Below are 137,144 nucleotides of genomic sequence, written 5' to 3'. Positions count from 1 at the left end.
TCGCCCCCCCCTCCACCTCCCCCGCCCCCCCTCCACCTCCCCCGCCCCCCCTCCACCTCCCTCGCCCCCCCCCTCGCTCTCCCCCCTCGCCCCCCCCGACCCCTCGCTGTCCCCCTCGCTCCACCCCCTCGCCTGCTCGCCCCCCCTCGACCATCCCTCGACCCCCCCCCACGCCCCCCCCCTCGACCTCCCCCCTCGACCCCCCACCCTCGACCCCCCCCACCTCGACCCCTCCCCGACCCCCCCCGAGAACTCCCCCAACCCCCCCCTTCGACCCCCCCCTCGACCCCCCACCCTCGACCCCCCACCCTCGACCCCCCACCCTCGACCCCCCCCTTCGACCCCCCCCCTTCGACCCCCCCCCTTCGACCCCCCCCCCTCGACACCTCCCCCTCGCCCCCCCCCTCACCCCCCCCTCGCCCCCCCCTCGCCCACCCCCCCCCTCACCCCCCCTCGCTGTCCCCCTCGCCCCCCCTCGCTTCCCCCCACCCACTTACACCCCACCCACATCCACCGCACCCCATCCCCGTCGCTTTAGAAACCCTACAACGCATCGAGCGCATCGCAATTGGTGGAAGCGCGCGCGCCGGGCCGCCGCCTTCTCGACGCCCGTTGGTCGCAGCTGCAGCCCGCGGGCCAATCGCGTCGCTCGGGCGCGCGCGCGTGCAGGCTACGCAATGTAATAGCGCGGCTCCGGAAAGCTCGTGGCGATGTTGTGTGGTGGGGGGGTGTAGCGGCTTGGTGGTCGGTGCCAGGTCAGAGGGTTTTTTAAACTACAATTTGGAGGGAAAGTATCAGCGTTCCAAAATGTGTGGAAAAATTGGTTTTTAGAGGCAGCCTTTAGTGTTTCTAGAGGGAGTTTCTCTCAGGGTTTTCTCGCCGGCTCGAAAAAAAAGGCCTAACAGTGTACACACTTTTGGACACACTTTTTCGCTCTGTGGCAATAGAGGGGAAAAAAACGATTTTCGTTTTAAAAATGTCACGGTTTTAAGTCCCCGGGTTAAGTTGCAGAAATAGTTTCAGTTGGGTTTTCCCTCAACTTGCGTGACAAACGAAGTTAATCTCACGCTGAGGGTGTCTTACGAAACGTCTTATAGTTTTACTTCAGCCAAAGACTCTCACGCCGCTATACTAAGACTTGTAAGACCCCCAGGGCGATGTGGAACGCGTTCCTGAGGGACGTCGTCGGTCGCGGAGATGGAGCGATGAAACAAGTTAGTGCGTAGAAAGTAAAGTTTCTAGGTGGATTGTGTTGCAGGGGAGGACTTCATTCAGCGTCGGATTAATCGTGCCCGAATATTACGACGGATTTTTTTTTGTTTTATCCGTCGCCTAATAAATACATCGCAACAATATTTAACACTGATTGCGTGCCACTTGTAGTTGGTCAAATACGTGACGACGTCGTGTTTAGTAGTTACGGTTGCAATTTTTTTTATTAGAAGTTAGGTGGTTCGTGGCCGTATAAATTATAGCGCCTGCTGATACTACTATTGTGTGTAGGGTAGTGTAGTCAGTAGATAATACTATTGTGTGTAGTCAGTAGAAAATACTATTGTGTGTAGGGTATAGTCAGTAGATACTATTGTGTGTGGGTGTGTAGTCAGTATATACTACTATTATGTGTAGGGTGTGTAGTAATTATATAATCGATTGGTAATCAGTGAATGATTATGATTAGTAATGAGTTGTAGATTAGTAATTAGTTGTAATGTGTGTTATTGTGATTATAATAATCTACAATACCCCTCCGCCTCAAATCACTGCACCTGAATGAGTTAAATGATGACGTCACCCTGCTGCTGCTCTATTTAAGACCGGGAGCAAGTGGAGAGGGCTTTACCATTCTGGCGAATTGCCCGATGTTGCTGGATGTAATTACCAGCGAAACGTCGTACTCAAACTGTAAATGTTGTGGATTCACTCTTTAACACACCGGTGGACTAAAGTAGTGAACTATTTGTCTTTTGTCAACGTGACACTTTTTTTGCTGATTGGCCGTGTCGGGTGGTGGAGGGTTACGACACATTTATACATAATGCGATCTAACCCAAAAACATTTACAGTGAGGGAAAAAAGTATTTGATCCCCTGCTGATTTTGTACGTTTGACCACTGACAAAGAAATGAGCAGTCTATAATTTTAATGGTATGTTTATTTGAACAGTGAGAGACAGAATAACAACAAAAATCCAGAAAAACGCATGTCAAAAATGTTATCAATTGATTTGCATTTTAATGAGGGAAATAAGTATTTGACCCCTCTGCAAAACATGGCTTAGTACTTGGTGGCAAAACCCTTGTTGGCAATCACAGAGGTCAGACGTTTCTTGTAGTTGGCCACCAGGTTTGCACACATCTCAGGAGGGATTTTGTCCCACTCCTCTTTGCAGATCTTCTCCAAGTCATTAAGGTTTCGAGGCTGACGTTTGCCAAGTCGAACCTTCTACTCCCTCCACAGATTTTCTATGGGATTAAGGTCTGGAGACTGGCTAGGCTACTCCAGGACCTTAATGTGCTTCTTCTTGAGCCACTCCTTTGTTGCCTTGGCCGTGTGTTTTGGGTCATTATGCTGGAATACCCATCCACGACCCATTTTCAATACCCTGGTTGAGGGAAGGAGGTTCTCACCCAAGATTTAACGGTACATGGCCCCGTCCATCGTCCCTTTGATGCGGTGAAGTTGTCCTGTCCCCTTAGCAGAAAAACACCCACAAAGCATGTTTCCACCTTCATGTTTGACGGTGGGGATGGTGTTCTTGGGGTCATAGGCAGCATTCCTCCTCCAAACACGGCGAGTTGAGTTGTTGCCAAAGAGCTCCATTTTGGTCTCATCTGACCACAACACTTTCACCCAGTTGTCCTCTAAATCATTCAGATGTTCATTGGCAAACTTCAGATGGGCATGTATATGTGCTTTCTTGAGCAGGGGGACCTTGCGGGTGCTGCAGGATTTCAGTCCTTCACGCCGTAGTGTGTTACCAATTGTTTTCTTGATGACTATGGTCCCAGCTGCCTTGAGATCATTGACAAGATCCTCCCGTGTAGTTCTGGGCTGATTCCTCACCGTTCTCATGATCATTGCAACTCCACGAGGTGAGATCTTGCATGGAGCCCCAGGCCGAGGGAGATTGACAGTTATTTTGTGTTTCTTACATTTGCGAATAATCGCACCAACTGTTGTCACCTTCTCACCAAGCTGCTTGGCAATGGTCTTGTAGCCCATTCCAGCCTTGTGTAGGTCTACAATCTTGTCCCTGACATCCTTGGAGAGCTCTTTGGTCTTGGCCATGGTAGAGAGTTTGGAATCTGATTGATTGCTTCTGTTGACAGGTGTCTTTTATTCAGGTAACAAGCTGAGATTAGGAGCACTCCCTTTAATAGTGTCCTCCTAATCTCAGCTCATTACCTGTTTAAAAGACACCTGGGAGCCAGAAATCTTTCTGATTGAGAGGGGGTCAAATACTTATTTCCCTTATTAAAATGCAAATCAATTGATAACATTTTTGACATGTGTTTTTCTGAATTTTTTGGTTGTTATTTTGTCTCTCACTGTTCAAATAAACATACCATTAAAATTATAGACTGATTATTTCTTTGTCAGTGGGCAAACGTACAAAATCAGCAGGGGATCAAATACTTTTTTCCCTCACTGTATTATGAATATTGGTCGCGAAAGCCTACATGTTAAACAGATACTACTATTGTGTGTAATCAGTAGATACTACTATTGTGTAGGGTGTGTAGTCAGTAGATAATACTATTGTGTGTAGGGTAGTGTAGTCAGTAGATAATACTATTGTGTGTAGGGTATAGTCAGTAGATACTATTGTGTGTAGGGTGTGTGGTCAGTAGATACTACTATTGTGTGTAGGGTGTGTAGTAATTATATAATCGATTGGTAATCAGTCAATGATTATGATTAGTAATGAGTTGTAGATTAGTAATTAGTTGTAATGTGTGTTATTGTGATTATAATACTCTAGAATACCCCCCCCCCTCCGCCTCAAATCACTGCACCTGAATGAGTTAAATGATGACGTCACCCTGCTGCTCTATTTAAGACCGGGAGCAAGTGGAGAGGGCTTTACCATTCTGGCGAATTGCCCGATGATGCTGGATGGAATTACCAGCGAAACGTCGTACTCAAACTGTAAATGTTGTGGATTCACTCTTCAACACACCGGTGGGCTAAAGTAGTGAACTATTTGTCTTTTGTCAACGTGACACTTTTTTGCTGATTGGCCATGTTGGGTGGTGGAGGGTTACGACACCCACTTACACCCCACCCACATCCACCACACCCCATCCCCGTCGCTTTAGAAACCCTACAACGCATCGAGCGCATCGCAATTGGTGGAAGCGCGCGCGCCGGGCCGCCGCCTTCTCGACGCCCGTTGGTCGCAGCTGCAGCCCGCGAGCCAATCGCGTCGCTCGGGCGCGCGCGTGCGCGCGCGCGTGCGGGCTACGCAATGTAATAGCGCGGCTCCGGAAAGCTCGTGGCGATGTTGTGTGGTGGGGGGGGTGTAGCGGCTTGGTGGTCGGTGCCAGGTCAGAGGGTTTTTTAAAACTACAATTTGGAGGGAAAGTATCAGCGTTCCAAAATGTGTGAAAAAATGGGTTTTTAGAGGCAGCCTTTAGTGTTTCTGGAGGGAGTTTCTCTCAGGGTTTTCTCACCGGCTCGAAAGAAAAAAGGCCTAACAGTGTACACACTTTTGGACACACTTTTTCGCTCTGTGGCAATAGAGGAAAAAAAACGATTTTCGTTTAAAAAATGTCACGGTTTTAAGTCCCCGGGTTAAGTTGCAGAAATAGTTTCAGTTGGGTTTTCCCTCAACTTGCGTGACAAACGAAGTTAATCTCACGCTGAGGGTGTCTTACGAAACGTCTTATAGTTTTACTTCAGCCAAAGACTCTCACGCCGCTATACTAAGACTTGTAAGACCCCCAGGGCGATGTGGAACGCGTTCTTGAGGGACGTCGTCGGTCGCGGAGATGGAGCGATGAAACAAGTTAGTGCGTAGAAAGTAAAGTTTCTAGGTGGATTGTGTTGCAGGGGAGGACTTCATTCAGCGTCGGATTAATCGTGCCCGAATATTACGACGGATTTTTTTTTGTTTTATCCGTCGCCTAATAAATACATCGCAACAATATTTAACACTGATTGCGTGTCACTTGTAGTTGGTCAAATACGTGACGACGTCGTGTTTAGTAGTTACGGTTGCAATTTTTTTTATTAGAAGTTAGGTGGTTCGTGGCCGTATAAATTATAGCGCCTGCTGATGCTATTGTGTGTAGGGTAGTGTAGTCAGTAGATACTACTATTGTGTATAGTCAGTAGATACTACTATCGTGTGTAGTCAGTAGATACTACTATTGTGTATAGTCAGTAGATACTACTATCGTGTGTAGTCAGTAGATAATACTATTGTGTGTAGTCAGTAGATACTATTATTGTGTGTGGGTGTGTAGTCAGTAGATACTCCTATTGTGTGTAGGGTGTGTAGTCAGTATATAATACTATTGTGTGTAGTCAGTAGATATTATTATTGTGTGTGGGTGTGTAGTCAGTATATACTACTATTATGTGTAGGGTGTGTAGTAATTATATAATCGATTGGTAATCAGTCAATGATTATGATTAGTAATGAGTTGTAGATTAGTAATTAGTTGTAATGTGTGTTATTGTGATTATAATAATCTACAATGCCCCTCCGCCTCAAATCACTGCACCTGAATGAGTTAAATGATGACGTCACCCTGCTGCTGCTCTATTTAAGACCGGGAGCAAGTGGAGAGGGCTTTACCATTCTGGCGAATTGCCCGATGTTGCTGGATGTAATTACCAGCGAAACGTCGTACTCAAACTGTAAATGTTGTGGATTCACTCTTTAACACACCGGTGGACTAAAGTAGTGAACTATTTGTCTTTTGTCAACGTGACACTTTTTTTGCTGATTGGCCGTGTCGAGTGGTGGAGGGTTACGACACATTTATACATAATGCGATCTAACCCAAAAACATTTACAGTGAGGGAAAAAAGTATTTGATCCCCTGCTGATTTTGTACGTTTGCCCACTGACAAAGAAATGATCAGTCTATAATTTTAATGGTAGGTTTATTTGAACAGTGAGAGACAGAATAACAACAAAAATCCAGAAAAACGCATGTCAAAAATGTTATCAATTGATTTGCATTTTAATGAGGGAAATAAGTATTTGACCCCTCTGCAAAACATGGCTTAGTACTTGGTGGCAAAACCCTTGTTGGCAATCACAGAGGTCAGACGTTTCTTGTAGTTGGCCACCAGGTTTGCACACATCTCAGGAGGGATTTTGTCCCACTCCTCTTTGCAGATCTTCTCCAAGTCATTAAGGTTTCGAGGCTGACGTTTGCCAAGTCGAACCTTCTGCTCCCTCCACAGATTTTCTATGGGATTAAGGTCTGGAGACTGGCTAGGCCACTCCAGGACCTTAATATACTTCTTCTTGAGCCACTCCTTTGTTGCCTTGGCCTTGTGTTTTGGGTCATTATGCTGGAATACCCATCCACGACCGATTTTCAATGCCCTGGCTGAGGGAAGGAGGTTCTCACCCAAGATTTAACGGTACATGGCCCCGTCCATCGTCCCTTTGATGCGGTGAAGTTGTCCTGTCCCCTTAGCAGAAAAACACCCCCAAAGCATAATGTTTCCACCTCCATGTTTGACGGTGGGGATGGTGTTCTTGGGGTCATAGGCAGCATTCCTCCTCCTCCAAACACGGCGAGTTGAGTTGTTGCCAAAGAGCTCCATTTTGGTCTCATCTGACCACAACACTTTCACCCAGTTGTCCTCTAAATCATTCAGATGTTCATTGGCAAACTTCAGATGGGCATGTATATGTGCTTTCTTGAGCAGGGGGACCTTGCGGGCGCTGCAGGATTTCAGTCCTTCACGCCGTAGTGTGTTACCAATTGTTTTCTTGACGACTATGGTCCCAGCTGCCTTGAGATCATTGACAAGATCCTCCCGTGTAGTTCTGGGCTGATTCCTCACCGTTCTCATGATCATTGCAACTCCACGAGGTGAGATCTTGCATGGAGCCCCAGGCCGAGGGAGATTGACAGTTGTTTTGTGTTTCTTACATTTGCGAATAATCGCACCAACTGTTGTCACCTTCTCACCAAGCTGCTTGGCAATGGTCTTGTAGCCCATTCCAGCCTTGTGTAGGTCTACAATCTTGTCCCTGACATCCTTGGAGAGCTCTTTGGTCTTGGCCATGGTAGAGAGTTTGGAATCTGATTGATTGCTTCTGTTGACAGGTGTCTTTTATTCAGGTAACAAGCTGAGATTAGGAGCACTCCCTTTAATAGTGTCCTCCTAATCTCAGCTCATTACCTGTTTAAAAGACACCTGGGAGCCAGAAATCTTTCTGATTGAGAGGGGGTCAAATACTTATTTCCCTTATTAAAATGCAAATCAATTGATAACATTTTTGACATGTGTTTTTCTGGATTTTTTGGTTGTTATTTTGTCTCTCACTGTTCAAATAAACATACCATTAAAATTATAGACTGATTATTTCTTTGTCAGTGGGCAAACGTACAAAATCAGCAGGGGATCAAATACTTTTTTCCCTCACTGTATTATGAATATTGGTCGCGAAAGCCTACATGTTAAACAGATACTACTATTGTGTGTAATCAGTAGATACTACTATTGTGTAGGGTGTGTAGTCAGTAGATAATACTATTGTGTGTAGGGTAGTGTAGTCAGTAGATAATACTATTGTGTGTAGGGTATAGTCAGTAGATACTATTGTGTGTAGGGTGTGTGGTCAGTAGATACTACTATTGTGTGTAGGGTGTGTAGTAATTATATAATCGATTGGTAATCAGTCAATGATTATGATTAGTAATGAGTTGTAGATTAGTAATTAGTTGTAATGTGTGTTATTGTGATTATAATACTCTAGAATACCCCCCCCCCCTCCGCCTCAAATCACTGCACCTGAATGAGTTAAATGATGACGTCACCCTGCTGCTCTATTTAAGACCGGGAGCAAGTGGAGAGGGCTTTACCATTCTGGCGAATTGCCCGATGATGCTGGATGGAATTACCAGCGAAACGTCGTACTCAAACTGTAAATGTTGTGGATTCACTCTTCAACACACCGGTGGGCTAAAGTAGTGAACTATTTGTCTTTTGTCAACGTGACACTTTTTTGCTGATTGGCCATGTTGGGTGGTGGAGGGTTACGACACCCACTTACACCCCACCCACATCCACCACACCCCATCCCCGTCGCTTTAGAAACCCTACAACGCATCGAGCGCATCGCAATTGGTGGAAGCGCGCGCGCCGGGCCGCCGCCTTCTCGACGCCCGTTGGTCGCAGCTGCAGCCCGCGGGCCAATCGCGTCGCTCGGGCGCGCGCGCGCGCGCGCGCGTGCGGGCTACGCAATGTAATAGCGCGGCTCCGGAAAGCTCGTGGCGATGTTGTGTGGTGGGGGGGGTGTAGCGGCTTGGTGGTCGGTGCCAGGTCAGAGGGTTTTTTAAAACTACAATTTGGAGGGAAAGTATCAGCGTTCCAAAATGTGTGAAAAAATGGGTTTTTAGAGGCAGCCTTTAGTGTTTCTGGAGGGAGTTTCTCTCAGGGTTTTCTCGCCGGCTCGAAAGAAAAAAGGCCTAACAGTGTACACACTTTTGGACACACTTTTTCGCTCTGTGGCAATAGAGGAAAAAAAACGATTTTCGTTTAAAAAATGTCACGGTTTTAAGTCCCCGGGTTAAGTTGCAGAAATAGTTTCAGTTGGGTTTTCCCTCAACTTGCGTGACAAACGAAGTTAATCTCACGCTGAGGGTGTCTTACGAAACGTCTTATAGTTTTACTTCAGCCAAAGACTCTCACGCCGCTATACTAAGACTTGTAAGACCCCCAGGGCGATGTGGAACGCGTTCTTGAGGGACGTCGTCGGTCGCGGAGATGGAGCGATGAAACAAGTTAGTGCGTAGAAAGTAAAGTTTCTAGGTGGATTGTGTTGCAGGGGAGGACTTCATTCAGCGTCGGATTAATCGTGCCCGAATATTACGACGGATTTTTTTTTGTTTTATCCGTCGCCTAATAAATACATCGCAACAATATTTAACACTGATTGCGTGTCACTTGTAGTTGGTCAAATACGTGACGACGTCGTGTTTAGTAGTTACGGTTGCAATTTTTTTTATTAGAAGTTAGGTGGTTCGTGGCCGTATAAATTATAGCGCCTGCTGATACTATTGTGTGTAGGGTAGTGTAGTCAGTAGATAATACTATTGTGTGTAGGGTGTGTAGTAATTATATAATCGATTGGTAATCAGTCAATGATTATGATTAGTAATGAGTTGTAGATTAGTAATTAGTTGTAACGTGTGTTATTGTGATTATCATAATCTACAATACCCCCCCTCCGCCTCAAATCACTGCACCTGAATGAGTTAAATGATGACGTCACCCTGCTGCTGCTCTATTTAAGACCGGGAGCAAGTGGAGAGGGCTTTACCATTCTGGCGAATTGCCCGATGATGCTGGATGTAATTACCAGCGAAACGTCGTACTCAAACTGTAAATGTTGTGGATTCACTCTTCAACACACCGGTGGGCTAAAGTAGTGAACTATTTGTCTTTTGTCAACGTGACACTTTTTTTGCTGATTGGCCGTGTCGAGTGGTGGAGGGTTACGACACATTTATACATAATGCGATCTAACCCAAAAACATTTACAGTGAGGGAAAAAAGTATTTGATCCCCTGCTGATTTTGTACGTTTGACCACTGACAAAGAAATGAGCAGTCTATAATTTTAATGGTATGTTTATTTGAACAGTGAGAGACAGAATAACAACAAAAATCCAGAAAAACGCATGTCAAAAATGTTATCAATTGATTTGCATTTTAATGAGGGAAATAAGTATTTGACCCCTCTGCAAAACATGGCTTAGTACTTGGTGGCAAAACCCTTGTTGGCAATCACAGAGGTCAGACGTTTCTTGTAGTTGGCCACCAGGTTTGCACACATCTCAGGAGGGATTTTGTCCCACTCCTCTTTGCAGATCTTCTCCAAGTCATTAAGGTTTCGAGGCTGACGTTTGCCAAGTCGAACCTTCTGCTCCCTCCACAGATTTTCTATGGGATTAAGGTCTGGAGACTGGCTAGGCCACTCCAGGACCTTAATATACTTCTTCTTCTTGAGCCACTCCTTTGTTGCCTTGGCCTTGTGTTTTGGGTCATTATGCTGGAATACCCATCCACGACCGATTTTCAATGCCCTGGCTGAGGGAAGGAGGTTCTCACCCAAGATTTAACGGTACATGGCCCCGTCCATCGTCCCTTTGATGCGGTGAAGTTGTCCTGTCCCCTTAGCAGAAAAACACCCACAAAGCATGTTTCCACCTTCATGTTTGACGGTGGGGATGGTGTTCTTGGGGTCATAGGCAGCATTCCTCCTCCAAACACGGCAAGTTGAGTTGTTGCCAAAGAGCTCCATTTTGGTCTCATCTGACCACAACACTTTCACCCAGTTGTCCTCTAAATCATTCAGATGTTCATTGGCAAACTTCAGATGGGCATGTATATGTGCTTTCTTGAGCAGGGGGACCTTGCGGGCGCTGCAGGATTTCAGTCCTTCACGCCGTAGTGTGTTACCAATTGTTTTCTTGATGACTATGGTCCCAGCTGCCTTGAGATCATTGACAAGATCCTCCCGTGTAGTTCTGGGCTGATTCCTCACCGTTCTCATGATCATTGCAACTCCACGAGGTGAGATCTTGCATGGAGCCCCAGGCCGAGGGAGATTGACAGTTATTTTGTGTTTCTTACATTTGCGAATAATCGCACCAACTGTTGTCACCTTCTCACCAAGCTGCTTGGCAATGGTCTTGTAGCCCATTCCAGCCTTGTGTAGGTCTACAATCTTGTCCCTGACATCCTTGGAGAGCTCTTTGGTCTTGGCCATGGTAGAGAGTTTGGAATCTGATTGATTGCTTCTGTTGACAGGTGTCTTTTATTCAGGTAACAAGCTGAGATTAGGAGCACTCCCTTTAATAGTGTCCTCCTAATCTCAGCTCATTACCTGTTTAAAAGACACCTGGGAGCCAGAAATCTTTCTGATTGAGAGGGGGTCAAATACTTATTTCCCTTATTAAAATGCAAATCAATTGATAACATTTTTGACATGTGTTTTTCTGGATTTTTTGGTTGTTATTTTGTCTCTCACTGTTCAAATAAACATACCATTAAAATTATAGACTGATTATTTCTTTGTCAGTGGGCAAACGTACAAAATCAGCAGGGGATCAAATACTTTTTTCCCTCACTGTATTATGAATATTGGTCGCGAAAGCCTACATGTTAAACAGATACTACTATTGTGTGTAATCAGTAGATACTACTATTGTGTAGGGTGTGTAGTCAGTAGATAATACTATTGTGTGTAGGGTAGTGTAGTCAGTAGATAATACTATTGTGTGTAGGGTATAGTCAGTAGATACTATTGTGTGTAGGGTGTGTGGTCAGTAGATACTACTATTGTGTGTAGGGTGTGTAGTAATTATATAATCGATTGGTAATCAGTCAATGATTATGATTAGTAATGAGTTGTAGATTAGTAATTAGTTGTAATGTGTGTTATTGTGATTATAATACTCTACAATACCCCCCCCCCCTCCGCCTCAAATCACTGCACCTGAATGAGTTAAATGATGACGTCACCCTGCTGCTCTATTTAAGACCGGGAGCAAGTGGAGAGGGCTTTACCATTCTGGCGAATTGCCCGATGATGCTGGATGGAATTACCAGCGAAACGTCGTACTCAAACTGTAAATGTTGTGGATTCACTCTTCAACACACCGGTGGGCTAAAGTAGTGAACTATTTGTCTTTTGTCAACGTGACACTTTTTTGCTGATTGGCCATGTTGGGTGGTGGAGGGTTACGACACATTTATACATAATGCGATCTAACCCAAAAACATTTACAGTGAGGGAAAAAAAGTATTTGATCCCCTGCTGATTTTGTACGTTTGCCCACTGACAAAGAAATGATCAGTCTATAATTTTAATGGTAGGTTTATTTGAACAGTGAGAGACAGAATAACAACAAAAATCCAGAAAAACGCATGTCAAAAATGTTATCAATTGATTTGCATTTTAATGAGGGAAATAAGTATTTGACCCCTCTGCAAAACATGGCTTAGTACTTGGTGGCAAAACCCTTGTTGGCAATCACAGAGGTCAGACGTTTCTTGTAGTTGGCCACCAGGTTTGCACACATCTCAGGAGGGATTTTGTCCCACTCCTCTTTGCAGATCTTCTCCAAGTCATTAAGGTTTCGAGGCTGACGTTTGCCAAGTCGAACCTTCTAGTCCCTCCACAGATTTTCTATGGGATTAAGGTCTGGAGACTGGCTAGGCTACTCCAGGACCTTAATGTGCTTCTTCTTGAGCCACTCCTTTGTTGCCTTGGCCGTGTGTTTTGGGTCATTATGCTGGAATACCCATCCACGACCCATTTTCAATACCCTGGTTGAGGGAAGGAGGTTCTCACCCAAGATTTAACGGTACATGGCCCCGTCTATCGTCCCTTTGATGCGGTGAAGTTGTCCTGTCCCCTTAGCAGAAAAACACCCGCAAAGCATGTTTCCACCTTCATGTTTGACGGTGGGGATGGTGTTCTTGGGGTCATAGGCAGCATTCCTCCTCCAAACATGGCGAGTTGAATTGATGCCAAAGAGCTCCATTTTGGTCTCATCTGACCACAACACTTTCACCCAGTTGTCCTCTAAATCATTCAGATGTTCATTGGCAAACTTCAGATGGGCATGTATATGTGCTTTCTTGAGCAGGGGGACCTTGCGGGCACTGCAGGATTTCAGTCCTTCACGCCGTAGTGTGTTACCAATTGTTTTCTTGGTGACTATGGTCCCAGCTGCCTTGAGATCATTGACAAGATCCTCCCGTGTAGTTCTGGGCTGATTCCTCACCGTTCTCATGATCATTGCAACTCCACGAGGTGAGATCGTGCATGGAGCCCCAGGCCGAGGGAGATTGACAGTTATTTTGTGTTTCTTACATTTGCGAATAATCGCACCAACTGTTGTCACCTTCTCACCAAGCTGCTTGGCAATGGTCTTGTAGCCCATTCCAGCCTTGTGTAGGTCTACAATCTTGTCCCTGACATCCTTGGAGAGCTCTTTGGTCTTGGCCATGGTGGAGAGTTTGGAATCTGATTGATTGCTTTTGTTGACAGGTGTCTTTTATTCAGGTAACAAGCTGAGATTAGGAGCACTCCCTTTAAGAGTGTGCTCCTAATCTCAGCTCATTACCTGTATAAAATACACCTGGGAGCCAGAAATCTTTCTGATGGAGAGGGGGTCAAATACTTATTTTCCTTATTAAAATGCAAATCAATTTATAACATTTTTGACATGCGTTTTTCTGGATTTTTTTGTTATTCTGTCTCTCACTGTTCAAATACACCTACCATTAAAATTATAGACTGATTATTTCTTTGTCAGTGGGCAAACGTACAAAATCAGCAGGGGATCAAATACTTTTTTCCCTCACTGTATTATGAATATTGGTCGCGAAAGCCTACATGTTAAACAGATACTACTATTGTGTGTAGTCAGTAGATACTACTATTTTGTGTAGGGTGTGTAGTCAGTAGATACACTATTGCGTGTAGTCAGTAGATACTATTGTGTGTAGGGTGTGTAGTCAGTAGATACTACTCTTGTGTGTAGGGTGTGAAGTCAGTAGATAATACTATTGTGTGTAGTCAGTAGATACACTATTGCGTGTAGTCAGTAGATACTACTATTGCGTGTAAGGTATGTAGTCAGTAGATAATACTATTGTGTGTAGTCAGTAGATACACTATTGCGTGTAGTCAGTAGATACTACTATTGCGTGTAAGGTATGTAGTCAGTAGATAATACTATTGTGTGGACTCAGTAGATAATACTATTGTGTGTAGGGTGTGTGCTGAGTAGATAATACTATTGTGTGTAGGGTAGTGTAGTCAGTAGGTAATACTATTGTGTGTAGGGTGTGTGGTCAGTAGGTACTACTATTGCGTGTAGTCAGTAGATACTACTATTGTGTGTAAGGTATGTAGTCAGTAGATACTACTATTGTGTGTAGGGTATAGTCAGTAGATAATACTATTATGTGTAGGGTGTGTAGTCAGTAGATACTACTATTGTGTATAGGGTGTGTAGTCAGTAGATAATACTATTATGTGTAGGGTGTGTAGTCAGTAGATACTACTATTGTGTGGAGTCAGTAGATACTACTATTGTGTGTAGGGTGTGTAGTCAGTAGATACTACTATTGTGTGTAGGGTAGTGTAGTCAGTAGATACTACTAGTGTGTAGGGTATGTAGTCAGTAGTTAATACTGTTGTGTGTAGGGTGTGTAGTCAGTAGATACTACTATTGTGTGGAGTCAGTAGATACTACTATTGTGTGTCGGGTGTGTAGTCAGTAGATAATACTATTGTGTGTAGGGTAGTGTAGTCAGTAGATACTACTAGTGTGTAGGGTATGTAGTCAGTGTAGTCAGTAGATACTACTATGGTGTGTAGTCAGTAGATATTACTATTGTGTGGAGTCAGTAGATACTATTGTGTGTCGGGTGTGTAGTCAGTAGATACTACTATCGTGTGGAGTCAGTAGATATTACTATTGTGTGTAGGGTGTGTAGTCAGTAGATACTACTCTTGTGTGTAGTCAGTAGATACTACTATTGTGTGTAGGGTGTGTAGTCAGTATATAATACTATTGTGTGTAGTCAGTATAAACTATTGTGTGTAGGGTAGTCTAGTCAGTAGATACTACTATTGTGTGTAGTCAGTAGATACTACTATTGTGTGTAGGATATGTAGTCAGTAGATACTATTATTGTGTGTAGGGTGTGTAGTCAGTAGATACTACTATTGTATGTAGGGTGTGTAGTCAGTAGATACTATGGTGTGTAGTCAGTAGATACTACTATGGTGTGTACTCAGTAGATACTATTTTGTGTAGTGTAGTCAGTAGATGCTACTATTGTGTGGTGTAGTCAGTAGATACTACTATTGTGTGTAGTGTAGTCAGTAGGTACTACTATTGTGTGTAGTGTGGGTAGGCATATATGCCTTCAAAATACTTCTTTTGTTGGGGGAGTGAAACCATTTTGGGGGGGGGTCAACTTTTTACCCTCACATGGGGGGGGGGGGGGTCCACTTTCTATACCTTGATGAATCGGGCCTTCTGGAAAGGCTCTTGTAATTAGTTGACGGACAAGCGGAACGCCGGCCTTTCATAACAGAAAGAAGGCTGGAGTTGTCTTGGTTTATTCGGTGTTTCGGTTTACGTGGGCACCGTGGCATCTCGGAACCTTCGGCTGGTTTTAAGCCTGTTCTTGTAACTTGGGTGGGTTGACCACCATGCACAAAACTGGTTGGCACGGGCAGCTGCCCAGTGAACATGGCAACGTTGTCGCCAATCTTGGCGTGTGGTTTGAACCGTTGGACAAACGTTTGCGCGACAGCATATTTACCGGGCAGCAAAATCCACGTTTTCTCGGAAGTGGGCGATGTTGCCTCGTGTGTAATCTCAATTGAGTAACTTGCAGGTACTGCGCAGCATTATTGCAGCATTGCAATATGTTCGGACAATACTGGTTACCGGTTACAATGTTTGAGCTCTGGAAGGAAGCTGGAGAAAGCCAATGCAGAACAGGGGAAGAACGTACAAACTGCACGCAGAAAGGCGCCCCAGTCGAGCATCGAACCCAGGTACTTCAATGCCGTGATGTCAATCTCCTCGCACATACTGCACACAACTAACACAAATCCACCACGCGTTGTCATGGAACATCAGGGGGAAAAGGATATATATTTAAAAATGTCGCCACATCCATCGGCCTCCGTTTAAGCACGCAATCTCTGGAATGGGTTTGACCTTCTGGGTCTCATCAGCATCTCGCCACGGTGGCGAGATGTTAACCACCTCGCAAAGTATACAGGAGCGTGTGGGTTCGAACCCGAATGCCTGTATATTTGGAGTTCGCATGTCTCTCTCTCTGTAGTCGTGTGGATTTTTCTCCGGGTCCTCCGGTTTTTCCTTCCATATTTAGAAATAATGCGTTTAGACTTTTAGAGTATTTTGGCTGCTATAAATGTCCACGTGATAAGCCACTTAGTTGAGCTATCATTTGTGGCCAGGTCACTTATGGAAAAGATCCATATAGCTCAAGTGGGCCTTGCCTGGTTAAATAAAACCAAATAATTTTAGCGGATGAATTACCATATGCTATTGGCAAGAGCACTCCATGTAAACTCTATCAGATGGGATCAGTGAGGGAGGAGGGGAACCCGAATCGAATCGCGACTATTTAACTTCAAAGAGTGGTAAACCTGATGTGTGTGGGTTTTTTTTTTCTCTACAGATTATTTGGGTGACGCTGCTTCTACAAACGCTGGCAGTGGTGCACGAGGAACATTTACAACAAAACGCAAAACATTCGTCACTGACACCACCTTATTTTTTTTTTAAATAAAGTGGGGATAGTTTCGGGAAATGTGCTACAAAGAAAGGGTCATTGCTCGAAACGTTGCCTATTACTTGTGCGGCGTATATATCATTCGTTTTAAGGTGACGGTGCGTGCTGAGTTTTACGTTTGTAAGAGTAATTGTTGCCGCCTAGTGGCGATTGTGCGGTGGTACAGCGAGCGGTTGCAGTGGCGACGTCGTTGCAGCAATGCATCGGAATCATCGACTAAAATTGATTTGACGCACTCTACAAGTGTCGAACAATAAATACTGTAGATCCATCCTCGGTTCGTGTTATTTACCGATTGCACCACATTATGGAGGGGAGGAGGAAGGGGGGGGCGGTTTCCCCCCTGCTGAGACTCAATTCTTACATTGAATCGTGACAACTCGAATTGTACCAATTCATTTCTTGCAATTCATCACTGGACTAAAGTTCCGCACCGTCACTTTAGCCGTGATGCACAATGTCCATGTTGTTGAACCATGTGTCATAGCAGGTAGCGTGCAACGATTGAAAACGTTATTCTTCAGGCATATCCGTACGTTGCGTTTCATTACGTGCATTGTTACATTTCACAACAAAAACACTCCCAACCTGCTCTAATCCGCCGCCTTTTAGTTTAAAATCGTTTAGTTTAACTCGTCATTTTGGTCATGGAGAGGAACATGTTAGGAATTACTCTGAGAGACAGGAAGAGGAACGCTTGGGATTAGGCAATATGCGCAAAGTTAAGAAACATCGCGTTGACTGAGTGGGCATAACATTCGTGGGAATGGGCAGGACACGCCGAGGGAAGGGATGATGGCTGATGGATAAGACTGGCAGCTGAATGGTAGCCAAATGGGAAACAACAACCCGAGGAGATGCCCACCATGGAGATGGAGTGATGCAATAATCCCCTGTGCAGGAGCTATGAGGATTGTTGCATTACCATGAAAGATGGTGATGGCATGGGGAGGCCTTCATCCACCAGTGGATAGACCATGGCTGTTACTGCTTAATTAAGGCCATTGGTTTTTTTCCAAAATTATCAACCGATGATTTCATTAAAGCTACGGATACAAGGGCAAACAAAGGGCACGGTGGCTAAGTGGACTGATATTAGGTCAGAGCATTGACTTGGCATCACCGAGTCCCTGGCTTCAAAGCGAGGATTCAGCTGCCCATGTATAAATTTGGTGTCTCACGTGTAGTGCGCCGATCGTTTCAGCCCGGTCACCAACGACTGTTGGATTTTCGCTTAATTTGGCTAAATTTCAAATCGGATACATTTTAAAAAGCACGTGTTGAATGACATGCGAGAAACATTCTTTGCATGTGTATGCAAAGCGGGCCCAATGAAGCGAAATCAGACTTTCCACAACAGCGTCTTCCACGGTGGTACTCTCACGCAAGATGGTGCACTGCATGCTGCGAGAGTTCTGAATGGAAATGTCTTCATCTCATGCCGTGCATTATGCCAATCGCGCAACCGGAAAATAATTGGGAGAGACAAGAGGAAACCAAATAATGGGCGAGCAAACACTTGGTGTCATTTTGCATTTTAATACATTTGGAGAGGACACTTCGTCTGTGTGCAGGTTTTGGTAACAAGGAAACAACACCATGACCGACACCCGCATCAAACACAAAAGTCATTACTAAAGCTGTGCTTTCCGTATCTAACACTCGCACGTTGTCAAATGCTATAGGTCACCGACAACTTTAAAAAAATACTTTTTTTCTACGAGTACGGTTTCACTTAACTCGGCCGTGTCAAATTCGGGGACAGATGCAGCGAGTGAACCAAACAATCTGGATATGCACACCCGGGCTACTGACAGGAAATCATTGTTAGCCCTCTGCTACTCATCAAGGTTATGTTTAAAACACCCTTAAGGCCATGATGCACTCAGGAAATGTTTAAACAATTGCGACCGGCAACGCACTTACTCTGACCAACAACGGCAAACTTGGTGTAGCAATGGTGGTGAGCTACATGTATAGTTTGCGGTTGGGAGGTGACCACGCTCGTCCGGACGTTTTGTCGCTGTAGTGTGCTCGCGGAGGCCACTCGGCCTCCTTGCAAGCACGCCAACCTGCCTTGGATTTGCAGGACATTTCAATGGACAGGCTTTCGACGAGCAGATACTTGGTGTCGAGCCCGTCCGTCCAAGTGTCCTGCGAGTGCTACCAAGGTTGGAGGGCTCTGGCGGTGAGCGGCCTCCGCTAGCACAGCGCACCGACACGATGATGGTGCAGATTGGCGGAGTCCTTCCCGGCCAGCGAAAACCGTTCACGACCGCGTAGGTTTTGGGTTTTTTTTTACGGTTGTGCCGTAGCGGCTCACTCCGGATCGCGCTGTGCGTTTGGCGCGATGTCCGAAGGACGTTTCGCTCCACGTGCTGGGAGCTTCTTCAGGAATTTCAGTTCCGAAAATCGCCTCTGAGAACTAAACCACAGCTTGTTTAAATTACGTTTTTGGTGAACAATGATTTGGGTCTACAGAGCACAACAACCTCGGGTGGCCATATGACCTCCGCCAGTTATTCGATTTGAAGATGCCATCCCAGTTGCCCGCGAGGCGAAGAAACGGCGATCGCATTTCGTCCATATTTTTTGCGACTTCAATTGTTTTTATAATAGTGGTGCGACAATTATTCCTGGTGACAGTTGCCAGCAACGATTACCCCAGTGTATCATGGCGTTGGGAATATCACTCCGATGGCTATAACCACAGTGCACGAAGCAACGTCAACTACAATTTGTAATAACGGTAAACAGAATGACAGACTTCTATTGTGTACGACTATCACAACTTCATCTCTACTTCCCAAAACATTGACGGCCAATTCTAGAAGAAGAAAAAATCTATTATATAAAATTACATTGCAATTAAACGTACCAATTAAATTCATATACATGGTCACACAGACAATTATGTGAAAGGTATTAAGTAAAACGAGAGTGATATGCATGTATTCATCACACGTTTGTAAAATGTAATCATTCGGAAAATAAATCACTGTAGCACACCGTTTAAAAAAGTTTGTACTTTGCAATGTTTCGTGGAACGGCTGCGCTCGTCACTGCTTACCGCAAGCTTAAGCAATTGCACGCTCTTAGCGAAGCATACGTCAGGTCAAACGCAGATCTCCAAACTGTACGAGGCTGGAAGGAGAACGGCAACTGTGACCAACGTCGCACGACCTCTCCCACCGAGTCTCACGCCAACCCTCAATAAAGTTTTCCGCTGGGGTAAACGCGAAATCTCACTCGTCGTTCGTAAATGCCAATTGCTTGAACGCAACCGTGCCTACTGCTTCCGAAGAGCAGCTAAACTTATCAGTGCCTCCCGCTGTTATCAATGCCTCCAGGAGCGGTGCTCGAATTTTGACACTGTGCATTGTCCGTCCCGTCACCGAATGTGCGCGTGAACGTAAGGGGAGCGGACACTGTGGCTCGCAGGCTGTGAAAGATAAACTTTACTTGCCTGACCGTCACAGAGATGCGACGAAGTGTCATAATTCGGGTTCTGTGACAATGTTTAATTTCTCTTCGCCGATCGCATTGAGATGCGGTCGCATTTACACGCTTTCGTCATCAGCAGCAGCCTTGGTCAATTCACTGCTGGTTGAAGGAGTCTCCCAAGACACTGCCATCTTTCACGATCCTGCGATGCAGCAATCCACTAGCACCGGCTCAGCAGCTGATTTCATCGTTCCATGTCCATGTCGGACATCCTCTGGGACACGTTCCGTCCCTCAGTTGCCACTGCCATCATTATTCTTGACCATCGGTCACCATCCCTTCTAGCAACGTTTGCTGCCTGAGCCCACTTACTTTTCTAAGCAGCTTTAGGTGATGTAATTATCCTGCGTCCGTTCTCCAATCCACGTATTCCTCTCTCCGTCTCTAAACATAATTCGAAACATGCATCGCTCCATGCTTCTCTTGCTCCATTTCGGTTTTTTTTTTTCGGAGATGGAGTGATGAGTTCATCTCGCGTGCAGGACTGAGAAGGATCGTGGGTCCCGCAGGACTGAGTGATGGCGATAGCAAAGGGATGCCTTCGATCCAGCAGTGGCTAGCAATTTGCTGATGATGACAGTCCTGTATGTTGGATGCAATGCGTCCAGGTGACCTCCTGCAGCCACTTGAGATCTTCAATCGTGACGATTCATCGTCGCATCTGGTAAACGTGCACTATGGGTAAACCGAGGATTGGTCTTTGAGAGGTCAGGCTCACAGTAAACAATTGCATGAACTAAATAGCTTATTGATAAAAAAAAAGAAAAATAATTCAGGAGTGCTGTACACACATTTAAACAAGGTTTTGAAAATTATCACTTTATGACCAGGAGAGCTAATTTAAAAGTGGTTGCAACATTATTTGGCCACACCTTGTGTGGGAGATTGTTTTAAAACCTTTGGCCAGATTAGAGCTCACACAATTGAGATCCTGCTGTCAGATTGAGGCAGCCGCATCCGGTTAAACCGGGTTCTCAAGTGTATTGAGTTGCCTCAACCTGGTCACTATGAACTGCAATAATAATACAAAAAAGCATCAATACATTTAGGGATGCAATTAATTTGGCTTAATTCCCACTAAGAATTCAATATACCATTGTGACTGTCTTGTGTCAAACATTACTGAAGTAGGGTGGGTGGGAAAGTGCTGCCCCCCACCCCCACCACCCACACGACTGTGTGCACCATCAGTCATTGGAAGGGATCTCAGAAGTATTTCTGTGATATCCATTTCCGCAGGCCATTCTCTAACACGCAGACCCAACACATTTTGTCAATGACAATGGCTTAAAAAGAAAAATAATAATATATACGATAGGTAACATTTCAGACAATGGCCCTTTTCTCACGAATGTGTTTTCGTTGTTAATTGTGCGCCACTGGTAACGCAGCAGCAAAAAGCGTCACCAAATAATTTGTCTGACATGGAGGGTCGCACTCCCGTGCGACAGATCCGAGTGGATTCTTCATCACGTGACAGTGTGAGCACGAGCAGGGTAAAACTGAGGAAACGTTTTTTTTTTTTAACACAAATCGGGATAAATAAGGAAAAATATTTTCAAAAGAATCGTTTTTGGGCCCTTTTTGCGAAGGCCCTTCAATAATCCTGAGCTCACATCACCCAACCTTGGAAGTAGGACACGAGGTTCAAATTTGTGTTGTTGTTTGTAAACGATGGACCTCTGGTTGTGTGTGTGTGGCACATTTTCGTGAAAAACACAATCAGCTCCCACTTAAAATAAAAACGCCAGCGACTGTCACCGTGCGAACACTCCAATTGGTCAAAATCAGCTGCCAGGACGGCTGCAAGTCAAGCCGTGAAAACCTCACGCCAATGCCACGACCGATGACGTGATGCTTTGCCCAAAAGCCTCAGCGAATGATTTTAATGGTCTTATTTTTGTAACTTTTTTTTGTGCATGCATTGGACTAAGATTGTTTCGGGATAAAGAGTTTTTGTTTTTCCTACTGGAACAAAACACAATCTACAGAAGACAAAGTTCTTTCCCAAGGACTAATCCCATAAACTACTTGTACTTTTGATTAAATGTGCCCAATGTTTATGACAATTATATTTTGTGTTTTTAACGTGATTAGTTACGAATAGCGAAAATGGCACCTTCCCGTATTGATTTTTTATTTGAATTATTTCTACGAATATTTTTTGTTGGTTATCCAACCCAATCATCTCTCACGAAAAAAACAAAATCGAATTCACAAGACCAAAAATGATGGTTACCTATCAATTTTAAATTTGGAGATGCAGGAAAATGATGTGGGTCAGAAGGTGCAAGTGATGCAAGTGGACAGAAAGAGACCGAGAGGAAGGCAGAAGAAGAGGTGGGGGGGGGCGATGTGGTGCCATCGGACACGGTGGCCCGAGGAGCGGAAAGAGAGATAGGGCAAGACAGGACAGCATGGAGAAGGTCAGCAAGGACAGCGGACCCCACAAGAGTGGGACTAACGCGTGGAAGAAGAAGATTTATTTAGTCTCTGCACATTGACCAGTTTAGCTACATAAATCTTATTCTTGGTTCTTTTGGTAAAGTCACGTTCAAGGGAAACAATAAAATAATAAAATATATATAAAACAATACAATTCTCACGACGTTTCGACTGCAACACAAGCAGTCATCATCAGGTTTGATCATCAGGTGTGATGATGACTGCTTGTGTTGCAGTCGAAACTTCGTGAGAATTTTATTATTTTATTGTTTCCCTTCAACGTGACTTTACCGAAAGAACCAAGAATATGAATCACTGCAGTCACGAAAGCTTGAAATCAATACATAAATCTTCTTTTTAAAAAGAGGGACCGTTTTTGTTTTCGACGGTTGCTTAAATAAACTTCGAATTATACTGCAGCTTAGGTTTCCACGGCTGTGCCATGTGGCGCTCCGTTTACTTTTTTCGTTGTGTCATACCGCGTGCTGTTTGGCACAACGTCCGACGTTTCGCTCCACGTTGCCGGGAGCTTTAATCCCATTCCTGACACAGCTCCCGGCACGTGGAGTAAAACGTCAAGACATCGTGTCGCACAGCACACGGCATCGACCCGAAAACACATCAGGGAGCTATGCAATATTACTCACTCGCAAGGCAGCCCTTCGTTTTGTTTTGTTTTTCACTTCGTGGAAACTCTCGCGAAAGCAAGCAGAACGGTCGGATCAACCTAACCTACCTCGTAAAACGGTCAGATGACGGCCGACGGAGTTTCCCAGCTCGCCAAGCGGCGACGTTCCCAACGTGCCGTGCCCCGCCCCGCGTAAAAGCGATCACGCCCCTGGAGCGCCCCACACGTGAAGCAAGATCACCAACAACGCAGCACCAAGGGGTTATGTGGGGAAGGGCAAATTTAAAAGGTAAAGGAGTGGCCCTGCAACTACCGTTTGCGGATAGGGCCCAAGAGAGCTCGAATCAACAATTGCCCAAGCTCTCTGGTTCCTATATTGGGGCCACACAGCTCTCTCGACGGTGGGGGATGGAGGGTGGACGAAACCGACTTGTAAAACAAACACAAATGAGTTTCCAACAAAACCACCGTTGGACGTTTGGATCGCCGAACGCTCGTGACCGCATGAAGTGGCCGGGCTGGTGCAGGCCGCCGCCGCCGCCGCCGCCGCCCCTGGCGTCACCACGGCTACCGGAAGACCTCCTTGTTGACCCAGAGGAGGGTGCGCGTGTCGTTGGGCTTGCAGTCATAATCGATGGCCGCGAAGCTGTTCCCCCACTGGCAGTGGTCGCGCTTGGGGTAGTTGTAGAACTTGCACTGCCACACGGCCTCGAACGTTCCGATGTCCTCCAGCTGCGCAGAGGTTCGGAGCGAAGCGCGACACATTAGTCGTCATCGTCGTGTCATCGCCGTCGGCTACGATCTAACTGCGTCGAAAGATTAATCGTCCACTGCGTCGTTCACGCAAATTGCACCTCACAGTAATCGCTGAGGAACCACAGACGGGCTGGGAGGCGGCCAGGAAATGAATTGCGCAGCTGACTTTCTGCCTCCGTGGAGGAGGCGAGCATGCGCGGGACAATTCCTGAAGAATCTTCCAGCTCGTGGAGCGAAATGTCGGACACAGCGCCGAACAACGCGCAGTAACAACCCGGAAGCACGTCGGAGGGAGCCGTGCAGGACGACCGCGAACACCTGCGTAGCAGGAATTATACTTGTCTTTTATGGTTCATTGTCAACCCACTGCTGGATAAAGGTCTCCGCACGGCCCAGGATCGATCCAGATATCACTCACCACGGTGTTGGCCGTAGCCCGGAATCAAACTCAGGTCACTGGGTTCATAGCGCAGCGCGCTAGCCACTGCGCCATTGGTCCACCACCTGGGGATTTGTGATATTTTAATCCGGGATCTATCGCAGCAGACGGTGGCACCAATCGGTGTTAAGTAACTTGGGTTTTCACTGGATGCTCCACTGTCCTGCCGCGTGTGCAAACGCTCGTTAAAATGGAGTTGGCCAAGCATCCCAATGTAGGACCGCAGAGCTTGGGAAATTGTTGCCGCTGGTTCTGACTGCCTTCCGACTCGTCTTGGGGTTTGCCGTGCCTCGTAATCTCTCTCTCTTTCCGAGAGTGGATGAAAACTTGTGCTCGTCACAAATTCATAATTATTTATTACAACTAATTATTATATATTTAAGGGTTTTTTTCTACCTACGTGAACATTCACATAGTCGCACGTTTTTTGCGCGCAAATTATTTTTAAAATGGCCTGAAACAACGGATTACAGCGAAGTTGGAATGCACAATGTGGGTTTTATAGAAGTGAATAGAACGTGAAAAAAAGGAAAATTATTACGATTCAAAACCTCAGAACATCTGAAAGAAATAATGTGCCACGATGCCAGTTGTATTTTTTGTGAAGTATGTGGCAAGGGGAGGAGGGGGAAAGAGGTCTCGGCCTAAAACAATCATTGGCACAATTCTGCAGATTTCTGACTTGCCAAAAAAACGCTGCAGTCACGAGTGTACGTTAAAAAAAACATTTTTACCACTTCCCTTACTCTGCGAACTTATGATGTTTTTCAAGGAACCCCTCCAAGGACAAAAGGCACTACACACGCCCCATCCCTCCTCAAATCACGTGACTGCTTCCCAGCGTAGTTTTATTTTATTTTGAAGACGGCGAGATTGGAGGCCCTGACTTTTCATGGTAAATGACAGAGAAATAAATATATATGAACACAATAAATAAGACTCGACACAGTGCATTGGCGCAATGCGCCATGAACCCAGTGACCAAAGGCCGATTCCCGGACACTGATAAAATCAGTAGCGAGTGATATCTGAACCGGTTCAGGGCCTCCTCCTAGGTCGATTCGGCCATAAACGAGGTGCAAAAAATCTGAACTAGGGAGGCAAAGGTGGCCACCGTGTTCGTCCTGGCCACACCACCCCTTCGTGTGCCGTGCCAGCCTTGATAGGCGCTCACTAACACGACAAGCCCCACCAGTGTGTACGGCCACAAGCGAGGCCTTTTTTGGCTTTGTGTCACCAGGTGGTACAGTGTATGACACTCGGTCATGGCTAACATCACTGGCCCAGTGATCTGTGAACTGATCCTCACCCTTTATAATGACCTGCACCGACTAGCATTGTGTAGTGTGGGTCAAATAATGCCTGCAGCCAGGTCGGCGTGGAGGAGGCCTTCATCCAACAGCGGACGGACGCAGGGGCTGCGCACTATTACAGTCTTGATATTAAATGAGATTCACGTTTGTTTGTTGACCAGTGACGGCGTACGTTCGGCGCCCGGCGAATGCCCGGCGTTAAAACCATCGCAGAGCGGGGGGGACCATTTGCAGTGCACACTAAAAACCGTTTTCTATTCATAGATCAGTCGGAGGGCTCCCGGTTCATCCCCCTCGCTTCTCAACGCAAGCGCGACCTCCGCTCCCCACGGCTGGACACCACGTCCGCAATCGGTCCCCCCTCTCAAAATATGCTTTGACATCGCAGTGCAGTTGAAAGCTGGTCATAATCTCGCCCCTTGCTCGCAGGTGCGGGTGCGCTTACATCAGAAGCCACGCTTGCATCGAAACTAGCCACTGCCTTCGCCTTCCTCCTTCGCCAGCGAGTGCAACGTAAGGATGCGTTGCTTATATCAGAACTGTGCTTATGTACGAAAAGAAAGTTAAGGTGCAGCTCTGAAATTTCCTTACTCACGCCAATGCCGGCGAAAGGGCCTTCACAATGGGGGGGGGAGCCTTGAGTGCAGCGTCCTTCACTCGTTTTCAGAAGGGGGGAGGGGGGGCAGCACTTTCACCGATAAGACATCGCCAGTGTGAGGCCCGCCACACCATTTTAAACCATCGGGGTTTGACAGCAGGACGGTAATGACGGGTGAGTGTTCTCACAATTTGTGTATTGTCAGGGAGGGGTGGGGGGGGGCACACGTGAGGGGGCCGCCAGTGGCCCGCGGGCATTGCAATGAAGAGCGCCGCTCCAGTGAGGCCAAGATATTGTTGGCCTCCTCTTCCACGCTCGATAGACATGTTGGGAGTACCCACGCTTTACCCCACCACACGCGACCTCCATGCCGCATATGGTTGCCACCTGCTTAATTTCTTGTAAATGTATTCTTATATTTTAAAACATACTTCATGCTGCATATGGTTGCCACCTTTGAATTGAACACAATTACAGGAAAAACACCACACGCTGAGTGTTTATTTTCAACGTCGTATATCCTAAAAAATATATATTTTTTTTGAGAGAATCGTTATCAAATCAAAAAAAGAATCAATTCATCAAGAAGGCTGTCTCTGGTGTAGGCCAATCAGTTTCAAAGAGACGATGCATATCTTATCAGAACATGTTTATTTGCATGTTCACCTCAAGTACGTGTGGTTAATGCAGACTTGATTCCTTACAAAAGGTTTCTATTTGGTGTCTGAACATTTTAACACCACCTGTTTCATTACCAGAAAGGGTAACACCTATTCTTAATTTCTCATACTTTGATACTGGAAAAAAAGGTCCCATTTTGGTAATCAAATCACTTCACTGTCTTTTAAAGAGGCAAAATCAGTCCAAATTGCGCCCAGGACCCAGTAAACATGTAACGTTGAACAAAAACGTTGGCATGAGGTTGGAACCAACCTTGCCCCAACATTGGGCCAACCTTGCCCCAACGTTGCACGAACGTTGGTGCAACCTTGGCCCAACGTTTCATGTTTACTCGGGAGCAGATGTGGGGGTACAGACTCATTCAGGGCCCTAAGCAGAATTAATTTACGGGCGCTTCCATTGACTCCAAACATATACTGTATATGCCGGTCAAACTACGAGCACATAGCTTTTAATTACATCACAGTTGTTAACAAATTATTTATTACATTCCAGTACTTGACAATATTTTTTTTTATCAGGGTTATTTGAATGATCGCTTGTTGGTTCTTAGTTTGAGATGATAACTTGCTGCACCCATATGTCTTTTAACGGTGGCTCTTATGAGCCGCTCAAGGCCCTAAACGTTTGCGTACAATGATCGTGCACAGCTCCATCACCGCCGACGAGGACCCATCTGGAATACAAGTGTGGACTCCCCAAACTAACTTGGCACGGGTGGTGACCACAGTGCTGCACATGAAACAAACTGTCTGTACTAAACGTGCCTTTTGTTTTTCCTGCTGCTGCTGTATGTACGTGTGTTGATGAAAAATAATAAGTAATATTTACAAATACTTTTTTTTTTTAAACACGCTTTAAGGAAATGTACCGTACTAGTAATAGCAGAACTCCACGACTCCAGGAAGTGGCCCCGAAGCTTGCCATAACGTAAGGGGACCGTGGTGATTTACAGCCAACGTCAGTTGAGCGTGGACAATTAGACCCGTAAAAAAGATTGTTTAAAAATATATATTTTTTTTAATGCTAGAATATAGTATCGTTATCGGTATGACATACCTATACCAAGTTTGCAGTCGATACCACATTGGGAAGACGGTTGAAATTGAGTTACAAGAATTGAGGATACGACAACAGTGAGTTAAATAAAAGCGTGTAAAATGTGTTTTTTTTATTTGGATTTTTTATGATAGAATATTGTATCGTCATCAGTATGACATACGTATACCAAGTTTGCAGTCGATAGCACATTGAGAAGTGGGTAAAAATTGAGTTACAAGATTTTTTGAGGATACGACCACAGACGGAGCGACTTAAATAAAAGCGTGTAAAAATAAAAATTGGTTTTACCCTTTCTGGCAATAAAACCGGTGTAAAGATGTTCAAACATGAAACAGATACCTTTTGCAAGGCATCAAGTCTGCGTTAACCGACACATACATGCGGCAAAACATGCAAACAAACACGCTCTGATAATGCAATATGAAGTCTTTGAAACCGATTAGCCTTCTTTCGCACCGTACGTAGCCAACCGTGCTAACTGGGGGTGCGGGTGGAAGGACAACAAACTAAACACAAAAAAGCAGCCCTAAACAAATAAGTCTTCTGGACGATTTAAAAGTGCACAGCCCCGGTGGCTCCCTTAACATCCCAAGGAAGAGCGTTCCAGACGGTCGCAGAAGCGCGTTCTGAAAGCGCCACGCGATGCGGTGACCGTCTTTGTCCGATGGCGAGCAGTCAAAAGCTGCCGCTGCTGCTGCTGCTGGGAGGGGTGACCGGAGTTGTTGTGATGATTGTTGATGCTCCATTCTCGATGCTCAAGCACCACGGATCCCTCGTGTGAAATAGAAACTGGCAATGCGGGACCATCCGTGTAACAAATTAGATGCAACTGGACATCTGTGAAAATGAGCTTTATCGATCACTGGATTACTGCAGCGTAAGTACATACGCTATTCTGATTCTGATGAACTCAAACTGGAATACGTATTCTTTGGTGCATCACTAAGTGGATAATGCTGCGTTGGTTGACCTCACTGCAACAGGCCTACCCATAATGCAATGTTCCAGCAACAAGTATTACTTTGAATACAAATGAGCTGACGTCGTTGTACATGTTTGGCTATTTAAGGGTTTGCCTGTTACTCAATAGCAAACTCATTAGTATTCATAATCCAATTATAAATAATAATAAAAACTGTTTATATCAGCCTCCATTCTGTCAAGTACATCCTGCACCAACTAATATCAATTCTCCGTGACCTGCCAAGAAAACATGCACAATGTCGTGCCATTGTTGGTTTGACGTTAGGGGGCGTCCATAAATGACGTCACGAGATTTTTGGACGATTTTTGACCCCCCCCACCCTCGTCACACGGCGTCACAAAAAGTCAGACCCCCCTCAAATATGACGTCACAAAGCTCTGCCCCCCCCCCCAAAAAAATAAAACATGCTTCAAATCGCTTTAAACTATTGTCATTGAATGCGTATTTAATGTGGCGCTGCACTCTGATGTTGTAGGAGAAAACATTTATTAAAAAGTCTATTTCATTTAAATAGTCTATTTCATTAAGTAGAACGTGTTGTCTATATTTATTTAAAGTTGCGCATTTTGATGTGACGTCACATTTCTCAAACAACCCCCTCGTCACGCATCGTCACAAATGTCTGACCACCCCCCTCCCCTCCCCCCCCACTAGGTGCGTGACGTCATTTATGGACGGCCCCTTAAGACGAAACGTCAGCCGACGTTTGTTTACCGCGTCCGCCCGAAATTGTCGCCTTTTACTTAAATAATTTGTGCGAATCCCGACCTGGGACTCGGTGCTCTAACACTGAACGCGTTGCCCTGCGCGCTACCACCGGCAGCTCGAGAATTGTCGAGAGACCGACCCCGCCTGATGGTATCCGGTTCATTTTCAAGCTGGAAAAACACGGCTTAGGAGGGCCCCCCCCCGGCCCCCCCCGGCCCCCCCCGGCCCCCCCCCCAGAGGTTACCATGGCGATGCGAGCGTGACCCACATTCGAGCATTAAGGCAGATAAACCCCAGGAGAATACCGCCAGCGTTTCCACAGCGCCAGCTACTGCATCACTGTTGCCTACGGTGCGTCGAATGCGTTGAAAGAATTCATTGGAAATGCAATGGTCGCGGAAATCATTCGGACTCTTAACGAAAGGATTTGAAATTATTTTAAGAAAGGGATATTGTTTCGAATTTACATTTTACCATTTTGTGTACACTCAACTATTAAACGTCTTCCCAGAGTCGGGTTTAGATGGAACATTTAGATTTTTGTTGTTTGGGCATTAATTCATCTCATTATTGTGGTCTAGATCATATTACATGGCAAAAAAATGTTACATTATCAACATTTTCTACAGCATTATTGTTCATCAATTTATTGTCGTATGGGGAGTGGTGGTGCAGTGGTTTATGCACCACGCTAAGAACCTGGCAACCCCGAGTTTGAGTCCTGGCCAGGGCTAAGATCAATGGCGAGTGGCGTCTTAAGCAGCTATCATCCCGCCTGCTTTGTCAATCCACTGCTAGATGAAGGACAAATCATCCCGTGTCGGTCACGGGGCTTGTCAGATCATGCTTCACCACGCCAGGTCTGCGCGGGTTGGTGAAGTGGCGACCCAAGACCGGTTCAAACATCACTCGGGAAACCGATGATATCCGTGGCCGGGAATCGAACTCCGGTTGCAGACTCATACAGCAGCGATGTAAAATACAAACGTGGCAGGACAAATTCTTTTTTTTTAATGGAAAAAAATGAATAATAAGTTGACGAAGCCAGACGCATCCTGCACAGCGGGATCTGCCCGAGACGTGTCGGTAAATGATGGCAAATTGTCTCCGGTATTTTTGCCAGGCCATTTGTTTTAACTGGACAGCTGCTTCAACACCCACCCATGCCAGACCCGCACACACACACGCACACACTGACAACGATGGCTGCCGCACACAAAAGGTTGGATGAAAGGTCACCGCAGCTATCCCATGTGTGTGTGGTTTTTTTTTTTTTGGGGGGGGGGGGTTGTGTTTGCCGCGTGTCGTTTGGCACGATGTCCAACGTTTCGCTCCGCAATCCTGCGAGCTTTTTCAGGAGGCAGCTCCCAGCACGTGGGTCGAAACGTCGGACGTCGTATCAAACGGCTGCGCGGGACAACCCGAAAACACGTCGTGGAGATATACGGATAAAATGGCCGTTCGTCCGAGAGGGCACCGAGGCCTCCCTCGGGGTCCCCGATATCAGCCGTGTCCACGCACGAGGGGGTGGGGGGCGCGAAAGACCCAACGCAGAAGATGCCCCCTGCGTTTGCGCTTCCACGAAGCTCGTGGTCCACCCTTAAACCCCATCTCACTGCGCAAACCACAGCAGTAGGTGCGCGGTTTACCCGATGCACGAATGGAAAACTAAAGACTCTCCAGCAGCGCGCGACCTGTGACCGTCCGCAACAGACAAGCAAAGCAACGCCGCCGCAAATGGCCCGATCCACACGAGCATGCGGAGGAGACATCGCGGCGACGCACTCCGCTTGCTCCCCGATGCGGCTGTCTGGCTTTGACCACCACCGGCTGAATGTGAAATTGCAGTCGTTGCTCTGCGTCTACTATCGACGGCCGTACGAAAGAAGAAGGATGATGATGATGATAATAATAATAAGCGTTCTGGAGCCGTGGTGTTAATTCTGGGCTCCGGCTGTGAATTGTCGACTAGCCGACAGCGTCGCTCGTCGGCCCCCTAAGCCCCCCCCCGGGGGGGGGGGGGGACGTCGCAACGACGCGCCACTTGTACGCGATGTGTGGCTTGTGTTCGCCTTGTTCAACTTGCAATCTTTTTTTTTATATAAATGCTTCGACGTGTCGCACGAAATTGATGGCATGGGCTGCTGTCTGTGCAAGTCATATGTGAGGTGGCCGGTAGATGGCAGCACAGTTCCTCAAGCTATTTGTGCAGAGATTTAAGCGTTACCCCCCCCCTCCACCACCCCCCCCACCCTCATAATCGTGGGGGGTATTCTCCCAAGTACTGTCAATCACTCATCGATGTAACGACCAAAACATCCCAATGGAGCAGGACACGCTCCTAACAGCGGTCTTGAGACTCGGTGAGGCATTCGTGAGGAATCGAAGGACATTACAGCAATACTATTATTATTACTACTTAAATATGTTCATTTTTGACGATGTTGTAACTGTTGCGGAATGTTATTCCAGTGGCAAGACACATTGTTTACGCGTTTTTAAAAAACACACACACACACATATGGCACTGTTGGAGCCCGATTACATTTTTTTGCACAATAAATAAGCGCTTAACTGAATAACAACAATCACGTCTTTTGTTCATCCCGGGAGAAAGCGGAGAACCCTGTCGAAAACCACACGGGCAAGGGGTGACATTCAGTGCTCCGCACCGATAGACTCAAGAATCCGCTGCTGCTGCTGCTGTTTTGACGCCTCCTAGCCACCTCGCGGCCCAAACCTACACCGCCTGGTATTCCCTGGCAATCTCCCCACTCAAGTACGAACCACACTGAGTCTACGCTGCATGGCTTCGATCATCCGACGATATCCATCTCATTCAGCATAATTTGGTCGTAGCTGATAAAAACACGTAAAGGAGTATTGGGTTGTTTTTTTGGTACGTTCATGGCTCAGACGGCTGGCAAGGGTGGGGGAAGAGGATGGCGGGGGAGGGGGTGGTGAGGACATTTCCCTCAGGCGTCAGATACGCGGGAGCGTCATGAAGTGTCGAGGGGGTCTCAGAGTGGGCCACATGTGGCTACAATCTTGTCCCAGGCCTCTAAAAACTTTTCAGTGGCTCTGGGTGCACGATTGTACCTGCTGGCCGGTCCGTGTGGGTGCCACGGTGGCGAGATGTTAACTACCTCGCCTGGTATATAGGAGGTCGTGGGTTCTATCCTGATCCTGACGATGCCTGTTTATTTGGAGTCTGCGTGTCGCTCTCCCCGTGGTCGTGTGGATTTTTCTCCGGGGCCTCCGGTTTTTCCCTCCGCATTTTGAAACACGCGTTTACGGTATTTGGCTGCTTTAAATTTCCACACAATGATAAGCCACTTCCGTTGAGCTATCATTTGTGGTAGCCAGGTCGCTTCTGAGAAAGAGCTACATAGCTCAGTGGGGCCTTACCCAGTAAAAATAAAAAATAGTTTTGTTTTTAGTGTGCCCGCGTGCGACCGTAGCCGCGCGCGCGTGTGTGCCTGGGCGTGGAGCCCCCGGCTGCCCAGGGCGTACCCGGATACTGACGGCCGTGGGTTGCCGCTCCCCGCTCTTGGTGGCCGTAAGGGCGGCCGTGTCGAAGTAGCCGGCGTAGGTGACCTGCGCGAGGTCACGCGCACCCTCCTCCAGCGGCACCTCGCAGTCGCCGATCAGCATCGCCCTGCGGAGGGAGCGCCAGAGAGAGAGAGAGACGGAGCCGTCGCTGTCACGGCATTCGACTGCCCGCTTGAGAATCAGAATATTTAATTATACTGGAGGAATACGGGTAAGAACGTTACAACAAAAAACACAACAACATGATAGTAGTGCTGCAAAGTACAAAAAAAAATCACCTAAACACATGCAAATAAAACGAAACTATACCCACTCTACCAGGCAAAGCTCAATAAGGTATAAACTTCTTTTTCAGAAGCAACCTCGCCACAAATGATAGCTCAACAAAGTGACCCCCATCATTTGGACATTTAAAGCACCAAAATAATCAAACTAAAACCTCAATGCATGTTTCTAAATGTGGAGGGAACAACCGGAGGACCCGGAGGAAAAAAATCCACGCGACCACGGGAAGAGAGACGCGCAAACTCCAAATATACAGGCGCCAGGGTCGGGATCGAACCCCCGACCTCCTGAATACCAGGTGAGGAAGATGACATCTCACCACCGTGGTGCCCCTTTAATAAAGAAATAAAGTGTATTCGTTTCAATTGCATCAATTCCCAAGCATCAATCCCCCAAGCTTCGGAAAGAAAGGCAGTAGAACGATAGCAAAAAATAGTCCCAGACCAGACCAAGACAACACACAGTCCCCCTCGATAAAAGCGATACATTAAAATTGAACTCTCAATACATTTTTAAATTTTGATTTAAAGCTTTCGTGACTGCAGTAATTCATATTCTTAGTTTTTTCGGTAAAGTCACGTTGAAGAGAAACAACAAAATAACAAAATATATATAAAACAATAAAAAATTCTCACGACGTTTCGACCATAACTCAAACGGTCATCATCAGGTGTGTCGGTTTGCATAAATTTATTTTGAAAACGGCATATTTATTTATTTATATAAAAAAAATAACGTTTGCGTCACGCGCAACGATTGGCAGTTTGCCCAGGACATATCACATTGGCCAATGTGGCTATATTCAGCACTAGACTTCTGCTTCAAAATATTTTTGAAGGAACATTTATGAAGTTAAGGGAGGAAGCAAGGTGATTGCCCATGGCAAAGGCAGAGCGGTGGGGGGGAGCTCGTCGATAATCAGAGAGTTGGTCACCTGCGCGGGCGCGCGTGGAAATAGACTAAGACAAAGTACGTTCCGGTTTACTGGCCTGATTTTTACAGCCAGTTTCTTCGAATGGAACACGTTCACAGTAATCATCAGCCAGCCACATGGTTAGCTACTTCGTCGAACAAAGACATAGATCATTATGAGACCTCCTTTGCCAGTAACAAGATATAGTAATAGGTTTTACCCTTTTCACTGGCACAAAAAACTGACACCCCCATATAACCCTAAGTGCTGGGGTTGCACGCGAGTTCCTGCTAAAGGGGGGGGGGGGGTGGAGCGGCGACGCAGTGGTAAGCGTGTGACCCTTTGAACTAGGCAACCTGAGTTCGATTCCTGGCCACGGCTACCATCAGTGGCAAGCGATATCTGAACCGGTCCAGGGTACGTGCCCCGCCCCTCCCCTATCACCAACTCGAACAGTACGGCATGGTGAAGTATGGTCAAACAACCCCCATGGCCCAACACATCCAGAAGCGGATTACAAAAGAGCTGTAAATAACAATTATACATTATTATTATTATCTAGCCTAGCATAGCGGCACAATCGGTGGAATTTTACCAAACGTGACAATGGAGGAGGACCCTTGATGACTAAGAGTCTCGAGACTCGGTTGAGGCTTTGCCGACCGCGCTAAATAATAAGCGAGGCAGCAGCATTAAGGGATTGTTGCTTTGGCCACACTCCATCGTGCATGGTGCACCCAAAACATTCAGTGGGGCTGGGCCACAAGACCCGCGTTGAAATCTCAAATGATAGACACAATCAAAGGCCTTTGGGCCAGGCATACTTAGCATTCGCTTTCGTGGATTACATACCCACATATACCCATCTGTAAATAGACAAAACTAAACTGGGTTTTTTTTACCAGGTAAGGCACCACTCAGTAGGGCAAGGTAAGGTAAAAGGTTAAAAGCAACGAGCCTATCTTTACCCTACCTTTTACCTTACCACAATACAATCACTCTACCCTACCTTTTACCCTTCAGCAGGTAAGGTAAAAGGTTAAATGCAACGAGCCTACCTTTACCCTACCTTTTACCTTACCATAATGCAATCACTCTGCCCTAACTTTTACCCTTCAGCAGGTAAGGTAAAAGGTTAAAAGCAACGAGCCTACCTTTACCCTACCTTTTACCCTTACCCCATACAAATTACCCGATTACAGGGTAATTACTGGGGTACTACACATGAAAAAAGGTTTATAACAGGTAAATGCTAGGTAGAGCGCTTTATTCATATAGAATACTCTCGATCATTCCAATTTTACACGCTATCTTTAAACTCACTCTGTCGTTGTATCCTCAAATCTTGTAACTAAATTTTAACCCACTTCCCAATGTGGTATCGACTGCAAACTTGGTATACGTATGTCATACTGATGACAATACTATATTCTTTCATTAAGAATAAAATAAAAAAAATATTTTTAAACATTATTTTTTATGTTATGTTTCGGCTTGGGTCTAATTGTCCACGGCCCCCTTACGTTGTGGCGAGCTTCGGGGCCACTTCCTGGAGTCGTGGAGTTCTGCCATTACTCGTAGATTATAGATTCATAACAACGTGTTTTTAAAAAAGTTTTTTTTTTAAATGTTACTTATTAAATGTAGGCCACGGACTGCGCCACGGAGCTTTTAGCGGTAAACAAGGCACCGTATTTACCGGGTAATACTTCGCGCTACCTTTACCCTACCCTTTACCCCTTGACATGTCGACCCGGTAAAAAAGGTAAATTACCTTACCTTGCCGAGGCCTATCACTGAGCTGAAAAGCTATTTTTTTTTCAGAAGCGACCTGGCTGCCACAAATGAAGGTTCAACGAAGTGGGCTCATCATCGTCACGTGGAAATGTGTCGTAGCCAAAAATACTCTGAAACGCGTGATGTCGATTTTAAATGTGGATGGGGAAAAACCGGAGGATCCCGGAGAGAAATATTCACGCGACCACGGGGAGAGAGAGACACACGCAAACTCCTCCACATATACAGCAGGCGTCAGAGTCGGGATGGAACCCACAACCTCCTGCATACCAGGCGAGGTATTTAAAATCTCGCCACCGTCGCAGCCCATATACCTATATAATAATACCCATCCACGTCTTATAAATAGAAACTGCATGGGCACATGGCTGACATAGGTCAGCACAGTCACCCCCTACAGATCCCAGAAGCAAAGCTGGATTTCTAGCCTGAACAGCGCCGCCACTGATCCAACACCGTACATACTGAACACCTGCCAAAATGAAACGGCTTCATAGCTCATCGGATTCCTACAGTATAAATAAATACTGTATTGAGATTCTGATCAAGCACGTGCTATAGGCTGCGGTTTGCGGCTGCTGCCGAGGGCCTGCGTTGTGGTCAGCAGAGGGCAGTGCTGTTCACAGTTCACAGTAACCACGCTCCAGCGTCAATGACGATGCTGCTTGCCTTGGTGAAGTATGGTCAAATGACATGCTCTCATCCAGCAGTGGATTGACAGCCGGGACCCCTGTTGTGCAATACACGGGCGAGGCGAATCGTGGTCGGATGTTGGCAAGCGACGCGAACACGCGCGCGCGCGCCCCTTCTGCAACCGCGTTGTGACATTTAACAAAGCAGAGATGCGTCACGAGCCATCATCACGAGCCATCATCACGAGCCATGGTCGATCCACTGCTGGACGAAGCCACCGCGCCCCACCCCGCAAGCTCCGTAAGATGCATGCCTCCCAAGACGTCGCGTGGTGCAGCTGCTGCACCCCACCCCCAACACCACCCACAGATGTAAATCGATCCATCTCCCACGTGGCAGTGGTCCTGATTCGGTGCGCGTGAGTGCACGCGGGGAGCGGTGGCGCAGCGGTTAGCGCCGCGCTACGAACCCGGCTAACCCGAGTTCGATCGCCGCTCACGGACACCAACAGCAACACCGGTGACGATTATCTTGCACCGGTCTTGGTTGCTACCCTAGGTCGACTCGGCCTCAAATGAGTGAAAACGTCGCCTCTGGGGGAGACAAAGGCGGCCGGGCGTGGCGCTGGCCACACCCCCCTCCCCTCGCGTGCCACGGTCCCAGCCTTCACAGATGCTGCTCGCTAACAGCACTTGGCCCAGCTGTCTGTTGAGGCTACACCAGGGAGGGGAGTGTCTTTGTCTTTGGTGCAGAGCAGCCGTAGAGGTTCGCACTGCGCTACGACACCCCGCGGCCCGAGTTCGACTCCGGCTCACGGCCAACATCAGTGGCGAATAATTCATTGAAGAACCGCTCCTGGTGCCCCCCCCTCCACCTCACCTAGGTTGACTCAGCCTTAAATGTGTGCGCGGTGCGGTGTGTGTGTGTGTGCGCGCGTGTGTAAATATCAGCCATGGGGAGACAAAGGCGGCCGGGCGTGGTGCTGGACACCCTCCCCCCACCTCGTGTGTGTAATCGCGTGTAGGCTACACGGCGGGGGCCTTCATTCTGCACGGCACAGGCCCTATCCGTATTGACCACCACCATCATCAGCAACAGCAGCCCGGCCAGCATCAGTACTGTCATTATCAGTGGCACTGATAATGACGTCGTTATCAGCAACGTCATAATGAACATAACAATGCCATTGTCATCGACAGAAGACGCAGCATCATCATCATCAGGCATGCCGGATGTGTAAGCGTGTACTGTAGTTATATACATCATAACGTCAACATCACACCACCGCCACGATCATCATCATCACCAACATGATCATCTCTGTCATCAATGTGTAGCCGTACGTGTGGGGCTCTAACATAACACGTAATTATCACCATAATCATCAACCTTATCATACCACAACTTTCATCACCACCACCACCATATCACCAGTCTCAATCCATCACCACATCAATCCCGGCTCTACCAGTAACACGCGCGCGGAATACAGTGCGCGCACTGACGATGGTGATGGTGGTGGTGATGGTGGTGGTGGTGCTGCTGATGATGATGGTGGTGCTGATGATGATGGTGGTGGTGCTGATGATGATAGTGGTGTTGATGGTGCTGCTGATGGTGGTGATAATGATTATAGTAGTGCTGATGATGATAGTGGTGCTGATGATGATGGTGGTGCTGCTGATGATGGTGGTGCTGCTGATGATGGTGGTGCTGATGGTGATGGCGGTGATGATGATAGTGGTGCTGATTAGTGGTGCTGATGGTGGTGGTGGTGCTGCTGCTGATCCCGATGAAGGACGCCTCCCCCCCCCACCCAATGCGCCCAACTCACCTCGTCCTCACGGTGCCGGGTTTGATGAGCACCGCCACCTTGTACTTGGCCCCGACGAGGAGCTTGATGGTGCGCGTCTGGTTGAAACGTTGCCCGTCCACTTTGAAGAAGACGGCGCCGTCGGACGGATGCGTCTTCAGCGAGATCGAGATCTTCATCGCGCTCGGCACGTCGTCCATGATCCTGCGTCGGGGGTCTCCCTGACCCGATTGCTTTGGCTGCTGCTGCTGCTGATGGGTGATGCTTGTTGCTATCCGCAGGGCGGGATATTGCTCCGTTCCTCCTCCTCCTACACCCCGCCGTCAACCCCACCCCTCTCGCCCCTGCAATGCCTCCACTTCGCGCAGGGCTAACAAAAGCTCCGTTCGTTCCGACGGAGCCTGGAACCGCGAGCGAATCGCTAACAGCGGCTGCCGCCTCTCTCTCGCTCTCACTCTCTTGTCTCTCTTGTAGTCCCAGCTTCACTCCATAGCGCCCCCTGCGTCTTTACTCAGCAACCTCAATCCTCTCCAAATCCCCGTTATCTCTCTGCGCCCTCCAGGGCGGTGTTCTTCACTCATTTTTCAGGAGAGGGCCCACTTTCACAGGCACGCGAGGGCTGCCAGGCATTTCAAACAATTGTTGGGTTTTGACGGCAGCAGCACGACGATGATAGTTCATAGTTCATTTATGTTGGTATAGCCCTGTGAGCCATTCGGCTCTTGAATCGGGTGCAACCGCAACAAACAAAAAATCATGAACAAGAAAACATCTTAAAGTGATTATGTGACTGTGCAAAATGATGATGATGATGATGCGGTGATGTTTTCACCATTTGTGTATTGTCAGGGGCCGCACTAAAGGCCACCAGGGCCCGCGCGCCAGGGGCCCGCGGGCCTCGCAATGAAGAACACTGCTCATCAATCTTGATTTGAAGCTTTCGTGACTGCAGGAATCCATACTCTTTGGTTCTTTCGGTAAAGTCACGTTTCGGGCGCAACCCAAGCGTCCCGTCATCAGGTTGGAAAAACACTGCTCTCGTGGCCCAGTGGGACACGATCCGGATCACGGTGCAGTAGTTAACTTGCCCCGATTCGTCTTGTGTACAAAAAAAAAGAACCACGGCTGAAATGATATATCGTGATGCGGATCACGGGAGAGAAAGGGATCCTCTGTCGCGACGAAGGAGTGGAGTAGCGAGTCGACACACGGGACAACACCACGTTTCATCGGCAGGTCGCGTGTGGTGCGGGTGTCTTGCAGGACGTCTGGCCACCGTGGGAGAATTCATCAAAGTAGCCTCGAGAGGGGTTCTCAAAAGCTCCCACTAGTGGAGCAACCTTCTATCAGCGGCGCCGTAAGCGAGCAGTTGCAGGGCTGCGCCTTTAGAGTGTGTGCAGTATAATTGTACTGCATAAACAAACACATCACGGGTGGATCTATGATGCATTCACATTGATTATCTCAGCTCGCGATACCATGCATGGAATCCCGTGTGGAACAATCGATGAGTTTTTTTTTTAAGCCGTTTGCTTTGCTGATGATGACCCGATCACCCGGAATGCACCGGATCTCGTCTCATCTCGAAAGCCCAGCGGGATCGAGCCTGTATACACATTGGTTGGATGGGTGGGTAACAACCACAGCTCCCAAACCGGTTTCCAAAGCGCTTGCGGAAGGCGCTGCGTGATTGGGGCTGGAGGTGGCAGGTGGAGCAAATTCCCTTGTGGTGTATGTTAATCCATTGATCCCTCTCACACACCAGCATGGCGAAGTTATGTACGGTCAAATAACCCCCACGACCCACGGGCTCATGGGCCAGGGGTGAATTGACAACAATGTCCGTGCATCGTTGAGCACGCATCGTTTGCAATGGGTTTACATGCACAGTACTTCAGCATGGATCTCACAGCCGCCAAAATGTTTTGAGTTGCCATTATCTACAAAGCCATCTAATCGCCGGGGGTGGTTACAGTTTGTAGGACAATAATATCCATGTCATTTGTCAATCAACTGCGGGATGATGGCCAAGTTGAGTTGATGGACAAACACCCGTCATATTACATTTTTAGTTTTGAAAATTCCAACCTAGAATTCAACAGTATAATCTTCTTTGGTTCTTTCGGTAAAGTCACGTTACCAAAAGAACCAAAGAAGATGAATCCTTGCAGTCACGAAAGCTTTAAATCGAAATTCAACAGTATAACTCACCAAATTCGTCAATAACCCTGTGGCCTTAAAATGAAAAATATATACGTAATATGCGACGTTCCGGGCGATGGTCCTTCGTAGCACACAGAGAGAAGCAGATGGATAATACGTGTATCGTACGTGTTTGGCGACTGCACTTGATTACAGCATCACCAAATCATTTCAGAATTTTAATATAACTTCAGTCATGCGATTACATCATTAGACCTCCTTTGCCAGTACCAAAATGTAATAATCGGGTTTTTTCCCTTTTTTCTGGCAACAAAACTGAAACCTTTTTACAAGGATTCATGTCTGCATTAACCACAATACCTGCAGTCAAAATGCAAACAAAAAACATACTATGATAATATATGCATTGTCATGCGATTGACATGATTTACTGTGTTGGCTAGGGCTCACTGGAACGGATCCTAGCTCTGTGATATCAACTTCCAGGAGCCTTTCTCTACACCAGTGGTTCTCAACCATTTTTTGGCTAATGTACCCCTTGTTGAATTTTTTTTCAACCGAGTACCCCCTTGCCTGACCCAACATGGTCCTAATAAATAAATTTATGAATGAACATCAATATTTTAACCGAGTGTCCATTTTGTGAGCTATCCTAACTAGCGAGCAACTGCAAGTGAATGAAAAGCGAATTCAATGGACGCACTGCATGCATGATATTATTTGTTCGCGCTCGCCGATAACTCTTGGAAATCGCATTGTTTACGATCAATGAATTTAGAAATTGTTCCAGGTTACCAAATGGAATTGTACTTTTATCGTAGCTATTTTATATTGACAGATTCATCCATAATTATTCACAAATGACTCTCATGTATGACATAATTTAACACATTTATACATCACCTCACGTACCACCCTGGGACATTGCCACGTACCCCCAGGGGTACGGCGTAACTCCCGGTTGAGAACCACTGCTCCGTACCATTGCTCTGCTTTAGATCAGAACGGATAACTACGCGTGACGACGAGACGCTGACAGCTCAAACAGGTTTTTTTGCATTGGCAGCTGTGATCTGGATTTGTTGCCTTCAAACGCACCTCGGCGTGCCCAAAAACGCAGGCTCCATTGCATAACTCGGCTGACCGCAGTGCAAATAGCGACGAGTAATGCGCAGGGTCAAGCGGAATTAGCACGAGATTACACTGAGCGACAAACTATTCGGTGATACAAACACAAATAACAAAACAACTCAACAAAAACAACATTCTCAACACATCCGCAAATGACACTGCGTGGAATAAAAAGGAAAACACACGTAATCGGTGACGTTTCGGGCAATGACACTTCTTGAGAAGGCAGCGTTATTAACGAATGTCTTTGGCATTTTTGGGGGGTTGAACATAAACTCGTCCCGGGTTCGTTCCGGGCACTCGCGTGCCCCATGACGCGCAGGGACGGACATTCGAACCCGGTCCATGGATTTACTCGCTTAAACAATCGCTCCTTGATTGTGAGGATCTGGAAAGCCAATAGCCAATAAACGTTTTGGTCAATGGCCCTTCTTTGAAAGTACACGCATTATATTGATATCAGTTTACAATATAAAAAAAAACAAAGTAATTACACTTGACACGCTAATATGTGTAACATGATACGCGCGATATAGTTGACGGAGGGGGGGGGGGGCGTGCGGAGGGAGGGGTCGGGGGGGGGCACGAGTGAGTGGGTGCTGTAGGCTGCGCTGCTTTCTATTTATTCCATTTCAATGCGACTTTATTTGATTTGCTTTTGTTATTTTGGTGACCATCCCCCCCCCCCCCCGTGGTCACTCTTGCCAATGAGACTCATCCTGGTCTCTTGAGTTGATCACTCGGCTAAACAAAGTCCAAGTTGATCATCGATTCATTATATTATCCAGCGCGCAATTATTCGGCTTCCAACATTATCCGGCGGTCCCAGGCCGATCTGGTAAAAAAAAAAAACAGCTCCAATGTCTGTACCAGTCCGGCGATCGGCAGGCACCGTGTGCGTGACAAAAATAAATGAAAAATACCTACGCTCGATATCAGGGTCAAATGTATATTGACAGTACATTATCCACTACATACAACTTTAACAATGAAAATACTACACGATGTACATTTTTCGTGGTTAATAGCTAGTCGCAAAAAAACAGATCCGGGGAAAAGTGCGTGTAATCCGTCGTTCGCATCAGTCCAGCCATCGTCAAACCCACGGTTGTGTTGAAACAGGAGCGGACATCATCCCCTTGCAGTCCTAGATTGGAGCGGTAAGTACATACACAAAACCAAAAACATACTTTTATTGAAGAATGTGCAAAAATAAGGTATTTTAAATAATGATTCGATTATCCGGTGTTTTTGAAAAGCCAGCGCCCGCTGCCCATACCTGTCAACCCCTTATCAGTGCCCTACCTTATTACAGACCAACTCAGACCTTATTGGTCACCCCGTGCCCTTATAAATCTCAACGTTCATCCTACAAAGTCCCATCACAAGGGAGAAACACAAACAAGTAAACAAAAAAAATTCTTCTCACCTGTATTTAAATGGCTGTACGCCGTATGGACCTGGAAACTAAATTTCCCTGCAGAAGAATACGGGGTAAACCGTATGGATTGACAGGTATGCTTTACCCTCGAAGCCGTCAGATAATCCACTATCATGTTTTTGTACTGTGGTCAGGTTGCTTTGAAAATAATACCTCAGTGGGCTTTGTCAAGTCGGATGGAGATTGTTTCGTTTTATTTATGTGTTTGGGTTATTTGTTTAACTTTCTTGCACTCTGCACTCTTATCATGTGTTGTATTAAACTTTGATTTAAAGCTTTCGTGACTGCAGGGATTCATATTCTTGGTTCTTTCGGTAAAGTCATGTAGAATGGAAACAAAAAAATAATAAAAAATAACAATAAAATTATCACGACGTTTCGACTGCAACACAAGCAATCATCATCAGGTGTGAAAACCACATCAAGAAAATTACATTTTTTTAATTGTTTTATATTTTTATTATTTTATTGTTTCCCTTCTACGTGACTTTACCGAAAGAACCAAGAATATGTGTTGTATTGTTTGTTATTCTGATTCTAATCGACGATCAACCGTACATTTGACAGTTACTTGACGATGTGGCTGCCACGTGCCGCCCTGACAAAATGGCCACGAGTGGCGATCACCAATGGGGAAAGTGCAAGCGACGCTTCCGATTGGTTGGGGCAACCTCGCAGCGACGCAAGATCTGATTGGTCGCGGTGCGTGCCTGCAACGACCCCACCGTCAAGGGCGTTTAACAGCTGTCAGTCGTGCGCATGCGCATAGATGGTTGTTATTGGGGGGAGAGGAGGGGGCAACTTGTAGCGGGTGGATTGGTTGAAACTCCCACGTGATCGCGACGTCACAGGATGCGCGGCCATATTACTAAGGGGAATTAAATACAGTAATGGGGGGTGGGGGTGTGCAACGAATGCAAAATGCGAGTAGGTACAGATTTGAAGTTTGTATGCAACGTTCCACAGTGCTCTATAAGCCGGCTCGGTGGGCCGTGCTACGATAACAACGCCCCGGCCACTACCGCCAACGCTGTTACCACCGAATATGTAAATCGTACCGTGTCAAGCCACATTACGGTTCCGGCCGTATTTCTTGTACGGGGAAATTTGAGTTCTCAGGTCCACGCGGCGTACAGCCGTTTCAATACGGGCAAAAACTAACAATGAATACAGCATCAGCATGCAAGATCACAGACAGACAGTAAGTAGCATGGTTGACACCAATAAATACATAAGGGGCCGTCCATAAATGACGTCACGCGATTTTCGACGATTTTTGACCCCTCCCGCCTTCGTCACACGGCGTCGCAAAAAGTCAGACCCCCCCCCCTCAAATATGACGTCACAAAGCTCTGCCCCCCCCCCTCCCAAAAAAATATAAAACATGCTTCAAATCGCTTTAAACTATTGTCTTTGTAGTGCGTATTTAATGTGGCGCTGCACTCTGATGTTGTAGGAGAAAACATTAAAACGTCTATTTAATTAAGTAGAACGTGTTGTCTATATTTATTTAAAGTTGCGCATTTTTACGTGACGTCACATTTCTCAAACAACCCCCTCCCTCCTCGTCACACATCGTCATTTATGGACGGCCCCTTTGTGATAGAACTTTGTAGGATGAACGTTGGAATTTATAAGCGCACTGGGAGGTGACCAATAAGTTATGAATTAGTCGAATTAAGTAGGCATTGATAAGAGGTTGACAGGTATTATTATAGACAGAGACCCATAGAGATACACAGATATAGCATAGAGACGTAGAGATACATAGAGACCCACAGATACATATAGACTCATAGAGATACATAGAGAACCATGGTGGTACATGGATATAGCATAGAGATACAGAGATACATAGAGACCCACAGATACATACAGACTCATAGAGATACATAGAGAACCATGGTGATACATAGATATAGCATAGAGACAGAGATACATAGCGACCTACAGATACATATAGACTCATGGAAATACATAGAGATACATAGAGAACCATGGTGATACATCGAGACCCATAAAGATACACAGATATAGCATAGAGACACAGAGATACATAGAGACCCACAGATACATATAGACCCATAGAGATACATGGAGAACCATGGTGATACATGGATATAGCATAGAGACACAGAGATACATAGAGACCCACAGATACATATAGACTCATGGAGATACATAAAGATACATAGAGATACATAGAGAACCATGGTGATACATGGATATTGCATACCGTGTCAACCCATACGGTTAACCCCGTATTCTTGTACAGGGTATTGAGTTTTCAGGTAGGGGGCATCGCTAAGGGAATGTTGGACAGGGATGCTTATTTATTTATTTATCTGGGGGGTGAGGCGGGCGAGGTCTTTTTTAAAGTTAATCCCGTAGTAAGATGGCCGCCGGCATGTTGCGGGGTGACATGACGTCACGCCGCCCAAGCACCACCCCCCCAGTCGGCGTTGTCCCCCGCTTGGCCATGCTGCTGATGCTGCTGCTCAGGACCTCGCTGAGGACGGGTCGCGGCCTCTCGCCGCTCGCCGCCTCCTCCTCCACCTCCTCCTCCACCTCCTCCTTCACCTCCTCCTTGCCGGGGCTCGGCGCCGTGCGGGGAATGGTGAGCGGTGGGTTGCAGAGGGGTAGCAGGAGCGGCGGTAGAGGGAGCGGCAGCGCGACGGGACGGAGCCCTCCCCCTCCCCCCAGCGGTCGACTGTCCTGGTGCTCCATGCGGGTTGTTATACTTAGATAGGCCGCGGGGAGACATGGGGGGGGGGCTGGGGGGGGGGCTGGGGGAGGGAGCTGAGGGGGGGGGAGCTGAGGGGGGGGGAGCTGAGGGGGGGGGGGAGCTGAGGGGGGGGGGGAGCTGAGAGGGGGGAGCTGAGGGGGGGGGGGAGCTGAGGGGGGGGAGCTGAGGGAGGTGCTGAGGGGGGGGCTGAGGGGGGGGAGCTGAGGGGGGGGGCTGAGGGGGGGGCTAAGGGGGAGCTGAGGGGGGAGGAGCTGAGCTGAGGGGGGGGGCACCTTGGTATTATGGCGAGACCACGGATCAAAGGGGACCACCTCCGAGTAGCACGGCCGGCCACGTACGGTGCGAAAGAAAGTTAATCGTGGAGTTTGTAACCCTGTGGGTTGTGAGGGACCGGGTCCCTGGAGCTCCTTGTGAAGGACGGCCAGGTCTTTTATGATGGGTCTGGGGAGCGGCGGGGAGGGGGGGGCTAACAGATTAAGGGGCCGTCCATAAATGACGTCACGCACCTAGGGGGGGGGGTCAGACATTTGTGACGATGTGTGACGAGGGGCGGAGGGGGGGGGTGAGATGTGACGTCACATCAAAATGCGCAACTTTAAATAAATATAGACAACACGTTCTACTTCATTAAATATACTTTTTAATAAATGTTTTCTCCTGCAACATCAGAGTGCAGCGCCACATTAAATACGCGCTACAATGACAATATTTTAAAGAGCTTTGAAGCAAGTTTTATTTTCAAAATGGATATATGGTTTGTGGGGGGGGGCCGGGGCAGAGCTTTGTGACGTCATATTTGAGGGGGGGGGTGTCTGACTTTTTGTGACGCCGTGTGACGAGGGGGGGGGTCAAAAATCGTCCAAAATCGCGTGACGTCATTTATGAACGGCCCCCTAAGTTAAAGAGCCAAGGCTTAAGGAAGGTCCGAAGGCCTAGGCGTAGACAACGGGTCCCTTTGGTGGGGTTTCCCTTGGAGTGTGGGGGAGATATTCTCTTGGCGGGGGGGGGGGTAGAATGGTAGATCGTGGTGAGGTTGTAAGGTGGAGAACCCTGGGACTGTGGTCGCGATGCAGCTCCTGAGACTCGGTTGACACCAACGATGATGGTGGATGATGACCGTCTTCTCTTATTCTTCTTATACCGTACGGCCGATGATGTGTAGATGCAGAGCAGCGGCTACAATTTCACATTCAGGTGGCTGAGGCCGGATAAGCGCGTCAGGAGCAGCGGCGATGGTAGAGTGATCATGGCACATTGATACGCTCTCAATGCTGATGCTCCAGTGATGATATGGCTCTAGATTTTGGTGTTATCATTTATTTATGTAGTTTTATTGTTAAAAATTCGGTCACAGTCTCTATGATCACTGTTACTTTGCATTGATGGCTTTTATTTTGGTGATTTAGAAAACGTTTTTTTTTGTTTGGCCATGTTTTTGTTGATTGTAGTACGGAGTTAGACTGATGGCCTTAATCTTAGTTGTCTTGTGGTTGTTGTTATTTTGATTTGCATCCCACTGGGATTTTTGCACACAGCGTTGGTGTACGGTGCTATTTCAGGAATATTTTGATGGTTTTTTTTCCTGGATTTTCTGTTTGCACAGTCACATAATCACTTTAAGATGTTTTCTTGTTCATGTTTTTTTGTTTGTTGCACCCGATTCAAGAGCCGAATGGCTCACAGGGCTATACCAACATAAATGAACTATGGAACTGTGGAATGAACTATGATGGTGATGATTCAGTATTAGTTCTATGTTGGGCATTTTCATCACCTTTCCAGGTGACCTGCCTTTTTGCCCGTCACCAGCTTTTCCCTCTCGTTGGTACGAGAATGTATGTTTGTATGTATGTCGAACATCTTTCGCGCCGTGCGTAGCCAATCGTGCAGGGTTGAAGAACAACAAACTAAACACAAAAAAAAGCAGTTCTAAACGAATGAGCGTTCAAACGAGATTTTTGTTTTAAAATCGAAGTGCAACTTGCGTCACACACAGCTGGTGATGATGACGCCCGACGACAACCGATACTTGGCTGATGGCTCCCACACCCCCTCCATCCCGTCCCCCTCCCCCACGGCAGGCGACCTCCGGTCACCGCGTCGAGTCGGACACGTTCGGAGAGCTGCAGGTCCCCAGCGACCGCTACTACGGGGCCCAGACCGTGCGCTCCCTCATGAACTTCAAGATCGGTGGCCCCAGCGAACGCATGCCGGTGAGCTGGTGTGGCAGTCAGCCCCGGTGCGAACCGGGTGGTGTCATAGGTTCCCCCGGTGTATCGGGGAGGTTTTAGGGGGCCGGTGAATTGGTGAGCTTAAAGGGGTCGTTGCGCTGGTGAGACCGTGAAGTGGTTAATGGGTGATTTCATGGGGCAGTGAATTCCTGAGCCCTAATCCAGAAAAGTTTCACCGAGTCTCAACTTTTTATTTCGAGTCCTGTATTGGGCTGTTTGGCCAATTTCATCAGTTGTTTGGCTAACCCTGAGCCCATGGGATTGTGATACGATGACCTTGTGGTCTGTGATGTGGCTCAAATTCCATCACAAGTTAACCATTGGTCTTAAACTAAGCCAAATTGTAGAGTTGAACCCTATGGCGAGACCCCGGGGGCCCGAATAAACGGAAGCAAAAATCGTAATTCATTTCTTTATTTTTGGCGACTCGGTCCCACCGCGCACATAAACGCCGCGACCCACCTGGCGCGGATCATTCTGTTGTCGTGTCGTCCAAGCGCAGCAGCGAGGACGAATGTCGGTCATACACAAAACTTTTTCACTTTGATGAGCGCATCGTGTCGAGCTCGTCGAGAGGAATAGATTGCCGTGTCGTTCGCCTTCAACAGACATTAAATGACGTCGCAACGCAGTTTATGAGAGAGCCGGGGGCCTTATGGGAACCCCGGGGTCCCACCATAAGGTTCAGTTGTCAAGTGCCACAAATTCAGCATGACGTATATTTTCCCAAAAGGGCATTTCTATTTAATGTCGGGTATATGCTGACCGGTATGGATACAACATCGAGCGGTCTCAGATAATTTTATAATTTAATTTAAAACATGTTTTGCTTTAGCTGTACCGATTGAAATTGTGCTTGTTTCGTGAGACTGATACACTTTCATTGTGGTTTGTCTCAGCGAGAAGTGCCTCGGTTTGTGTTCGGGTAATGGCATGGGAAGATGACATCAGGAACCTAATTCCAAGGTCATCCTTATCCCTACGAGAGGTTACACCATGTGTTGCCCTCCAGAGCTTTCCATCACATCTCAATCAAACCTGAAACGCTTAATTCTCAAGACTGGAATTTATCAAAATTTACAATAACACCAAATGTAATCTCATGGGGGGGTTTTGTTGGTACAGTCATTGGTGACCGGACTGAGACCATTCACCTTCCTAAATTTGAGAACCTGGTTTTTAATCACTGTTGACTTAAACCACTTGGTCGGCCGCCCACCTCAAAAGCTAAACACCGCTGTTTAAGCTCAAGTTAAACAGCGTGTTTAGCTTTTGATTTAAAGCTTTCGTGACTGCAGTGATTCATATTCTTGGTTCTTTCGGTAAAGTCACGTTGAAGGGAAACAATAAAATAATAAAATATATATAAAACAATACAATTCTCACGACGTTTCGACTGTAACACAAACAACACACCTGATGATGACTGTTTGTGTTACAGTCGAAACGTCGTGAGAATTTTATTGTTTTATATATATTTTATTGTTTCCCTTCAACGTGACTTTACCGAAAGAACCAACAATATATACCGTGTTTAGCTTTTGCTGCAATAACTTTTCACTCCACATTGTCATCACCGTTGTGGCCTTTATTGTCACTGTTGTTATTGTTGTCATTGTTTACATTGCCGTCCTTGCCATTATCTATCGTTGTTGTCGTTGTTAACGTGGCTATCTTTGTTGTTGTTATTATTGTTGTGTGGCTGTTGTTGTCGTCGTTGTTGACATGGCTATTGTTGTTGTGCTCGTGTGGCAGATCCCGGTGATCCATGCGTTTGGAATCCTGAAGCGCGCGGCCGCCGAGGTCAACAAGGACTACGGCCTGGACCCCAAGATCGCCGACGCCATTATCCAGGCGGCTGACGAGGTCTTGTTTGAGTTGCCTGGAAGCAAAAATCGCTCAAACTAAACAAAATTAAAGCGGGGTTTTTTTTTTAACATCGTGCAACAACGCGATTAATTTTGAGTGTATTCCCAGTGGTAGTAGTAACCTAACAATGCTCCTGGATTGCTTGTTGTACATGCGTGTCTGTGTGTGTTCACGCGTGCACCTGTGTGTGTGCACCTGTGTGTGTACTTGTGTGTGTACTTGTGTGTGTTGTGCTGTGGATGTGTGTGTGTGTGTGGAGTGGCGTTGCAGTGGTTAGTGCGCCGCGATACGAACTCGGTCACCCGAGTTCCATTTCCGCTTATGGTCAACATCAGTGACGAATATCTGAACTGGCCCCTGGGCCTCCCCTAGGTTGACTCAACCTCAAAGGAATACCTGGTGCGGTGTGTAAACAATCAGCACCGGGGAGACAAAGGCGGCTGGGCGTGGTTCTGGCCACCACCCCCTCGTGTGCCGTTCCGGCCTCCATAGGTGCTCTCTAAACAGCACTTGCCTGTTAAAGGCCACACGGGGGTGGGGGGGGGGGGGGGAACCTTTTCGTCCCTTGCGCTTGTGCCGGGCACAGGTGACGAGCGGCAAGCTGGACGACCACTTCCCGCTGGTGGTCTGGCAAACGGGCTCCGGCACGCAGACCAACATGAACGTGAACGAGGTGATCAGCAACCGCGCCATCGAGATCATGGGCGGGCAGCTCGGCAGCAAGACGCCCGTGCATCCCAACGACCACGTCAACAAGAGCCAGGTGCGGCGCGTGACCGTCGTCGCTCCGCGCGCCCCCTCGCGTCGCTCCGCGTGCCCTCTCGCGTCGCTCCGCGCGCCCCCTCGCGTCGCTCCGCGCGCCCTCTTCAAGATGCCGCCTCTAGGATAAATAAAAACAAAAATTTGACTATTTTTTATTTTCTCTTGACTCAAAGCTTTCGTGACTGCCGGAGTTCATATTCTTTGGGTCTTATTATTTTTCTATCTACGTGGCTTTACCGAAAGACCCAAAGAATGTTTTTTTTTTATTTTACCGCCTCCACGCCGCTCCTCCCGTGGCGGTTTCTCTGGTGCCTGACCAGAGGGGGTACTCTTCAAACTAAACTGTAATATGTATTACAACTTTTTAATTATTTTACCAGGTAAGGCACATTGAGCTATACGGATCTTTTTCCTAAGCCATCACAAATGATAGCCCAACGAAGTGGCTTATCTCGTGGAATCTTTTAGCAGCCAAATAATCTGAACGCACGTTAACTCTAAATATGGAGAAAAATCCACACGACCACGCGGAGAATATGCAAACTCCAAATATGCAGGCGTCAGGAACCCACGACCGCCTGTATACTAGGTGAGGTAGTTAACATCTCGCCACCGTTAAGCGGTGGTGGCTCTATGCACATAGCTGCCTGTAATCCGGCACTGTCGAGGCAGCTAGAGTTGGTGGATTGCTGCACAGATGTTGTGAAACTCGCTTCCCGTGGGCATCGAGGAAGTGCCATAGCCTGGCTCGCCCAGAGAAGGAGGAACAGCAAGTGGATTATTTGCCATCTGCTTCCATCTGTACGGGGATAGAGTGTTGCCCCCTCGTGCGTGTGGGTTTTCTCGGGGCCCTCTGGCTTCCTCCCACGTGTGTAAAACAAACACAGTCAATGCAGCACCCTTGTGAAAACAAGTGCCACATATTAGCATGGCTCTGCTGGATGGCTAAATAAATCAATTGGGCAGAGTTAACGATGACCAAGCGGTTTCTTCCGACCTTCTGCCGCCCACCCCTCCCTACCACCGTGGCCACGCAGAGCTCCAACGACACGTTCCCGACGGCGATGCACATCGCGGTCGTGCGTGAAGTGAGCGGCGTGCTGCTGCCCGGCCTGCAGATCCTGCACGACGCGCTCGACGCCAAGGCGCGCGAGTTCCACGACATCGTCAAGATCGGGCGCACGCACACGCAGGACGCCGTGCCGCTCACGCTCGGACAGGTGACGGCTCACACCCGCTCGCGATGCCCGGGATGCTCGCGATGCCCGCGATGCCCGCAATGCCCACACTCCCCAACCCGTTTGACACTCGGCCGTTTGAAGGATGCGTGCGGGTTATGCAAAACTCGTGACCGGTTCAGATGTCGCTTGAGCCCAGGTGGTGCGGGGTTTGTGGCACGGCGGAGTCGCTCTTGTTATTAGCGCAATTCTGTCACCCCAGCGCCACATGGATGGACGCGGTGCTGGTGGTGATGGTGGTCGTGGTGGTGGTGCCGGTATTGATGATGGTGCCACTGGTGGGGTTGATGGTTGTGGTGTTTGTACTGATGTTGGTGGTGTTGGTATTGATGGTGGTGCTGGTGGTAATGGTGGTGGTGTTGATGCTGGCATTGATGCGTGTTGTGCTGGTAGTGAAGGTGGTATTGATGGTCGGGGTGTTTATGATTATAGTGTGTGTTGTGGTTATGGGGATTGTTGTGGTGGTTGTTGCGGACAGTGGTTGTGGTGTTGATGGTGGAGCTGATGATGTTGTGGTGGAGGTGTTTACGATGATAGTGTTTCTTAAGGTGGTGGGGATCTTCGTGGTAGTCGTGCTGGTAGTAGTGGTGGTGGTGTTTATGCCGGTGGCGGTGCTGGTGCAGGAGTTCAGTGGCTACGTGCAGCAGCTGCACTACGGGATGGAGCGCCTGCGCTCGGCGCTGCCACGCGTGCTGGAGCTGGCGGCCGGTGGGACCGCTGTGGGCACCGGACTCAACACGCGCATCGGATTCGCAGAGAAGGTGGCGGCACAGGTGGCAAAGCAGACCGGTACGCCCGGTGGTGGTGGTGGCAGATGTGGTGCTGACAGTGATTGAGGTGGTGGTGATGATGGTGGTCGTGATTGTGGCAGTGATGGTGGTTGCGGCAATGACCGTGGTGGCGGTAAGTTGTAGCTGTAGTCGCAGTAACCGGTGGCCGTGGTGGTGGTGGCATCAGCAATGATGGTTGTGATGATGATGTTATTAGGGGGGTGAATGGTCGCGTAGTCAGTAGCGTGCTGCGCTACGAATTCTGTGACCCGAGTTCGATTACCTCTAACGGCCACCAACATCGGTGACGATTTTCTGAACCGGTCCTGGGCCACCCCTAGGTCCACTCAGCCTGAATAAATGAGTGCCTGGTGTGGTCTGTTACTAGACAAAGGTTGCCGGGCATGGTGCTGGCCACCCACACCCACGTGTGCCATGCCGGCCTTCATAGGTGCTCGCTAACAGCACTTGCCCCAGCAGCCTGTTCAAAGGCTATATGGGGGAATCTTTGCCTTTGTATGAGTGGTGGTAGTTGCTGATGGTCTTGGTGATAACCGGTGGTGTTATCAGTGATTGTGATAAGTAGAGGTCATGTTAGCAGGTGGTGATGATTATGGTGGTGCTAGTGGTGACGGTAATGACGGTGGGTAGTGGCGGTGGTGTAGGCGGTGGCCATAAATTATGATGATGGTGGCGGGGTGGTGTTACGACGATCGTGTCGCCACACCAAACCATTCTGTCCCTTCTCCCCCTCCCGCCCCCCATCACTCCTCCTGACCTCCGACCCCCGGTGTCCACTCCGTCCCGCTGTAACCTCCCGAACTCCTGGGGAGGAAGGCCTGCCCTTCGTGACGGCGCCCAACAAGTTCGAGGCGCTGGCGGCGCACGACGCTCTCGTGGAGCTGAGCGGGCAGCTCAACGTGCTCGCGTGCAGCCTCATGAAGATCGCCAACGACATCCGCTTCCTGGGCTCAGGGCCGCGCTCCGGCCTGGGGGAGCTCAGCCTCCCCGAGAACGAGCCCGGCAGCAGCATCATGCCTGGTGACGCCTCGCTCCATCCCTCGCTCCATCCCTCCCTCGCTCGCTCACTCCGTAGCCCGTTCCCTCCCAACGGTTGCCCGCTCGCTGTGTGAGGTTTGTGTTGGGTTGCTGTGCGAAACCCCCCTCGTCTGTGCCGCGTTGCGCCGTGTTGCTTTGTGTAACCTCGCCTGTGTGTGTGTCGTGCTGCCGCTGTGCGTGACCCCGTGTGCATGTTGTGTGGGCCTTTGTGTAATCCCATGTATAGAATTGTGTTGCTGTGCGTATCCCCGTGTGGATATTGTGTTGCTGTGCGTGACCCAGCGTGTTGCCGTGTCTGACCCCGTGTGTGCGTGGCGTTGTGCCGCTGTGTGTGACCCAGCGTGTTCGTGTTGCTGTATGTGACCCCATTTGCATGGCGTTGTGCCGCTGTGTGACCCCGTGTGCGTGGCGTTGTGCCGCTGTGTGTGACCCAGCGTGTTCGTGTTGCTGTATGTGACCCCATTTGCATGGCGTTGTGCCGCTGTGTGACCCCGTGTGCGTGGCGTTGTGCCGCTGTGTGTGACCCCGTGTGTGTGGCGGTGCAGGCAAAGTGAACCCCACGCAGTGCGAGGCCATCACCATGGTGGCCGCGCAGGTGATGGGCAACCACGTCGCCGTCACCATCGGCGGCAGCAACGGCCACTTTGAGCTCAACGTCTTCAAGCCCATGATTGTACGCGCCCGCTCACTCCATTCCTCGCCGTCATCGCCATTATTACCGTCATCTTCTCTGCCACCGTTACCCTCATTATTTCCGCAGTAATTTTTGTTGTTGCCCTCGTCGTTACAATGAGGTATTCAATGATGCGTTGAGTCGTGTCGATTCTTAAGCTCACCACGCACGCATCTCACGGGGCATGCGAGAAGCAACACGTGTTGGTTTGCAGGTGCGTGTTTTTTGTCACGTGACCTCATACGGCCACTGGAGAGTAGGAAAAAGGATGGAGGGAAGTGAATTGAGGGAATGAATGCGGGGGATTGAATAGAGGAAGTGAATGGAGGGATTTAATGGGGCGGGGGGGGGGAGGGTGGAGAAAATGGAGATCAATGGAGGAACTGGATGGAGGGGGCTGAATGGAGGAAGTAAATTTAGGAGGAACTGAAGGGGCGTGAATCTTGGGAGTGATATGAAGAGGAGATCCATGAAGGCGGTCAATCGTTAAAGGCGAGGGTGCATGAATCGAGGGTGTGAATCGTAACCGTGATGGATCGTGCCCCCTCTCTCCGTCTCCCTCTTTCTCCTCCTCTCTCCGCCCGCCGGCAGGTGAAGAACGTGCTCAACTCGACGCGGCTGCTGGGTGACGCGTGCGTCTCCTTCGCCGAGAACTGCGTGGCGGGCATGCAGGCGAACCGCGAGCGCATCGACAGGCTCATGAGCGAGTCGCTCATGCTCGTCACCGCCCTCAACCCGCACATCGGTGCGTACGCACGCACGCACACACACGCACGCGCGCCGTCCATCCCCCGAGATAACACACCGTGACGCCCGTGTGTGGTGGGCGTGGTGGTCGTGACCCATAAGAGATGGCTGGTTAGGGCCAGCAAGGCTCGCTCACTTGTGATGATTTTTTTTGTTATCAGCTGAAAGGAAGTGACAGGAAAACAATACAATCTGAACGTATTCGTCGCGACGAACACTTAAATCGTAAAAAGTGTCCCCGTGTGCATTTTGACTGTCGTGCCCCCTCGAATTTTTGTATGCCACCCGTCCCCCCCGTCCCACCCCCCCCCCCCCCCCCCACTTTAAAAAAAGGGTCACGCTAACGGTTGTTAAAAACCGCCCGACGTTTCTGTGCGTCCTGTCGCCACTGCCAGGCTATGACAAGTCGGCCAAGATCGCCAAGCTGGCACACAAGGAAGGCACCAACCTCAAGGAGGCGGCGCTGAAGCTCGGCTTCCTCACAGCCGAGGAGTTTGACAAATGGGTGCGGCCAGAGGACATGCTGGGCCCCAAGTGATGTGACCCCTGACCCCCTGCCACCCATACTTAGCCGCACACTGCGATGCACACACACCCCCCCCCCCAATCTGCTGCTGAAGGTCCCCTCATGGCATGTTCGTCATGGGGGTTGCTCGACCATACCCTGATTGGTCACTGCAGGTCGGCCTAGGACAGCTTTATATTTCCATCGCTACTCGTTAGCCATGGCTGGGAATTGGACTCGGGTCGCTGGGTTCATAATACAGCGTGCGAACCACGCATCACGTGCGTATGTCAGCATCGAATGTTTATTAATTGTGCAAACGTTTATGCAAATTATTTTCTAATGGTGTGTATCGGTTAACGAGAGTGGGCATAGCGGTACAAACCAGCCAGAATGGACAAAAAACAAGGTAATATATTTTTGAATAGAACCCTGACCCCGAATCTCGGCAATGAATTTCTGGGAGGTGTGAATCTGTACAAGCTATACGTCTACTACCTGTTCCTGATAAGAGCTTTTTTTCCCCAAGTTGCATCTTTCAATTTCAAGAAAACAAATCGCAGCACCTTGCATGACCAGGTTATTTTGCATTGTACAGCCTAAAGGCCCCATCAATAAATGTACGCAGATTTTACGCTTTCAAGTCTCGCGTTTAAAATTATCGAAACCACAGCCCACCGATGAAGCCACAAAAGTTTATTTACATCACCGCGCACCACCGGATCGTCACAAGTTACGTTACGTAACGTAACAGACCAATCGAAAACAAAGCCACGTGTTGTATGCGTGTATGTCACTGAGCAGTTGAACGGGTGGGTGGGTGAGCATTGCTAAAAAGCGTTGGCCAAGCACGTACGTTGAACTTCTTTCGCACCGTACGTAACCAAACCGTGCTCATCGGAAGTACAGCAATGTTAAACCATATCCATAACCGTTGGCGATACAAGACATCGCAATGAGTCAAACTGCTAGAGCTCAAACAGCGCACTGGATTCGTAATCGATATTGCTTCCGAGGCTCAGGTGAAATCTCACGCGTTGTAATTGATGCGCGGTCGAGTCGTGTCAATTCGGATGTCTTGGGTTCGTATGAACTCGGCAGCCACTAGTGACCACTACATCCGCCGCAATGTTAAAAAAAATTATTAAAACGAAACCGCAATCCTGAATGGTGACGATTCATCGAACTGCGCTCCGAGTGATCCATTTACCCCTCTTACAATCGATCTCAGCTCCAGCTTGGCAAGACGCTTTTCTTTCTGAGTGTTGATCTCCTTTCAAACAAGACAAAAAAACTATGACACTCGAAATGATAACGACAAAGCTATTCAAACACTGAAAATGACCACTCAAAAACTATAAATATAACCAGTGGCCCAACAGTAGCTTAGTCTCAAGACTATAAATAATTTCTCTCCAGCTGATCAAGAAATCCTGGAGTTGACAATATGCTGGCCGCACCAAATGCCACGACGCACTCGGGCAAATTTTATGGAAATTGTTGCGGGCAATAATTGTGGCCTGATCCGCATTTACTCGGAGCAAATGGGTATTGTAGCGACAGTCATAGTGATCCATCTATGAAACAAAAGAAAACAAATTGCTGGTGAAAACCGCCAACAACGATCGCCCCAAGTGTACCTGCCTGGTGTGTGCCACTGCCTGAAAACAAGGAGCAGTAAACAAAGCAGTCGCCCGACTTGATTGTCGAATTTGCATCGAGATAAAATTCCACCATTTCCTCCACCACCTCCCACACTGCGACCTCGTTAATCGTCGTACACGCGGGTACATGCACACAGGGCTATCGCGTGCAACTTAGCGAAGATAAGTTGCACACGCGTGTACAGATCCCCCATATGGCCTTCGAACAAACTGTTGGGGCAAGTGCTGTTAACGAGCACCTATCAAGGCCGGCACGGCACACGAGGGGGTGGATGGCCAGCACCACGCCTGACAGGCCGCCAGTGGCGATGTTTACACACCGCACCAGGTACTCATTTTAGGTTGAGTTGACCTAGGTAGAAGGCCCAGGACGACGATCGTCACCGATGTTGGTCAAGAGCAGAAATTGAACGTTGGTCGCTGGGTTCGCAACACGGCGCGCTAACAACTGTGCCAGCACTCTCCATAACATCCCATGCAGCTAAACTTGGTGGCAATGGGCACGTGCGCACACATTCTACGTGCGTGTACGCGTGAGTGCGTGTACACACACGGTTGTGGGGGGAGCATCACATGCGGCCGAGCTTGGTGACGATAAGCACACGCAGTGTCTGGTCGAAGGCCGTGCACGCGCACAAGCCCTGCTTGTCAGGGCTCCAGTCCAAGCCGGCCACGGGCTGCGATGCCACCGTCATGTTCTGCAGCAGCGACACGCTGCCCGTCACGCCGGCCTCGTGCCCGTCATCATCCTTGCGGCTCCGCTGGGCCGGGTACTCGCTGTGAACGGACGTGGACAGAGACAGGCATGCGAACGGATGAACAAAGCGACGGATGGGACGGATAAACAGTCAAACCGATGGACAGATAAACTGACAAATAAACTGCCGGCCTGCTCCACACGAGCAGGCCGGTGAGCGTGATGTGGACTCGTCGGATGGACCGACTTACTACTTCCACAGGTTGAGGTTGCCCGAGCCGCCTGTCGTCATGAAGATGTCCCTGTTCTGCGGTAGGTGCCGCACGAGCCACACGGTCGACTTGTGGGCCTGAGGGTCAGAGGGGGCACGGCTACAATAAACGTTCGATCTGGTCACTCCGCAGCCACGCACGCCACCTCCGGTTAACAGATATGGCGCAGGCTGTGAAACTCACAAACCCGCTAAACTATGAAGTGGCCAGGAAATGGCAGAACGTTAAATAGGATGAATAACCCTTTAAAGCGCGGCCAACCCAATGATCCGTATATGTTATTTGGTTTTGGCCATGTAGTGGATTGATGCCAAATTCCTCGATTTCAGAGCAGACCACACCGAGAGAAGGGAAAAGCGTCAACGTTAAATTCAGTCGTGAAAAGCCTTAAAAGCCACTGGTTCTCAAGTGCAGACAGCTGATAGTATTGGTAGGCAAGTCACCAATGGCTACATACAAAAAATTGCCATTAAAAGTTGGTCTTCAGCTGGCTTTTTGAAAACGTGTTCACTTTAACTTTGGTGCAGATCGTACAGTTTGAATGTCATGCCACGAACACTCTCTTGGCAGGCCATTTAAAAAAGGTCTGCCCCGTGTAGTGAGTGGGAGGCCTATCCAAGTGAAGCACGGTTGTGTTGTGTTACATTCCACAGACACTCTTGCACCTTAGGGTAGGCTTGTGCACAGCCATTTTTTATAGCCACTGCTGGATGAGGCAGTCCCAACGCTGTGGGGGTTATACGAACGACTACACTTCGCCCCACCGATCAGTGCTGGTTAAAGAACAGATCACGGTCAGCACAACGAATGATTTTGCTGCACGGCACCACTGCTGCCCACCAAGTATTCCTGCATCCTATAGCAACCTGTTATGCATGATGGTCGCCCATTCAAGCGTTATCCAGGCTCGTTAACTTGAACTGGTCGCAATCGAATTTGAGCCCAATGGTGGGGACAAAAATAAAGCACAAAACCATTTGCGTCTCAGAAACCGGGTTGCATATCCCACCTTCTCTGTGAGCGACGCAAAGCCTCGCTTGGGGTGCTGGGTCCTCATATCAAACACGTGGAACTTTCCCTCCAGCGTAGTCGCCACCAACTTGTTCATGGAGATGTCCCTGCGGTCAAACTCCACACTGCACACCTAACAAACGCAGATACACACCACACGCACGCTCGGCAATCCAACACGCACGCTAGTCAAACTCCGCTCTGAGCAGAACACAGATAACCTGGCGCTGTGTGATGGGCACCAGAGGCAGTGTGGGGAGGCCCTCATCCAGCAGTGGATCTGCTGCCCAACACATAGCGCCCCCCCCCCCCAGCAGTAGCTCACAACAACCCGACGGTGCACGGCGGTCGCCCATCCCAGCGCTCTTCAGGCTCGCCCCCCACGCTTAGCTTCCAAGATCTGACGAGGTGGGGGCATCACATTTCGGGTGGCTTTGCTCTCGAGTTGCCGTCGCTATTTCTAAACCGCGGAAAGCTTCAGGACGACATCACTAACATTGTCCCGACGAAGGGCGGCAAACCCTGGCCAACCATGAGTGCGACCTCGTCACAGTGGCAAGATGTTAACTGCCTCGCCCGGTATACAGGAGACCGTGGATTCGATCCCGACCCTGACGCCTGTATATTTGGAGTTTTTCCCTCCATATTTATAAACATGCGTTTAGAGTATTTGGCGCCTATAAATTTCCACGCCACGCAATAAGCCACTTCGCTGAGCTATCATTTGTGGCCAGGTCGCTTCTGAAAAAGAGGTACATAGATCGGTGGGCCTTACCTGATAAAATAAGTTTTTATTGTTTAGTTATAAAAACATCCCCCCTACCCACCTCCTCCCGCCACGTGGCAGGGAAACCTCCGTGGGAGGAGCGGGCGAAGAGCTCATCAGATTCAGAATATTTTATCGTGGACGAATCCGACGAGCCATGAAGCTCTTTTTCACAGATGTCCGGTAGGAGGGGGCGGGTCAGCAAGCTACAACAAGAACGGCACTCACCCCGTTCTTGATGTTGGTCTCCCAGCGAGTGGACATGGTCCTCAGGTCGAAGAGCTTGATGTCTCCGTTGTCGTAGCCGGCGCACACACAGCGCTCCGCCTGGGTGTGCGCGTGCCCTGCAAGTGCCGCGTTAGTTTGCCTGTGCGTCGATTGCTTTTTGTTTCATCGCTGCCCCCGCCCCCCGCCCCCCACACGTGTGTTGAAGCAATCGTCGGCATTGCACGACACAGCGCGTTCCACGTTAACGGAGTGCGCCCAATGCAAGCGCGTCTCCGGACACTGCAACAAGAAGCATGGCGCACGTACCGAGCATCCAAGCACCATCCACTGTCAAGCAGCACCTTTGTGTATGTGTGCTAATCGCAGGTGCCAACTCAGCGCTCTCACCTCTGAGCCACCCAGCCACCCAATTTCTTTTAACCCCATTATCTTCGAGCAAAAGTTGGAATGCAAAAAAGTGGCATTACCAATGTGCCCAACGATAAAAGTTTTTCAATCAGTGCACGTTAACTGCTGCCCTAGGAGCCATCGCGGGGGGGGGGGGACCTCCGATGGCTTTGCTGTCGAATGTCAGCGCGGTCGGTTTTACCGGCAGGCGGTGTTGCGACGTTGCGAGCCTGAGCGGCACGTACCGAACGCCACCGTCCAGCAATCTCTCTTGTTCTCTCCCTCCACGGGCTCCATGTTTGCGACAGGGACGTCCTTCTGTCGCGGGTCCCACACCTTCACCGTGCCTGCGTCACGAGACAAAACGACCGCCACCCATGTAGCCGAGTGCGAAGCGGCGTGGACCGGCCCGCGGGTGGGCTTTCAAGCAACGGTGCCCAACAAAACGCCTGATCGGCGACCCTACCGCCACCACCACCTCACCAGCACACTGCCCGGCTTCCACAACAACAACGTGCAGCTCACGAGCAAGGCCACCACCGGGCTATCTGGTTTCCATGGAAACAATAAGGAGGCAGCGCTTTTAACGGGAGCCACGCAAACCGTGGAAGATGCGGATACCCGATGCACAAGTGGAGAATCACAGACTCTCTCCCGCGTGTGACTGCGGCAACAAACACCAAACCGTGGAGCGTACAGCTTCGCACTGCCCCCCCCCACCCCCCAAAAAAAATTTGAAGGCAAGCGGTGGGTGAGTGAGGGTGTGGGCAAGTGGGTGGGTGAATGAGCAATTCACCAACTCGCAAAGCAGTTGAATGTCCAAATCACTTTGGAACTGAATCTCCGATAGTTGCCCGTCGTTGGCCATAGGAAATAACCAACATCAGGGAAATATTGGTTAATTTCACGTTGCTTTCGGAAGGTCATCATCACCGTCATCATCATAATCCCCAGCCATGATCTATCCACTGCTGGAGGAACGCCTCCCCAAGCCGTCGCCATCTCCCACAATCTTTGCATACGGCACCTCAAACAGCACCCAAGACCCGCGCGGGACGAGGCGGGGGAGGCCCTCATCTACGCAGCGAGTTGCTGGCGACCGGCGGCGGGGTGGCGCAAGAACTTGCCATCCCTGCTGCCGGTGACGATTTCAGGCGCCCCTTCGCCAACGCCGAGCCCTCCCACCCCGTCGATGCAGTTAATGATCTCCGTGTGTCCCTTCACCGTGTACACAGGCAGCGACGTCGCCTCCAGGTTCCTGGGAGATGGAAAAAGGCGGTTGTGTGTGACTCTGGAGGTTAATGATGGTTGTGTCAGAAACACTTAAAAGCTGGCACCACTAAGATCTCAGAGGATCTAATCCAGGTTTTACCCGAAAGTGTTTATACCAGGATCTCAAAATGGGTTTGTAGGTATGTTAAACTTCTTTCGCACCATATGTAGCCAACCGTGCTAATCGGAAGTGCCTGGTAACCAGATAGCTTCAATAAAGCAGAATGGGAAAATATGGTGGCTGGGTGGCCGGGTGGTTCAGACGTCAAAGCACTGATCCAGCACCGTAGAGATCCAGGGATCACATCAAAGTTTCTGCCGTAATCAAACCGGATTCTCTCGTGTAGCAAGTCGATGGTCTCGGCCCAGTCACCAACGAATGCGCAGACATTCATGACATTTAAATTTGGTTTGTCACTTAATTTGACAAAATATCAAATGTATTTTGTTTAACCGGGTGAAAACTCAAAGAGACCAGGATTAGTGTCATTTGCAAGAGCGACCTGGGTTGCCAAAATGACACTACCGAATGACGTATCGCGCAATGTGTTATCTTTCAGACGTCGTTTTCCAACGCGGGGTGCTTTCTTGCAAGAGCTCTGTACGAAAACGTCTCCCCCGTCTCGATGGCCCAACGGGGAACCCGAGAGCCGGGCGCGCACCAACGGCACGTCAACCTCCCGCGCACCCAAGTCTCTCACCATATGCTCATGTTGCCGTCGAAATCGCCCGTGGCCAGGTGCCTCTGCTGAAGGCTCGCGGCCCCGAACGTCGCGCACTTCAACGGCTTCGCCTTCTCCGTCTGCGGAAACGCAACGGGGAGCTTCTCCGGGAACCGAACATCCCCGCCGGCACGACCACGAAGGGCCACGTCCCTTTAAACTGACCGGCGACTAAGCGGTTTGAAATGTTTTTGCGCGGGGCGGGCAGGTCTCATAATGGCCACGTCAGCGACTGTGCAGGCGAGGTTGATTTTATCGCTCCATCTCGACAGTCGATGTGCTCTCTCAGGCACGTTCCCTCCTTCGGCGGCATCAGTCTAGATCTCGTCATTTGTTTCAGTAACTGCGTGATAATTAACGATGGTTTAGTACACGAGGCATTCGCGCCAGTCTCGTAGCACGAGGCTATCGCAAAAGAATGCGCCATGTTTGTTTTCACAGGCACAGCAGTGTGCAGTAGTTTCAAGGTAGGGGGACGTCGTTGCCGTGTTATAATTCTAATTCTGAAATCTGCGGGTGGGTTTTTGGAATTTGGAAATTTGGACCACGACGCCGGCGCACAGTGGACCGACTCGTTTTGAGCGATGTCAGGGGATACTCAACGAAAACGACGGCGTGCATCTTACAGTTATTATTCCCGCAGGAATAACCAAGGCGGCCTGCCGGATTCAAACCTCTAACCTCCGCAACAAATGCCCCTGGGAAAACCCATCGGCGAGCTGCATGGCCCGCCGATGTTTTTTTTTATGGTTGCACTGCATGTTGTTCGGCATGACGTCCTCGTCAGGACGTCATACCTACAGCATGCGGTACAACCCGAAAATACATCGGAGAGCTATTTCTTCGGTACACACATTCCGCTGTTTTCCAGTTGTGTTCCTCTGACAAATATGTCAATGCGTTGAGCGAAACTGCGAAAAACAAATCCATACGAGGATCGCACGATGTTTTTACACGTCGATTGGTTCCACGGATAATAGGCATCGCGGTTAGTCGAGCCGCGGATAACAGAGCCGGCGTTCGTCCCTCATCCATGACACCGGGAGTTGAAGCGAGGCACGGCCACTGCCCTAACGCTCGCCTCCCGTGCGCGGGGGTAAAGTTCGGCAAACGGCGACAACTTCCTCCGGTCACCCCGGGAGATGAACACGGCCGATTACGCGGGAGGGGCCGCCCCCATTACCTACACCCCCCTGCCGAGTTTGCCTGGAGACCCCAACCGTTGCCAACAACGGCTCTGTGCACGCGTGAATTTAAGTGGAGAAAATAGTTTTTTGGTGCACGTTCTGTGTGTTTGTCTATGCAGCAGCGGCCGCAGTGGTCAGTGCACTGTGCTATGAACCCGGCAAGCAGCGTTCGCTTCCCACTCGGGGGCAATAATAGTGGCGATTATCTGAACTGGTTCTGTGCTCTTCCTCTAGGTGGACTCGGCCTTAAAATGAGTACGTGGTGCAGCGTGTAAACCATCAGCAGTGGGGAGACAAGAGCGGTCAGGCGTGGTACTTGCCGTACCACCCGCTCGTGTCTTGGAGTCTTGGTCTTTTGTCAGGCACGTGTTCATTTTGGGGTTGGGTTAAAATGTTGGATGTCGATTCCAGGCAAGGGTCAGAGTTAGAGTGAGGGTGCTGTGTATGGGCAGTGTTAGGTATAAAGTTGGAGTCTTGTGTCTGCGTTAGGATTGTGATCAGCTTTGGGGCCTCAGATCACAAGTTATGGTTAGAGTCTGGGTCTTTTGTGTGAGTTAGGGTCAGGTTAAGAGTTGTGGTCTTGTATTCAGTTTTGGGTCAAGATTAAAGTGTCCACTTTAAGGTTAGGGTTAACACTAAGGTCTTGTGTTCAGGTTAGGGGTAGGGTTAGAGTCTGTGTTCTGTTACTGGATGAGGGTTTGGAGTCCGCATTTTGTCTTCAGAATAGGATTAGGGTTGAAGTAGGGGTCTTATGTCACAGGTTAGGGTTAAGGTTGGAGCCCATGTCCTCTGTCCATGTTTGGGTCAGAGTGCGGGTGCGGGCAGGCACCTCCGTGACGAGGTTGAGTTGCCCCTGCGTCACCTCGTACACCTGCAGGGCGCCCGTGCCCCTCGCCGTGCTGCCCAGGCACACGAGGCGCGCACTGCACGGCACCCATCTGCTCGCACCACCAGGATAACCACCAGGATTACCATCAGCATAACCACCAGCATCAGCATCACCACAAGCGTCACCACAAGCGTCACCACCAGCGTCACCACCAGCGTCACCACCAGCATCAGCATCACCACCAGCGTCACCACCAGCGTCACCAGCATAACCACCAGCATCAGCATTACCACAAGCGTCACCTCCAGCATCAACCCCAGCATCACTAGCAGCGTCACCAGCATCACCTGAATCGCCACCACCAGTATCACTATCTCCACGAGCGTCACCACCATCACCAATACCGACATGACCACTACCATCACAAGCATCAACAGCCGCCATTCGCCGCTAAGTGGGGGTTACCTCACCACGGTGCTTGTGCCAGGCTAGGTGCACCACCACCACCAGAATCATCACTAGCATCACCACGATTACCGATACCGAAATCACCAGCACGGACATCACCACTTCCACCAGCATCACCGAAATCAACAAAACACGTCATCTCTTTGGACGAGAATATATGCTCCGGATCTAACTTACAACTCGGTATTACTTACGAGTCAACCTATGTACAGGTTCAACCCCGAAGCAGGGTCTGGCCTGGACAATGTTCGGATGGACGACCACCATCGTGCATAAACAGTTGCTATAGGCTGCCGCGCAGTTACGCTACGTTGCGGGGGGGTCAGACAGCAGTGCAGCAGTATCAATTGTTGTTGTGTAGGGTACGGTGCTTTCTAAGCTCCCACGTGTATTATGCCCCCACGTTCACCAATCCGTCCTGGTGTGCGTGGTGAAGTATGGTGAAATGCACTCCCCCCCCCCCATCCCCACCGTGCCTTCCAACGATTCGCACGGCGTGGAAAGATGAGGCTCTGAAACATCAGTGGATTGACAAACGCATACAAATAAAATTTCAATTTAAAGCTTTCGTGACTGCAGGGACTCATCTTCTTGGTTCTTTCGGTAAAGTCACGTAGAAGGGAAATAATAAAATAATTAAATTTAAACTATACAAAAATAACTTACAAATATTTTATTTTATTGCTTTATTTGTATTATTTCCCTTCTACGTGACTTTACCGAAAGAACCAAGAAGACGCATAGAAATTGTTATGCATAATACAGGTTTTTTTTTTGGGGGGGGGGGCGGTTAGATCGCCTAAATATCAATGTGTCGTTAAACCCACCACCACCCGACACAGCCAATGAATAATGTTCGTCACGTAAACAGCACGTGCCCAATTCGTTACCCAGCACAAACAACGCCGGTGTGTTGGGAGAGCAAATCCACAACATTCACAATCTTGTCATATATCGCGGTTTTAAAGCTTTGCGTCATGAACCCCCTGAGCGTGCCGGTTCGACTCCCGCCCACGGCCTCGAACGTCAGCGGCCAAGTTGGTATCTGAACGGGGGACGTGGGTGAGGCCGTGGCTCCCTTTGCCCACAGCGCCTTCACCAAGGCCCGGCAATGACTGACTGCCCCCCCCCGTGGGTTTGATGCACGTTACGGTACCACATATACAAGCATAGAGACAATTTCAACCGAGAAGATGGATTCTGGCTTAGCAATAATTGGAAAGATTTGATTAACCATTTCAGGTCTTAATTTATTGTTCACGCTTACGGTGGCTTTCAGAACATAGATGGACTCGTCCTTCTAAATAAACTGCCAAATCGCTGCGCGTGGCGCTGACGTTTTTTAATAAATAAATAAACCGTTTAAAAATAAATAACTTAATGCAAAACCGACACACCTGATGATGACCGTTTGTGTTATGGTCGAAACGTCGTGAGAATTTTTGTTTTACATATATTTTATTATTTTATTGTTTCCCTTCAACGTGACTTTACCGAAAGAGCTAAGAATATGAGGTTACCGTGTGTGTTACGAACTTCTTTCGCGCCGTACGTAGCCAACCATGCTTATCGGAGGTGCGGCGGCTGCGGTGGTGGTGGGTGACTGTCAACAACCAACTAAAACACGAACAAAATAGTACGGTATGCGTGTCGAAATTTCTTTCGCGCCGTACGTAGCCAGCCGTGCTGATTGGTAGGTTGCGAAGTTTACGGTCAACAATTTACTGTAACTCCGCAACGACCCGCTGGCGTCGCGGACGTCGGCTTAAAGGTGGTGGGGTGGAGGAGCGAACTCATCCAAGCTGTGGAGCGAGACTGCACACACCGTTCTACCACACACACACACCACACCCGCCTGACCTGCAATCGAAGAGGGTGAAATTCAGACTCTTCTGCACGTGAATTATGATCTGAGGCTTATCCAGCGCAGCCATGCCTTGCTTATTCCTCAGCCTCCCCCCCCACGCCCGCCCGCCCTACTTTAACAAACGGCTATCGTGAAGAGAAATGGAGAGAGGTGCCGTACGTTCGACGTTGTTGACGAAGCTCACCGAGTTTGTTTGGTGTAAATAATAAAAAGAAATTTTAAAAAATAACCCCGATTGAAAAGGACCCCTCAGAGAGCGCCAACACGGCCGCCAAACCCGGAGCCTTGGACGGTATCGATTCCACAATTCGTCCGAGTGATTCGGCGCGCGATTCCAATTTTAAGCGAATCGATTCTCGCTCGTAAACCGGCGAGTCCTCGTTTAACGGCGGCCGATGGGTTCCTGGAAAGTGACCGCGCGAGCCGCCTTTAGGGGCCGTCCCTAAATGACGTCACGCGATTTTGGAGGATTTTTGACCCCCCCCCTACCTTCGTCACACGACGTCACAAAAAGTCAGACCACCCCTCAAATATGACGTCACAAAGCTCTGCCCCCCCCCAATTTTTTTTTAACAAATCGCTTTCAACTATTTGTCACTGTAGTGCGTATTTAATGTGGGGCCGCACTCTGATGTTGTAGGAGAAAACATTTATTAAAAAGTCTATCAAATTAAGTAGAACGTGTTGTCTATATTTATTTAAAGTTGCGCATTTTGATGTGACGTCACATTTCTCAAACACCCTCCCCCCCTCGTCACACATCGTCACAAATGTCTGACCCCCTCCCCCCCCTAGGTGCGTGACGTCATTTATGGACGGCCCCTTAAGCGAGAAAAATGTTTCCCCCCCCCCCCTCGCAAACGATGGAACGATAACGTCTGGCGAGATACGACGACAATGCGCAACGCACCCCGAGCTTGTGCCTGTGTTTACTTCTAGATTTGAAGCTTTCGTGACTGCAAGGATCCATACTCTTTGGTTCTATTCGGTAAAGTCACGTAGGTAAAAAATAAAACAACAAAAATCACGACGTTTCGGCCACAACACAAGCGGCCTTCATCAGGTGAAGGGACCAGACTGTCTCGAGACTGTCTCGAGACAGTCTGGTCCCTTCACCTGGTCCCTTCACCTGATGAAGGCCGCTTGTGTTGTGGCCGAAACGTCGTGATTTTTGTTGTTTTATTTTTTACCTACGTGACCTGTGTTTACTTTTCACCCGTGTTGTGCGCACATTACGTTTGTACACCTGAGAGCCGCATGATGTGCAGTTCATGCGAAAAAAGTCGAATTTACAAACACACCGGTGTGTTGGAGAATTCATCCACAACATTTACACCGGAGAGCTCAAGTAAACTAATTGGCGTTTTGTTTACGTGACAAATCCCATACTAATTGACTGTGTCGGATGGTGGAGGGTTACGACACATACGCGATCTAACCCAAAAACATTTATTATTAATAATATTGATCGCGAAAGCCTACACGTTCAACTGCCCTTTTAGTACTTTGCACTCCTATCAGGTTTTTGTACTGTTTGTTGTTGTAACGTTCTTACCCGCCCCGACTGGACATCTGTGAAAAAGAGCTTTATAACTCATCGAATTCCTCCAGTATAATACATATTCTGATTCCGTATCGTATCGCCCAGTCGTGCAACTCAAGAAAGTAGTTTGGCTGCTCAGAGACCGCTCAGAAACCGCGTTATTACGCGGTGCACGCACCGCGTAATAACGTGCGTGTTCCGCGTTGTGTGGAAAGTGTTGTCTGATAGAAGAATCGCGTTATAGCGCAAAGGCGTTGTGCGAACACACGTTAAGCGAGGACCTACTGTACAGCAGATGAGCAAAGGCGTTGTGCGAACACACGTTAAGCGAGGACCTACTGTACAGCAGATGAGCAAAGGCGTTGTGCGAACACACGTTAAGCGAGGACCTACCGTACAGCAGATGAGCAGACCACCCAGGTGCTGGCTGCGATTGTGGCCAGGCAGCACAAACTATGGACCATAGGTCAACCAATGTGGTCTGCGTCTTCTTCAACGAACGGAAGCTCCCTCTTGTCGACAGTGGCAATTATCTCTCGAACATATTGCTGCCATGCGCGACAATATAATATTAGACCTATGTGTCTTCTCCTTCTGGGAGTGAATCATTTTAGCAGCATTGATGCAAGACGAGCAAACTCGACCTGGACTGGTTTTGACATAGAGAGAGTATCATCGGCAAAAATCAGGCTTGCTTGAATCATTGCTGTTGAACTGCCCGATGCTATATGCAAGACACAACAATAGTAATGTTGCGTGTGACCTTATTTAGTGATGTTGCTGCTACGTTGACGGCGGTGCACAAGCACACCATTGAACCAGTTTAAAAACATAATCTTCCTGAGCGGACTGTCTCAACAGGGAATGCATTACAGTATTTAATGTTGACTTATGTTTTGAGCAGACAAAAAAATGTTCACGTACAATAAAACGGGACACAATCGCATCCCCGTCAACCCATACGGTTTACCACGTATAATTTGTCCAGGCAAATTAGTTTTAAGGTCCATACGGCGTACAGCCGTTTCAATACGGGCGAATGTTTTTGGTCTATTTGTTTGTCTTTCTCCCTTGCGATGGAACTTTATCGGATGAACGTTGAAATTTGTAAGGGCACGGGGTGACCAATAGGGTCTGAAGTGGTCTGTAATAAGGTCAGCACTGATAAGGGATTGACAGGTATGCAATCGTCGATAACACCGTGGCATTAAAATAAAAAAGTTGTAATATAATCGACGTTTCGGACAATGGCCCGTCTTCATAGCACATCTCCGCGAGAGTTCTTTAAATTCAACCACAACGGCGCTCACGAGTATTTTGTGCCGATAAGCATCTGGCAGGCAGTTCCCCATTGATTCAAGCGAGGCCGGCTGACGACTGACTGAGAGAGCCCACCGCCGCGTGCCGAAACGGGTCCCAGAGTCGACTGGTGCTGAATCACCGGCGGCAGTGGCAACTCTCGCGCCGCACGGCACAAAAGGGGCCTGGGTTCGATTTCCAAACTCGTGGCGCCTTTCTGTGCGGAGTCCGTACCTGTCAACCGCTTATCACAGACCAATTCGGACCTTATCTGGTCACCCCCCGGTGCCGTTATAAATCTCAACGTTCATCCTACAAAGTCCCATCACAAGGGAGAAACACAAACGAATAGACCCCCCCCAAAAAAATGTGCCCTATTGAAACGGCTGTACACCGTATGGATCTGAAAACTCAATGTCCCTGTACAAGAATACGGGGTAAACCGTATGGGTTGACAGGTTATGGGAGTCTGAATGTTCTCTCCCAATTATGTATAGGGTTTTCTCCCATTACTTTAAAAAACAAATGTAGTGCAACTGGTATTGCACCAAACATCCCAATGACTGAAACATTATACCGTAGTTATTGTACCGCATCTACAAATATCGCACCCTACTGCAAAAAAAATAGACTGAGGCTTTGCTGGATATCAGAATGTTTATACTGGAGGAATCCGATGAGCTATAAAGCTCTTTTTCACAGATGTCCAGTAGTAAACGAGCTGAATAGAAAAACAACTATGCGGAAATTATCCAATCTCCGAAGGTCGTGGGGGGCGGTGGGTTGTGTTAAAGATACTTTTTTTTGTGCAGAGACGTGCACAAAGAGAGTCGCATCGCCTGCTTAATGCATTGTGTTTATGCCATTACAAGAGGCTCGTTGTGCGTGATGACGTCACCGCGTTCCGCTTTTACGAAGCCTCGTGCGGAATGACGCCTCCTCAACCGCGCGCTCCGCTTAAATGGAGGGCCCTGGCGTGCGTGATTACGTCACCGCGCCGCGCTACACCACACCGACGAAGGCTCGCTAACGTGCGTGATGATGTCACGACGCGCGCCGCGCTCGCCGTGCGTGATGACGTCGACGCGCTCTCGCTTGACCGAAAGCCCGCTGCGCGGTGACGTCATAGCGCCACGGGGGGGGGGGGTCGTTGGGCTCGGGGGGTTGGGTGGGTCGGTGGGGTGGGGGTCTTTACCCCCTCCCCCCGCCCACATCAACCCCGACCCCCCACGTTTAGATTCCACAATGTGGATCGGCACTCGCGCCCGTGTCTGAGCGCCCGATTGGTCGCCGGCGTCCCGCGAGCCTCGCTCTCATCCAATGGGAGGCGGCGCAACGGCGGCGTTCAATTATCGGTTGTGCGATTTTGGAGAGCGGCGTTGCGCCGTGTTGAACGAGTTCGCGTGTTGGAGGAGGAGTCGGGGGGGGGGAGTTGAGGAGGGGGCCGGGAGGAGGTGAGGAGGAGGTGAGGAGGAGGGGAGGAGGTGAGGAGGAGGGGATGAGGTGAGGAGGAGGGGAGGAGGTGAGGAGGAGGGGAGGAGGAGGGGAGGAGGTGAGGAGGAGGGGAGCGGGAGAGAGGGGAGTGGAGATGGAGGAGGGGAGGAGGAGGGGAGCGGGAGAGAGGGGAGTGGAGGGGAGGAGGTGAGGAGGAGGGGAGCGGAGGGGAGGAGGTGAGGGACGGAGGGGGATGGAGGGGAGGGGCACGGCCGTGCAGGAGGCGGAGCCCCGGTCGCCGCGGCGAGCGACGACATCGACAACGAAGAGGAGGAGGACGACGACGTCGGGCTGCCGCTGAAGCGCTGCTCGCCTGCTGCTGCTGCTGCCGCTACCGCCGCCGCCGCTATTGGTGGTCGCGGTGGACAAGGCGGAGGGGACAGAGGAAGGGACGGGCGGGAGTGGTTGTAGCTCGAGCATGGCGCTGTCGTAACGAGCGAAAACGACGACAACGACAGGACGACAGCCGAGGGAGGAGAACTGACAGACGGGGAGGAGGCGGAGGAGGAGGAGGGGAAGAGCAGCGAGGGGCCCAGGCGAGGCTCTCGGGGCCCCGGAGCCATGAGCTCGGGCAGGCTGGGCAGGCGAAGCCGGCGGGTGTCGCGGCTTCGACCTCCGGCGGAGAGAGACGAGGTGGCTGGAGCCGGTAAGGCTGAGGCGAGCCCTGACACCCTCACCGCTTCCACTATCGTCTTCGCCATCATCACCGGTCGTTGCTATCGTGCTGGTGGCGTTGGCTGCGGCGTTGAGAGCGGTAGGGCCGGCGCTTTGTTGTGGTTCTTTGGTGTCCATTCTCCTTCCATTCCGACTCCTCCTTCCCCGCCGCCTCCTCTCTCTCTTCTGTGGCATTGGCCGTGCAGCGTTCGTTATCGTTATTAACAACGATCATTGACAACGCCAATAATTGGTCTAGATAACGATGACAATAGTTTTTAAAAAATAATTGCGATATAATTTATGTAGATGGGCCAAGGACGTCAACGGCGTTCGTGTGGTGATGTGCGTGAAGGATGATGATGGTGATGGTGGTGATGATGGTGCGAGGTAGCGATACGTTTCTTTCAGACGTCTTGTACGGGCGATATGTTGCCTTGCTATGCGCAAGTTTTACCTCACAATTGTAATGGTTTATGTCTGGTAAGCATTGGTTACCCCCCCCCACCTCCCGGTGTCAGCCCTCGCGTGTGACGGGGCCGCTCTGTTTGCTAGGGAAATGGCCATTGTCGCTACCGACGGGGGCTCGCTATGTGTTAGTAGTTGTTTCTTTTTGCCATCGCGGACGAGGCCTGGCACAAGACTCGTGCCTAAACTGGCACGTTCACGAATTGCGATGTGTTAAAAAAAAATGTTTCGTTTGTTTGTTACCCACGAGGCTGATTCTTGTTCAATGTTATCCTTATTGATTATCACGTCGTGGTGTGGTGGTGGTTGTTGTTACAATGGTCTGACGGTGTACAGTAACAACAAAAAAGCCTGACGCGAGCGTCAAAAGGTTGTGTGGGTTGTGATGCTGTGTATGTGTAATGATGTCGTGTGGTAGTCTGTGATGAGGTCTGAGGTGGTGATATGTTGTGTGATGTGCAGTACTCTTTGCTGTAATGTCTGCGGTATGCTGTGGTTGTATGTGGTATGCAATGTGGTGATGGTGTGATGCCGTGTGTGGTGTGTGATATGTAGGGTGAGGTTGGGATGATGTTTGTGATATGTAGCGTGGTATATTGTATTCTGTGCTGTGATATAGTCTGTGTGTGTGCAAAAGTACGTGGTTTGGTGGTCTGTGATGAGGTTCTGATGTGGTGATGACGTGTTGTGTGATGTATTTTTACTGTGATGTAGTCTGCGGTGTGCTATGATGTGGTGTGGTTGTATGCCTCGTGGGGTATGGTTGGTGATGAGATGTTGCTATGTGGAGCGTTGTGTGATGTGCAGTCTGGTGTGTGTGGTATGTGATGTGTAGGGGTGTGCCTGGGATGAATTGTGTGTGGTGTATGGTTTTCTGTGCTGTGATGTAGTCTTTGGTATGCAGTGATGTGTTTGGTGTATTTGATGTGTTGTGGAGTCGTGTATGATGTGGTGCGGGTGTAATGTTGTAGGTATGTTACTGTGTGGGGTGATGTGATGTATCATGTGTGTTATCATTTGTGATGATCTATGATGTTCGGTTATCTGAAGTGGTGTGATGTCCTTTGTTTCAATGTGTATAGTGTGATATTATGTATGAGATGTGGTGCGATATGCAATTGGTATGTTGTGTGGTGTATGATGTGGCGTATTGGTCTGTAATATGGGATTTTGTGCCATGTGGTATCTGGAGTGATGCGAGGTGTCGTGTAATGTAATTTGGTATTGTGATGTCATGTTGTTTGATGCAATTTAGTTTTGATCTAACATGTGCTGTGATGGGGTATGATGTGATGTGGTATATACTATGTGACGACGTCGTGTGTGATGTGATCTGATTTGTGAAGTGGTGTGATATGATGTATAATGGTCATGTGTGATTTATCTCGTGTGTGATGTAGTGTACGCTGTGGTGTATTGGTGATGTCGTGTATATAATATAGTGGATGTGGTGTAGTATATTGTAGTGGACCATGTGGTGTATTCGTGATATAGTGTACGTGCTGTAGTGTGCCGTGTGATGAATAGGTGATGTAGTGTAGGTGATGTGCGATGATGTAGTGTGCCATGTGGTTGTAGCCGTGATGTTTCGCGGCCTGTTAAAGTACAATGTGTCGTGGGTTGATTCATCCTAATGTAATGCGCGTCCATTTTCACCACGGCGATGTGTCGGTGAAATGGCCCTGAGACGCAGGGGCCTAGGGGACCGCGGGGTCACGGAGGGGCCCATCTGTGGCTGAGGGGGTCAGGGTGGCGTGACGCCACACGAGAGAAGGCAGGCAGGGAGAGAGGCGTGCACAGGAGGACTTGTGTCCAACACTCAGGGACACGTGTAATGTACTGATAGACGTACAGACGTATGTACATTTTGCCGACATTTATAGAAGCACACTGATGCATGGAGACGTGTGCAAACATACAGATATACAGGAGCACACGCATTTATCCGCTGATTTACAGATGCTCACCGCAGCGCACAGGGACTCGCACGGACATGGATGTACAAGCGCATGAAGACGGATACAATTTATTTGGTGGCAGTGGTACACAAGGACAAATACAATTCAACATTTGTCAAAAAGACATAGTTATAGAGTACTGACAGATACACAGATGCAAACGTTGTACATAGATGCACAGGATATGCAGGAACAACTGAAGACACATGCAGTACCAACATACAATGGCATATGTACACACTGATGTGTAGAAGCACATTGATGTGTAACGAGACGCATAGGCACAACAACCATGCTTTTACAGGCACACTTGGACATGGACAGACATACGCATCACAGGCACATATAGAGACATGCAGGAATGATAGATATTTGTGCTGACGTATAGATGCACATTGATGTATGAAGACTCACAGATAAAGATTTGTAGAACTTAGACACGTACAGCTGCTACACAGGTGTGCACTTACAGATGCACTTAGACAGATAGAGATGCACAGGCATAAAGGAGATGCACAGGCATAAAGGAGATGCACAGGCATAAAGGAGATGCACAGGCATACATGAAATACAGAGAGTGCTTACACATATGGCCATACAGTGAGGGAAAAAAGTATTTGATTCCCTGCTGATTTTGTACGTTTGCCCACTGACAAATAAATGATCAGTCTATAATTTTAATGGTAGGTTTATTTGAACAGTGAGAGACAGAATAACAACACAAAAATCCAGAAAAACGCATGTCAGAAGTGTTATAAATTGATTTGCATTTTAATGAGGGAAATAAGTATTTGACCCCTCTGCAAAACATGACTTAGTACTTGGTGGAAAAACCCTTGTTGGCAATCACAGAGGTCAGACGTTTCTTGTAGTTGGCCACCAGGTTTGCACACATCTCAGGAGGGATTTTGTCCCACTCCTCTTTGCAAATCTTCTCCAAGTCATTAAGTTTTCGAGGCTGACGTTTGGCAACTTGAACCTTCAGCTCCCTCCACAGATTTTCTATGGGATTAAGGTGTGGAGACTGGCTAGGTCACTCCAGGACCTTAATGTGCTTCTTCTTGAGCCACTCCTTTGTTGCCTTGACCATGTGTTTTGGGTCATTGTCATGCTGGAATACCCATCCAAGACCCATTTTCAATGCCCTGGCTGAGGTAAGGAGGTTCTCACCCAAGATTTAACGGTACATGGCCTCGTCTATCGTCCCTTTGATGCGGTGAAGTTGTCCTGTCCCCTTAGCATAAAAACATCCCCAAAGCATAATGTTTCCACCTCCATGTTTGACGGTGGGGATGGTGTTCTTGGGGTCATAGTCAGCATTCCTCCTCCAAACAAGGCGAGTTGAGTTGATGCCAAAGAGCTCCATTTTCGTCTCATCTGACCACAACACTTTCACCCAGTTGTCCTCTGAATCATTCAGATATTCATTGGCAAACTTCAGACGGGCATGTATATGTGCTTTCTTGAGCAGGGGGACCTTGCGGGCGCTGCAGGATTTCAGTCCTTCATGGCGTAGTGTGTTACCAATTGTTTTCTTGGTGACTATGGTCCCAGCTGCCTTGAGATCATTGACAAGATCCTCCCGTGTAGTTCTGGGCTGATTCCTCACCGTTCTCATGATCATTGCAACTCCACGAGGTGAGATCTTGCATGGAGCCCCAGGCCGAGGGAGATTGCCAGTTCTTTTGTGTTTCTACCATTTGCGAATAATCGCACAAACTGTTGTCACCTTCTCACCCAGCTGCTTGGCAATGGTCTTGTAGCCCATTCCAGCCTTGTGTAGGTCTACAATCTTGTCTTTGACATCCTTGGAGAGCTCTTTGGTCTTGGCCATGGTGGAGAGTTTGGAATCTGATTGATTGCTTCTGTGGACAGGTGTCTTTTTTACAGGTAACAAGCTGAGATTAAGAGTGTGCTCCTAATCTCAGCTCATTACCTGTATAAAAGACACCTGGGAGCCAGAAATCTTTCTGATTGAGAGGGGGTCAAATACTTATTTCCCTCATTAAAATGCAAATTAATTTATAACATTTTTGACATGCGTTTTTCTGGATTTTGTTGTTGTTATTCTGTCTCTCACTGTTCAAATAAACCTACCATTAAAATTATAGACTGATCATTTCTTTGTCAGTGGGCAAAGGTACCAAATCAGCAGGGGATCAAATATTTTTTCCCTCACTGTAGATGCACATTGATGTATGAAGACTCACAGATAAACATTTGTAGAACTTAGATACGTACAGCTGCTACACAGGCGTGCACTTACAAATGCACTTAGACAGATACAGATGCACAGGCATACAGGAGATGCACAGGCATACAGGATATACAGAGAGTGCTTACACATACGGCCATACATGTGTTGATGTATGTACTGTATTTATAGATGCACACTGAAGCATACAGACTCGCGCAGACACACAGGCATGCATGTACAGTGGATATCTGTACACGTGGATATCTCCACAGAGACAAATATATAGATGCCCACGCACCCCCATACAAAGATGCACAGACATACCGATGTTAACATACCCCCATACAGACATACACCTTCAGACATGTTTATACGGTTTCCCACAGATTTGCAGACATATAGTCTCATACAAGGACAAAGATCCCCTGCATAGCCTTAACCAGCTGTTGGGGAAAGTGCTGTTAGCAAGCACCTAAGAAGGCCGGCACGGTACACGAGGGGGTGGTGTGGCCAGAACCACGCCCGACCGCCTTTGTCTCCCCAGTTTCAATGTTTACACATCACACTAGGTACTTATTTGAGGCTGACTTGACCTAGGGGAGGCCCAGGACCAGTTTAGATAATCATCACTGGTGTTGGCTGTGAGCGGGAATCGAACTCGGGTTGCCTGGTTCGTAGCGAAGCGAACCGTTACACCACCACTCCCCACATTACATACACGCACAGATATATACATGCGCTTCATTACATACACATACAGATGTCCACACATACATATGCAGATGCGCACATACATGTACACACACCACGCTTGACCGTGTGTATTCGCATTGTATATAAACAAACTGCCTTTTGGAACCTGATTGAATGCTACTGAACCCAGCCATACACGAGTCACTTTGCATATTAACAAGGCTAACCCTATTGGATGTGATAGCTGGATAACTAAGCATGCTGCTGTATTGTAATAAGCTTGGCCTCTATCTTGACCTCCAACATGCAGTGCTTTAGCAAACATCGGTCCCCTGTTTTTGTGGAGTACATTTTTTTTAACATCCAGTGCGGCGTCAGTAGGTATGTAGGCCAGGGCTGCTCAAAATCTAGTCTCGCACCCTGTCACAGCCAGCCTTCTCTGTGTCTGCCAATCTTCATTCAAATTAAGCCAGTCCACATGGCATGCGTTGGGTAATTAGTAAGTATGTAAATGTGTCAAGGGAGGTGACCGACCCCCCCCCCGCCCCACCTTCGTTATAATAACATGGTAATGCCCATCATTTGTACACGAAAGCCTCACTGAGGTATAAAATATGTTCAGGAGGGTCCTGCATTGCGATGTTTGGCCAATTCCATTAATTATTTTTTGGTGTGTGCGAGGGAACCGGAGTGCTCTGAGTAAACCATGCAGTGTATGGTACAGTATATCACTCAAAGCTCCAACAATGCACGCATAGATCCAACGATCCATTGTTGTACTGCCACCTTCTGGCCACTTCATAGCCCAATACCTGGTATGTCGAGGCACTCTGCAGTCCAGGCTCTGACGAGGCTCGATCCTCAACTTCTGAGATCTGACGAGATCGGACACGTTCAGGGTAATTTGGTTGCCAGCAGAGTAACAATACATAAATGTAGTTTAGTTATCGGGGAAAGTCTCAAGGCAGCCTTGATACTTTTTGCATGAGGTTCTTGCAGTGGGATGTTTGGCCATATCCATTTTAAGTCGATTTCACTACCCTCTGCGCCATCCCTTCCACAGACCACCACACGCCTGTTCCCTCCCCCCACCATGAAAATAACGCATCTTGTATTGGACGTTTCCGCGCGTACATAAAGCAGCGTGTGCAGAAAGGAGGTGTTCCATTCATTAGCTGTCTTGACATGGGTGGTGTGATGCATTACCACCGCCAAATTGTACATTGCATGCCATTTTATTGAGATGGCAGGAACGCGTTATTTTAGTTTGGTTATTTTTAAAATACAAACATTTTTTTAACGTGCTCTCGGAATCATGCCCGGAGATAATCCATTCAACGTTTTTCTTTTCGTTACAAAGTAGAGAGGGCACACTTCCACATGTGCTCTGCAGTGACATTGTTGCATGTTAGTCAAACGTATGTGTAACTCTCAAAGCTGAAATCTTAAGTGTAAAACTAAACTTAACATTATACATTTTTTTCTGTGCAGTTATTGGTGACTGGGCTGAGACCCATCAACTTGCTGCACCTGAGAACCCAGTTTAATCCTGTGTGGCTGACCCAGGATCTCATAAGTGCACTTGCTCGGTACTCCGATCTCTGATCCTCACAACCACCTCACTTCATGTTATTTTTTTGTGCACACACAAATGTCAGACTATGACACTCATGTGTAATGTACGTCCGGATTTGCAATGGCTGCGCATAAGCTTGTTTTTGAAAGCATAATGAAATCAATTGTGTGTTATTGATGACTTGGTTTTGGTTGCCTCGTTGACGGCAGTTTCGCTGCCCTTCTGCAGAGGCACAGAATTCTCGTCCTCCGGGAGCCGACTGCCTCTAAACGTTTTTATTTGGATGTCGCAGATGTTGAAGTCATGCAACTTTAATAGTCACTGGGCCCTCTTGAACTTTTAGCCGTTATCTGAGCAGTCTGCATGCCAAATCGGGTGCCGTGAGGGCTGCCGTAAAATTTTGTTTTTCTATCCTGGGTGCGCTCACATGGGGTATCTTATGAACACGTGCCAAATAAGTTTGAAAACGTTAATGCATTATCTCTGTCCTGTTGCCTGTCTCTGTTGCGAGGGGGAGGGGTTATACCACCCATAAAGATAGTCCAATTGAAGTGATACTTTATTATGAATAATTATCGCTGATTAAATACTTCTGAAGACAAACGTGTGACCAAAGAAGCATTACAGAATCCATGCCTATATCCGATTTTTCTTGGTTGTGTTTTTGCACTGCCTTCATAAATTTTTATTGTGTCTAACACTTCGATATCCACTTGGTATATTATTTTAGGGATGATCTAAGTGGGACAACAAACAGTTCTTTAGGTGAAACCCTTCGGCCATGTGTCCGACATGAGTCTGAAGCGTCGTTAATGACACGAGAGACTCTAAAATTGTGGTCGCGCGCATGATTGTGCACGAGTGACATCACCGTGACTTCTCTCCTGTATTTTAAATAACATCATCGAAGTGGTGTCAGCAGAGTACACTATAGTGGCGTGCCTAGCCATCGCTTTAAGGTCTTTTTTTACATTAAACAATTCTTCAAACATTTAAGATGGCCCGAGACATAGCGTCGGTACGAATCTACAAGAGAACTTTAAATGCTGGTTATGAGGGCAGCTGGGTTGTATCTACCCCTGACGGAGGACTGAAAGACTGGCCGTGTCGTAACGGGACTGAAGCCGGTCATGTATATGTTTTATTTGTGTTATCCACAGGCATTGTCTGGGACCACCAACTGCTTTTTTTCCAGAGCGCTTGGAGACGTTACAGAAATAAAGCCGTCCATAATTTTTATCCAGATTGCACTATTGGCATCATGTCCTGAAACAAGGAATCTGTTTGGACCTGTAGCAGAAGTGTGGCCGTGTTAGAAACCACCACCACCCCGCACAAGCGGAACTCGCAGAATTACTTCTGAGATCTCAAGTGACCTCTGTCCACAAAACAGGGGGCAGCATTTTGCCACCTGCCCTGCCACCGACAGTTTCTGTTCATTGCATGACAATGCAACCGATATATTGATGTCTGAGAGCTGGAATTTATCCAAGTAAAAGTGCTGTCGATCAACTCCTTACACTTGAGAATTCAGTTTAATCACACGTGGCTGACTGCCTGTTGACGAACCCAGGATTTCAGTCAACTCTGTCCTCTGACCCAAGCGGCCACCTCTCCCTAAAAAACATTTAATGATCAAGATTGGAGAAAAATGTTCATGGGTTGCATCTTCCTTTCAACCATTGTTTCTCAAGCCCGGTCCTTGCGACCCCCCATGGTACAGAATTCCATTCATGCTGTTGACTCCCTGCCCCTGTTCAGCTCCAGGCCCAAGACCTTTTCTCCCTCTGCCTACAACTGACTGCCTCTCTATATAAAATAACGATGCCCATTGTTTCTGTCTAGCATCTGGAGATGCAGTCATAATGAGATCCTATGTAAATCCAAATTATATTATGTAGGTTTCTTTGGACTTATGCATAATTACATAGACACTGAGAGACTGACCATAGATCCATAGACTCGCCAAACAGCCATAGATTCCCAGAGATCCACAGTCTTGCACAGAGCGCCACCACTGGCTGCTATTTTATACAGTTTTGAGATGCGCAGTCCCATTTAGATGCTGTACAAATCGACAGAGTATTGTGTTGATGAACAAGAACTGCATCACGCGTGTACGCATTCGAGACAAACGTGTATCGTGTTTGCGATGAACGTGAATCATGTGCACGTGTGTGTGTGTGTGCGCGACAGATGATGGCGCTCGGATCCAGGCTCCGGATCCGGCACCCGGCCCTGGGCAGGCGCCGGCGCCCGGCCCGGCTGTGGTGCAGCCACGTGCGGCGGATGTCCCGGCTGCGCCGGGTGTGCGCAGCCCCTACCAGCTGCGCCGGAAGCCACAGACGTGCAAGCGGCAAATCGCACCGACAGCAAACCCGGCTGAGGTGAGCGCCGCCTCCGCCCGCTCGCCCTCTCGCTCAGCCACACGTGACCCCGCTCGCTCAACTGCTCACCTACTCACTCAGATGCTCACCCGACCACGCAGATGCTCGTCCGGCCACTCAGATTCTCGCCCGCTTGCCCGCTCGCCCGCTCACCCACCCACTCACTCGCTCACAAGCTCGCTCATATAGGCGCCCGCTCGCCCTGTTAATCTACTCACTTGCACGCTCACCCACTCACCCACTCGCTCACACTCTGATCCGCTCTCTTGTTCACAAACTCGCTCACTCACCCACTCGGCCAACCTACTCATCAATCTACTCAACTGATTCACGCTTGAACTATCTATCCATTGCACCAAACATATTACAGCTTAGCTGTTATGATTTGATGCAAGATAACAATTATAAATGACTAATAGAGCATCTCCTCTAATTCAGATTTCATAGACCAGCTATTTTGGAGTTGCATCCATCGGCCGAGTGTCCTGTGCTATCTGACATGAGGTTGAAGCGACATTATGAAGGAAGAAGACTTTAAAATCATGGGTTTGTAATTATGGCTCGATGGATGTCACTTCCTTCAGACAAAATCACCCTAAATGTGCTCTATTTCATTAAATATCAGAAGCTTAGTGGGGTTAAGTCTGGCTAGGTTCGTACTTGGATGGAAAACCGCCTGGAAATACCAGGAGTTGCCTTGGGCTGCAAGGTGGGCTGGAGATGACAATTCATCAATTAATTCTTCAAGTGATCTTTATGGAGCTTTCAGTGTCACCCCCTTCCATTCCAATTGGATTTTCTCTGGGTTTTCTGGTTTACTCCCACATGAAGCCAAACATCCCGATACATGATCCTCCTGAACCAATAAGCATATTGAGACTCAGCGAGGCTTGATATTATTATACATTTTAGTACACTATCATTGCTATGTCATATATTGATTGCTATAATTTGTCCCACCTGACCCTGAATTAAAAATATATATATAATTGAAAAGAGCTTAAAAATCCCATGTCGGACAGCCAAGAACACAGAGCATGGTGGGGTGGGAGATCTTCATCCAGCAGTGGATTTATTAATTGATCCGTGACCGTTGATGATGTCTTTTTGTAGGTGATGTCGTCGACCAGCACCGAGAGCTCCAGCCACCGTGCAAAGCGCACCCGTATGTCGAACCGGACCCAGGAGCCGCCACGTGAGTCCCCTTCCTCACCTCCTCGCAACTCCACCGAGCCTCTCTGCGATTCATTCTCCTGTGTGGTGGAACGTCCGACTCGGATCATTGAAAGACATAGTGAGAGCAAGAGGGGCTCCGATAGAGATCGGGTAGAGAGAGCGAGAGGAGACGGGGACTGTCTTGAGTGAGACAGAGACAGCAAGAGAGATGGAGCAATAGGGAGAGAGAGGCGGAGAAAGGGCGAGGGGGTGTAACTGCAATGCAGTGGTGCACTAACTATTCGTGTACAATGTACAGTTAGCATACAGTGTAAAAGAGACAGTCTTCTTCACAGTGGATGTTACCAATCGCATGATATCATTTGAAAAATAGTTTTCATGATTATGCTGTATCCTCTATGAAATGTTCTAGTTAATCACTTGAAATAGAAATGTACTGTTAAATATAGAGAAAATTTATTGTTTCTCGTTTCAAAAATTGGCATCTCTAGCTCTCACTTATGTTTCTAGAGGAAAATATGTAGTACCTGCTGCGATGTGTGAACATTGCCACTGGGGAGACAAAGGCGACCAGGTGTGGTGTTGGCCACACCTTTCCCTCGTGTGCCATGCCGGCCTTCATGGTTGCTAATCGCTAACAGCACTTGCCCCAACAGCCTGTTTAAGACTATACGGCGGGGGATCTTTGTCTATAGTTAGAAATATCTCTGAGTCTCGGCAAGTATGACCGTCTCTCACCTTGTGGACTTGACTGATTGCTGAGTACTGAAGCTCTGCACAATGTCTCACCGAGTCACTGTCGGGACCACGGCTAACGTGCCCTCTAGCGTAATAGGTTATAACTGTGGCCTTGGCTGGGGATTGTGGCTTTCTTTACTTTTAACACCACAGCTACAAAGCACATCACTTCCCACCCCCCCCCCCCCACAGGTGTTAACTGGTAAGTGCATTCTTTTGTGGGGGGGAGCGGTTTAATTCCAGAAAAAGCACATGTTTTGGGGTTGATTTTCAGTTTCTGTTCGAGAAAATGTCACGGTTGAAACCAGTTCCTGATTCCGGTTCCTGGTTCCATTAGACTCCTCTGCATTCGGTGTACAACGAGAGCTAACAATGTACATGGGTGTCACAGTGCCACCTGCTTGGCTGTGAACCACCTCCGTTTAGCACGGCTGGCTACGTTCGGTGTGAAAGAAGTTCAACGTACATACATACAACACTTACCACTCAAATTTTAAAATAGTGTGAAGTTAGGCTACAATATATAATTGTGGTACAACGTACTATTAGCACACTGTACAATTTGGGTACAATGTTTTTTTAGTCATTTTTTATTACGGTTGCTAAGCACAGGTCCATCATGCCAAGCGGTTAGCAACATATCGCATGGCACTGTCCAAGTTGTAATAAATAAGAGTGTAACATATTTTCTTTTTAGTGAGAAATGTTATACAAGTGCTTGGGAAAAGAGACAATTGGAGGTGGGTGGGGAATTCCTAAGTGGAGCAGTGTGGAAGAAGCATAAAGAGATGTTGAGGTGACCCGCAGTGCAATTCGCATACCGTTGAGTGTACAGTCAGTTTTTGGTTAACGCGGGAGATGTGTAAAGCGAAAACTATTCCCCAACAAAAAATGTAACTATGAAGTCTGCCGAGATACGATATACTACAACACACACAGTAAGATGACGAGATATCATTCCACGTAATGTATTCCATCGCTCGGCCGCGCAGCTCAAGAAAGTAGTTTGTCGTCGACCGCTCAGAAACCGCGTTGTAACTGTGCGCATTGTGCGAAAAGGGTTCCCGAGTGGAACAACCGCGTTTCCGAGAACTTTGTTTTTGTGAAGAACACACGTTAAGCGAGGACTTACCGTGAAATTAGCGTGCAGTGGACAGAGATCTTATGGCGCTTACCTGCTTGGTGTTCCGCCCCCCTCCCCTCTCCCCCCCCTGCCCCTCCGCAGCTCCAGCCGAGCGATACCTGCAGGAGAAGCTCCCGGACGAGGTGGTGCTCAAGGTGTTCTCGTACCTGCTCGAGCAGGACCTATGTCGCGTGGCTTGCGTGTGCAAGCGCTTTAACACACTCGCCAACGACCCCCTGCTGTGGTGAGCACGCGCCGCGTGGGGCGTGGGGGGTGGGCGCGCCTGGCCGCAGTGACTGCGTGCTGAATGTAGCGTCGACTTTCATGCTGGCGGCAACTCGCGTGGAATCGTGCTTGCAAGAAATCGATTGTTTACGATTTTAAGCAGTTATGTTTTGCGTTTACGTTGATGTGTGACCCTTGCACTGTATGATCGAGGCGGCATAAATGAGAACATAAACGAGACGAGGCAGATAAATTAGTCATTGTATGCTTTTTGTAAGGCTTTATAATGTGTTCAGCCTAGAAATACTTGATTCGTGATAGATATCAGTTGTGCTTTTGGCAGACGTGCAGGAACCAGGACTTCCATAGGCCGAAAAAACATAAAATGGCACGTGAAATGTATCGTGCCGCTCATTACAGATAGACCGCAGATCAGGTTTAATGCTTCACTGTTAGTTGGAAGGCATTAAAAAGAATCGATTGTTCAATCTCGCCATCACACCAAATCATTACAACTCACCGAATCGCCTGGGAGTGTGAATCGTGTCTCTTGGCAACCGTGAGAGCTGGTATTAGGTTTTTTTCATCTCCTGGTGGAGGGGATGCAGGTGATGAGTACAAGCCTACAAACGAAAGTCAAGAGCAGACCAAACTAATTAGTGGTAGCATTCATTTTTACATTTATAACGTGCACAAATTGAACTTCAAAGGACATTCAGAGGTGTGGGTTAAGACATATACAAAAAAACAACACATGAACAGGACAGAGCCTCTTTCACATGTCCATTGTGCGAGGTGGTAGTACAGTGGTGGTAGAACCCTGGGCTGTCACAGTTCGACTCGGCCACAAATGAGTACCTGGTGCGATGTGTAAACTTCGCTACTTGGGAGACAAAGGCGGCTGGGCGTGTTGCTGACCACCCATCCCCTTCTTTGCCATACCAGCCTTCATAGGTGCTCCCTAACAGCACTCGCCCCAACAGTCTGTTAAGGCTATACGGGGGGTGTCTTTGTCAAATTAACCGCCACCTACGAAAAAGCGCCGCAGCTGGACTTGTCATGTTGCACCTGAACCTAAAAAATATTTATATTTTATTTTACCAGGTAAGGCCAACTGAGCTATTTAGCTCTTTTTCAGAAGTGACCTGGTTATCACAAATGATAGCTCAACGAAGTAGCTTATCTTGTGGACATTTATAGCAGCCTACTACTCTAAATGCACGTTTCTAAATGTGGAGGGAAAAACCCGAGGCTCCGGAGAAAAATCCACACGACCACGGGGAGAACATGCGTACTCCAATATACAACGGGCGTCAGGGTCGGGATCGAACCGACAACCTCCTGTATACCAGGCGAGGAAGTTAACATCTCGCCATCATGCCCATTTCGCCTGAACGTGTTTCGCCCGACGCGAACAGGAAGCTACTGTACACGGACCTCTTTGAGTACACAAGACCCATGCTGCACCCAGAGCCGCGCAAGTTCTTCCAGGTGAACGTGGAGGACTGCGAGAATGCCAACCCGTGGAAGGAGAGCTTCAGCCAACTGGTGAGTGCCCGCGGGTTGCCCTGGCGTCCGTCGGTTGGAGCTGCGTCAGCGGGTGGGTGGGGGACGATTTTTTAAAATCGCGGTTGACAGTGATCGTGACGCATTGATACGCTGTCGTGGTGCTACAGTGATAATGATGATTAAGTAATAATTATATTTTGAGCATTTTCATCACCTTTTAATACCTAGCAGCTCATCTCCCTATTTTCAGCACAATTAAAATGTTACCGTTTGTCATTATATAAAGTGGTGGCACCCATTTGAATCGGCTGTCCAGAAACCATTCTCAATGCCCCTACCTTCTGAACTATTTTGCCTGTCACCTGCTTTGCCCTCTTTTTGACACAAGCATGTATGTATGTTGAACTTCTTTCGCACCGTACGTAGCCAACCATGCGAATTGGAGGTGCGGAGGAAGGACGACAAACTAAACACATTTGGGTCTTGAGGTCCCAAATGCCTAGCGGCTAGAAACGAACCACACTATTGAAGGTGTTCTAGATTGCGACCACTCTTGGGTATTGGGATGATGGACATGGAAAATGTTGCTATGAGGGTGATAACGTCAATTGTTACAATTGTTATTGTCATTACCGGTGATTTTGAATTACTTTCAGAACATTTGGCATCTTTTGTCATAATTGTCGTCGTCAGCATAATCATCATTGCATTCACCATCACCAGCAGAAGAGACAACATCACCATTCGCATTTTCATAACCAGGAGCATCAACATCTTCAGCATCATCATCATTGTCATCATCACCACTACCATCATCACCAGCAGTGGCAGTGTCATTATTATCCTCATGATTGTGATCATCATATTTACAATGAGCAAAATGCTTAGTAAGTGAAATTGGCCAAACTTTGCAAGCAGGACCCTCCAAGTCACATTGTTATCATGATTATATTATTATCATCATTGTCATGATTGGGGCCCGCCCCTGCACGCTACACACTAGAAGATGGTAATACATTAAAGGGCACAAATACTTGAACCAAATACATTTGTCACAATTGGATTATGAATGCAGTGACCTTTTATGATATTGCTGCTATCCTCGCCGGAGTAGGGATTTTAGCGTTGGTATTGGTGACGCGTCTTTGGCACTCGGAATATCGTGTTAAGGCGGACTGCACGCTCCAGGTAAAAGGACGCCAGAGTCAATTATTTATTGATTAAATAAAAATTCAAGCGTTTTTCAGGGAAAACTACAGAGTTGCACCGAGTGAAGGTCACTGGCGGAGAACGGATGTCCTCTGTCACGTGATTTCCGGAACGCCGCTATTGGTTATGCCTACAATCGTTTGGAATGAAGAGCAAATGGAGGACATGGCCTAGACTTTACCCACCGAGTCTCAAGGGTCTCATAGCACCAGAAGGTGCTCTAATTGCCCGTCTGTTGTGTCGTTGCGTTTCAGTACAAAGGGGTTCACATCAAACCGGGCTACGCGGAACACTTCTACAACAACCCGGCAAGGTTCAAAGGTCGAGCGAACATTCTGGTGAGCGAAGGGAATCCTGCCTCTTGAGCCACCATGGTGCTGCTCTCAAACCACCACCACCACCACCACTCGCTAAACACGTAAATTTACCACCAATATGCTGTGAATCGTATTTCACAGATTTACAATCTAAAAGACCCAGACTAAAGGCACAGGTGCGCACCGCCGTCTCTGTGTGCATCCTCGAGAAACTCTTGTTGATGAAAGCTGCTATTCGAGGATGATGGAAGGAACTTTAGAAGTTTTTCCAATGTGATCTTCCATGGCCATTTCACTGACAGCGTGGTGCACTTCTCTCTGGGACAGTTTCGATTTGAAGTATCTTATGTATGTGTGTTGAACTTTTTTCGCACCGTACGTAGCCAACCGCACTAATCAGGGGTGGAGCAGTAGAACAGTCACTGCATTGTGCTATGAACCAGGGGATGTCAATTCAATTTCCCACCGTCGGCTAGATATTTATGGCCCCTGCAGCCAATACTAGGACGATTTTCATCACTTTGTAAAAAAAAAGAATGAATCTTGAGTCGGCGTCTATTTCATATGAAGTGATTGAAAATCTTATTCTATAGGCGTGGTTACATTGCTTTAAATTTCTTAAGTTTGGTATTCCAAAAGCCCTCCAACCTGTTCTGGCTGGAACACAGTGGGGTGAAAAAAACAAAAATGGAAAGAAATTTTTTTTTTCAGCCATGTTGCAACCTGCTGGATTTGGCGAAGGATTGCGGTTCCTTTTGGGCTGCTGACTGCATGCATTCATGTGTGTCCGTGTGTCCTTGTGTTCATGTGGGGAGCGGGAGGTTAGCGGTTAGCATGCTACGAACCCGGCGCAACCGAGTTCGATTCCCGCTCACGGCCAACACCGGTGACGATTATTTGAACCGGTCCTGGGCCTCCCCTAGGTCGACTCGGCCTCAAATGAGTACCTGGTGCGGTGTGTAAACGTCACCACGAGGGAGAAAAATGTGGTCGGGCGTGGTGCTGGCCATCCACCTCCTCGTGCCGGCCTTCATAGCTGTTCACGAACAGCACTTGCCCCAACAGTCTGTTAAAGGCTATTCGGGGAATCTTTGTATGTCCGTGTCGCCCAGTACTATGACACAATCGAGGACGCCCTGGGCGGGGTGCAGGAGGGCCACTTCGACGGCCTCATCTTCGTCCACGCCGGCGTGTACTCCGACGAGTGGATCTACGTCGAGACGCCTGTCGCCATGATCGGAGCCGGTGGGTTCACACGGGCAGAGGGCAACCCAGGGGTCACGGCGGGATGGTGGCGATCGGTAGGAATACTACAGATCACTGATTAAAGTCGTTCCATGATGTGGCTCGGAGATCGGAGTGCTGAACTAGTGCCTCTGAGATCTAGGATTTTTGTTATCGTAAAATTTGAACACGTGCGTTGTTCCGTCATCCACAGCACCTGGACTGTACTTTTATGGTCTCACGTCTACGCTCATCACCTTAACCATTCCACACCGACCACCGTTGCTCAGTATGATCAAAAATCTCCCATGGCCAATACGCTGCAGGGGAGGCCTTCAGTACTGGATCAACAAAAGGGGCTGTACTTTGTTCATTTACATTGGATAGCAAGGAACACGGAACCCAGATAACATCGGTTGGCGTTTTGCGTCATATGTTCTTCACTGTCGAGCTATTAACGAATTTGGAATGGTGGAAACATTTTTCCTTGCTTTGTTTTGAATATTTGCGGTTGTCTAACCCCACAGCCCCGGGCAAGGTGGCGGACAAAGTGATCATCGAGAACACTCGAGACTCCACGTTCGTGTTCATGGAGGGCTCCGACGACGCCTACGTTGGGTTCATGACCATCAAGGTTGGCGCCGGTGGCCGGGCGGCTTGTCGTCATCGTCGCTTAATATTTATACCACGCCTCTCGTGCGGTACATCGTGACGCGCGAGCCACGTCTAGGAGAGCCCCCGGTGGCAGCCGTCCCTGTGAGGGCACAAGGTCAAAGCAGCACTGGCCTGCAATTGGGCATTATTCTGCAAGTAGGGGGCGATGTTAGTTTGTGACTTTACCCACTTAGCTAGTTTGAGAGCAGTTTTCGAATTTTGTGGAAATTTGAACCGTGATTCTGGCACACGTAGACTACTTTTTCTAATAATGTCACAGGAGCTTTAACGTCCGCTGTGAAGCATATGGCTACCAGCAGTTGATTGTTGACAGAGGGCTGTAAATTATAATACATTTTCTTCCTTGTTAATTACTTTCTGGTTATTATTTAACCCATCCTCATTCTTTCGACTTCCCTGGCTGCTGGTGAAACTTAAGAAAATAAAAACAGTCCAGAGTTTGCTCATTAAATGAATACCGATGGTAAGCATCAGTTCAGACGGCCCTTAGGCTTATGGACTAAGAGGATATCGTTACATTTACTATTATCATGAACTTTATGCCTTCGTCTTGCCACTTGATGCCACAGTTCAACCCGGACGATCGCTCCGGAAATCACCACAACGCGCACCACTGCCTCGAGATCACGGTCAACTGCTGCCCAGTGATCGACCGCTCCATTATCCGCAGCACCTGCACAGGTGAGCCCCATACACTCCGCAGGCTGCCGGCAAGCCTGGCCCGCGTGTGTAAGTGGCACGGGTTAGGGTTCTGTCATCGTTAATTGGCCCTGCCACTCGCACCGAGAAAAACAATCAGACTCGTTTTGGTGGAGCTTGCGGTGGGGATTTTTGGTGCTGATGGTGGTTGGGTGGGGTGTGGTTAGTGGCAATGGGTGGTGGTGGTGGCGGTGGTCGGGTGGATTTTGGTTAGGGGTGGGATGCTGGGATTGTTTGCCTGAGCCTGCAGTGTCTTTTTTCCATTGTTTTTTTGAGACTTCCCTCAGATTTTCTCCATTGAATGTCTGTGTCCAAGTGTGCACAAATCACTCTGGCCCTGCCGCGTTCGTGCCCCTTTGCCGTTGATCTTTGTTGTCTTTTTGTTTGTCTTTTTCTTCCCCTCGATGTGTTTTTTATATTGCCAGGGTTTTCATGATAAGTCGTTTTGAGACTTTTGGCGATTTAATGAATGCGAATCTTTATCGTCAAACCGTGCCCTGTCGTGCGCGTTTGTGCCGCGTTTCTCCATGGCCGGGACAGTGGGCTCGGCCGTGTGCGTGAGTGGACACGGGGCCTGCCCCTCGCTCAAGTACTGCAATATCAGTGACTGTGAGAACGTTGGCCTCTACATCACCGACCACGCGCAGGTACGTAGCCGCCGTAAACTCCCGTCACGCCTCCTCATGGACCGCACGACCCAAAACTCGGAAAATTTGCGAAGGCTGCGTGGCAGACGCATCGTCAGTTACAATTGTGTATGCATGTTGAACTTCTTTGGCACCGTACGTAGCCAACCGTGCTCATCGGAGGTGCGGAGGAAGGACAACAAACTAAACACAAAAAGCATTGCGAGAGAAATTAGTTTTCAATCTAGATTTACAAATGCACAGCTCCAGTGGCTTCCTAATATTGTAAGGAAGAGGGTTCCAGACGGCAGCAGAAGCGCACCTGAAAGCGCGCGATGCTGTGACCGTCTTTTTTTCGATGGTTAGCCGAACAAAGTTTGGAACAAGATACAGTGAGTTCTCATTTAACGCGGTCAATGCATTCCTTAAAAGTGCCGCATTAAGCAAATTACAGTGAGGGAAAAAAGTATTTGATCCCCTGCTGATTTTGTACGTTTGCCCACTGACAAAGAAATGATCAGTCTATAATTTTAATGATAGATTTATTTGAACAGTGAGAGACAGAATAACAACAAAAACATCCAGAAAAACGCATGTCAAAAATGTTATAAATTGATTTGCATTTTAATGAGGGAAATAAGTATTTGACCCCCTCTCAATCAGAAAGATTTCTGGCTCCCAGGTGTCTTTTATACAGGTAACGAGCTGAGATTAGGAGCACACTCTTAAAGGGAGTACTCCTAATCTCAGCTTGTTACCTGTATAAAAGACACCTGTCCACAGAAGCAATAATTCAAGCAGATTCCAAACTCTCCACCATGGCCAAGACCAAAGAGCTCTCCAAGGATGTCAGGGACAAGATTGGAATGGGCTACAAGACCATTGCCAAGCAGCTTGGTGAGAAGGTGACAACAGTTGGTGCGATTATTCGCAAAAGAACTGTCAATCTCCCTCGGCCTGGGGCTCCATGCAAGATCTCACCTCGTGGAGTTGCAATGATCATGAGAACGGTGAGGAATCAGCCCAGAACTACACGGGAGGATGTTGTCAATGATCTCAAGGCAGCTGGGACCATAGTCACCAAGAAAACAATTGGTAACACACTACGCCGTGAAGGACTGAAATCTTGCAGTGCCCGCAAGGTCCCCCTGCTCAAGAAAGCACATATACATGCCCGTCTGAAGTTTGCCAATGAACATCTGAATGATTCAGAGGACAACTGGGTGAAAGTGTTGTGGTCAGATGAGACCAAAATGGAGCTCTTTGGCATCAACTCAACTCGCTGTGTTTGGAGGAGGAGGAATGCTGCCTATGACCCCAAGAACACCATCCCCACCGTCAAACATGGAGGTGGAAAGATTATGCTTTGGGGATGTTTTTCTGCTAAGGGGACAGGACAACTTCACCGCATCAAAGGGACGATGGACGGGGCCATGTACCGTCAAATCTTGGGTGAGAACCTCCTTCCCTCAGCCAGGGCATTGAAAATGGGTCATGGATGGGTATTCCAGCATGACAATGACCCAAAACACATAGCCAAGGCAACAAAGGAGTGGCTCAAGAAGAAGCACATTAAGGTCCTGGAGTGGCCTAGCCAGTCTCCAGACCTTAATCCCATAGAAAATCTGTGGAGGGAGCTGAAGGTTCAAGTTGCCAAACGTCAGCCTCGAAACCTTAATGACTTGGAGAAGATCTGCAAAGAGGTGTGGGACAAAATCCCTCATGAGATGTGTGCAAACCTGGTGGCCAACTACAAGAAACATCTGACCTCTCTGATTGCCAACAAGGGTTTTGCCACCAAGTACTAAGTCATGTTTTGCAGAGGGGTCAAATACTTATTTCCCTAATTAAAATGCAAATCAATTTATAACATTTTTGACATGCGTTTTTCTGGATTTTGTTGTTGTTATTCTGTCTTTCACTGTTCAAATAAACCTACCATTAACATTATAGACTGATCATTTCTTTGTCAGTGGGCAAACGTACAAAATCAGCAGGGAATCAAATACTTTTTTCTCTCACTGTACATCTAAAGTGAAAAAAATTACCTGGAAATTATGGAACGATAAAGTTTGGCAAGATACAATGTTCCAGATGGCCGCAGAAGCGCATTTGAAAGCACGCAATATAGTGACCATCTTTTGTTTTACAATGTACTGAGCTGACTGAGAGCGCTGAACAATGTGCACGATGACGTTTGTGGCCTTGCCCGGCCGAGAAGAACACGCACAGCCGACTCCCAGCATGCCCCCACTCACTGAGGTGTAACTGGAGCACCAGCTAACACCAAACGGCTTGGCGTTTGTGACAGGGAACCTATGAAGACAACGAAATTTCCAACAATGCGCTGGCCGGGATTTGGGTTAAGAACCACGCGAACCCCATCATCAGACGAAATCACATCCACCACGGACGCGATGTGGGCGTCTTCACATTCGACCACGGCATGGTGAGTGCGCGCGGACAGAGGGGTGCGCTCGTAAATGCACGCATGTGTCCGTGTGTGAGCAAAGGTGGCCGGGCGTGGTGCCGGCCACCCACCTCATCGTGTGCCATGTTGGCCTTCGCTCACTAACAGCACTTGCTCCTACAGTTTGTTAAGGCTATAAGGGTGATCTTTTGTGCGAGCAGAGTACCTGGTGGCTAAAAGGTAGAAAGTTTGCACAGTGGGGGGGGTACAGTTGGTGCATCTGCCAGTCATCATCCCAGTCAACTCACGGCACCTGAGTTTGCTCCGTGACCGCCTACCAGTAGGCCGTTGACACTTCACGTGGCCTAAAAGTGCACCTAGCATGACACAAGCGCCATGGTGACATTACTGCCACTTAGTGGCGAATGACGATTGTTGTTGTTGAGAATGTACAGTTTTCCACTGTCAATCCACAGCTCCAAAGTTTCCTCCCTGTTCTCTACCCTTGTCCTCCCACTTTATTCTCTCCCCCTTAACTCTTCTTCTCTTCCTTTGGCTCGATTTCCCTTCTCTTTCCTTTCCATCCCTCTCCTTACTCTTGCCTCCACTTCACATTGCTTACAAACTCATGCTCGCCTCCAGGGATATTTTGAGAGCTGCAATATCCACCGGAACCGAATTGCCGGCTTCGAGGTGAAGGCGTACGCCAACCCGACGGTGGTGCGCTGCGAGATCCACCACGGGCAGACGGGCGGCATCTACGTGCACGAGAAGGGCCGTGGCCAGTTCATCGACAACAAGATCTACAGCAACAACTTCGCCGGCGTCTGGGTCACCTCGCAGAGCGACCCCACCATCCGGTCAGCCACGCATGACACGTGGAGGAACGCACGGACAACAAAGATAAACATTCCACCCCCCCGTATAGCCGTAACATATTTTTGTGGCAAGTGCTGTTAGCGAGCAACTATGAAGGCTGGCACAGCACACGAGGGGGTGGGTCATCAATATTTACACATTACACCAGGTACTCATTTGAGGCCGAGTCGACCTAGGGCATTCCCAGAACCGCTGCACTACCGCTGCCCACGCACGACATACGCTCATAAGCACACATGACACACACAATGCATGTGCAATGTCTGCACACAAAAAAACATTGTGTTTCGTTACTTACAAGGTTTAGCAAATTCCACTTCTGCAGCTAAAATCATTCAAGTGGGATTGTTAAACAAATACTTGCAACAAAGGTTCTCTATACATTTACCAATGCTTGTGTGTGTGTGTGATTCGATCTATGTGTCGTGATCGTAAGCCTGCATTTTAACCGATGATCCGATACATTGTTGCATACCCTAGTTTTTACCGTCATCCTGCGTTCCGTGACAGATTTTGAATGTGTGTGCTCTGCAGAGGGAACACCATTTTCAATGGCAACCAGGGCGGGGTGTACATCTTTGGCGACGGCCGTGGCCTGATTGAGAGCAACGACATTTACGGTAACTTGCGCATCTCATAACATGACGCTATCTGCATCATCATCGTCATCATCATAATAATGGCAGGAGCACGACTGGAACATATATTCATAATGATAATAGTCATAAAAATTGTATACCTCCCTTTGGCAGTGTTCTGCTGGATGAAGGAATGCCTTCGCCATATCACCAGGCCATGGGTGTTATTTTAACCATACTTCAGTGCTTCAGAGCATATTGGACAATATCATCAGGAAAAAAGAGAAGCAAGATGAGAACAATCCATGGCGATTTCTGTCCGAGACGTCTCTCGTTTGTTTGTTTTTATCTCTCTCTCTCTCTCCGCAGGGAACGCTCTGGCGGGGATCCAGATCCGCAGCAACAGCTGTCCAATCGTACGGCACAACAAGATCCACGATGGGCAGCACGGCGGCATCTACGTCGTGAGTGGCGTGGGCGGAGGCTCGGCTCAGAATTCTTGGCAGCTCATCGTCCGCCCCCGTCCCGATTGTGGATGGTCGACACGGCCGGGCAGCGGCACGGCTCGGCGGCTTAACGCTTTTGGCGCTTGTTGCAGAGGCTCGCGGTACCGTAGCCAGTGGCCGCCCTGGCGAACACTTGTTTTTTGTCACGCAATAAAAATGCGCACCATGTAATTTAACCTTTAAAATACGTGCACCGTCTTCTTCGCAGTGGACGTTAAAATCCCATGAGGTTGTTCAAAAACAAGGGTGGGCCGTGTGCGCCTGGGTGTCTCACGATCCACATTTGGAAATTACTCGCAAATTCCCAAGTTGGAAGAAGCCACGGAGCAACGTCACCCTCTACTGTAAAACTACTGCAGACTGTAAGCGTCTGTGGAACATAACACCTTCGTAATAGCCTTGCGCTATAAGAATGGCATGAATACCAAATGTACTGGTCCTACTGCCGTCCTCCTAACGCGTCACACATTTTGAGTGTTTGCTTTAGTTGTGTGTCTTTAACCGTTGTTGTCGCTGTTGCCGGTCTGTCTGCGCGTACGTGCGCCCCTTGGCAGCACGAGAAGGGCCAGGGAGTGATTGAGGAGAACGAGGTTTACAGCAACACGCTGGCGGGAGTCTGGGTGACGACGGGGAGCACGCCGGTGCTGCGTCGCAACCGCATTCACAGCGGCAAGCAGGTAGAGAGACCGGCGCGCAAAACCCACCGTGCCGTCTCCATCGCCGGTGCTACCCCTGGCGCGGTCGCCGTCGTCGCTAAAGCGTCTCATGATTGGCCCCTCTCGTGGATCTTAGCAATCATTGGAAGGATTTGATGAACCATTTCGGATCTTAATTGATTGATCACGCTTACGGTGGCTTTCAGACCGCATCCATTATTTTTCGTCTCCCCCCTCCTCTTTTCCGAACATAGATGGACTCGTCCATCTGAACAAACTGTCAAATCGCTCTCCGTGGTGCTAACGTTAAAAAAACGCCACTTTTAAAAACATTTCTTGTTGTGGTTTTCACACCTGATGATGATTGCTTGTGTTGCAGTCGAAACGTCGTGAGAATTTTATTGTTTTATATTTTTATTATTTAATTGTTTCCCTTCTACATGACTTTACCGAAAGAACCAAGAATATAATTCGATGAATTGTCGTGATTTGGGCGTCGCTATTCAATACAAGGATTTTTTTTTGTTTTACCGTCTGCTTAGTATTGTTTATAATTGTCTCATTTTGTCGAGTTTTGTTCAATCCATTCACCTAAATGTAACTTTAACGTACAATAATTTGCATGCAGTTTGAATCTCTCGCGAGCATAAGAGCGTATATGAATCGACGAGTCGATGCATTGTTACATGCGATGTCAGCGCTGCCAAAACTACTACCGCCTTTAATCACCTCCCCATCATCACAATCTCTTCTGCCGCTCTTCCCATAAAAATCAATCAACAACTATAACAGCCGCCATTCGCCACAAAGTGGCGGTGATGTCATCACAAGGCTTTAGGCCAGGCTAGGTGCACTTTGAGGCTTTGTGAATATACGTACACATGCACACACACAGCACATACACCCACACACCTTAAAGGCGGGTCCACACCTCATCGGCCGGTTGCGCGACTTAGTTGCATGCAACTGAATAGATTGTATGTGGACGTCTCTGCAACCAGGGACGTCCACACGTAAGCAGCAGATTAGGTTGCACGATATCGAGAGCGATTTTGCTTGGGTAACTGATACCTCACTTCTACAAGTAATGAAAAGAAAGACGCGCAACAAGGTGACTGGAGGAGATGCAGGGAGAGAGAAAGTGAGAGGCGAAGAGATACGGGGGAGACGATTATCGCCAGAGCCATCTGACCTCCACTTGTCTTTTCCATGAACTGTAATTAACCGATTCCCGCACGCGTCGTTCCATGTATGTACCACGAGCGCACGAGTCCATTTTAATCGATGAGTCATTACTTACCCGTTCATTGTCGCGATTGTCAATGTGTGTGTGCGCGCGCATGCTTGCAGGTCGGGGTGTATTTTTACGACAATGGGCACGGGGTGCTCGAGGACAATGACATCTACAACCACATGTACTCGGGTGTGCAGATCAGGTGAGCACTGCCCTTTTTTTTTATTGCAACTCAACGAGCACCCGGTACAATTCGTCGATCGCAAAAGAGAGGGGATGCAGAAACTCCGCAACGGCAACCCGATCTCGGCGTGACGGGGGGGACCCCCTCCCCCCCTATGAAGGGAGAGAAAAAATTGGGCTGACTGCCACACCCAAGTGGGGAACCATGTGATGGAGCATGACGATTTATGTGAGGCGAGGGAAAATGGAGTGCTGCCCCTGGTTAATGAAGCCGCTCGGTAACTTACTACTACGCCCAGGAAATACAATGTCCGTGCGTCCGTCCTTCACAGGACACTTAATGGTTACGTGAAAATTACAAAACCCTTCAACCATTTGCTGCAAAACTTACTGTGCAGCTCACCAATATGGACGGACACTTCCGTATCGCTTTTTTTGGCAAAAATCTGCAGTAGAATTATTCCAGTCGTTTCACTGATAAAAAAATGTCCTGCCGTGTTACGCTGTGTGCCAGCTTGATTAACATGTGTTAGAATGCATACGTTTGCATTGGAGACCTGCCTGCGCCACTGAAATACTCTGTGCTGTTCCAATGGTCCAATTTGGAAGACCCATACAAGCAATAATGTATATATTAGCTCACAGAAGACGACTTACTGGTTTCATCATATTCTTGGGTCTTTCAGTAAAGTCACGTAGATAGGTTATTTTCTTTGAACCTATCTACGTGACTTTACCGAAAGGCCAAAGAATATGAATTCCTGCAGTCACGAAAGATTTAAGTCACGGTTTCATCATGTTAATAAGATGTATTAAGATGTTAAATGTCTCGCATAAGAGTATGTAGTAACATGTATGCCGGATACATCATTGCCTGATCTGCTGTGGACCCAGGTTGCATCCTCTTGGGGTTAATGCACCGGCTTGGCAACTTTGTAATTTTTTTAGTGGTCATTTAACGTCGATCTGTTTGCCGTCGTCCCCACAGGACGGGCAGCAATCCGAAGATCAGGCGCAATAAGATCTGGGGAGGGCAGAACGGAGGCATTCTGGTTTACAATTCAGGTGAGAAAACCCATCTCGCCGCCATCAAATCATCTCCTTCCATCTCAGTCTCAACTGGCGGTGAGGTGCGCGCAGAAAAGCTGAGGACGCCCGGCGATCACGCGCGACGTCAAACTTGTCATGACGATGGTCGTTGTCTAGGCCTGGGCGTGATCGAAGACAACGAGATTTTCGACAACGCCATGGCGGGCGTCTGGATCAAGACCGACAGTAACCCCACGCTGCGGCGCAACAAGATCCACGGCGGACGTGACGGAGGAATCTGCATTTTCAACGGCGGCAGAGGTAACCCTTCCAGGCTACCCCAGTGATCACCGTAGATTGAAAACTCATTTATTTAGAACTGATTTGTGTTTAGTTTGTTGTCCTTCCCCCGCACCTCCAATTAGCACGGTTGGCTACGCATATATACTTAGGGGTGAGAAACTCGGGTGCAAACCTGTGGCAATAGCCCTATCATTGCTGGAACCGCTTGTTAATTTTTTTTACGTTTTCTAACTAACATTGATAAACGTTAATGCATAAGCTCTCTGCGTTCATCTTTCGATAGCAGGGAGGGGTGGTGGCGACGGTGGCGGTCACGATAAGTCTGGTAAAGATAATGATGTCTAAAAGATTGTTTATCACATAGGCTTTCGCGACCAATATCATCCATAATACAGGTTTTTTTTTGGCAAGATTGCGTAAATATTAATTTGTCGCTAAACCCGCCACCACCAAACACAGCCAATCAGTACGGCTTGTCACGTAAACGGAACATGCAAAGTCGTTACTAGTACAGCACACCGGTATGGTGGAGAAAAAATATTGTGGATTTGCTCTCCAACACACCGGTGTGCTGTACTAGTAACGAATTGGCACGTTCTGTTTACATGACAAACCTTACTGGTGGCGGGTTCAACGACAAATTTATATTTACGTGATGTAACCAAAAACAAAACCTGTCTTATGGATGAAAGATTGTTATATTTTTTTTTTACTCAAACGTTCATTTTCGTTTCCGTACGTGAAGGCGTTTTGGAGGAGAACGACATCTTCCGGAACGCTCAGGCAGGGGTGCTCATCAGCACCAACAGCCACCCGACACTCCGCAAGAACCGCATCTTTGACGGCTTCGCCGCCGGTGAGCTGGCCAGGGTCGACCGGGCCCGGTCCCTGTTTACACAGTCAACATCGTTTGGCCATGACGATCGACGCTTCCGCCACCCATCAACGCCGCGTCTGCTGCCTTTGCTACTGTCACTGCCGTTATCACCACCTTCCACCATCATCTCGACTATCACCATCACTGCCATCATGACCATCTCTACTGCCAACATGACGACTGCCAGCGACATCACCTCCACCATCATCTCTGCCACCACCACCACAATCTCCATTGTCATAACTTCCAATACCGCTACCACCTCCCATCATCACGACCTCCACCACCTCCATCGCCACCACCATCACCACTACCACCGCTTCCATGGTCACTGCCACCACCTTCATCGCTGCCTCATTCACCACCATCGTCTCGAAGGCACTCTATAAATAAACATTTGCGCGTCCCCTTTTACCTGCGTCTCTCTCCTGTCTGTACCCCTGTCTCCCCGGCAGGCATAGAAATCACGAACCACGCCACCGCCACGTTGGAAGACAATCAGATATTCAACAACAAGTTTGGGGGCCTTTTTGTTGCGACGGGTGTCCAGGTCATCATGAAAGGTGCGCGCTCAGGGGAGATACGGGTCACGGTGGCACAGAACGTCGCATTGTGATGTGCCGACGATCGCTAACGTGGGTGAAAGTGGCAAAACACAGCTGTGAGGCTTGCTATGCTGCAATACGAGGGACGTAAGTCAATAGAATACGAGAGACTGGGAATGGGGAGGAACGCTTGGATTCGAGAGGACAGGCGAGTTAGAGGCAGTCGTGTTGACCGTTAAGACGGGTTAAGTGGGCACGCGGGATAATGGCCAGTGGTCGAGACTATAATGGCAGCCAAAAGGGAGGAACGTGCCCACTTGAACGTCCACCGCAGAGGTGGAGCGATGAGATCCGCTCGTGTGCTGGAGCGAGATGGATTGTTGCAGTTTTGCGTCTGCTAGGGATGGCGATGGCTTGGGTGGGGGAGGGAGGCCTTCAGTCGGCAGCAGATGGATCACGGCCAAAGATGAAAGCGAAACGTGATTATAAATTGACAGTTAACTCTGCCAAAGAAGTGTTAAATCATTATACCTCCTTTAAAAATAAAAAAAATACATGGCCTTTATGATGCCATCTGTAAAAATTCACCTGACTTGAGATTGCCTTTGAAATCCCCTTCATCCCTTGTGCCCAGTGCCTTGTCCATGCAGTTTAAAGTGAGACACTTCTGCTAAGAGTTCATTTTGTTTCTTGTGCGTGCGTGCGTTGTTGCATGCGCGAAGACAACAAGGTCGGCAATAACCAGGACGCGATAGAGAAGGCGGTGTCGCGGGGTCACTGCCTCTACAAGATCTCCAGCTACACCAGCTACCCCATGCACGACTTCTACAGGTGGCGGATCCTTACTGCCCCGCTCGCCCTCACCACACACACACACGGCGGCCACTTTTTTTTTATTGCAACTCAACGCGAGCCGGGGACAATACACCGACTGCAGTCCGGTGGGGGGTGGGTGGGGGATGAACAGAAACTCTGCGAATAGCAACCAGATTTTGACGTAACAGGACCCCTGTGAAGGGGGAAAATTAGGCTCGTTTGCCACACCCAAGTGGGGACCACGTGCGATGACATGAAGATTTATATTAAAATAAACATTTAAGTTTACAAAACAATCGTTCTCAGGGCGCTTTGCACGGAAAGACGGAAATAGTTAACGTCAATCAAGGAAAAAAGTGAGAAAGGCGTTTGAAAATAACTAAAAAGGGAGAGCCATTTTAAACCGATATGTTTTTTTGGTCGAGATTTAAAGATCTGTAGCGTCGTGACTCTTCAAGGTCACGAGTTCCAGAGTTTAGGTGCCGCAATTGCAAAATCCACGATCGCCCCGGGTGAGGCCTTCCCAGGTAAACAAGCATAGACGTTATAAAAATATATATACATTCAAATGGTCCAACGGACTGCGGTAAGTCACGATCACCCGAGTTTTGGAGACTCTTGCCTAAATCTATTGTCTTAGCCCGGCACGGGGGGAGGGGGTGGGGGCGCACGCCCTGTGGTCCGGCCCCGCTGGAGGCGAGGGTTATCCGACCTTTGTAAAGTTTGTCCTTTTGCGTTCGTGCGTGCGGAGCACAGGTGTCACACGTGCAACACCACGGAGCGCAATGCCATCTGCATCAACTGCATCACCAAGTGCCACCTCGGCCACGACGTGGAGTTCATCCGGCACGACAGGTGGGTGTCGCCGCGCACGTGCCCACCGTCGCAGGCTTCCTTCGTTCACCTCGTGGAGGTGCCCCCCCCCTGCCCCCCCGCCCCCCACCGCAGCAGTGCGTGAAAAAAGCTCGAGGGAAGACGAGCTCACGGAACGCAGCCCTGACCCGCAAGACCGCACTTGGTTCACTGTGGTGATGCCACGTCTGTGACCTCGTGTGCAGTGCCACTCCTTTTACAGGAAATCCTCGGGTTTGACGCGCTCTTGTGGTACGCCATTTTGCAATGACGCGCGCTTTGTATTGAGACACGCGCGAGGTCATTTTCGGAACGACGTCATCGGCGACGTACGCCCCACCCAAGGCGGCACCCGAGACCCAATGGCGTTGCCATCAGCCAGTGCGGTACGATAAGGAGTGTGCTGCACTGTGCCAGCATCTCGCCGCGTGTGCTCCCGCACCAACGGCGGCCAAGATACAAAGTGTAGTGGACTAAATGGGGAAGAAACGTTACACAGAGCCGCTGAGTTAGGAGATAGAACAAACGGGGTGCCGAGAGAAGGAATAAGTAAGTACACAGTTGGCCGGATGTCTCGCATCCGGAGAGGAAGGGGCACAGGTGGTGAAGGGATAATTAACGAGAGGGAACTGTAGCAAGAGAACACAGGTGGGTAAGAATTAAAGGACCGAGTATTATATTGTGTACGTGTATTGATATTGGTTAGGATAATATAGGCAAGTGAAATCCCCTATCCCGCTCCCCTCCTTTACCATTTCTTACGGGGAAATTCCTTTTGACATACGAGATTTTGAAATGAGCGTTTTACCAGGAACGCACCCATCGCATATGTCAACGAGTGCCCTGTAATCATTTGCTGACAGGGCTATGTCGAGACTGAATGGGAAACTTCTTCATCCGTGTGTCTGTGCATGTTCATTTGTGCGCGAGTCGACTGGGCGAGGTGTGTTCGTGCAGCGGTTCGCGCGCTGCGCTGAACCCGGCGACCCGAATTCAATTCCCGTCCGAGGCCAACACCGGTGACGATTATCTGAACCAGTCCTGGGCCTTCCCGAGGTCGACTCGGCCTCAAATCAGAATCTGATGCAATGTGCAAACGTCCCCACTCGGGTGACAAAGGCGGCCCGGCGGAGTGTTGGCCACTGCCACCCCCTCGTGTGCCATGCCGACCTCCATAGGAGCTCACTAAAAGCACTTTCCCCAACAGCCAGTTAAAGGCAATACAGGGGACCTTGTCTTTTGTGCGTGCGCGTCTCTGCGTGGACATGCATGCGTGTGTATACGCGTGTGTGCTTTTGTCCTAATGTGTGTCCGATTGCATGTGCACCCTCACGGGGGACGTCCTCGACGCACGCTCGCCATTCGTGGTTCCGTCTGCCGACGAAAGATTCTTCTGCGACTGCGGCGCTGGGACGCTGTCCAACCCATGCACGCTGGCGGGCGAACCCACGCACGACACGGACACCCTGTACGACTCGGCGCCGCCCATCGAGTCCAACACGCTGCAGCACAACTAGTGGGGGGGGGGCGGCGGTGGCGGGCGGCGGCGGCGGCGGCGGTGTGTAACGACCAAGAGGACTGGTCGTCACGGTGTCGGCCGTGGTGGTGGTGTCGCGACGTACGGTGTTGGCAGTGGCGGGGAGAGGGAGGACGACGCGTTCACCGATGCTCGACCACCGCACCTGCCCGCCGTGTCGCCGCCGTCCCCCCCCCCCCCTCTCCTCCCCCGCACCACCCGCGACGGCGGGAGCGGTGACGAATGCTTCCAGCGTCATGCCGAGACTCTTTGCCGCGCAGAACGGCGCTCGGGAGACGAGGACGGTCTTCGTTGAAAATGGCCGAGCCCCAGGCCGCTGCCGTATCCCGTTGCCGTTGTCGCCATCGCATCGTCTTCGCATCTCGCGTTGGGACTTCCCCCCAACCCCCCCCCCCCCCCCCCCATTTACTTTTTTCTTTAAAAATTATCTCAAGCGGTTTCGCGGGGACTAGCGGTCCCCCAGTCTGCGTCATCAACGCACAGCGACAGAGCGACGACCGAGCGGCGATCGAGCGATGGCGGCGGCAGCGACGACGGCACAGAACACTCGTCCTGTCTCGCCGAGTGACCGACCGGGACGGATGACCTGGCCAAGGGGGCGTAAAAAAAACGAGCTACCCCCAAACAGAGCAGCATTGTTCACCCCCCCCCCCCCCCCTCCTTACCTACCCTCTGGCCTCCTCCGCACTACTTCCACGAAACTGCACCGCGCAAAACACCGGCGGCGTCCGTCGCCGAACACTTTTCGCATCGCCACCCGCCCGTCTTGCCGGCGACGGCACCACGAGAGAGGACGTGGGCGGCCGTCCAGAACGTCGCCACGACGGCCCGAGGAAAACACTAACACGAGACGCGGAGATTCAAGCCACTTTAGGGCCCCCCCCCCCCCCCCGCCGCACCCGAGCCGTCTGATGGGGGGACCCTCTGAGCGCCCTCACTGACTTTGACGTTCGTTCGTTCGGAATAAAACAAGCATTATCTTCTGCACGCCAGCCGTCTCCTGAGAGAGGCGCTGTGGCACAAGAACGCAAAACGTGGTTTTATTTCATTTTAAGTTTTTTTTTCCTTTTCCTCCCTCGTTAATCTTTTTCATTTTGAAACGTACCGGTTGCGCTCAACTGCATTTTGTGTGAAAGAGTCGATGGTTTTTTCTTTATTTTTGCTTTATGGGAAGATAAACGAGGACAGACAACAAAGAAATGTACGATTTTTTTTGTTTGTTGCAAAAAGCATTTGGGGGGGGGGGGGTGGATGCTCATAAACCGTGTGCACACCCCACCCATGTGCCCCCCCCACCCCCCCCCACCCCCCTCCACCCCCCTCCACCCCCTATGGAATTCAGAACTTTCGCAGCCAACGTGGGACCCCCCCCCCCCCCGAGTCAGGTCCGCTGTTTTCTTGCATGGAGCAAAGAGCGCTTTAGTGCCATGTTTAAACCGTCCTTGAATTTGCTTGATTTATTTTAGCGTACTTGAAAATCCGGGCCTTAAAAAAAGAGAGAGAGAGAAAAAAACGAGACTTAAAGATTGATTGTCAAATTTTATCTGTCACATTTGCTGTGACCCCCTCCACCATTCAACTGCTCCCCTCCCTCAAAACTTCCTTCCACCCCCCCCCTCTGTACCACCGCCCCCCGTCCAAAAAACCCCTCGCAACACCACCTCTTTTAAGGTCAATTAATATATAACTATTATAATGCATTGCTCACTCTGTCGCCCCCCGCGTAGCATTAGTGTCGTGCGTGGGTAGGAGCCGTGTTTTTTTTTTTCCCCGGGGAGGGGTTGCGGACGGGTTGGCGTGTGTGACCCTCTTTCACGCGCTGCGGCAACAGTGGCGGCGGTAGCGATTGAGGGGGGCACGTGCAGCGTCAACGTGCTTGTACAGACATCTATTGCCGCCCCCCCCCCAAAAAAAAAACGCCGCCACTGTTGCCGATGTCCCAACGCTGTTGACCAACCCTTCGAATTTTTACCTTTCCGTTCGCATTTGTTTTTGTTGCATCGTGCAAATATTTTTTGTTAACAGGAAGATTTTTTTTTACTGTCCAAAATATTTGCTGAGCAAATGCTCGTGAGACCGCTTGCCCCTGCGATGGTTGAGATAGGGGTGGGGGTTGATTGGTTTGGGGGGGGGGGAGGTGGGTGCGTGATGGGGGTATGACGGTCATAGTGTAGTGATGTTATTTTTTTTAACCGACTTGTTATTTATAACGTTTGAGAGTTGACAAAAGCGATTGATGCAAAGCTCGCCAAGGCGCTACGGAAATTTTCGTGGCTCCCGAAGGGCCCACGAGCCGCCCCCCACTTTTTGCTCCAAATGTCCGGCACAAAATTCGCGACGTGGGCCCAAATTTATTTGCCCACCGCCGCCCCCCCCCCCCCCCTAAACCCTGGCACAGCGTGCAGCGCGGCGAGCGACCGAGCAAGCGATTCGGCAAGAATCGTCACTCCCGTTAGCGAAACCTACATTTCTGAAACCTTAACCACCACCACCATCTCCCAAACCTGCTCGTTGTTTTCGCGTGGTCGAGCTTTCCTCGCTGTCCCCTCGCAATAAAAGCCACGGGGAGAGAGGAGGGCGCCCGCCTGCCCGCCGACCTCTCCACTTCGCGGCTTGACCGGCGCGCGTCACAAAAAAACACCTTGGGCATGTAACGATCCATCTGGTTCCCACCGTTTCTTACGCTCGCGATACGCTCGTCTCCGACGGCGCGCATAGGATTGGGTTAAATTTTTCCGATTCGTGCAAACGACGTGTAAAATGTTATGCAAAATGTTACCGCTATGCCAATGCCCGCGAAAGGAGATGAAGACGTTGGAACGTACGGGGACAGAAAACTATAGGCGACGTAAAGAAAAACGACAAAAGATTTATTTAATCGGGTCGCGATTTGCGAATGGTGGCAATTAATGGAACGGTGATGGGCGTTGAATCATTACATGCCTCTAATAAACACAACAACCACAACAACCAGTCGGCGCCACGGTGCAAGTCTGTGTCCTTTATAAGCAATTACGGTTATCGGTAACGATCATGTTAGTTTAAAAAAAATTGTCATTTCGGGTGAAGGCTGGGTTTCTTGCATCTCGCGCTCACTATTGAAGTCTGTTGCTGGTGGGGAAACAGCGAAGCAGGAAATGGTGCTCCAGGCCCTGAAAATAATTGATCGCCATTTTCGGAGAATACGGAAAGACTTACAAATGAGCAGTGAACATTTCAAATCCAACACTTGTCTTGAAATGGTGAGGAAACCCGGAACAACAGGAACATGCGCTGCAAGCCAGAAACAAATTTATTTAATCAGAGTTTTGCCTCTGTGTAATTGCCGCCAGTTGTCTCCGTTTCACTGCTGGCCATTTGGCATTGGCCACGTTTACTCAACCCTATCGAGTTGTTGGTTTAAAGATTAATATGGGCCACAGCTTCAGCTGCTGAGCTGGTGGTCTGGACAAGGCTTGAGTTGTACGTGCAATGTGGTGAACACGTGACACGCATGACAGTCGTGCCTTCCGAATACTATGTGTGAGTAAACCTTTGTCCATTGTTAAATCTGCGAGCAAGTGGGGGGGGGGGGGGGGACAAACGAATGCTCAGAAATGTCTCCCGAGGAATTCAGGTATGGGTTTGGAGCGCCATTTCTCCTTGCTATTGCTGGCCTCTCGCCTCGCGACCCCGTAAGGCATTTTTGCTGCGACAGCTGTGAAAGGGGGGTGGGGGGGAGCTTCCTTGACCACTCGGGAGCATCGTGGGGGGATTTGCTCATCGATGTAATCGCCTGCTGATGAAGCCACTGCTAGTGCTGCTGCTGCTATAGAAGAGTGGAGTCTGGCCGTACCTGTACGTTGTATGCTGGCTGACACATAACCGCTTTCCAGACCAATTTTGTATTATTTTGGACTTTTGTGTGTGCGTGTGAGCGTGTACTATGTGCGTGCGTGCGCGTCTCTTAGGTTTTATAAGTTCCTGTAGTTGGCATTCTTCTTTACCCCTTTGCTTTGTATCAATTCCTTAAGTCATTACAGTATGTTTGTATTATCTGTCATAAAAATGGCATAGTTGTAATTAAAAAAAAGGAATTGGACAGCTTTCGGAGGCTTTCTACGTCATGATTTGTTGTCAAGCATTTTTTTTCCTCGCTCAAATCGTCGTTGTCGTCTGTGTTCCAGAGTGGAATCAGTACCACATGATGTCAGTGTCACAGGTACCGCTTTAGACACTGACGTTATTTGTAATCCTTTGACAATGCACCTCTGACGGCCCTTCCCACATCAGTCAGGGTTTGTTTGTCCATATTACAACCATGTCGGCCAGCGAGTTGTTGGTTCAGCAGGGAGCCCACCCACAGGACCGGTTCAGATATCACTACCACTTACGTCACCCGCGGCTGTGAATCAAACTCATGTGAGCGGACTCCGTGGTTCCAGTGTGCCCGGCCACCGTGTGCACCACCAACCCCACCGCATTTGTGGCCAATACAAATGCAAACCTGGTTCCGTGGTTATTAGCTCAGTAGTCTCGTCCCGACTCCGAACCGCGCTTAGTAAACTCGGTTCCACTGCTGCGGCACAGCACAGAGGCACCCAATAATGAACTACTATAATGAGCCAATTGTGTCCCGCGCGTGACGTTACTCCACGTTGGCCAGCCCCCCTCATTAATAATCATGAAGAGGTGACGTCACTCCACATAGAACAGCCCCCCTCATTAATAATCATTAAGAGGTGACGTCTTCCAAATGGACCCCCGCCATTAATATAAATTAGTGGGTGACGTCACTCCACATGGGGGGGGGGGGGGGCGAGGCGCCTCCTCCCCCCTCCTCGGCGTCAACTGACAACCCTCACTACAAAGGCAGAACCCTCACCTCACGTGATCTCCGTAACGCTGTTGAGACATCAAAGTAAAAAGGACGTCATGATGAACAAGGGATTATAACCTTTAAATGAAATAGGTCTGTGTCACCGCGCCCTTACAAATTGCACGCGAATTGATGCAATGAATATAACGTCGCGGTCTGCTTTTCGCTTGCAAGTTTCAGATTTACTGCAATACACCCGTCCTTGGACGGGCAATAGGCTAGTAAGTAAATAAGTAAAAATTTCTGCGGTATTCCCACATCCATGTAATGGGCAGGACGGCAGTGGTGGTGGGGTAAGAGGGGGGGGTAGTGGGGGGGCAAGAGGGGGGTGGTGGGAGGGACAGGAGGTGGGGGTGCAGGCAGGAGGAGGGGGGGGAGCCACCCATGCCACGCCCCTCGGGGCGGAATGAGCTCCCCCCCCCACTCCGCGCGGGCGACCACCTCAGTTCCGTTTCTTTTCGTGTCAGCGCAGTGCCCAGCGTGTTGAGCTCCTGCGTAGTCAGACCATGAAGAAGTGTCAAGTCTTTACCGTCGAGCCGCGCAACGTGCAGCAACGCTGCCGGCGATTCAGGTGACACAAACCGTGTCACCCCACACAGGGGTGGCGGGGGAGGGGGGTTGACGCCATGACAGTGTCGCCACGTGGCCGTCAGGCCGCAGTTCACCGTTCGACCACGGGTGGCCCCCCGCTTTTCACGCGGTGTTTTACGCCCCGGGTAGAGCGCGGACGATCTCCGAGGTTCCCCCGTCCAAAGGGGCGGGTGATGGACTCCTCTGGCGAGGAGTCTGACGTCGTCGGCCGATGTTAGCTGCAGCTCGCAGTGCGATGGGGGCACGAGATAAGGAAACGGATGGGGGGGCGCACGAAATAAGGAAACTTCGCTCTGGGGTGGCGGCAGGGGGGTGGGCGAAGCACCGCCAGAGTGTTCCTCCTCGTGGTGTTGGGCAGTGCCCCCGTGGGCCCACCTTTACGTGACAGTGTGCCACTGTGGTGTCTCATGGAACTCTGGGCCAGCTCAACGAGAAGTGGCTTATCATCACGTGGAAATGTATAGCAGCCAAATACTCTTTAAACGCATGTTTCGAAATGTGGAAGGGGCAAGACCGGAGGAAAATCCATGCGACCATGGGGAGAACATGCAAACTTCAAATATACAGCAGGCATCAGGGTATGGATCGAACCCCCTTCCTCCTGTATACCAGGCGAGGTAGTTAACATCTCACCACAGCGGCGAGATGTTAACCACCTCATGCTCCGTTGGTTAGATTTAAAACTAAAGGCAACCGCCCACCATGGTTTGATCCTTTGATTACAAAGCTCATGAAAACTAGGGACAAGGCTTGGGCATGTGCTCAGAAAAGTAATTTGGTCAATGACTGGCTAGAATACAGGATTTTAAGGAATAGATGCGTCAAAAAAATACGGCATGCAAAAAATGCCTACTTTTCCTCCACTCTCCTGGAATCACATGGAAATGCCAGGATTTTCTGTAAAACAATCAAATGTATCGAAAAGGCATCCAAAACAGACAATCTGCCCGCTGAGCTTAACCAAAATGGAGAATATTTTTAAGATCCCAAAAAATAGTTGACAATTTTAACCTTCATTTTTCTGAAGCTGGTAATCTTTTTGATAATGTATTGAGAGTCACCCCTGTCCAAACATTACACGAATTTAGTTTCCAGCCAATCCACGAAAGTAATGTTCTGAAACAACTGTCCTACCTCAAAGGGTCCTCCTCTACCGGAGCAGATAGTATTCCCGTCTTTGCTCTACTGTTGGTCACCTAATATACAAACCTATAGCCCATATTTTCAACCTGTCCATCAAAGAAGCATCAGTTCCTCTAGAATGGAAACATTCTTATATCCGTCCACTTCACAAAGGGGGGCCCCTAAAGATGATTCAAATAACTACCGACCTATCTCAATTTTGTCCCCGTTTATGAAAAAATTTGAAAAATTATTGACCGACCAAATTAGCAGTTTCCTGTCCACCAACAATCTACTACATCTAAAACAATCTGGGTTCCAAAAAAAATACAGCACCACATCTGCTGCATTAGACTCTCTGAATCACATTTACAGTAGCCTTGATAATAAGCAGTACTGTGCCTGTCTTTTTCTAGACCTGTCCAAAGCTTTTGATACAGTAGACCACAACACCCTGTTTAGTAAACTAAGTTGCCTCGGTTTTTCCAAAAACGCAGTAAAATGGTTACAAAATTACCTCTTTTCTCGCACCCAAACTGTATTCACAGATGGTTGGAGGTCAAACAGTGTTAAGATAACAAAAGGAATTCAACAGGGTTCCATCCTCGGCCCCCTTTTGTTCTCTCTTCATGTCAATGACTTGGGCACTGACCTGGATCATTCCAGGGTACATCTTTTTGCAGATGACACGATACTGATTACTGCTGGCCGCTCTCCGGATGACGTGATTGCTAAGCTACAGGGTGATTCAACAAACTACAACATCAGCTAGTTGCTCTTAAACTAGTCCTGAATACCTCCAAAACCAAGGTGCTATGCTTCTCACCAGGACTAAAGCAGGAAGTTATTTTCCCCAATTACATTTCTTAATTATCAAATAGAGCAAGTCAAGATCTATAAGTATCTTGGGGTCATCCTGGATTACAAACATTTTGAAGATCACATTGATTATATTGGTAAAAAGACAAAAATAAAAATTGGTTTTCTGTATCGACACAAGCACTGCTTCCCCCCAATGTTCCGTTTGGAATTGATGAAAGCTACCATACTGCCTCTACTTGACTACTGTGACATCGTGTATAAATCAGCCCCAAGTACTGTACTGAAGAAGCTTGATTCCATCTATCACTCGGCCTTAAGATTTACATTGAACTGCCCATATAGGACTCACCACTGTGATCTCTACATTGGGTCAAACTTAACATCTCTTAATGTTTGACGGCTTGTGCACCAGATCTTATTTATTCACGATGTACTTACAAAAAAATCCGCAGACTACTTGCTGGATCTCCTCTCTGTTTCAAAGAGCAAATTTGACCTCAGATCTTCGCTCATTTACCAGCTTCACATTCCCTATTGCCGTACAAAAACTGGAGGAAGGGCCTTTGCTATTGATGCCCCCAGGGTCTGGAATGCTATTGCCAATAAACTGCAACTTGAATCGCTACCAATGAGATCTTCTTTCAAAACTGCTCTAGAGGAGTTGTACACCCCTAGCTGCCACTGCTATTCATTGGCGTAAAATAAAATAAAATGTTTCGCTCCGGATGACGCTGCAAAGTATTATCTGTATTTTGATTTAGCGTGCTGATCTTAAAGGTGCATTGAAAAATTTGATACTTCGACTGATGCTTCTGTTGTTGTGGAGTAACTCATGCAGCCAGCTATGGCTCTAGGATTTGGTGTTACATGTTATGTAGTTTATTGTAAAAATTCGGTCACAGTCCCTGTGATCACTGTTACGTTGCAATTATGGCTTTATTTTTTGGTGATTTCGAAAACGTTTTTTGGTTTGGACATGTTTGTTTTGTTGTAGTACGGAGTTAGACTGGTCTTAATCTAAGTTGTCTTGTGGTGGTTGTTGTTGTTTGACTTGCATCCCACTGGGATTTTTTGCACACAGCGTTGGTGTACGGTGCTTTTTTCAGGAATATTTTGCTGTTTTTTTCATGGATTTTCTGTTTGCACAGTCACATAGTCACTTTAAGATGTTTTTCTTGTTCGTGTTTTTGTTGTTTTGTTTGTTGTGGTTGCACCCGATTCAAGAGCCGAATGGCTCACAGGGCTATACCAAAATAAATCAACTGAAACTGAAAAATATTTTTTTATCTTACCTAGAAGCCTGCACGTGTCATTTATAGCAAATTTTTTACAAAAATATATAGAAAAGACATTTTATTAACAAACATGGCATAGACGGACACAAGAAAAGAACAAAGCTGTGCAAGCGGAAGAGGCAACGGGTGGAAATATTCTTTGGTACCGAGGCTGAAATCTATTTTGCTGAATGAAATGTACTTTAAGCGCAATGTTGGCACTCGCAAACCATGCGGTAGACGGTGGCTATGTTTGAATAACGCGAGCCGGTGAATTTGTGAGTGAGATAAGCCCTGTTTAGCTTTGGCCCAGTTTAACTTTATTAGTCCTGTTTAACTGTAGCCCTATTAAACTTTATTAGCCCTATTTAAATTTAGCCCTGTTTATCTTCAGCCCTGTTTAACTGTAGCCCTGTTTAACTTTAGCCATGTTTAATTTTAGCCCTGTTTAACTTCCGCTACCCACCACCCATGAGCCCAGGGACAGGAGCCCCAACGCACGGCCGCTTGGAACCGCAAAGAACAGCGTAGCCTAAAAGTCGCCGCTATGAAAAAAAGAGCAACTACTCGCGCTACATTTGACGATGCTCGCTGACCCGTTATTCGTCATCCAATGTATTTATTCTAGTGACCTCTGCTGCATCATTTAAAGCTGCTATCGCGTTTAGAACAAATCACACCAACCCAGGCAAGCAATGATTCCGCCATTCACACCGATAACGGATTTATGAGCGCGATTGCTTGGCCGTCGACTTTGTTATTGTTTCCAGTTTGTTCCGTCCTGTTCACTCCATTGCGCAAAATGTATCATTTGTAATAATTCACTCGCACGCACGTCTCACGGGCATAAATCGATTTGATACAATTGATGATCATTCCGCAATTAGCCCTGGATGGCAGTCACTTAATAACGAACAGTGAAAGTCAGAGGCAGTCGCTTTTGTATAACAATCGTGGTCTACGACTTTACACCCACCTTCCGGTAAACTCCAACAAAAGTGAAGATAATTCAAGTGAGCAATGATGCAGACTCTCTCCACCTCACTTTGAAAAGGTGGGAGGCACGGAAAAAGGAATGTGGAGTGAGCGTTCCATCTCCTTCTCCGCTGTCCTCACCGCCTCCTCTCCCACTTCTCCCCCTATTTCTCCCCATCTCCCTACATTTGAATGCTCTTCCCTCTCTCATCCTCTTTGCCTCTCGCCGACCCCCCACCTCTTTCTCCAACGGTCTCCTGACGGGCGGCTCAGCTGGCCGTGATGCCGCGTTCGCCCGCGCGTGCTACCAAGCCATTGACGTACGCGTTTCCGCGCTCCGCCACCTCCTGCTTGAGGCTCGCGAGTGAGCGCGCCACCTCGTCCGCCGCCATCGAGTCCAGCGGCAGGGCCTTCACCTTGTCCAGGAAGTCCCGCACGATTTGCTCGCCCTCCTGTGTGATTACGGGGGGGCAGAGGGAACGACGACGACACCGGGGGGGGGGGGGGGGGGTGGGTTGAGTCTGCGAGGGAGCCAGTGAAGCGATCAAGCGGATGATTGAGCGGGCGAGGGGCAACAGGGGCCAGGTGGGCGAGAGGGTTGAGAGTGTGGACAAGTGAGCGAGAGGTCGTGAGAGTGGGTGAAAGGGCCCAGTGATTGGGGCGAATGAGTGGAGGGGGGAGGGGTAATGGGCGATTTGGTCAAATTGGCAAGCCAGGCAAGTGAGTGGAGCGGTCAAACGAGCAAGTGAATTGAGTGAGCATTCAAATATAACGGGGTGAGCAAAGGTTCAAACGGGAGGGCGAGCAATGACAAGTGACTGAGCGGTTTGAACGGGTGGGTGAGCGTTGGCAAAAAGCATTGGCCAAGCACGAATAATGAACTTCTTTCGCACCGTACGTAGCCAACCGTGAAAGTCAAAGGCAGTCGATTTTCAACGGTTTTACTTAACTTGATTCCTCTGTCTGGGTCAAATCTTGTAATCAAAATTTCGTCCACTTCCCGTTGTCCAATCAATTCCACATTTTGCACACGTACTCAGATCCGGTAACAATGCATGGCTGTATAAAAATCGGCATCAATTAATTCGCTACTTTAAAGCAATTAACATTTTGTATGGACGCCTTATTATTTATATATTTGTGCAGGTCAAAAACGCCGCAGTCCCTAAACCGTGGAATCGGCTCGCACAGAACCCAGGCGCCGCGTGTCTCAGGCGCCACTGACGTACTTCTCGACCGTGAGTTAAACCAAGTTGTTAATAAAACTGTCGTTTTTAAAAAACTTTTTTAAACGAGTTTATTAATCGGTGAACTGCTGCACACGGTACCTATACAGCAGCGTCTCCGGCACGGCGATGATGAACACCCCCCCCCCACTCCCTCATGCCCCCCCACTCCCCTTACCTCTCGCTCGGAGCGGAGTTTCTTGACGGCTGGTTCTCCGTCCACGTCCGACGCGACATCCAGGGCCTGGAACTCCTCGAGCTCCAGCGCCTTGCGCCGCGCGCTCTCCACAACGTGCGGCGGGAAGTGAGCCAACTCCGCCACATGGATCCCAAAGCTCTGGTCGCACACGCCTTACACCGCAACCGGGGTGAGGGGGGGGGCCAGGGGTCAGAGGTTAAACCGTGCGCAGCTCAGGATTTAGAATGCGAGCCGCTCAAATCGTCGTTGGGGTGGGGTGGTGGGGTTGACTCGTGCGATAATCCCTCCGCGGTCAATAAAATAACAACCACTGTGTGGAGAAGTCACGGGTAGTGCCCTATGGAGGGATACACCCACGTCATCGGAATGTGGAATTTCCACCACTGGCTCAGGGCTGTAAACAGGAGATGAGCACCCACTGGCTTGACACTAAAATCGAGCAGGAAATCACTTCCTACTTAAAAACCAAAACAACAAATCAACAAACCGCATCCACCGCCCGCCCCAACCTCCGCTGCCACCCTTCCCCGGCGGCGGCTCACCCTTGCGCACGCGGTAGAGCATGGTGAGGGTCTGGTGCGAGGTGAGCGCCGTCACGTGCAGGTTGGACACGCTGGGCACGTGGCCGGCGAGCGCCGTCAGCTCGTGGAAGTGCGTGGCGAAGAGGCAGAGGGCGCGCAGGCGCGTGGCCACGTGCTCCGAGATGGCCCACGCCAGCCCAAAGCCGTCGTAGGTCGACGTCCCGCGGCCCAGCTCGTCAATGATCACCAGCGAGTTCTCCGTGGCCGACCTGGCGAGCGCGACGGAGACGGAGGGGGGGGGGGAAATATGAACACGTAGATCGCCGGTGTTCGAACGGACTGTGCGGAGGGGGGATCAAGTGCGGTAACTCCTAGCGCGTGGTGTTCACGCTCGTAACGAGTTTCCGCTAGAACACGGTTCTTTCATTCGGGAACGCTTTCTACACAAGGCGGAACGCCCACCGTTTTGGGGTGCTTTCTGAGCGGTCGACGAAGAACTACTTTCTTCAACTGCGCGGTTGAGTGGAATGTTTAACGGTGTGTGGCAGCGTACCCTCATCTCAGTTCTCCGTCCTGCCAAGGGACGACTGCAGGCCGAATTTATAGTTCGCAAACGTCGTTCAGGAGCAGCAATTCCCCGCATAATGCGGCACTTTTCAGGAACGCATCTAGCGTGTTAAAACGAGGGAACTGCTGTACTCTTAAACGAGTGCCTATTGAGGCCGGAACTGTGCGCGAGGGAGTACGAGGTTTGTAGAGTACAAGGGGGATGTGTGGGATGGGTGAGGAGGAAGTGAGTTGAGTGAGGATAGCGAGGCGAGTGAGGGGAGCGTGCTGGGTGATGTCCAAGTGGGTTAGTGAGGTGGCTAAGGTGCGACATCTCGGGAAGCTGGCACCCCAGGGCTTGGCCGTGGGCTGTTATTGGGTGGGTATGGGCGAGCGATTCTTTGCTGTGTGACTGACTGATGCATCAATTGCCTTTTTCTGATCAACTGACTAATCAATTGATTGATCAACCCTCCCACCCCCCCACCCCTAAAAGCCCCCGCCCCCATACCGGAGGATGGCGGACGTCTCGAGCATCTCGGCCATGAAGGTGGAGACTCCACGGAGCTGGCTGTCGCCGGCGCCGACGCGCGCCAGGATGCAGTCGACGACGCTGACGCTCGCCTCGTCGCACGGCACGAAGCAGCCCATCTGCGCCATGAGCACGATCACCCCCGTCTGCCGGATGAACGTCGACTTGCCGCCCATGTTGGGGCCTGGGCGAGCGATGGGCGCGTCGTGTGTGCGCGTGTAAGAAAACAAACATGCGGGTGGTGAACGCTGGAAGCATCTCCAACAACGACGCAACGGTGTGACAGGCACATCGCGGCACATGGGCACGCCACAACATCTCGATGGTGCAACGGAACAAAACGGCACGACACCAACACGACACGGTGACACCGAATACGATGACAACAGCACAACGACACAAAATCAGACAACATCAAGTAACGCGACGGGCACGACACGCCGCCACAGCGCAACCGACACGGACGACAGCGCGCATCGCACCGGTGATGATGTGGAAGGTGGTGCCGGCGCGGTGGAAGGCGACGTCGTTGGGGATGAAGGCGACGTCGTCCTGGGCCTCGAGGCAAGGGTGCCGCGCCCCCTTGAGCACCAGGTCCCCGCCGGGCGGCGAAAGACGCGGGCGCACATACGCCACGGGGGCCGAGTGCGACACCAGCGCCAGGCTCGTCAGCACGTCCAGCCGCGCCACCACGTCGCTCAGCAGCTGCATGGGCTCCGTGTAGCCTGGCAAAGCCGGCGGGTGGTAGCGGGGGATTGGGTAGGGCAGTGCGTGGGATAGTGGGTAGGATAGGTGGGGTAATGGGTGGGATAGTGGAATGAGTGATGGTGGGAGTGGGAATGTGTGATGGTGGGAGAGTTGGGATGAGTGAGATAGTGGGATGAGTGATGGTGGGGTAGTGGGTACGACAGGGGGTAGGGATAGGTGGTATAATGAGTGGGATGAGTGATGGTGGGTACAACCGTGAAATAGGATAGGTGGGATAATCGAGAGGGAGAAAGCATCAATTTGACCATGATATAAAATGCTGATAGGTTAAGGCTGATGAAGTGAAAGACGATAAAGACACGACGGTTATGGTAGAAAATCATGGCGATGACAATGGTGGTGGTGGTGGTGGTGACGACGAGGGGCCGAGTTTGAGCTGCGACGCCACCGCTCACCGGCGGAGATGTTGATGATCTCGACGACGATGGCCTTCTGCGTCTCCTGGTAGTCGTCGCGGCAGCGCACGTACTCCTCGTTCAGCGCACTCAGCTTGCTGTGGGCAGCGACACGGTGACTCGGTGATGGTGACTGACACAGCGACACGGCATCGGTGACTCGGTGATGGTGACACAGCGACACGGTGACTCGGTGATGGTGACTGATACAGCGACACGGCATCGGTGACTCGGTGATGGTGACACAGCGACACGGTGACTCGGTGATGGTGACTGACACAGCGACACGGCATCGGTGACTCGGTGATGGTGACACAGCGACACGGTGACCAGGTGATGGTGACTCTGACACAGCGACACGGCAACGGTGACTGATGGCTACACAATGACAGCAACTGTGACAGTAAATAGTGACGCAGTAAGTGACGGTTACACAGCAAGTTTGGCACAGCATTTGTTACATAATCCCGTCAACGGCGACGCCTTCTGGGAGTGCATCATTTCAACACGGGCAACCTCTGGAGCCGTTTAGACATACAGTGTCTCATCAGCAAAGTCGGGCTCGCTTGAAGCCATGCCGGCGAGCCGCGACCAGGTGGTGTTATAGTAAACTTTGTGGCCGATGGGAAGTAAAAAAAAAAACTATTCAAGTGGATGGACAAATATATAGGGGGGAGGCAGACGTATCGCCCGCTCGCGTTTCGTTCCTCACATTCTCCGCAACGGCGCTCGCGATTATCTTCACTTGGCCACTGGAAGCGTTCACGAAAACGTTGCAACACAAACGCGCACGCTCTGCGTCGAACCCAGCGAGCGAGCAGGCAGGGGAGGGGGCTGGCGGCACCTGTTGGTGAAGCGCACTCCGTTCTTCTGGGAGTCGATGGTCGAGTACTTCTTGTTGTTGCGCAGCGCCTTCTCCTCCTTGCTCGTCACGCGGAAGTAGAAGCCGAGCTGCGCGTTCGAGTCCAGCTTCACCGTCTTGCCGGCCTCCAGACCTTACGGCGAGAGACGCCGACCAAAGTAAAAAAACACAAAAGATAAAGATGCTCCCCCCCCCCACCACCCCTCTCCTCGTAGAGCCTCGGGGGACAAGTGCTGTTAGCAAGCAACCAATCGGACGCTGGCAAGGCGCGCGATGTGTGCCTGGTGGTGTGGCCAACAGCACCACGCCAGGCCTGCCTTCGTCTCCGCCGATGCTGCTGTTTAACACACTGCACGAGGCCGAGTCGACCTATGGGAGGCCGAGGACCGGTTCAGATTATTCGTAATGTTGGACTGAGCGGGGATTTCAACCCGGGTCATCGGGTTCGATGCACGGTGCGAGCTCACCATTACGCCACCCTCTCCCCACTCAAAACGACACGCCACACTCGCGCATGCGCGCAGATATTCACGTGACGTACACGAGACCACGGACACGAGAATCAATAGCTTCGAGACGTGAAGCTGAGACAGCACAATCGGGATAACGTTTGGGGCAAGGACAAATATATATTTTTGTAAATACATGTTGATATATCACGATCTCACATACGTGCAAGGACAAATCATCAATAAGCCCTTAGCGAGATTTGATTCAACGCTCTTATGTACATGTGTGCGTAAGCGTGTTTGTGCCTGCGCGCATTTGATCGTGCAAATGTCTACATGCTCGCGTGCGTGCGTGCGTGCGTATATACGCGCGCGCGTGTGTGTGTGTGTGTACGTGCGTGACGGACCGAGGTCCCGAGCAGTGGAGCTCAGCGCCTTGTCCATGTCTCGCTCCAGCTCGTCCATGCGACTCCGCAGCTCCTCCAGGTTGGGATCGAAGGTCGACTTCACCAGGAACTCGTGGTTCTCCACCTGCACAGACAAGAAGAAGAGGACGAGGGGGATGGTGTTGAGCTGAGACCTCGTGCTCTCGCGCACGCTCACTGCAGGCAAAGAGACAAACTCAAACAAAGAGACACCTCGATTTCCCAGGCGATTTAACGGAACTGTCGCGATCCGGGGTCACGGTCCCTGTTCAAGATTCGATTGCTCTCTCGTACCGCTTGTTAATTGTCATCTGGATGTCTCTGTACCTCCTTGATTATACCGTGTGTACCGGTCTCATCTGCACTCTTGTCTTCTGTCCTGGCTTCGTTGGCTGATGTCTTTCCTTTCTGTCCCATTTGTACTCGTCTCTACCGTCCCGTTTGTCCCACCCGTAGTCGCCTGCTCGTCCCTGCCTCGCCCGTTCCGCGCGTTGCAACCGTTACCCTCGGCGGATAAACGTGCGTTCGCTTTGCGCGCATCGAACTCAAATTACCGATCTTTGAATCGTACGATCCGATCGGACGCAAGCGTCGCCGGGCGCGGGAAAGGATTTTGAACCGCCAAGCCGTCGCAAGCGGGCACAAGCACCTGCTCCATGTCCAGCGTCGTCTCGATCATCTCCTGGAACTTGGAGAAGTCGTTCTCCAGCTCCAGCAGCGGCTGCACAAACAGCTCCTCCAGCAGGGCCTGGCGAGGGCCTGTCAGGCGCACGCACGCGTAGACCGAAACACCCCTGCGGCCTTAACAGACTGTTGGGCCCAAGTGCTGTAAGCGAGTAGCACCTATGAAGGTCAGAACGGCACACAAGAGCGTGGGGGGTTCGCCAGAACCACGCCCGGCCGCCTTTGTCTCCCCAGCGGCGATGTTTACACACAGCACCAGGTACAAATTTTTGGCTGAGTCGACCTAGGGGAGGCCCAGGACCGGTTCAGATAATTATCATCACTGGTGTTGGCTGTGAGCAGGAATCGAATTCGCGTCGCTGGGGTTCGTATCCCAGCGCGCTAACCACTGCGCTATGGCTCCACCACCGCTCCCCTACACACAAAGATCCCCCGTGTAGCCTGTAACAGACTGTTGGGGAAAGTGCTGTCAGCGAGTAGCACCGATGAAGGCCGGCACAGCACACGAGGGGGTGGTGTGGCCAGCACCACTTACCCCGCGCACCTATAAGCACGGTTGGCTACGTACGGGGCGGAAAAAGTTGAACACGCACGCACTCGCTCGCACGCACATGATGGACACACGAGCACGCACCCTGGTGGCGCCGCAGGGCGCCGACGAGGGTGGGCAGCAGTCCCGCCGCCTGGTACACGCGGTGGCAGTCCTGCAGCGTGGCGGCACGCCGCTGGAAGCGCTTCGACAGGCGGCCCAGGTCCGGGAAGCGGCGCAGCAGCTCCTCCTGCAGCGCCTGGCGCAGGTCCGGGTCGTCCACCAGCGACTCCACCACGTCCAGCCTGTACGGCACGGCACGCACGGCAGAGCCGTTCCAGGCGTGGCAGAGTGGCTCCCGACATCGGAGCGCCGAGCCGGCACCGCGGAGATCCGGGGTTCCAGTCCGTGATTAAACCGCCTCCCTCAAGCGCAGCGAGTTGATGGTCTCGGCGCGGTCACCGGTGACCCGCACAGAGACCCGTGGGCTCACAAAAGAGATCCGCAAAAGTCGCGCATATGTTTAGAGAAAGACCGGTGGGACTCGTATATAGACTCGCAGAGAGGCCCACAGACTCGCAGAGAGACCCATAGACTGACACAGACTGAGTTGTGATTCAACCGGGTTCTCAAGTGTAGCATGTTAATGGTCTCGGCCAGGTCACAACCGCAAAAAAACCCATGGGGTTTTGCACTTAATTCTGCCTAAATTCCAGCTTTGAACTGCCGCGCGCGGGGGATGGAGTCGAACCGGCGACCCCTGCATTGCAAGTCCGGTAGCGCTGACCATTCCACCGCGGCAGCGCCGCTTGCCATGTTGAACGCGGAGAGGGGGCGAAGTGGCGACGAGTCAGACGTCTCCGAGCAGAGTCAACGGAGGACCGTTGCACCAAACGTGTCACACCTCTACCTCCAGCGACAGCCTTCACATAAGCTGCTCTTGGCTGCCGTACACCGGGGTCTCGACTAATTTGTTTGATCCACGAAGCACGGGGGGGGGGGGGGGGGTGGGTGGGGGGAGGCTGACCGCGGGAGTTGCGCAGTCCCCTTAGACCAACCAGTTCACAGCAGCCTTGCGCACCTTCGGTTCTCAATCGTTAAAAAATGTAAAATGTTAATAGACACACAGAGGGTTTGATGAAACAAAGTTGGTTGTACTTTGGTGCCCTGGGGGCGAGCGCATCCCAGGTTAAGATCCACCGACTTAGAGGAAAGTCGACCGCCAAGCGACGTGCGCAAGGCTCTGCCAAATAAGCCAGGTGGCGCCATCAGGCCACGCCGCTCGTCCTTTCATTCAGGCCGATAGCGACACCCGACGATGCACGCAAGTGGAATCGCGCGTGCGTGCGTACAAGCGACGACGAGCGCTTTGACGCGAGGCGCGTGTCCCCGATGGCACGCCGGCGTTTCCCTCGGTCCTGACAGCACTGCGGGACAGAACGCAAGGGGCGGCACAGACGGAACACGAGAGGACAACACGCGGCGAGCCGGCCGCAGACGAGACGCGCTAAACCCTTCGCGCGCTTTTTTGAAGCGACGATTCGTGACCACCTTCCCCCCCCCCCCCCCCCCGAGTTGCATGCCTGCTGACATTAGCAGCGAGAGGCTGCTCATGTCAGAAAAGGCAAAGGCCCACCCCCCCCCCCCGCCCCGTTTAGCCTTAACAAACTGTTGGGGCGACTGTTGTTGGTGAACACCGACGAAGGCCGCCGCGCGTGCTGCGCTAAAGCCAAACTGTTTTCTTTTAGCAGGCAAATGCCTAACTGCACTATGAGCTCTTTTTCAGAGGTGACCCGGCCACACACATGATAGCTCATCGAGCATCCGAATAATCAAATCGCACGTCGATTCAATATGTGGAAGGCAAAACTGGAGGAACCTGGAGAAAAATCCACGCGACCAACTCGGTGGGAGATAGAGAGAACACGCGCGGACTTCGGCTATACACCACGCATCGTCAGGGTCCTGGTCCTAACTTACCACCTCCCTGCGTACCAGGCGACGGAGATAACAACTCGGCCACCACGGCGTCCCATAGGAGTGATGGGTGTGGCCAGAAAAACGTCCGGCCGCCTTTGTCTGCGACGATATTTACACGGCGCACCACGTACCCATTTGAGACCGAGTTGACCGAGGGGAGGCCTCGGACCGATTCAGATAACCGTCACTGGTGGTGACCGTGAGCGGGAATTGAACTCGGGTCGCCAGGTTCATGGTGCGGTGCGCTAACTACTACGCTACAGCAGCACACAGACGCACTGAGCAACACAAACATAGGGTGTTTGTGTAACTATCATACACATTCTTTCCAGACCAACCACAACAAGATGACGCCAACGACGATGACAACAACACCGACGACCCCCAGGGGCATCCGGGGCAGCACTAACATATTGACCCCGTTCCCAGAAGACCATGTGGTTGATTGGGATGTGTATAAAAAGCAGTGATTTTTAATGCGGAGGCTTCGACGATGTGAACGGGGCGTACTAACCGCTCGTCTATGTTGTTGCAAAAGACCGGACCGGCTGGAGGGAGCGCGATGTTTGAAAAAACAAGATGAAGCGGATACCGGGTGGGTCAGAGGTCAGAGAGCTGGACCGAAACTTGCCGAGAACTTTTCAAATACAGGCTTGCCGCACAGATTCATCGTCGTCCCCCGCTCCCCTCCACCGTGCGTAAAGAAGAAAAATGACACCGAAATCACTTTTTCGCTACAAGTCCCGCGAGAGGTCTCCTCCGTAGCCACTCAGTGGACAAGAAAGGGCGACGCTTGCTCCGTGAGAGATTTCCAAACGAGGTGACGCCAAAAAGGCGCGATTAAAAAAACTTGGTAAGAACAGGGAAAAAAAAAAGGCATCGTGAAGAAGCAGTGGAGGAGACCGCTTTCAGTTCCTCACTCTGTTAGTCGGCGTGGGCACGTGAGGGAGAAGTGGCGGGCTTGGGCGCGTAGTCACGACATCCATAGGAGAGGGGGACCACGAGGATCCTTCTGTGTCCAAGAAACCTTTCCTTTCGCCCGTGTCTGTCCGTCCAACCGTGTTTTTTTTTTTTACAAATAACGGCGTTCATGCATATCCGCCTCTCAAAACCACTGCCGAATCTGAAGCATGCACGCAGGCTTCGCAAAGAGGCTCGGGAAGAAATCCGCCAGAACCGGTTGCAGCGATTGCCCGAGCTCTGTGATCGTATATTGTCGGGATGTTTGTGTGTCCGTCTGCCCGTGTGTGTTTGTACACCTGAAGACACTGCTCACGTTTCCAGGGACAACCTACAAAACCCAAAAAAACCAATCACTTACCGCACAGCTTTACCAACACCATAACAAAATTCACCGCACACGGCTCGCAATCGCCACGACAAACAAAACTAAGACATGCGCTCCAAGGCACTCGCCCGCGTTAGAACGCGGGGCATCCCGTCGCGTCCGTGCGTTCTGCATTTGTAAAATCGACTCTCCTTACAAAATGGAGGCCGCCTCCATGCATGGGGGGGGAATCGGCAGCCTTTTTGCCCCGTGGCGTTTTAACGCAAATCCAACGCACGAAGCCGCGTCCGTGCCACGCGGGAGTCGAAATCCCAGCGTTTCCGGTGGACGGGTGGGTGGTGGGTAAGCGGGTAGCTGTTGTGGTTGGTGTGGGCGGCGGGGGGGGGGGGCGAACTCGAGACTCGCTTCGCTGGTTTTCGCCAAGCGCCACTGGCGTCGCCGTCGCGACCGCCGCGTTGTTTCTTTACTGTCGCTGACCGCGGTAGCAGCCCCGGATTATAATCCTCCGTGAACGGATCGATTCCGTCACAGGTGGATTCTTTCTATTCACTTTTTTTTTAACTACGGCGGCAACAAAAATAACGGCGGGGACACTAAACAAATTTTTTTTAAAATTTAACCAGGTAAGGCCAACTGAGCTATATAGCTCTTTTTCAGCAGCGACTGGGCCACGCGTAATGATAGCTCAACGAAATAGCTCATCACGTGGACATTTTTAGCAGCCAAATACTCTAAACGCGTTTTTCTAAACGTGGAGGGAAAAACCGGGAGACTCATTCGCTGCCTTCCAAAATGCACTTGTTTGACAAAATATAACAAACCGGGAGACTCATTCGCTGCCTTCCAAAATGCACTTGTTTGACAAAATATAACAAAACGTGTAAATTTGATCCTGTCTGCAAGCAGTAGCAAACGGTGTTTTTTCAACGACGCATTATAAGTTCGTTTCTAACCCTGTCGATCTTTGCAATTCAAGCAAAGCTGATGAAACGTTGCATTGCGAAACCGGTTCAGGGTTTTGCTCGTCTTGAAGCAATGCTGCTGAAATTGCGCACTCCCAGAAGGTTGTGAGCGTAGCTGATGGGTTGTGTAAGAAATGTATATTGTTTTTTTTTCATGTGGGGAGACGAATTATACGTGAAGGAGGTACACGCCGTCTGCTTAATCACTGTTACAATTTTAAAAATGGGAAAAAAGTTAAAAAGACAAAAAAGTTAACTGGAAACGCGGTTACGAGATGTCGTGATAGTTTCGTGTGAACGCACCGGGGATGGGAACCGAACCCATCGTTGGCCCCGTGAGTGGCGTGCTTATTCACGGTGTTACAATTAAAAAAATGGGCAAAAAAAGTGAAGATGACAAAAAAGTGAACTGGAAACGCGGTTATGAGATGTCGTGAGAGGTTCTTGTGAATGCACCGGGGATGGGAACCGAACCCATCCTTCGCCCTGTGAGTGGCGTTTAGCCCCCGGGCTGTTTTGGGGGGGCAGGTGTCGGCGGCAGGGGGCAGCACGGTTGTTTTCGAGTTCTTTTACTTGGCTAACCGATCAGACCGGTCCGCCTGGTTTTCATATGGCTCACCGCGCACGCCGCCCACACAACACAACTGCCACAACCGCACCACGCAGAACCCACCACCACCCAACAACCGTCACAACCACACCCACTCGGAACCCACCACCACAGCCCAACAATCACCACATCCACGTGGAACCCCACCACTACCACAGCACAACAACCCCCACAACTGCACCCACGCTGAATAATTGACGCAGCGGTGTTTTTAAGCGTTCGCAGCAACCGCCGCTGGGTCGCCACCGCGGGGCGTTGATCGTTACGGCTGGCGACGGTCGAGCGAAGTTTGGCGGGCGGGGGGGGGGGGCGGGCGGGCGGGGGGGGCGGGGGGGGGGGCGGCGGGCAGGGGGGCGGCGGGCGGCCGGTGACCCTCAGAGACGGAGATCACAGAGCAGGGCGGCAACAACAATACGGCGGGGACACTCGTCAACTAAAACTAAACTTAAAACTATCTTCTATTTTACCGGGTAAAGGCCCCACTGAGCTATACAGCTCTTTTTTCAGAAGCGACCTGGCTACCACAAATGATAGCTCAGCGAAGTGGCTTATCGCGTGGAAATGTATCGCAGACAAACACTTTAAATGCGTGATGTTTCTAAAAGGGAGAAACCCGGAGGACCCGGAGAAAAATTCACGCGACCACGGGCAGAGAGACACGGAAACTCCAAATATACAGCAGCGGGCGTCAGGTTCGGGATCAAACCCACGACCTCCTGTGTACCAGGCGAGGGAGTCAACATCTCGCCACTCCGCACACGCGGCCAGTCCGCGACGGTCACACACGGCTGTGGCCCGGCGCTTTGGAGGCGAAGGTTGGCGGATCAAAACTTCCAGCCGGGCCTGCCAGGTGGTATGGGGGAACGCAGTACAGCAAGCGGGTTTCATGAACCCCACTATTGCAGAAGTTTCAGTGTTATCATTTCCCCCGGAATGCGTGGGGGGAGGGGGAATTTTCTCCGGGTCCTCTGGTGTCCTTCCACATGAAGCAAAACGATCCATATTTTTTTACGGAATCACCCAAGCATTCCGGCAATTCCTGTAAAGTCTCAATTACATGGCCATTAAAACTTCGTAGGTAATTTATGTAATTTTATTATTCTTTATTTCTACGTGACTTTACCGAAAAAACCAAAGAGTAATTATTCTTTGTGCCAAAATCCCTTGGCACAGACATCATTACCAACATCATCATCATGATGATCCCGACGATCATCATCCTAATAAAATAAACACGTGCCGTGCATTACAACGCTGTGCAGCAGCAGCAACAACACCAGCAGCAGCTATCGGCCTGACGGATGCGGGACACTGTATCAAACACTGTCACAGCCTGTGGGCTGGGCAGGGCAACAACAGAGAAGGGAAGGAGGGAGGAGAGAGGCGGAGGCGAGGGGGGAGGAAGGTGAGGGAGGGAGGCGAGAGGGAGCTGACAGGCAAGAGAGAGGGGAGGGAGGAGAGGGAGGGACACTTAGACCCCTAGGCAAGGATGAGTGGGGGGGGATAGGTTGGACAGCCGTGTTTCTGTAGTCTGGTGTCAAACCGTGGATGTTATTCTGTAAAAAAATGAGCCACTTTTCCTGAAATAAGAATTACCTCCAACGTCACACCCCGTAAGCAATGCTGCTTTTCTGCTTACGACCAAATCACCCGGGAATGCGCCCGGTCTCATCAGACCTCAGAAGCCCAGCCCGGTGCGATCCTGGATAGCTCTTGGATCGTTGATGTCCGCGCCACAACAAGGCCGTTGCGAGGGGCTGTCGTGTGCAAGTGCGGGGGAAAAAAATATAGAAAATCCACTGGTGCACTGTGATGGAGCACACTGCTGCATCTGCGCTCCCCCCCCCCCGCCGCTGCGTTCACCGACCCGGCACTCTCCAGCGTCAAGTACGGTCAAATAACACCCACGATCCCGCATGGCGTGGGGAGGCCCTCATCGAGCAGCGGAATGACCAAGAGCTGGGCATGTACCCGTATGATGATTAGGATACCTTGATGGTGGGGTTGTGGGGATGTCTTCTCTGCAGAATTTCACCTCCCCGGCCAAATAGCTGCTCGAGCTAAGGAATCGGAACCGAGGTTAAACGCGGGATGAGGACGGTCGTGAAAGGTGTGGGAAGGATAAGGGAAGGGGGGGGGAGATTAGCGGGGGGGGGGGGATAGGGGGGTGTGGGGAGGATAGGAAGGATTGGGGGGGGGCGTCATTGTGATAATTGTGGGGGGGGGGGGGGACTTGGGGTAAAGTCATGTGACTCTCCCGCCATTGAGCGCGGCATCAAGTGCCGGACAAGTTGTATCACGCGTCTACGCACGCCTGTGCCGGCAAATCAGCACAAAACGCCCGCGCAAGCGTACGTGGATACAAATACATGTGCGCGTGCATGCAAAACCATACAAAAACAAAGATCCCCCGTATAGCCCTTAGCATACTGTTCGGGCAAGTGCTGTTTGCCAGCGCCTATGAGGGCCGAAACAGCACGCGAGGGGATGGGTGGCCAGCGCCTTTGTCTTCCCAGTGGCGATATTTTACACACCACACCATTTACTCATTTGAGGCTGAGTCAACCGAGACGAGGCCCAGAACCAGTTCAGATAATCGTCACCGGTTGTTGGCCGTGAGAGGGAATCAAACTCGGGTCACTGGGTACACAGCGCAGTGCGCTAACCGCTACATTCCTCCCCTGTGTATTAATTATTATTATGATGATTTAGCGTTTGTTTACCCAGGGAAGCATCACCAAGATTGTTTTGTAGGAGGGTCCTGGCAAGTTCTCGCAGTGCGGGGCGACGATTGCCACCGAGTTACGCCAATCGAGTAACTTTTCAAATCTGGAACCCTGACGCCGGCGCACAACGGCCGACTCTCGTCAACTACGTCACGGGATCTTTACCGTCCACCGTCAAGCGGACACAGCACGTATCGTTTTGGTTAATACACTACCACACGAAAAAATAGGGGCGGCCGCCGAATTCCGAAACCGTGAACCTCTTCTGCAACGAGCGGGGGAACGCGCCACCGCTCGGGCCAGCGCGTCACCGGCCCACCCTCCCCACCCACCCCTCCCCACGTGCCACACCTCTCCTCGATGCGGTTCTGGTCCAGCAGCGGCTGCTTGATCCACTGCGCCAGCAGTCGCTGTCCCTGCGCCGTGCGGCACCGGTTGAGGAGCCCGAACAGCGACTGCGTGCGGCCCCCCTCGTCCGACGAGCCCTGCCGAGGGGTCGCACGAGGTCACGGTGGACGGAGGAGCGGGGGGCGGCAGAGGGCGACTCGTGACCTCACTCACATCTGTATTCGCTCTCGCACTCACCCACACCCGCTCACTTCCATTTAACTCGTTCTCTCACTCGGCTCTCCCCTACCACCAAAAGGTCCACCCTCCGTGTAACCCTCTCATCAAGTCGCGCTCGCTCACTCAGCCAGCCGGCCAGTCGCTCGCTCACCCTCATCTGCATTCACTCACTCGCCCACTCACCCTCAACTATTGGCGCCACGGTGGTGAGATGTTAACTGCCTCGCTTAGTATACAGGAGGTCGTGGGCTCGAACCCAACCCTGACACCTGTATATTTGGAGTTTGTATGTTCTCCCCATGGTCATGTAGATTTTTCTCCGGGTCCTCTGGATTTTCCCTCCACATTTATAAACATCACGCATTTAGAGTATTTGGCTGCTCTAAATTTCCACGTGATAAGCCACTTCGTTTAGTGATCATGTGTGGCCAGGTCGTGTCTGAAAAAAGACCTACATAGCTCAGTGGGCCTTACCTCGTAAAATAAAAAATAGTTTCGTTTTAGTTTAGTTTATTCACTTTCCCACTCACACTTCCCCTCCGTCGCTCGCTCACACTCCCTCTCGCCGAGTTACTCTCTCTTGCTTCCCTATTTATCATCTCACTCACTCACACTCTCATTCCCCCCCACCGCCACTCTCTCTCCCGCTCTCATGCTCTGCCTCTACCGCACCCGCTCTCTCCGCACTCAACTTCCTGTCTCCGTCTCGCTTGCGCTCTCGCCCTCTGACCTGGAAGAGGTTGAGGGCGCGCACGGCGGCGCTATCCAGGCGCACGTACTGGCCCAGGTCGAAGGTGCTCAGCTCAAACTGGCCGAAGCCCGACTCGTCGGACGTCAGCTCCAGGTACTTGACGAGGGCGGCAAGTGACGACATCGCTACCTGGGTCACGGCGAGGAGTTGGATGTGGGCGGGGGGGGGGGGGGTGGCGGAAGATGAGAGTGGTGCGGACGAGGGTGGAGAGGATGCAAAGGATGATGATGATGATACAGAATTATATGGATGAGGAGGCCGATGAGGAGAATGAGGATAAGGATGGGGATGACGAGGGGTCGGGGACGATCAGTCGTCGAGTGGCTCAATGGCCGTGTTCGATACACGAGCCGGCACCGCGGAGGGTTTGAACCCGCCTGTCGTTTTTTAATCAATGTTTTGGGAAACCCTTTTGATCAATGTGGCCAGATTTATCGACGGAAAGTCCCAAAACGGAAACAGAACTTTGTGCTAAAACGTTGATGACATCGTACCGTCTTGAAGAAAGTAGCTGCGAGTCTGCCTCGACGACAAGACAGGCACGGAGCGAACGCGGTCGCGCTTTCTACCTGCGTCGGGGAAGCGTTTTAACAACTCCAGGTCGCTTGCCAAGCGGAGAGAACCGACCAACTCTCAGTGCCCATGACGGCGCCAGCTACTCGTGTACTTCCGAATTCCCCGCACCTCCGATTAGCATGGTTGACTACGTACGGTGCGAAAGTAGTTCAACGTTTAGACACACCACACCCATGCACACGCGTACTTGCTTCTCCATCTCGGACAGCGCGGCGCTGTTGGCCTGCTCGCCCTTGCGCGTCTTGAGCAGGCGATTGAGGTCCTGGACGATGTCCTTGGAGGAAAACTCCACCTTCTTCCTGTCGGTGATGAGCAGCCCGCTCCGCTGCACCACCTGTCAGCGATCGGGCGCACGGACGACGCTCGCGTTAACCGTGGCCTACTTGTCGAGTCGCGTCGGCACCTGCGATAAAGCGTACGGCGATTCGATTTTTTTAGCGATTGTCAACATCATCGTCGACACCGTCGTCGTCCGCAGCCATGATCAGTCCACTGCTGGATGAAGGCTTCCCCAAGGTGCCGCCACCTCTCACACGATCCTGGCACATTCTTGACCACCGGCCATCGCCCCTACGAGTAACGCGTCCTGCCCAAGCCCACTGACTACTCCTGTTTCTAGCAGTCACACTAAATCTTGTTTTTTGTTCCATTTGTCGCATTTATTTTCATTTTCATTGTCCAATGTCCATGTTTCCAAACGTTCTTCTTCAGGCCAATTGAAGTGGAGCATGCTTGGAATTACACTGAGAGACAAAGAGAGGAGCGCATGGATGAGAGGAAGATCGTAAATAATGATCCCCACCTGACACCACATGCACTGCCACCACGACACCCCCGTCCCAACCACGCTCCACCACACTCCACCAGGTACCACCCCCATCCACCCAACACACACCACTCCAACACCACGTGCCTCCCCCGCCTCCCCCACCACCCCCCGCCCCCCTAACCCACACACACCTGCCGCAGCTTCCCGGCGTCGGCCTGCACCTCCCCCGCGGGCAGCACGCACTCCTTGGGCCCCAGCTGCACCAGCAGCGCCTCCAGGTTGGAGAACTGGTCGTTGTCGGGGAACTCGCACACGCACAGCCGGCGCAGCGTGGTGTCGGCGAAGCCGACGCCCACCACGCGCTGGGCGTCGGCCCCGCCACTGCCGCCGGCCGCGGCGGCCGTCCCGCCGGGGCCGACGCCGCAAGCCAAGCCCAGCTTGATGGCCACGACGCCGGCGGAGGCCGACATGTCCACGTTACCGAAGAGGATGTCCTCGAACTGCGCCAGGTTTCCCGGGGACGCCTGCGATGGGGCAACGAGGAAGAGGATAGGAAGGAGAAAGAGGAGCACGGTCACTGTCGTTATTGGGGGCGCCGACGTGGCCCAGCGGCGGGGCGTTATCAGAATATTTATGTATACTGGAGGAATGCGATGAGCTATGAAGCTCTTTTCACAGATGTCCAGTACAACAGCTGGAGCGGCTGGCGAGTGATACCCGAGACCTCTCCTAGGCCCCGACTACCCCCCCAGATTTAACAACCCGCAATGACCAGCGTGGCGAAGTATGGTCAAAACAACCTCCACGATCGACACGCAGTGGGGGGAGGCCTTCATCCGGCAGTGGATTGACAGAGGGACGTACGGTACCTGGACACGCTTGTCAGACGAGGGGGTTAACCTTGACCACGAGTCGGCAACCTGCGGCTCCGGAGGCGCATGCGGCTCTTAAAGGACTTGCTTTGTGATGTTATTATTCATTAAGGACCACCGTCTCATATTCACGTGGCATTGGCGGCTTTTGAAATAGATTATTTCACCGAATTCGAACAAAAATGCCTCCTCTTGTTATTTTGGTTGCCGACCCCTGAACTTGATGAACGGCATCGATGCCCGCCCGCCCGCCGGCCGGCCTGCCCGCCCTCACCTTGTAGGCGAGCTGCCAGTCGTTGTCGCGCGAGGCCTTGCCGGCGCGGTTTCGGTACACCTCGACGCGGTACTGCCGCACCAGCAGCAGGTCCCGCACCACCGACTCGAAGTTCATCTTGCTGAGCACCACCGACTCGAGCTTGCGCGAGCCTGCCGAGCGGCAACGCCGACAACGCCTTATCAAAAACTTCGCCGTCTTTCAAACAAAAATGACAAAAATCTAAAAGCTCCGGCATATTTCGTTTCATTTAGGTGAGGACTCAAAGAGACCGGCTGAGTGTCGTTTGCAAGCGTGACGCTTGGGGGTTGAGCACACAACCCAAATTGCCCAAAATGCCAAGCAGCCAGCAACAAGCAGCACTCTTGAAGGTGTAATTCATGAGTTGATAGGTTTCTTGAATTGGTCAAGGTCGGGTAAAGAGAGACTATGAGTGGAAATTCCAAGCAGTGTCCGGTGTGAAGCAGAAGGCGCATGAATGAGGAGATGAAATAGGCAGCCTGGTAGACAGTCCTCAACATGTGGTTGAACCCCCAGGCCGCCCTGGCAATTCCTGCAGATAAATTCTAAACTAAACTATTTTTATATTTACCAGGTAAAGGACCCCTGAGCTATATAGCTCTTTTTCATAAGCGACCTGGCCACGAATGATAGCTCAATTAACTGGCTTATCACGCGGAAATGTATAGCAGCCAAATACTCTAAACGCGTGTTGCTGATTCTAAATGTGGAGGGAAAAACCTGAGGACTGGAGAAAAATCCACGGGGAGAGAGACACGCAAACCCCAAAATGTATTATACAAGCATCGTCAGGGTCGGGATCGAACCCACGAGCTCCTCCATACCAGGCGAGGCAGTCAACATCTCGCCACCGCATTCACGGTAACAATACCCAGAGTCTGGCTGTGTCGGGTGGTGGAGGGTTACGACACATTTACACTTACGCAATCCAACCCAAAAATCTTTATTAATGGACCCAGAGCCTGTTTCACAGTGGACGTTAAAAAGCAGGCCGTGTGTGCGAGTGGCGGCGTTTTGGCTCAAATGTACCACCCGTTCTTAGGAAATCACCCGTAAGTTACTTCATTGGGGCAAACCAAAAGCCACGTGGGTCCACTCGTGCCGAGTCCACGTTATGCCGCACAGGGACAGCTGCCAATCGGGGGATCCCCGTGGAGAAAACAAATACACACATACACCGATAGACGTTTTGTGACGTTAAGGGGCACTATACATCATCATCACCACGACTTAATAAAGGAGGAGCTGAATTAAAACCGACGAACGAATAACGAAATGTATTCGTGAGTTTGTGAATGACTGACTGAATGACCGACCACAGGAAGGCGCGAACCAATGAATGACGTGAAACGACTGGATACGTGGGACTCGGTGAATGATTTAACTACTTCATTAATAATTGCGTGGACGAATGGCTGCACGGTGGGCAGAAAGAACGCGTTAACGGAATGAATGCACGAACGACTGAATGCACGACCGACAATGAATTAATGCAGGAACTGAATTAATGCATGCACGAACGACATAATTAATGCACGAACGATTGAATGCGTGAACGGCCGAATGAGTGCAACGGACGCACGAATGCAAACATTCGCGACGGGATAACCGAGTGAACGACTCGCGTGGACTAGTGGAGGAGCGACTTAACGAACGAATGACCGGAGGGGGTGGTGGTGGGGGGGGGCTGCAGAATTACTGCACGAACGAGTGAGCGAATGAATGAGTGAATGAATTAGTGAATTAATGCACGACTGGAGGTGAGTGCTGTGTGTGTGTAGCTGTTAGCGCTACGCTGCGCTATGATCCCCACACCCCGGGTTCGATTCCCGCTCACGGCCAACACCGGTGACGACGATTATCTGAACCGATCATGGGCCTCCTCCCCCCCCCCCCCTCTAGGTCGACTCAGCCTCAAATGAGTACCTGGTGCGGTGTGTCAAACATCGCCACTGGGGGAGAACAAAGGCGGTCGGGCGTGGTGCTGGACACCCACCAACCTCGTGTACCGTTACCGGCCTTCATAGGTGCTTGCTCGCTAACAGCACTTGCCCCTACAGTCTAAGGCTACACGGGGGATCTTTGTCTTTATGTGTGTGTGTGTGCGTGTCGCGACGCACCGGTGCCCAGCATCTTGACGACCGCCGTGGTCTTGAAGACGTCTCGGGAGACGAGGAGGGCGTCGCGGCCGTGAACGGTGTAGAAGTCGGCGCGGTCGAAGAGGCGAACCGTGGCCTCGGCTTTCTCGCTCATGGAGGCGAAGAAGCTCACGAAGCCGTTCTCCTGCGCGGGCTCCAGGCTCAGCTGCTCCTTCGCCTGCACCGCCGCCATCTCTCGCTGCCGACAGTTGTTGTTTGTCTGTATGTTATGTACGGCACTGTATAGCTGGACTTCTTTCGCGCAGTACGTCGCCAAATGTGCTAATCGGAGGCGCTGGTCGATACTATTGGTTGTTGTTGTTGATATTGTTGGTTGTTGTTGATACTGTTGGTTGTTGTTAATAGTTTCCGCTGCTGCTGTTGCTTATGCTGGCGATGTTGTTTCTGCTGGATGTGTGGGCTGTTTGTCACTTGTCCAACGCTACCGTTACTCGCAACGCTGCTGTTGCCAAGTCTTTACTGCTGCTGCTGATGATGTTGCTGCTGCTTGCTTTGTGCTCCTACAGTCCTGCTGTTGGTGTTACTTCTTGACAGAAAGTCTGTTGCTCCTGCGTGCAGCTATCGCTGCTGCTGTTTCTAATGAATGCTTCCGGTGCTAAGGATTAAAGCTGTGCGTTTCTATTGTTGTTGTTGTTGCCGATGGTATTGCTTCTTATAAAATTGCTGCTGCTGCTGATGATGAAGATTCTGCTGCCGCTGCGTTTTCCCGCCACGGGAACAGCACGCTTTGCAACACGTGTTGTTTAATGCTAATGAGGCCGTGTGCGGATGTGACGTCGCGTTCGTCTTATGATATTTATGCATTTATTATGTTAATGAACAGTTCCTCGAATGCCATTGGTCGCATATTATGCTAATGTGTGTACTCGTGACGACGAATATATTAAATCTCTGTTGAGATTATTTCGCACCCTGCTAATCGCAGTTCATTATTTTAAAAATGTACTTATATATTATTCTTATGCTGAGTGTCTGCTGCTGCTGTGTCCTGTACAACGCTTTGAGATCCTTGAGGAAAATCCGCTATACTGATGTAATTATTATTATTAACAAACTTAACACGCAACAAAAAGCCGTTATTAAAGAAATGAGTTTTCTATTTAGATTTAAAAAGTGCATCGCTTCAGTGGCTCCCCACTAATTGTAATCGGAGCTCGGGACACGTTCTGCGTTGTTAAAAAGCGCGGGAAAGAGGCGGCGCGCCCCTGCCATTTTGTGACGTCGTTGGGTCGGAGGTCACGTGTCCGCGACGACGCGAACGCTGCAGAGATCCTCTACTTACGAACGCTCGACTTACGAACTTTCAGAGATACGAACAAACCCAGGTCCCGGACGGCCAGTTTGCCTGTTCGGAGCGAGAGTCGTGAGTTCAACCGCCTGCGCAGTAGACGGCGGCATCTACGTCTGCGGAACGTGAAGAATCAATGGCATTTTCCTCTGCAGAACGTGAAGAACCAATGGCATCAACGTCTGCGGAACGTGAAGAACCAGTGGCATTTACATCTGCAGAACGTGAAGAACCAGTGGCATCAACGTCTGCGGAACGTGAAGAACCAGTGGCATTTACGTCTGCAAAACGTGAAGAACCAGTGGCATCTACAGAACGTGGAGAACCAGTGGCATCTGCAGAACGTGAAGAACCAGTGGCATCTACATCTACGGAACGTGAAGAACCAGTGGCATCTACAGAACGTGAAGAATCATTGACATTTACCTCTGCAGAACGTGAAGAACCAGTGACATCTACATCTGCAGAACGTGAAGAACCAGTGGCATCTACATCTACAGAACGTGAAGAACCAGTGGCATCTACCTCAGCAGAACGTGAAGAACCAGTGGTATCTACATATACAGAACATGAAGAACCAGTGGCATCTACATATACAGAACGTGAAGAACCAGTGGCATCTTCAAAACGCGAAGAACCAGTGGCATCTACAGAACTTGAAGAACCAGTGGCATCTACAAAAGGTGAAGAACCAGTGGCATCTACATTTACGGGAGATTATACAACTTTTAAAGCCATTCTCCGTGTTTAGTGTACATGGCCGTACAACGCGCTTGTAACCAACAGGAGTAAATTTGGACTTACGAACAAATCGACTAACGAACAGACCTCTGGAACCTAACTCGTTCCGTAAGTAGAGGAGTCCCTTTACCTTGGTGACGTCATGTAACTAGTTTTACGATGCTAACGTTAACATGACGTCATGTAATTCGTTTTCCGTTCGCCGCGTGGGCGTAGCGTCATTTGCGTTTGATCCTTTGCCGCCCGCTTTATGACGTCACTGCAGGCGATCTCAGTTTAGTTTCATAGTTTCATTTATTTGCTATAGCCCTGTGAGCCATTCGGCTCTTGAATCGGGTGCAACCGCAACAAACAAAAACACATGAACAAGAAAACATCTTAAAGTGACTATGTGACTGCAAACAGAAAATCCAGGGAAAAACATCAAAATATTCCTGAAATAGCACCGTACACCAACGCTGTTTGCAAAAATCCCAGTGGAATGCAAGTCAAACAACAACAAGAAAACTTAGATTAAGGCCATCAGTCTAACTCCGTACTACAATAAACAAAAACATGGCCAAACCAAAAAACTTTTAGAAATCACCAAAATAAAGCCATTAATGCAATGTAACAGTGATCATAGGAACTGTGACCGATTTTTTTTTACAATAAACTACATAAATAACATGTAACACCAAACCCTAGAGCAGTGGTTCTTAACCTGGGTTCGATCGAACCCCAGGGGTTCGGTGAGTCGATCTCAGGGGTTCGGCAGAGCCCCCGCCACGGAGGTCCGGACACACTTGAATTATTGTGTAAATTTGTGATGACACACACGGCCCGCTTGGCCATCACTGGCTGCAGATGATCATGCTACACTGCTTGGCCAATCAGCGCTGCGGGGAATTTAGTGCGTACTCAGTAGTCAACGTGTGACTGTTGTTGTCGTACGTCGTGTGATTTCTTTAATATTTTATCCATACTAACTATGTCGGGCAAAAGAAGAAAGTGGTCGGACGAATATGTACAACATGGATTCTCATGTATCACGGAACGTGATGGGAGTGAGCGTCCTATCTGCATGATTTGCAACGCCAAGTTGAGCAACTCTAGTCTTGCACCGGCAAAACTAAAGGAACACTTCTTGAAGCTGCATGGAGACGGGGAATACAAGAACACAACACTTGCTGATTTCAGGGTGAAGAGAGCCAGATTCGATGAAAGGGCCA

The 137,144-nt window shown here is 49.6% G+C and overlaps 5 protein-coding genes and 1 long non-coding RNA gene across 7 annotated transcripts; 3 read left to right on the top strand and 3 right to left on the bottom strand.

Annotated features, from left to right (window-relative positions):
• Positions 1–15,262: 15,262 nt before the first annotated feature.
• Positions 15,263–16,547, top strand: LOC142929579 (uncharacterized). Its single transcript, XR_012945732.1, has 2 exons — positions 15,263–15,792; positions 16,446–16,547. It is a non-coding gene; the product is annotated as an uncharacterized LOC142929579 (long non-coding RNA).
• A 1,535-nt stretch (positions 16,548–18,082) lies between these two features.
• CNRIP1 (cannabinoid receptor interacting protein 1) lies at positions 18,083–39,161 on the bottom strand. The gene is made up of 3 exons (XM_032964054.2): positions 38,693–39,161; positions 33,192–33,336; positions 18,083–23,868 (listed from the first exon to the last, which is right to left on the bottom strand). Exons 1-3 carry the CDS (start codon positions 38,869–38,871, stop codon positions 23,704–23,706), a joined length of 489 nt encoding a protein of 162 aa, XP_032819945.1. The 5' UTR covers positions 38,872–39,161; the 3' UTR covers positions 18,083–23,703.
• A 6,684-nt stretch (positions 39,162–45,845) lies between these two features.
• On the top strand, positions 45,846–56,640 carry FH (fumarate hydratase). The gene is made up of 10 exons (XM_032964052.2): positions 45,846–46,023; positions 48,234–48,365; positions 50,139–50,249; positions 50,839–51,015; positions 52,052–52,234; positions 52,876–53,041; positions 53,860–54,063; positions 54,627–54,754; positions 55,346–55,499; positions 55,897–56,640. The coding sequence occupies exons 1-10, from the start codon at positions 45,886–45,888 to the stop codon at positions 56,037–56,039; spliced, it is 1,536 nt and encodes a 511-aa protein (XP_032819943.2). The 5' UTR covers positions 45,846–45,885; the 3' UTR covers positions 56,040–56,640.
• A 47-nt stretch (positions 56,641–56,687) lies between these two features.
• Positions 56,688–67,704, bottom strand: DNAAF10 (dynein axonemal assembly factor 10). Its single transcript, XM_032964053.2, has 9 exons — positions 67,370–67,704; positions 65,042–65,150; positions 63,005–63,105; positions 62,159–62,289; positions 61,277–61,378; positions 60,645–60,760; positions 59,649–59,783; positions 58,619–58,716; positions 56,688–58,447 (listed from the first exon to the last, which is right to left on the bottom strand). The coding sequence occupies exons 1-9, from the start codon at positions 67,441–67,443 to the stop codon at positions 58,240–58,242; spliced, it is 1,074 nt and encodes a 357-aa protein (XP_032819944.1). The 5' UTR covers positions 67,444–67,704; the 3' UTR covers positions 56,688–58,239.
• Positions 67,705–71,922: 4,218 nt separating this feature from the next.
• On the top strand, positions 71,923–107,657 carry LOC116947848 (F-box only protein 11-like). The gene is made up of 23 exons (XM_032964051.2): positions 71,923–72,358; positions 81,455–81,645; positions 82,759–82,840; positions 84,785–84,926; positions 86,326–86,455; positions 87,880–87,963; positions 89,055–89,187; positions 89,694–89,800; positions 90,411–90,522; positions 91,081–91,187; positions 93,478–93,615; positions 94,219–94,436; positions 94,990–95,075; positions 95,403–95,497; positions 96,094–96,216; positions 97,546–97,631; positions 98,601–98,677; positions 98,819–98,962; positions 99,690–99,800; positions 100,277–100,384; positions 101,089–101,197; positions 101,939–102,037; positions 103,422–107,657. Exons 1-23 carry the CDS (start codon positions 72,274–72,276, stop codon positions 103,549–103,551), a joined length of 2,697 nt encoding a protein of 898 aa, XP_032819942.1. The 5' UTR covers positions 71,923–72,273; the 3' UTR covers positions 103,552–107,657.
• A 4,645-nt stretch (positions 107,658–112,302) lies between these two features.
• On the bottom strand, positions 112,303–135,703 carry MSH2 (mutS homolog 2). Of its 2 annotated transcripts, XR_012945731.1 has the most exons (17): positions 133,866–135,703; positions 131,725–131,876; positions 130,770–131,102; positions 129,997–130,143; positions 129,213–129,362; positions 128,267–128,400; positions 120,455–120,654; positions 119,786–119,895; positions 119,119–119,242; positions 118,245–118,395; positions 117,401–117,498; positions 116,720–116,962; positions 116,217–116,421; positions 115,181–115,428; positions 114,618–114,790; positions 113,400–113,665; positions 112,303–113,282 (listed from the first exon to the last, which is right to left on the bottom strand). XR_012945731.1 is itself a non-coding variant. In XM_032964050.2 (16 exons), the coding sequence occupies exons 1-16, from the start codon at positions 134,074–134,076 to the stop codon at positions 113,483–113,485; spliced, it is 2,862 nt and encodes a 953-aa protein (XP_032819941.2). In that variant the 5' UTR covers positions 134,077–135,703; the 3' UTR covers positions 112,303–113,482. The 2 variants fall into 2 exon arrangements, 1 of the variants encoding a protein (XP_032819941.2); XM_032964050.2 differs by having other exon boundaries at positions 112,303–113,665.
• Positions 135,704–137,144: the final 1,441 nt, after the last annotated feature.

Source organism: Petromyzon marinus, chromosome 31 (assembly GCF_048934315.1).
Source record: "Petromyzon marinus isolate PM22_M1 ecotype Great Lakes invasive population chromosome 31, UKy_Petmar_22M1.pri1.0, whole genome shotgun sequence".
Lineage (NCBI taxonomy): Eukaryota > Metazoa > Chordata > Hyperoartia > Petromyzontiformes > Petromyzontidae > Petromyzon > Petromyzon marinus.
Note: the sequence above shows the minus strand (reverse complement) of the source record. Positions and strands in the feature narration are given on the sequence as shown.

Coding starts and splice junctions, on each gene's coding strand:
- FH (XM_032964052.2), top strand. CDS start 45,886: ATGCTGCTGATGCTGCTGCTCAGGACCTCGCTGAGGACGGGTCGCGGC. Junction 46,024..48,233: donor TCGGCGCCGTGCGGGGAATG/GTGAGCGGTGGG, acceptor CCCCCACGGCAG/GCGACCTCCGGTCACCGCGT. Junction 54,755..55,345: donor ACGTCTTCAAGCCCATGATT/GTACGCGCCCGC, acceptor GCCCGCCGGCAG/GTGAAGAACGTGCTCAACTC.
- DNAAF10 (XM_032964053.2), bottom strand. CDS start 67,443: ATGGCTGCGCTGGATAAGCCTCAGATCATAATTCACGTGCAGAAGAGT. Junction 65,151..67,369: donor TTCACCCTCTTCGATTGCAG/GTCAGGCGGGTG, acceptor TGGTGCGAGCAG/ATGGGTGCCGTGCAGTGCGC. Junction 61,379..62,158: donor CGTCACCGGCAGCAGGGATG/GCAAGTTCTTGC, acceptor CTCGTGACGCAG/GCACGGTGAAGGTGTGGGAC.
- LOC116947848 (XM_032964051.2), top strand. CDS start 72,274: ATGAGCTCGGGCAGGCTGGGCAGGCGAAGCCGGCGGGTGTCGCGGCTT. Junction 93,616..94,218: donor TCACATTCGACCACGGCATG/GTGAGTGCGCGC, acceptor GCTCGCCTCCAG/GGATATTTTGAGAGCTGCAA. Junction 96,217..97,545: donor GCATTCACAGCGGCAAGCAG/GTAGAGAGACCG, acceptor GCATGCTTGCAG/GTCGGGGTGTATTTTTACGA.
- MSH2 (XM_032964050.2), bottom strand. CDS start 134,076: ATGGCGGCGGTGCAGGCGAAGGAGCAGCTGAGCCTGGAGCCCGCGCAG. Junction 130,144..130,769: donor ACGCCGGGAAGCTGCGGCAG/GTGTGTGTGGGT, acceptor GATCGCTGACAG/GTGGTGCAGCGGAGCGGGCT. Junction 117,499..118,244: donor GGAGTGCGCTTCACCAACAG/GTGCCGCCAGCC, acceptor CGCTGCCCACAG/CAAGCTGAGTGCGCTGAACG.
- CNRIP1 (XM_032964054.2), bottom strand. CDS start 38,871: ATGGACGACGTGCCGAGCGCGATGAAGATCTCGATCTCGCTGAAGACG. Junction 33,337..38,692: donor CCCGGCACCGTGAGGACGAG/GTGAGTTGGGCG, acceptor CTCCCTCCGCAG/GGCGATGCTGATCGGCGACT. Junction 23,869..33,191: donor CCACGGCCGTCAGTATCCGG/GTACGCCCTGGG, acceptor ACCTCTGCGCAG/CTGGAGGACATCGGAACGTT.